The sequence below is a fragment of the Schistocerca serialis genome, chromosome 1 (assembly GCF_023864345.2).
Source record: "Schistocerca serialis cubense isolate TAMUIC-IGC-003099 chromosome 1, iqSchSeri2.2, whole genome shotgun sequence".
In the NCBI taxonomy this organism is placed as follows: Eukaryota; Metazoa; Arthropoda; class Insecta; order Orthoptera; family Acrididae; genus Schistocerca; species Schistocerca serialis.
The window spans coordinates 640,354,796-640,498,974 of NC_064638.1; the positions used below are offsets into that span (position 1 = coordinate 640,354,796).

Genomic DNA, 144,179 nt, shown 5'->3' on the forward strand with positions numbered 1-144,179 from the left:
TGCAGGAGTAGGTTTAATAATGAATAGGAAAATAGGAATGCGGGTAAGCTACTACAAACAGCATAGTGAACGCATTATTGTGGCCAAGATAGATACGAAGCCCACACCTACTACAGTAGTACAAGTTTATATGCCAACTAGCTCTGCAGATGACGAAGAAATTGAAGAAATGTATGATGAAATAAAAGAAATTATTCAGATTGTGAAGGGAGACGAAAATTTAATAGTCATGGGTGACTGGAATTCGAGTGTAGGAAAAGGCAGAGAAGGAAACATAGTAGGTGAATATGGATTGGGGGACAGAAATGAAAGAGGAAGCCGCCTGGTAGAATTTTGCACAGAGCACAACATAATCATAACTAACACTTGGTTTAAGAATCATGAAAGAAGGTTGTATACATGGAAGAACCCTGGAGATACTAAAAGGTATCAGATAGATTATATAATGGTAAGACAGAGATTTAGGAACCAGGTTTTAAATTGTAAGACATTTCCAGGGGCAGATGTGGACTCTGACCACAATCTATTGGTTATGACCTGTAGATTAAAACTGAAGAAACTGCAAAAAGGTGGGAATTTAAGGAGATGGGACCTGGATAAACTAAAAGAACCAGAGGTGGTACAGAGATTCAGGGAGAGCATAAGGGAGCAATTGACAGGAATGGGGGAAATAAATACAGTAGAAGAAGAATGGGTAGCTTTGAGGGATGAAGTAGTGAAGGCAGCAGAGGATCAAGTAGGTAAAAAGACGAGGGCTAGTAGAAATCCTTGGGTAACAGAAGAAATATTGAATTTAATTGATGAAAGGAGAAAATATAAAAATGCAGTAAGTGAAACAGGCAAAAAGGAATACAAACGTCTCAAAAATGAGATCGACAGGAAGTGCAAAATGGCTAAGCAGGGATGGCTAGAGGACAAATGTAAGGATATAGAGGCTTATCTCACTAGGGGTAAGATAGATACCGCCTACAGGAAAATTAAAGAGACTTTTGGAGATAAGAGAACGACTTGTATGAATATCAAGAGCTCAGATGGAAACCCAGTTCTGAGCAAAGAAGGGAAAGCAGAAAGGTGGAAGGAGTATATAGAGGGTCTATACAAGGGCGATGTACTTGAGTACAATTTTATGGAAATGGAAGAGGATGTAGATGAAGATGAAATGGGAGATATGATACTGCGTGAAGAGTTTGACAGAGCACTGAAAGACCTGAGTCGAAACAAGGCCCCTGGAGTAGACAAAATTCCATTGGAACTACTGACGGCCGTGGGAGAGCCAGTCCTGACAAAACTCTACCATCTGGTGAGCAAGATGTATGAAACAGGCGAAATACCCTCAGACTTCAAGAAGAATATAATAATTCCAATCCCAAAGAAAGCAGGTGTTGACAGATGTGAAAATTACCGAACTATCAGCTTAATAAGTCACAGCTGCAAAATACTAACACGAATTCTTTACAGACGAATGGAAAAACTAGTAGAAGCCAACCTCAGGGAAGATCAGTTTGGATTCCGTAGAAACACTGGAACACGTGAGGCAATACTGACCTTACGACTTATCTTAGAAGAAAGATTAAGGAAAGGCAAACCTACGTTTCTAGCATTTGTAGACTTAGAGAAATCTTTTGACAACGTTGACTGGAATACTCTCTTTCAAATTCTAAAGGTGGCAGGGGTAAAATACAGGGAGCGAAAGGCTATTTACAATTTGTACAGAAAGCAGATGGCAGTTATAAGAGTCGAGGGACATGAAAGGGAAGCAGTGGTTGGGAAGGGAGTAAGACAGGGTTGTAGCCTCTCCCCGATGTTGTTCAATCTGTATATTGAGCAAGCAGTAAAGGAAACAAAAGAAAAATTCGGAGTAGGTATTAAAATTCATGGAGAAGAAATAAAAACTTTGAGGTTCGCCGATGACATTGTAATTCTGTCAGAGACAGCAAAGGACTTGGAAGAGCAGTTGAATGGAATGGACAGTGTCTTGAAAGGAGGATATAAGATGAACATCAACAAAAGCAAATCAAGGATAATGGAATGTAGTCTAATTAAGTCGGGTGATGCTGAGGGAATTAGATTAGGAAATGAGACACTTAAAGTAGTAAAGGAGTTTTGCTATTTGGGGAGCAAAATAACTGATGATGGTCGAAGTAGAGAGGACATAAAATGTAGGCTGGCAATGGCAAGGAAAGCGTTTCTGAAGAAGAGAAATTTGTTAACATCCAGTATTGATTTAAGTGTCAGGAAGTCATTTCTGAAAGTATTCGTATGGAGTGTAGCCATGTATGGAAGTGAAACATGGACGATAAATAGTTTGGACAAGAAGAGAATAGAAGCTTTCGAAATGTGGTGCTACAGAAGAATGCTGAAGATTAGATGGGTAGATCACATAACTAATGAGGAAGTATTGAATAGGATTGGGGAGAAGTTTGTGGCACAACTTGACCAAAAGAAGGGATCGGTTGGTAGGACATGTTCTGAGGCATCAAGGGATCACCAATTTAGTATTGGAGGGCAGCGTGGAGGGTAAAAATCGTAGAGGGAGACCAAGAGATGAATACACTAAGCAGATTCAGAAGGATGTAGGTTGCAGTAGGTACTGGGAGATGAAAAAGCTTGCACAGGATAGAGTAGCATGGAGAGCTGCATCAAACCAGTCTCAGGACTGAAGACCACAACAACAACATGGGTTATTACAATTAATCATACCAAAAGTCGAGTGTAGACAATACTGTGCTACACAAAAGCAAGCGTGCAACATGTACACAGTAGTCAGCAAAAAGCAAACAGGACCTGACAGGAAAATTACGTGAATTAAATAATAATCGTACTGTCTGCTACTTTAAAAGTTTCATGTAATTATCTAATGCAAATAACTCGATGTAAACTCGCTCCACCTTGTCAGGAAAGAGCCTTACATTCTTAAATTTCGCGTCTCTATGCAGACGTATTTCGGAAATTAGGATACTTCATTCATTTAAGTATACTTTTAAAATAGACTCGAATGCTCAGTACTTTTTTAAACAAACATGTGTTTAATTTGTGCTCCAATTTGCTCTTGTTGCGTCTCATATACATCAAATAACAACCGCCGTACTAGGATTCATCCCTGCAAATGGCGGCGATCAGCTGCTTCAATTGGGGGGACAGTTGCCTCGCTTCCCCGCTACAGCGTGGTAGGGGCTTGTGTAGATCTGAGTACAACAAAGACATGCATGGAAAAACGGGCTAACCGACAAATGTAAAAGCTTAGTAGAAAGCTTAGAGATAAGGGTTGCCATCTGTTGCTCGTTACGGGAACTATCAAAATAGACATTAGTCTCACGATATCTAGGGATGAGACCAAATTTCAACGTTGGTAGTTCCAGTACGTAGCAACAGGGTTAGCCTGTTTTTCCGCGCATGTCTTTAATTTTACTTACGACAGCGACGCCGTAGTGTGCTGATGTTGGCAATGACCATTGAATGCTGGGAATTCTTGATAACCAATCGGGACATAGATGCCAACAGTTGATCAGATTTTTGCCGGTAATAGCTAATTTACGTTCACAATGAGCACAATTATTTTGATAAGGTCAATCAGAACTTTCAGTTCCATGAAAAGGGACAAACAATGGTCGGAGGTTTAAATTCAGAACTTGCCTAGTGTACACATTGTAATGTGTATGTCTTTCACGCAAAATAGTAGGAGATCCTAAAAGTGTTCCACCAATGGAAAAACCTCTCGTAAACTGCTTGACTGAAGCATTCATTAATGTCGTGTAAGATATTACCTGGCATCACATGCATTAATTCTGTGTCTGTAGCAGAATGCGCACAATGTATTAGTGATATGTTAAATTTGCTACGAAAAATGATGTCTTTAATGTAGAATCGCCAGACGGACAGCTTATGTAGAAACTGTCTTCGGAAATCTAACCACACACGATCACAGAATAATCCTGTCTGTTTTCCATCAGTAAAAAAGTAATACTATTCCCACTATCAAATCGTATGTAGTTTTGTCACAAAACTGTAGTAATTATTTTGTCATGACTGGGGAGACATAAGCAAAAAAAACATTAAAAAGTTTGTGACAAGCAACGTTTAATCAACAGGACCCTAGAAATTCGTTACCAAGATATCACAACTCTTTGCAAACGCAACCATACAGAATGAGGAGGATAGACTTCTGTATTGCCCATAAAGTAAATAACTAATGGTGTTCCTGCTTTATGGTTGACAAGTTCTTGTATTTATCTTTGTCTGCCCAGTAAATTAATTATCCTCATAACGTGAACATTTCATAACAAAATGTTTGTGTTAATACGAAGAGATAGGCACAAAAAGGCGCAAGTTCACTTAAAAGTCTCCTTGAAATGATTATGAAGTTGATCATTAAAAAACTCTGTCCCATTATCAGAACTAATAACTTCAAGCTTATTCCTTATATGCCTTTACACGAACTGCTGAAACTCTTAAGAACACAGAAGAGGTATCACTGTTGGTCTTGAGGAAGTATACAGACCTATATGAAATATAGTCATCTTTAAATACAATAAAATAATTAGCTTGACATAACGATGTGTGTGGCATCTTTCCACATACATCAGCATGAATAAATTTTTCTGGAACAAAGGCACGAATCTGAAAACTTTATCTAAATCCTTTTCTGTGCAGTTTACCGTGCTGACATTACATAAAGCATTTGATTTTATCTCTGGATCACATCACAGTCAGCTATTTTCTTCAAATTTTGGAAATTTATATGTCCTAACTACCTGCGCCGTAACAGAGCTACGTCAGATGATGCACAGTTTGCTTGTTCCACACAAAATAACCTTCTGTAACACTGATTTCCAGCTTTTACATCACTTGTCGCTAGCCTCCTACTAAGTACCTCAATCTTATTGTTGTTAAATGTGACTTCCAAACCGTTACTGGCTACCGCTCCTACTGAAAAAACGATTTTTCTTCCCAAACCAGATACTTACAATGTTTCAAGTGTGTGAGGTTCTCATACACTATTTAGTGGTGCATTTAACTCGACTGATTCCAATCAGGTACATACAATGTGCCCTCCAGTGTACGAGGTTCCCATACGCCATTTACTGCTGCATTTAACTTGACTGATCCAATACTTTCAGCGCAGACAACTGAATTATGTCCTATCTGAACAGCAAGGTCGTACAGCGCTAGTGGATTAATCATTAAATACCATTCCTTGTGCGACCTCATTGGAAGAAGCACCATCAGCAAGCTAAACATTATTACAATTAGCAGCCAAAATGTTCATTCTGAGAGCATGATGTTTAGCTTCTTGTTTTTCTCTTGACGATTGCATCACTCTTTTCTTGCACTTTTATTATGACAGTTATAGCATTCGACATTCTTCTTATTCATAGAACTTTTACTGAAATTGCTTTGCAAACACTGATTCTGATCCTTATCCCTTACCATTAACAGCAGTTAAAGCAGTTTCCATTTCTTCAGTCTGTGACAAACGTGTCTCTTCTTCCAGTAACTTTACTGGTAAATTATCGAAAGTATATCTGATTTGTTCAGACGAGTCCCAAGCTGTAACAAACGAATCATATTTTACTGGAAGTCCATCTAAAACTTTGCCAATTTTGTCTGTATTTCCCATTCATTCACCAGCATCTGCAAGAGCTGTGCTAATGCTTCAGCTTTATTAACGCTTTCTGCAACACTATCACGGAGTGACATCTTATAACTAAAGAACCATACACCCCAACATCAAATTCACTATGGAGACTGAAACGGAGGGTAAATTACCTTTCCTCGACGTCTTGGTCAAGAGAAGGGCTGACGGCACCCTAGGTCACGGGGTGTATCGGAAAACTACGCACACTGATCTGTATTTGCACGCAGACAGCTGCCACCACCCTTCACAGAGGAATGGGGTACTTAAAACTCTAGTACATAGGGCGCGCACTATCTCTGACGCAGAGAGTCTACCCCAGGAATTGGAACATCTGAGAACTGTATTTCGGAAAATGGGTACTCAGAGTGGCAGATTCAACGTGCTCTCCGCCCAACCACTGCGGCACAACCTCTTGAGATGGATGAAGTCACGAGGGAGGAGGTAGGCACTGCATTTATTCCATACACAGGCGCACTCTCGGGGAAAATCGCTCGCATTCTGAAGAAACACCGGGTCGGAACTGTGTTTTGTCCTCCAAATAAAACTCGTGCACTGGTGGGGAGCGCCAAAGATGACCTCGGTTTGAGGAAGGCCGGCGTGTACCAGATTCCGTGTCAATGTGGGTCGGAAAATCACGCCATGGAATATGACCGCACGAGGATTCTGGTACAGACGTCGAGATACTGGGACAGCGTTGTTAGAGAGGCCATCGAAATTCGCACCAATGACGACCTCATAAACCGTGACTGTGGCTATAATCTTAGCAAGGCTTGGGAACCAGCGATCGGGTTAATCAAGAGTAAATCGAGCAAACGTATAGTTGTGACGACCACGGCGGACAGAGCCATCACTCCGACGTCATCTCAGACACCGTCGCAATCTGTTCCACCGCGCGACCGTGGCGCGGGGCGCGGACGGCGGAGGGAGCGCGCCGCGGGCGGAGGGTATTTAAATCGGCCGCCGCCGCGACCGAACCCAGTTCCCTCTGAGCAGCCATAGCGTACGGATCTCCGTGCCGGCACGTTCACAGGAGCTCAGTCCGTCAGTTCACCTGATGATGGCGACATGTATGATCGCCGAAATATTGTGCCCGTTGGACACTATAGACCGGCAGCACACCCGTGGATATTTTGACTATCAAATACGCCGGGAGAAACTCAAGAATCACATAAAGAACTGTTGTTTCAACGCTATTTTATCTGTTGCAGATCGCTCTTCACGAATTGTCTTCTGCCAATTCCACATACTATTTGCTGTAGCACATGAGAAGACAGTTTGCAACTGGTCAGATTCCATACCAGAAGAAAAAAAACGCACAACTTTTGCTCTAAGCTCATCGACAAGTTCTGGACATGTGTGCCTTCAAATAGTCTTACTTGACTTCCGTCAAAGATGTGGAATAATTTCTCAACTAGAAAGATAATTTCCATTTGATACACCCATAACTGAAAATTATCTCTGTCAAATTTTTGGATACTGTAAAGCTGAGTTCGATCCATCTTCTTCCCTTTCACATTCCAAGTAAAACCCTTGATGTAAGTGAACACAGTGTGGCGTGCAGTTAGATTGCAGTATTTTACAAATCGTGGGCAGGACTACAACAAAACCAATTTCTTATTATTAGCGTAATATGAGGTTTCATTTAATCGCTGCCTTTCCCAACTAAAGACAGTTATTCTGTTAAAGAAATCTCCACCTGGGAGCGTGTAGTAATATTGTCAGTCAAGCAGTGTAAATGGTATTAAGTCCATGCACAAGAGTGATCTCGTACAATTTACCGAACTGTTATTCAAGGTGGCAAAACTTTTCCTTAAGCAGAATGTACAGGTCTTACACACAATACCACATATGCAAAACACTAATCTATTTTTTCCTGTCAAAAATATTTCATAAAAGTCCTTACGAAATAATCGGGGTTCATACCTTAGCAGAGAACAATTTTATCACGTAAGATGCTGTTTGCACTATATTGAGAGATTATTCACAATCTAAGTCGAATTCATTATTTCTGGGGTTCTGGGCCACCAATACGCAATTATTACGGTAAAAATTGACCATCAAGATTTATGTCTGTTTAAAAGTTTGATTTAAAACCGCCGCTGCAATATTTCACTAAGATGGTAACTAACGTAAGACAATCACTTATCGAATCTGGTTCAGGCATTGTTTTACTATCAACAAATAATATATATATCTTACATCTTTTCTCTACCTTTATTATATGCATTAACATTTAAAAGTATTTCTTAATGTTACTCACTTATTATTCTGCATTAACCAATAATGCATACCTGCTAATGGCTGCACTCCTTTGTAGCTGATCAGAAAAACTTAACATTTATATATGAGGAGAAGGACAATGAAATAAAACTCCAACAAAATAGATTCTTTTCAGTGACACAAACTCTGTTTCTGAAATATTAAATTAACAACAAAATACAGTGTTTTACCGACCTCAGTGCTTCAAGACATCAGTCACGTCCAATCATTACAACAGTTCGAATAAGAAGAAGGAATTATTCTAGAAGAATCATAGGTAACAAAAGATGGAGATTTTCATTGCCTTTTTCCATAGGCTTTGTCTGAGAGACAGGTTTTCACAGAATATTAAATTATGTCGCTGACAATAATTATTTATTAGTTTAGTAACGAAGACCTTTTTTATTAATATCTCGAGAATGTTCACTCAGATTCCACACACAATAATGTTGTATATTCTGAATAAATATATGCGTGGCTATTACAGCAGGTTGGAGACTTGACTGACGTGAAGAAAATAAAACGTTACCCCAGTAAATTAACAAGTTCTTCTGTGCCCATACAGGCTGTAATCAATTTATAACAACATATGATGAACGAATAAAACGAAGGCACTTGAAAACTCATGACACAGAACATTTCTGTGAAAAAAAATGAAGAAATGCAGGTACAGGAATAAAAGACCGTATATTGGTCAAAAGCGGCAAAGATAGTGAAACGTCATGCATACAAAGACATTTTATCAGAATAGCAAACCACAGACATACATTACTAGACTGACAAAAGCTGAAAAGCGCATCTCCTACTGAAGCCTGACGTGTAGTGAGGCGTCAAGGTGATTGTGTATGATACTAACGATTTTCTGGAACGAAGTGATGCTGTGAGCTGTACGAGGTCGTCTAAACAAGTTCAGCAGTTGAGCAAATATTTGCATACTAGTTGAGTTTTCACAGATTAGGTTAGATTAATACTAGTTCCATGGACCATGAATACGATATTTCGTAATGATGTGGAACGAGTCAAATTTTCCAATATATGGCATAAATAAGTTAATTTAACAAGATACTTAAGTTAATATAACAACGTTTTTTATTTTTTTCACACATTGTAGAACCGTGTTAGGAAAAGAACAACAAGTTACATATACAGACGTTAGGCTGCAGTTTTCGTAATAACAGTCAAATGAATAAAGACACATGTTATTAATGGCAAATAGCGCATCTAATTATAGGATAATTTCCATAATTAGTAAACTATTCGAAGAAAAGGCGAAGTTAGCCAAAACTGGTTAAAAACACATCATTAAGCTACGTCTAATACGTGTAGTACAAAAACAAAAATACGTAAAGTGTTCCTTGTTATGCTTGCATTGAGACACGTTACTTTTCTTGTATCTTCCGTCTGCTGTACGAAAAGTTACAGCCAAACACGACGCATGTACTGACCATTATGTCAAAACTCTAAACGTAGCGTACTTATATCAATTTAAACCCCATTTATTACGATTGCTTTATAAGTAAACATCAGCTGTTTACACGTCCTTCGCGCCAGCCACTGTATTGCGATTCTGAAGATCTACTTCAGTGATACCAATGACAATTTCTACAATGGTATCAGTCCAGTAATGTATGTCTGTGAAACAAGCAACAGTAAAAGTAACCACGTTAGATGATAATCTGAAAAGCGCGCGTATCACAGACAGCGATTATCATCATCTCTGACTGTATCATGCGCTTTCCTGTGTAAAACTCTGAGTTAACAGCGGTCGAATTTCTACTTAGCTGAACGCATTGTGCTAAGTGCATTTAACGTTGATGCAGTGCAGGCACCACTTACTCGCGATAAGCTTTAACCGTGATGAAGGAACCCTCTGTTATTTTGCGTTTTGTTGACGGTGCAGTCGGCCATTACAATAGATGGTGTATTTTTGTCTTTCTTCAGTTTCCTGTATCCCATAATTGCCTCGTTAACCTGGGTTTATTTTGTGACTCCCAGGGCAGACTATACCGACATCGATGAAATAGCGAGGTATCCTAGGGTTCCAAGGTCACAGTTAAAACTTAATCCTATTAAGAAGTCTCTATGCTGCAACAACGTTAAACGCAAGCTTGCAAGATACTTTCAGCTAACCCGAATTCGACCACAGTCAACTCGATGTGTTATAGAGGAAACCGTTCATGATACAGCCAGAGTTAATGATAATCGCTGCCTGCTGTATTTACGCATACCGTATTTATCAGTTTTTTGTTGTAACGTGAGTGTTGATATAGTGCTACGGAGAGCAGGTAAAGATACCCTTCACAAGGGCACTTGTCAACCAGCTGATGTGAAGAAAAGGGAAGAAGCCGAGACCCTGAAAGTCATTCTTGCAAAACAGAGGAATGGTGAAGGCTGCTCATAAGCCCAAAAAAGTAGGTCACATTTGGTCATGGTCAACCAGAAATAATGGTATTACCTCAGACAAACAGTAATAAATACTCAGTTTTTTGAGCCTTGACCTCATCTGTACATTGCTATACATCAGCTACGAGACTTTACCTGCAATGTGCTGGTACTGTTCGTCAAGATGATTTCTGCATTCAGGATTGCTACCTGCCACTGTGAGTTGCCGACCATACAACTACTGATGAGAAGACTTGGAGACTTCTACCTCCAGCTTGCTGAACCAAACTGATGGTTTTTGGTGCACTGTCTACCTGTCGCAGTACCTAAGAGGTGCACTAAGTGCTGCTGACTGACTAGTGCTAGTCATTGACATTCCTAATCTTATTTGGTGGAAGGTCTATGCTGCTGCTCATCTCCACACCATGCAGAGCTGTTGAGAGATTACCTGAGCACATCTCTTCAGTGTCTATGAGAGTCCTCTGGTAAAAACATATCTCCATCCTGGGAAGCAACCCCTGCTGTACAGGCTAGCAGATCACCAATGCAGCCAGCCAGCCAGCTGCTTGACACCGCAATTACGGGAGCCAGACATGGCATTGTGAGTTCGGGCAGAGATTGCTGTGGTAGCATCAGGAAGTCCCAAAGCCATGCATTGCACTACCCCTGGCCTGGGCGCCAGGGAAGAATACTTTAATGTAATAAATTCTTGTTCCACTAATGTCGTATTGTTAGCATGCAGTGTACCAATGGACCTGCTCCACTGCACTCTTGCTCCATTATCGCACCACAGTAGAGATACAACCCAGAGCCATACAATATGTATTGTATCTTACCCACTTGACATTCACTGCATCTCAAAATTTGTGATTCCAGTTTAAACAGGAAGAGCGTATAAACCATTGTTCTCCAGTGAAGTAGCCAGAAAACTTCTTATTACAAAACTTATAGTTGGCATCCATAGAATTGTCACCTAGACTCACATCATCATCATCATCATCATCATCATCCTTGGTGTCTAACCACATTGAGAGAACAACCTGACATCTTAGATTTTCTTTAAATTTTCCTCTTAGTGTTGGTGGTAGGATTCCCCTTTTGCATTGTTCCCTGTTGTTGAAGCGTCATTTGAATTGCTTGTATGTTTAGAAGCATAAAAAATTTCCAGCTTTTTCTTATAAGGAGAACTTTTCACATTTTTGGTTTTGAGATGGTAGTTGAAATTTTGGCACAGCTTTTATATCCTTGGGCGAGAGCACAGGGTAGAGTGAGATGGGACCAAATAAGAAATGTGACTTAGGTTGAGGTTCACCTCCACCAGCAGACCGAATATGGCTGTCAACACTATATGAAAGAGGCCTAAATGCTAGATCAACTGTGGCTATATTTGCAAGCAGTTGAGGCCCACACTGAGCTTCAGATTAATCTTTTGTCGGTTACCGTTTGGTCCATGAATAAAACCATCTTCTATATGTACAGAGTTGTTATAAGGCTAGATACGAGTGCCACGGAAACCACTCAGTGCATTACTCGTGGTTGCTGCACCAATGAGTGCTTTGGTAAATAGTGCAGCGACTTCATATTGCAGCACAGTTCTAACCACATTATTGGAAATCCACTGTCAGTTTCTTGATTGTAGAAAGTTTTAAATGGCTTAGTGAAAGCAATATCCACAAGATGCGCCCAATGTGGACTATGAGGTGGAAGGCAGACCATTATGATGTGATTTCCTCTAGCAAGATTTACGACTTCTAGGTTCCTTTTGTGTAACTGGGTCTTCTGCAGTAGGCTTCACAAAAAAGGCAAAATGCTTCATACACTTACAAAAAAGTCACATTGAATCCAGACCGATGGGTGAATCCTGGAATAGCTCCAGGACAAGTTTCCTTTATTAGCTTCAAGTCCTGCTTTTTGTGTGGAAAACTGTCATCAGAGGGACATATTGTCTGGCAGCTGACATATAGGCAATCGTGGTGGTAAGCTTACCCCTCTCTGCTAGTGACTCTTTTAGACTGCCAATTTTCCTATCGTACAAATCACTTTCACCAGTTTTCTTTGGATGTTTATGATTCCAGTTTCATCTAAATTAAATTTTCTGGCAGGGTTGAACTTGATTCTACCAAGTTCTACTCGGAAAAGGCAGAGACGTGACCTCACTTTGTCTTGAGCTCTTGTCAGTAACTGTGCTGTTCGTATTGTTAACTCGGAACAATTTCATTTCAAAAACAAGTTCATCTACTTTCACCTGCCATGTTCACTGGTTTAGAAAAGACATAGGGCAGATTGTTCCTTAAGGCAAGTTGGAACACCGTCTGCTTTACATCGTTTCAAATCAAACCAAAGAAATTCTTTTCCATTTCCACACAGTACTTGGCCAGGTCTTTCTCTACCTCAGGTATCAGCATTGGTTTCTTTCCAAGTTTCGTCTTACCTCTTCATTGTCTGCTTTTGCACATATTTTAATGTACTCTAGAATCGTTGATGGGTATTTCAAGCATCTTTGACACACTCAGCATTTCTATACCTTTTTGCTGGACAGCCCAGCATGCAGGCACAAGGTTTGACATGCTCCAAGTCTCTTCTCCTTTACCCCAGGCGTCTTGTGTATGAGCCTCACAACAACAAAAATGAGGAATTTAATAAAGTACAGTCAGTTTTAAGAAGAAAATGAGTTTGGATAACAATGAGATAGATCAATTAACAAATTAAAATAGGTGTTTCCAGTATCGCTGAGGGGCAATATTAGGTCCAAATAAAGGGCAATATTAGGGACGCACTTCCGTCAACACAAACAACAGTCCTTCAAAACAACTTTTCTCACTATTAATAATACAACTGAAATCCTTATTTAAACGTACTTCCTAGAGATATAAATGAAATTATTAAATGTAAACACCTACCTGCTAGATTCCTTGGTTTACTGCAGTCAGTTAAAAATGTTTGACACAGGCTCAAACACTGCAGATGCCATATTGTTTCCACTATCACTCCACAGAAGCTTGCAACTGGCACTGGTTGTGGCACAACTGCAGAAGCTCAAGGCTAGTACAGCAACTCACAGGTTGCAGCCATAGCAGCTTGGCAATACGAGTAAGTGATATTAGGGACCGGGGGTGACATTTGGGACACCTACCCTGTATATATCAAAAGCAGTACCTAATGTCCCCAGCCCATTAATAGGCCTCTGCAGTATGCTCTTGAATTCAGATCACAAATAATTCATATTACACATTAATGCAACTGGAAAACTTTAGTTTGGCTTGATGACGTAACACCAAAAAATGATCCTGTATGACCTTGTGGAATGAAAGTAAGTGAAGTATGCCAGCTTTTGTATTTATATAGATTACTTATATCTGACAACATCCGCATTGCAAATAATGATTTGTTTAGGCACTTCAGCAGTTCTGTGGTATGCTCCTCCCAGTTGAATTTATTATCAAGCTATAATCCCAAGAATTTAACACTGTCAATTCCTTCTGTCTGCTTGTCATCATGTTTTAGGTACACGCTTGGCGGAAAGCTCTAAATTAAACAAAGTAGGCTTTTTTTTAAAAAAAAAAAAGTTAAATGATAAGGAAGTGGTAATTAACCTCTTAAAAACATCCATGCAAATTTTATTCACTGATCTTTCTAAAACTATACTTCATTTGCTATTGCACAAAATGAATTTGGCATCTTGTTTTGTTACAGATGGAAAAGTCATTGATGTACCGGGTGATCAAAAAGACAGTATAAATTTGAAAACTGAATAAATCATGGAAATGAGGTGATCCACATGAGTTCCAAAAGAAATCCGTTGAAATTCGATTACTCGATAAATAGTACAATTCTCAAGGCTGTCAATTCAACTAAGTACCTGGGTGTTAAAATCACGAACAACTTCAGTTGGAAAGACCACATAGATAATATTGTGGGGAAGGCGAGCCAAAGGTTGTGTTTCATTGTCAGGACACTTAGAAGATGCAACAAGTCCACTAAAGAGACAGCTTACACTACACTCGTTTGTCCTCTGTTAGAATATTGCTGCGTGGTGTGGGATCCTTACCAGGTGGGATTGACGGAGGACATCGAAAGGGTGCAAAAAAGGGCAGCTCGTTTTGTATTATCACGTAATAGGGGAGAGAGTGTGGCAGATATGATACGCGAGTTGGGATGAAAGTCATTAAAGCAAAGACGTTTTTTGTCGCGGCGAGATTTATTTACGAAATTTCAGTCACCAACTTTCTCTTCCAAATGCGAAATATTTTGTTGAGCCCAACCTACATAGGTAGGAATGATCATCAAAATAAAATAAGAGAAATCAGAGCTCGAACAGAAAGGTTTAGGTGTTCGTTTTTCCCGCGCGCTGTTCGGGAGTGGAATGGTAGAGAGATAGTATGATTGTGGTTCGATGAACCCTCTGCCAAGCACTTAAATGTGAATTGTAGAGTAGTCATGTAGATGTAGAAATATATAATTTTACACTTAAAAGGCAACCACAGTGTAATTTATGAAGTCTAATATTCTGTACATCATCTTTCAATTTTGTATCATTTGTTGATGAGAAGATTCGAGGGGTCTGAAGATTGTTATAATTGCTTCTTCTGAAAATCTTTTATGTGTGTCTAAATACAGAACGTACTTTTGCCATTTGAAATTAACTTTTCAGTGTGAAGTTGTCTTCGATAAAGTACATTTCTGCATTGGGTAGCGATGGCTGAGAGCACCTGAATGTTATTCCTTGTGAGTCAGCTTTCTGAACATTCTGTGGCCAAGAACTGAATAGGTTTCTGGTAGGTAAGAAGTTTAAAGAAGGGTAGTATGCTATCTTCTTGTATACAAAAGTTGAATTTATGGCTTATAATTCAGGTGCTCAAGAAACTCTTCCACAATCCCTATGAATGTATTTTCAATGTACTTTAATGGTAAAAGGATATTTTACACATCTTTTAGCATTAGCAGTTTCTATCAGCAAAATAAGGAGGACTTTTGTGTGCAGAGAAATGTAACTGATAAGTTTCAATGGAATAAAATCTCATCAGTGATAATAATACTTCACTAACTATGCTTGTAGTTATTTGATGGTTTCTGTTAACTGCAGAAACCCACTTTGCAATATATTCCCAAGTTTTGATGGTATTCTTTTATGGACATTTTACAATGTGTGAAAACAAGCAGAAATACCCTAGTTACCATTGCTCACGGCGCACTGGTAGAATGTAATATTAGGGACTTAATTGTAGAATGCCCTTCCTTAATTCGCCATCAAAAATTTATAAGTAGATTGGTTATATAGAACTGAAAATTGTGAGACGAGGTCAAAGGGAATGATGAATGCACAATAAGTATACATGGTAACCATGCATTTATTCAAGCATGCATGATACTTTCTCAAATTGACTTTACCCAACCCATCTGCCATCAAGGTTTTCCTACAAGCCACTGGCTTACAGTCTGTAATAATGGCTCAAAAAGATTAAGTATGGTAACATATGGTCTTCAGGATATAAATGATATAACGGTGTGCTGATTTTCTCTGTCTTGTTTAGTGTAACATGTAAACATCCATGGTGTATTTCTTAACAGATTCAACAGTCAAAAGCAGGTAAGTGCAACAATGCAAATCTTCATTCAATGTAAAAAAAAATTAGTAGACTATGGTTCATTTTCCGAAAGTGATGTAACTTCAGTAACAAATGACACCAACACCTATCACTTACCCTGAAAGCAATTATGTAAGAATAACCATAGAGAGCAACTACATAATATTTTGAAGTGTACAAAATTATATTTTTTGGACTATGATAGCTCTCTTAAGAAAATGCTTTAACTCATTACATTAGCATCTGAGTGCACCAACACAACAATGAACTACGAATTGTTGAAATCACAAGGAAAAAAATTTAGAGATCCCACCACCCTCCTAATTTTCCAGGTTTTCCATGTGGACATAAAAATTTAAGTTATGTTTAGTCTCAATTGTGTATGTCTTTCATTATGTGTTATATATACTGATCCAAACATTCTGAACACCTGCATAATAACCAGTATGTCCACCTCTGGCACAGATAACAGCAATGTCACATCATGGCATGAAAGCAATTAGGGCTTGGTAGTTCGCTGGAGGGAGTTGGCACCTCATCTGCACGCACAAGTCACCTAATTCCTGCATATTCTGGGGAGGGGGCTGATGAGCTACAACGCCATGTACATTCACATCTCAGATGCATTTGATCGGGTTTAGATCTGCCGAGTTGGGAGGCCAGTACATCAACTGACATCAATTGGAACTTGACACTGTCTTCCTTGAGCCACTCCATCACACTCTTGGTCTTATGACATGGTGCATTATCTTTTTGAAAAATGCAACTAACTTTGGGAAACATTATTGTTGTGAAGGGGTGTACGTGGTCTGCAACCAGTGTATGATACTCCTCGACCATCAAAATGCCTTGCATGAGCTCCACTGGACCCATGGATGCCTACATGAATGTTCCCCAGAGCTTAGTGGAGTCGCCACCATCTTATCTCTGTCCCGCCGCAGATGTGTCAAGAAGCTGTTCCCTTGAAAGACAATGCATTTGTGCCCTCCCGTCAGCATGATAAAGAAGGTATTGTGATTCATCAGACCCTGCAATGCTCTTTTACTGGTCCAACATCCAGTGCCAATGGTCACATGTCCATTTCGGCTGTAGCTGCCGATGTTGTGGTGTTAACTTTGACACATGCGTGGGTGATCAGCTGCAGAGGCCCGTCGTTAGGAGTGTTAAGTGCACTGTGTATTCAGACACACTTCTGCCCAGCACTGAAGTCTGATGTTAGTTTCGTCACAGCACACCACCTGTCCTGTTTTACCAGCCTGCAACATCTGACACCTGTAATAACAGGTGGTCGCCCAACCCCACAATATCTAGAAGTGGTTTCACCACACATTGAAGACACTCACCAAAGATAGTTGTTCTCAAACACCTGACAAGTTGTGCAGTTTCCAAAATCAAAATGCTCATGCTGAGCCTCTGGGGCCATCACAATCTGCCCTTGGTCAAACTCAGACAGATAACGTGCCTTCCCCATTCTACACACGCACATGCGCTCACTGATACTACAAGCACCATGCATGTGTCTGACTAGCAGTTATTCCTCGCCAGGTGATGCTGCTATCACCTGGATGGGTTTATATCGATAGCAGATCAGTGGTCATAATGTTCTGGCTAATCAAATGTACTATGCCAAATATAAATTTTGCATCTTGTGGTTAGTGAATAGCACAATTTCTATATAAATTAACATTCCTATGCTGGAGTAAAGTGTATATTTAGTGGTTTGTTTACAAATTTGAAGAATAGTTTTCCTCTCTTTTCATAGTACAACTTCTCTTCTCAACTACTTTCCCATTTGTAACTTGTTATAAACACTTTACAGGATTTATTGCATAATGTCACGCCAATGACTCATTCAAGAGTTTAAAAACATGCAAAGAAAAACCAATTACAACCGAAGATGGATAGTAATTCTGGCTTCTGTGCTGAAGATTATGAAGTGTCATACTGGAATATAATCAAATGTTGATTTTCAGAAAAACATTTTATTAGACTTTTTACATAAATATGGAGTTAAGTTGTGTAAAAATAATTAAGTCAAGCATCCTAGGAACAATATAAAACTGCACCAGTTATCTTAATACTGCAACAACACACAGCAGAAGACTGCAGAATATTAATACTGATTATGATCTAAAAATTAAAAATGTTCAACAAAGTCAGGACTGAAATCCTGAAAGTAAAGCCAAAATTAAGCTGAAATAAAGCTAAAATGATAGCACTTAAAAAATTACAGATATTGGTAAAACCATCCAAACTTCAAAAGCTGCCACTAGTGTAAGCCTAAGTTTTCAGAATCAAAAGTTCATCAGAAATGGGGAGAACATGAAATGACAGAATTGGTAAAATGTGATAAAGATAAGACTAAGTGGCACACAATTTATGACTAGATCCTGCAGGTACAATGAAGTAGAATATAGCATACAGTATTCAAATTCTTGGGAAGCATTACAATCTTCTCTCTACTGGTCATTCATTGATGGTCCCAGGAATCTCAATACTGTATGCTGTGTTCCTCTGTACTCTTCACCAATCTTTCCTCTCTTCTCTATGCTCATTTTTCTAAAATGTGAACCTGTGTTTTCTGGTTTCACATTCTGCATCTTGTTTCTGATTGCACTTAACTTATGCAGCTTCCAACATGAAATAAGTGCTACTGGAAACTAAAGAGTGTAATGAAATGTTAAGTCAAATCGTAATCCTTCATTTTGTGTATACAACCATTTTAGAGACACACAACACAATATGTTTTGTTTATCAAGGAATTCAGTGACCTGCCTAGTGATAATAGCACTCACACATCGCTTAACTTACACTCAGTGACCATTTCAGACAAACATAAAATTTGTGAACATTCTGAATTTTTGTTTATAGAAGTGTGTGCAGTCTGATGCCCTAACTGCAGATCCATTAAATGCTCAATATCCTGCAGCTGACAATCTGAGTTGTTGCGGATAAGGTATCTACTGCTGTTACCTGTACTACTGCTACTAATGTTATTAGGATCGTTCACACACGAAAACTTTCCTAATTGTTCATCTGTGAGGCCATCTTGGTCACATTCCACCTGAGACTGCAGTTTACTGTTTTTACATTCTGTATCCAAAGAAAAGTCTATTTTAAATGGATGCAACCAGAGTTCCTCTTCTAAAATATCCTGTGAAGTAGTATTTGCTGTGAATGGGTATGCACACATATATTCAACAGCCATTTCAACGCCACTGGACAATGGAAAGAAGTAGTTCTCTGGATCAATGTCCAATTTTCTTAGCTCTGACCTGTATTCTTGCAGCAACAGGTCATCGTCAAACGGATCACATATTCCTGTCTCTTCAGGGGATGTCTTTCCTGTAATACTGTTTATAACAACATTACACTTAGGTACATTTGTATTTTTACAGTTTTTGTCCCTAACAAATGATCTGTAAGGTGGCTCCTTTTCCGGGAACTTCTCCTCATATACATCTTCATCTTCCACATCTAGCTGTTCCATCAATTTTTTCACTTCTTGAATCATCTTTACCTGTGAAAAGATAAAGATAGATTTAATTTATTACATGAGAAAAAAGGTAAAGCAGAACATAAGGATTCATGCAAGAACAATGTTTATGCAAATAGGCTACCAGTTCAGTAAGTAGAAATAAAAATCTGTCCACTTAACACAAAAAGATGGTACCGCCATCATAAGAAGGAGTATCTAATTACCTTACAATATAAACATGAGGTTTTGTTTTAAGATATGAAATTTGTAGTATGTTCCATTTACATAAAAAAAATGGCTCTGAACACTATGGGACTTAACATCTATGGTCACCAGTCCCCTAGAACTGCGGACTCCATTTACATAATTTAAATTGTCAAATCCCTGGCTAACAGGATGAGGATTTAAAAAACAAGTAAAATAAATGTGCTCCTGTGGACTGCTAGTTAGACAAGAAAATGCAGCACTCTTGAATATGCTGTGTCGAAAACAAACACGACTTGTTCCAAATACTCTGCATTCATCATATTTGTTAGTAACAAGTGAATATTTGTTGAAATCTAACAAAAATATGTATAAATCAATAATTATTTACTATCAGATAGTTACTGCTGGCACCATCATAAGGATTATCGTGGCTATCTCTAATACTGACAATATTTCAATAAAAAAAATGTCATTTCTTCAGCATCAAAACAAATAATGAATAATTGGAATTGAGGGTGCTGTACACTAGAAAAAAGTAATATATCACCTAGAAAATGCTGATGTTATGCACTTTGTGGGCATACTTATCAGAGTAGTTGGTCACACTGGTTCTAATGATTTTATGAAATTTGTTGATTTCACTATTTATGCAGTCTCTGGCACTGTCATGAAAATGAAACTGCCATTGACTAAAATCACGTAACATTGTAAATGTAGTAATTCAAACACTAGGTTGACACATGCATTCCGAGAGTGTATGCATTACAGCTGAATAGATTATGCATTAATCAGCAATATGTTTAAGACAACATTAAGAATGACAGTTTTAGAGTTTTTTTATTCAGACTTCTTTTGTTAGATGACAGTGTACATAAATGTGATTATGCCACAAATGATATAAAGTGTTGAATAGTGCAGCCTCACATATCACTTTGGTAAAGTGATGTTTCATCCAATGTCCACCTAAACAAAAAATGATGATTGCGACAGTTGAAATTATTTTTATTAGTTAAGTAGTTTATAATCACAAACTGTTTGGAAGGTGGTGTTACTGCTTGTGCATGTAAACTGTTACAAATGGACCCCACGCATCTTCAAGGAGGGATACTGCTGGCAGTTTACATCCAAAATGGATATATTGAAGTTTACTGTGCATTGTGATATCTGGTGGTTTGGCAGTTACCCCAGCTGCTGCAGAATAAGAGGAATTGCCAAAGAGAAAACTTTTTCAATTTGTTTTCAGATTTTAATTTTCCTGTTTCTTCTTGTTTTTTCTTGTCTTTTCATACCACACTGGCACAGGATTGGTGTGGCTCTTAATGGATTTGGCACAGGTAGCTGGATGCCCTTCCTTTCGCCACCCGTTACCTGCCCACGACAGAATATGTGTTGGTTGAAGTGTTAATTTAGGGGAGGGGACCAAACAGCGATGTCATCGGTTCCATCAGAATATGTGTAACCCAACTGTGTGCACGTAGTGCTATTGATGTGAAAATGGACAAAAGTCCTCTAAATGTGTGAGGCAGACTTGGGTACCAGCCATGTAATCACCTAGTTAGATGAGGGAAACTGCCTAAAAATCACATCCAGACTGGCTGGCACACCATCTCTCACTGTTAATTGACCAGGCAGATTCAATCTGAGGCCAGAATGCCTCCCTGTCCCCGAAGTGACACTTTAAACAGCGTGGCTTTCTGGGTGGATAAATTTCACTTTTGCTGCTAGTCAGATTTATTTTTTGTAGCTTACCATAAAAATATTTACAATTGTCTCAAATTACAAAATAATATCCAAGCCACAACTGTAGTCTACTGATACCTGCATCACCACCATGAACTCTGTTGGATCACGAGGGAAAACTCTCGGAGGGTTCTTGAATTAAATAGTGAACAATCTGCTTCCCCGTGCCACAGTCACAACTTGGAGAAGTTATTTTCTTCCACTTGCACAGAGAATTCGCACACTTTCCAGTGTTGGCTCTTATTCAGTTAAGAATCAGCCAGATCTTTCATAGCAATTCAAAGCAAGGTGGGTGGTTGATATCCGTGACATCTTTAGTTGTTCTGCAGTAGCTTTAATCTGCCATGTGAGTCTCCAGCCATTATCAATTAACATCACTGCAATTGCTAGGGATGGGTGATGAGAGCGAAGCCTTCCTTTGCTAATGGTTGGAATATCTGAGTGAACAGGGAGATAAGAATTTTACTGTAATTTTTTGTACTCCCATACAAGTGCACTTTGCTGCTGCAAAGATGGAGATGGGTAGCCAGAAAGTAGGTGTGGGTCTGATTGTACTATTATAAGGTACATGATACGGTTGAACTGTGTGTCACCAAGTTATGTGCTCCCAAGCTGAGAAGAAACATTCCACAAAAAGGTGAACCAATCCCAGAGTTGAAAAAACAAACGATGATGCACAGGATCCCCATGGTGTACCACACAGTTTCTAGAGACTGTTATACAAAGTTTTAATTTTAGCAGCTGTTCTTAATAGATGTTGTTTGTGACTGAGCATTCTATCAACTGTGATGCCTATACATTTTGCGTTCCTGTTACGTCTGTGAGACAGTTCATATAACAGGTCAATGATGAAATATTTTAGTGGCAACACTGTGCACCCCTTTTTGGGCTAAAGTCAACCTTAATGTGTAATAATATGTGTCATTTTTTCTTCTGGTATTTTAATTATACACATAATTGTTTCTTTTGAACTGTAGTTTGTTATGTACAACAAACTTCATGATACACACACACACACACACACACACACACACACACACACACACACAGTCAAGCAGTAGCCAAAATACCTACCTCCTTAACCAGATGCCTACAAGATAACTGTGGGTGCACCTCATATAATTCTTGTACCATGTTTTTGAGCAATGAAAATTGATTGAAAATACGCAACATATGTTAACTTAATGCTTTCTCTCCCCCTAAGATATGCAGTGATTCAAAGTGCAAATGTAGCTGGACTGAGTTGTTATAGAAGATCAAGAATATGTTTTTTCCACTTCAAATCCTCATCAATGTGAAATATGGGCACCTGAAAATTTTGAAGCTTTCACGCTACAGTCCAATCAAAATTGCTTGACAGTTGACCTCCGCGTTTTGGATCTGGTTTCCTCCAACCAGAGCACTTAGCGTCACACCCCAACTGTTTTCCATTGCCAAACTGCCATAACAGTTGGTCGGTTCACTTCCAATTCCTTGTCCAGCTTCCTTTCTTGTGTGTTCGGATCTCAAATCATGGGTGTGGCACTTTTATTTCATCACACATGATAACTACATTGAAAACAACACAAACACACACACATATTTCATACGCGCCACTAAACAAGCACTACTTGATACTTCCATACAAGCCCACAATTCCTTGTCAATACACAGTTATCGAAATCACAGCTTACATGTGATAAGCTTTGCAAGACATTACATGAAGCTGAATTTCTGAAGACTGCTATTCATGATAGCAACCAGGTCAGCACAGTTATAGATATAACAACTTCACCCAGTGTTTTTAATAGTTTGCGTGTCATTTTCATTACATTATTGACTTTTTTACTTACTCTTATTTTTCTTCCTATCAATCATTCCTTTTTCATTTGGAATCTACCTGTTCTCCTATAATCTGCAATCCAGTGCCAACATGGACTGCTTACTGGTTAGTAATGCAGCAGCTCGTGTAGCCAGTGTGAGGATAGTTTCAGGTATCCAATGATAGCGAGAAATTACAGTTTCCTTTTAGTGCTGAAACTGAATTTTTTCTGTCTTGAGTTCACTCATAGATGTTAGTTTTAATCACCATGAACAAAGGAATTATGATTTTATTTCTGCCACAGATTGTTGACCACCATTTTCTGAGACACATTGCACATCAAGAGGTTGTGACTTAGTTTAGGACAAGAGTTTAAATTCAGGGCTATAAAAAGCATTGCTTGATGCAGTTTAATTATTGGTCACTTAAAATCAGCTGTTGATATAGCATCTCACATTTCCGACATACCTTGTGGTGGCAACTTCCAACATTACTCCGCAATACACGTTACCAGCATTTGTGAAGTGACCTGTCTTGTTTGTGTGTCACCTACAACTGAGCAGTAGCCGGCAGCTGACCTGACAACACTGTAGCAGTAAGTGAAAGACATCAACTATCAAGTAATTTTAATAAGAGTAAACTTATTTCCTCTGCTTGTTTTACATATCGCTTATGTAGTATCACTTGAGGTGCAGAACTGAATACACTTCGTCTTTTTAAAACTGAGAGACAGACCATTTGCAGAAAACCATTCAGATAGTTTTAAGAACACACCACTCCTTTTCTTAGTGTATGTATGTTTGGATTGATTGCAAAATTTGTGTCTGCTGCAAAAAGAACTAATTGAGGAAAGTCATCTGAAGGTTATTAACCAAAACTGCTGGAAACCCATATGATTTGGAAGTCACAAAAATGACTTCAAATTATTTGCCTTGCCTTTGGAGATCTTTCAATACTAGTACACGATAACAGCAATCAGACAGAAAAAATATCATAACAGACAACAGGGAAAGAAGAATGAAATTTTATGGGCATATCCACAGACTCCCAACAACAAGACTCACTCGGAAGATCATGATTTATGTAGAACAACTCAAAACCATTTCCTGGGTCTAGCAAGTCAAAATGGATTTAGAGAGGCTCATGTGAGTCCAGATGGGAAGTACTGCAAGAGAATTAAGTCACCACTAGACCAGGAATAAATTGGACTGAAGAAAGAAAAAGAATCCACAGAGAAAACATGAGAGCTGCTTGGAAACTCCAAAGACTGAATCCTAATAGCTTTGAGGGATCTGATAGGGTCCAATCATAAATAATAATAATAATAATAATAATAAATTAAAAACAATAGTGGACATAAGATTGAACCTTGTGGAACACCATAAGTGATGTCTCGCAAGCCAGAAGACTCTCCTCCACATACTTTGGTTTAAGTATTAAGTACAACTTTCTGCACTGTGTTTATCAGATACGACTGTGTTTATCAGATAAGACATCATCAACTGATGGGCTCTACCTCACTATATTTAGGAGGATACTGTCATAAGCCATAGACAGGTCACAGAAAATACCAACGGGTGCTATTTTTGTTATTTCATGATTTTATAATTTTAAGAGTGAACATGTAAAAGTAACTCTTAGTTAAGCAACTATTCTGTAATCCAAACTCTGATTTACTTCTCAACTCCGTGTTTACCACATCCAGTGTGTGTGTGTGTGTGTGTGTGTGTGTGTGTGTGTGTGTGTGTGTGTGTGTTTTTTTTATAGTTTCTACTTCTGTTCCATCAGGTCACTCCTAATGCTGTAGTTTCTGTCTTTAGTTGGGCTGTTCCCTGCTCCGCCCACTATGATCATCTCATCCTTTTTGTCACAATCCTTACACAACTTCCCTACATCCTCTGTCATCTGGCCAAGGCTTGCACTTGGTTTCATGATACATGTGACATGGAACCCTGTCCCTAAATTGTTCTGTATCATCTGGCATACAATCATGTCAGGACTAAAGTTTAGCAGCACATTTTTTTTTTCTTTCAAGCTCTTTTGTTAGCAATCTACAGTTAGCTTCTACCAAAAGTCCACTATACCCTACTACGACCCACAGCTGGATGAGGCTCTTCCACCCCAGTAACAAGTCAAACTTGCTGAAAACTGTAAGCTCAAATGTAGTTGAAGATGTTAAAGAGGTCTTTCCATTTGTTGCTTTTTCCAATTTTCCACAGTCTTTCCCCTCTTCAAGTTATTTAGTTGAAGTTTTGCGTGATCTAATTCCGCACGAAGGGCACAAATCCTTGATTCCTGTTTAATGATGCTCTCCTGTTTTTTCAGAGCCCACTGTTCCATGAGAGCCTCATTGAGTTCTCCATTCAGTTTCTCTTTATGATCTCTCCAATGGAACTTCAATCCACAATGTCCAAATACAGCTGCCTTATTCTCCTGCAGCAACATCCAGAGTTATCATGCATTGCAACACAAATTTTAAACTTAAAAACTGACGTAAATTAAATAACACAGTTGAGACAACATAAATGTTTGCTATTTATGAGCTGCAAAAATTAGGCTTACAGATATGCACTTCGGGTGTATGATATAACATCCAAACTTACTTCTTCCTGCTTAAAACAAAAACTCAACACTCACTCAACTGCAGTTCATGTTAATTAAATTATTCACAAGTAAATGTCATGTTCAATCACAGCTTAACGTGAGTATTACTTGATATTTGACAATGTTTATTATTGGCAAATCATGGTCTACTTCACACGATGCGATACTACATGACAATTGACATTCAAAACATCAGATAATGAAATCATCATTAAATTGTATGAAGTCAATATAAAGAGACATGCCTGTATATAAAATCTGTTTCAAACAATTACTTTTTCCTGTTAAAGTTCCATAAGAATAAATACTCATCTGCATGGAATGGAAAATGCAGTGTTCTCAATTGTGTTTCACGAGAAGAGTGTGTACTTCCTTCCAGGGATTCCCATTCGAGTTCAAAGAGAATTTCCGTATCCTTGTGTGTTGATCAAACCTACCAATAACAAATCTAGCAGTGTACCTCCAAATTGTTTTGATGTTTTCCTTTTACACTGACCTTGTGGAGAACCCACACTTGTAGTACTCAAAAATGGACTGCACAAGTGTTCTGTGAGCAATTCTTCTGTACAGACAAGCTACACTTTCCATGAATTTCACCAATAAATTTAAGTAGCATCTTTTAAAGCCACTCCCACAGATCAGGATAGAATCCCTATCCCTGTAACCTTGAGCTCCATCTGTCTAATTGTGCATGGTTCAACATTCTGAACCATACATCAGAGCTGGTCTTATCGCGTCTTTGTATATATCTTTCCTTCGACCTCTATAGGCATTTTTCGCATTGCAGATGACTCCTGTTAGTGCCTTCCATTTCAACCACCCAGTTTTCAATGTCTTTATCTCTAGAAGCTGTGGGTGTTATCATCATCTAAGGTACTTGAACTGATTGGATGATGCTATTAGGGCACGGTCCAGATGCTGTTACACTTTCAAACTGATGACCATTCCTGAGAAGTTGCAACACATATTCTCAGTTTTGGCCCTACTTACTGGAAGGTGATTGGAACCTGCTTTTGATGTTTGCTGCTCTTTGAAACATTGTTCCACCAGCCTGCCTTTGCCAATATCTAGTACTTCCTTAGCTATTGTTATTAGGTAGCTGCGGAAATCATCCCAGAAAGTATCAATGCCTTTCACGCAGATTACATTAAGGATTACACAAAGCTATCTGGAAATTTTGGACAAATTGCACAATCATGTCAGACAGTTGTAATTGCTAAATGCAGTCTATATTAAGTCCACTGATTTCGAATCTTGCGGGAGCATGTAGACTCTTGTGAAAGAATACTTATCCCTAAATTGTTACACACATTTCTTAAATAAATCTGCAAACACTAGCTTATTTAGGTGAAACAGTAAGAACACGAATGTAGATTCCTTCCGCATATGCTGTCAGGAAAAATGGGCACAGAAACCAAGACTGCTAACTGATGATGAATCTGTAGGGTAGATGAAGACAATGAATTGTTGCTTCGTCAGTGTGTATACGCAGACAAGGAAAAAAAAAAAAAAAAAAGTTCCTAGATTTTTCCCGAATTTCCCAGTTAAAAATAAATTTTCTCTCAGGTGAAAATACACTTTTTCCATGTTAAGTGACAGTATACTTTCCCTTGGAACTGTAAAAGTTATACATCCTTTGAATGGCTATGGTTTTATACACTGGCGTAGAATTTCTCGGCACTATAGGAAACGAAACTTAGGAGGGAGGGAGGGAGGCGGAGGGGGGGGGGGGAATACATTTTGGAAAGATCTTTGATGTGTAGCAACATGTACACTGCACATTTTCATATTATGAAAGTATAAATGTGAATTCCACTAAACACCGCATGTTACTTTCCGAAGCATTGAAATCGAGATTGCGATGCACTTTTGTAAGCCAGTCACAGCTCATGTCATGTGATCTCTCGCCATCCGATGACAACGGATATTCAGAGCACAGGACACATGATGTCAGCCAACAGGAACATCACTGTTAAGTAGCGTGAACACACAAATAGGAATAGTTAATGGTTTAAATTAATATACACAGTGTTGCTACAAGGAAAGCAAAGTTTTCACGTATAATATTGGTCCCTAAGATTTGTGGGGACATAGAACCACTGGCTCATCCCACAATAATATCGCTACCCTACAGCAGCGAAAACAGCTGTATGTTTACCAGATCAGTTCTCTGTAGTGCGTGCTCTATGCTACACGCATTGTGTGTACGCTGCGAGAATAAAAGTATTCATAGTAAGTGACGGGAGAGTGTGTGATTATTTATCATAATAATTACCACGCCCGTTCTCCACTGCCTATAGATTAAGAACCTCCAAGAGAAGCTAAACTTTCACATATAATGTTGATCTCTTTTGAATGTGTTACACTTTGAGACACACAACACAAATGTAATCTTCTGGGCTCAAAAGTCTTCTAAATGGCCTGTCCTCAAAGAGTTGAATTTTAAATGAGAGTCAAATGCTCTGTGATTTAAGAAATCGGTTTCAGCAGTTGCCAGAGAGCGCCAGATAACAGGCGTCACCGGTCTTGCACAGCTACAATGACGCAGGAAGCCCGTATGTCCGTACGTGTAACACATTTAAATCACTAACCGTAAACACGGATCATGTGGAGACTACCTACTTACCCACTACAGCTCAGACTGTTCTGTGCATCTACCCCGGATCTACAATATTTCCGAACACCCCCGCCCCAAGCGTTTGAGATAGAAGGCCAAAAATTTAAAAAAATCGACTTTTCAAGAAATGTTCATATTGTGGCACACATCTTTCTGAACAGTCTGATACATAAAACACAAATGTTTGAGGAAATGTAAGACATGATATTTGGTCTTCAGCGTGCCAAAGCGCAGTGACGTTTCTTCTATCGCATGTCACTGTATTTTGCTCTGTGGAATTCAAACGTGTGCATTTTGTAATGGATGGCATCAAACTATATTCACGACAGTGGGAATTAAAATGTCCTGTGGTGCCTCTCCTGCTCCAAGTCAGCCTGCCCCTCTTTAAAAAAATAAATACAAATAGTAACAAAAGACTGGTGTGATTTCTCAATCTGATTACGTCTATTTTGTCACTGTCTGCTAGATGAAATGAAATAGGCCTGTCTAATATTGCAGCAGTTGTAACATACACCAAATAAATGAGACTGTTTTGGCACAAATGGTCATTTTTATAGCACAACAGTAATTCATGAAGTACCAATATCAGATGCCTATTAGGCATACTACAAGCAAAAAGCTTTAGATTCGGAAATAGTTTTACATTTCATTCATATGCTCCAGCTTCTCAAGCGTGAGATCAAAAAGTAGTAGTACAAAATTTTTGTGTAAATTTCGAATCGTCATATTCTTCCATAATTTGTGTGGTGTCCCCGTTTCTTCTCCTTCCTCATTCCAACAAACAATCTTGTCATCACTAATTCTGTAACTATTCCTGCCAGTGTTAAAACTCGTTCTCTGGTTAGCTTCATTAACCCTGCCACAATCACTGGTTTAGTTATCCCGCATTTATTCTCTGGTTAGGCATTGTTACGTGTCCGTACAATGTGTTTTTCGCGCTACTCCCAGAATTGACCTTAAGCAGCTGCTAGGTGGGGACTTTACACTAGTCAGTGTAGTGATCTGGCCAAAACTTTTCTGTCAGAATTTCATTTTCTTGGATACACTGAGAAGATAATATGTAATCTTTCTTAACTGTTATTCCTGTTTATCATTTATTTGCACTCTGGTAGTCTGAATCTATGGATTTCGCTAGTAATTATGACAAAGCTGATCATTCGCAAACACTGTCAACCACATAACATAACAAACAGCGATTGGCGTTCACCCATTTGGCTTTATTCCACTCAGCTCATATAGCTCCATCCCCTTTTGTCTGCAGGAAAGTTTATTTCTAGATGCAACCAAGATTCCTCTGGCAGAGACATCACATACACTATGCATGCATTCATAAATCAACTTTTATTCATTCAGAAATCAACTTGGAATATGTTAAAAATGTTAAGAAATCAACAGCAATGCGTTTCAAAATCATATGAATAATCAATAGACCAACGTGTGCTGGATGCTAGATGCTTTGTGAAACAAGATTTTTTTCCCCTCAAGAATATGAATTTGGCGTCCCCTCCCTGAAATTGCTGCCCATGACAGACATCCCAGTTTGCCCCTCAACCCCCCACTAAGGACCCTAGATCCAGGCTTGGTGCGTGTGCATGAACTGGTAGCTTGGGCGCATCTGGCTGCTTGCTGCTACTGCTTATACAGCTAACAGCCACACTTCAGCAGCCAGAAGCGGGTGAAGGTACTACTCATACACAACTCAACTGTGCATGCGCATGAGCCCGCTCACAACTGCTCAAACGAATCTAATGTAAACAGTTGTGACGTTACGCTCATCGGAGGCAATCTGTTGTTATGAAGCATTGTTATATATGGCGCATTTCCTTTGCAACTTAAGTTTTAATTTCGTAATTTCTCTTGTTCATGTTTTACTGCTGCAGTTTTATTCTGTGGAGTGTGAGCTGATATCAAACTTCTTGGCAGATTAAAACTGTGTGCCGGACCGAGACTCGAACTCGGGACCTTTGCCTTTCGTGGGCAAATGCTCTACCAACTTAACTACCCAAGCACGACTCACGCCCCGTCCTCACAGCTTCACTTCTGCCAGTACCTCGTCTCCTACCTTCCAAACTTTACAGAAGCTCTCCTGCGAACCTTGCAGAAGTTTCAGTAATATCCTTTGTTAGAGTACTGGTTCTTACCAGCCAAAATTATAAACATTTAACTGAAAACTAAAACAATGAAAAATTCCCAGAATTCTAAAAAATTCCCGGGTTTTTCCTGGATCTCCCGGGTCGTATACATCCTGTTCTTATGTCTTAGAAGTATTCATCACAAAAACTTATGTTTCAAATGAGATAAGGCCATTTATTCCACAGTCAAGGCCAAACACTTTCTTTCTGTGATGGACACAACAAGGCAAATAAAATTCAGATTTTTTTTATAGCCCCAAGTTTCACAACGTCTGCAAGCTGCCTGTTGAAATGTAACAATTCGCAGCAGCACACTTGCCCTGACATCTTTGCGAATACAAATAAATCAATATTTTTCTTATCTATGATCAAACAAAAAAAATTAAAAAATTGGTAGTTGCACCCAGAAAGATATAAGCAAGTACGTCCACTCAGCCACCAGGAAGAAGAAATCCTGGAAGCTCTAGAAAAAGATGGAAAAAACACCATGAATTTGAAGTTGGAAAGGGATTTTTGCCTAGACCATGAAATGCAGTAATTATCAGAAATTTCGAACTTCTTTTATGAAAAAGATTTTTCCAATTACTATTTTTTAAAGTGCAACTCATATTTGGTTGTTTATCATGACATAAATAATTTATTTAGCAACATATTCCACATTTAAAATTAAAAAGACAAAGCGCATTAAAAAATTAGACCCCAAAAATAAATGTCTGTTGCAGGATTAATACAACTTATTTAAAAGCCCTAATTTTCTCAAGAAAAAGAAGTCTATCTTGCTTTTAAAAAATGTAATTTTGGCAATGCTATTTCCAAAAATGTTTAGGGTTAAGTGTAAAGAGTCTGTGTTAATATCTCAAACCGAGCCACTTCTAGAACTGTGGCTTTTAAAATAAAAGCATCAGGCATGTTATGTGATAATAAAAATTTGATTTGATTTGCCAGTTGAAAACAGTTTAAATATCTCCTGCGTCAATTACATCATAGGAAAGTTCCTACCACCATTTACTATGTCTACCATCAACTGAAACTAAGAGAATGCTTCAAATGAAAGAGGAAGATCGTAATGTTTTAGTCATAAATGGGTGCAAAATTTTAATTACGTCATATTACGCAGCATTGCTTGTAATCTATCAAGATGGATGTTTCCAAACTTTTACATACAATGCTAAGAAATAATGGCAAGATCCTCAATCAATCCATGAAAAAACATGTCACTGGTGGAGAGATTTGAAAGTAAATATTAGATTTTAGAATTATTTGCATCATTTAAACAATACTTAAATAAAAATAAATATGCCTGTTATAACATATTTATGTAAAGAAACAGCATAACTTAATCTTTGTATGAAAGTTAACCACGTACGGAATTACTCTGTTAAAGAAAAAGAACAATGTGAAGAAGCAGGCAACTGGGATGCTTCTAAGTGGAGTGGGATGGTGGAACTATCACCACAGAACAATACTTTGTCAGTTGCTGTTTATTTGTGGGGTAAGGTTCAAAGCAAGTGTGTGAAAGCCCAGTAGATCATCATATCAGGAACCAGCCTTTTACTGACATAAAAAGTGATTTCCAACCAATCCCTTGCAGCAATAATGCCCTTGGCTGTGGGCTGTTTTTCGTGCAAGAAACCACAGATAGGTTGCATCAGCCAACTGAGTGAAAATGGCCTGTTGGAATTTACCAGCATCTGTTGACTACAGAAGAATGCATGTTTCCATATTCTCAAAAAAATCATAGTTATGAAGGCTTTGGTATTGTATTTAGCACAATACCATAATGAGAGGAGGTCTAACTGCTATATTACTGCCATAGTACAGAGGGAAAGGTTGTTATGTAACACTTTAATGGTAACTGAAGCCAGAAGAGTCACCATAGGTTATGTGACAGTACATTTTCATCCAGTACACATATAACCTTTAAGAAATACCACAAAAACATAAGCTCAGAAACATTACACCACATATGGCTCACAAGACTACTGATACGATTAAAATGACACACGCCATTTTAGCTACTGGGATATGGCAAGCTTCAGTCAACAGACAATATGGAACCTTTGTGATTAAAAACGTAACAGAAGTTATAACAACAAAGATAACTTCCTTCTAATCGTCTTTCAGCTCCTTGTACTTGAGAAGGAAAGTTTGTTTTGAAATGATGGGGCGTCTGAACAAGTCTCACATTTCTATTACAGTATCTGACAGGCAAACTCAAACAATGGAAACTCCAGATTGGAATGTCAACTATGTAAGGAAAAGCCGAATTGCTGCTCACTTAAATATGACACGTTTAGTTGTAGACAGGCACAATGAAAGGACACTTTTACATTAGCTTTAGGCCAAAACCTTTGTCAGAAAAAGAAACACACATACAACCATTCACACAAGCAACCACACCTCATGCACACATGACCGCCACTTCCAGCAGTTCGGACTAGAATGCAACAGTCTTGTAGAATGGAAGCAGCAATCTGGACTGGGCAGGGAAGGGGAAGGGATAGCAGAGTGGCAGGGATACAGGTGGAGAGAGAGAAGAGCACTGTTTGGCATCGTGTGCAGGGACTAGACTGCCAACAGGCTTAGTGACGGGAGGCTGTAGAAGTTGGAGAGAGGGGGGAGGAGGGAGCAAAAAAGGAGAGGAGCGGGGAAAGATGGTCGGGTGCAGTGGCAGAGGGTGGCACACAAAGAGAGTGGAAGACAAGAACAGGGTGCAGATGATATGACAGAGAGAGAGTGGAACCTGCTGGGTGGGAGGTGTGGCAACTGTAGGCTGAGGCTGGGATAATTTTGGGAACAGACAATGTGTTGTACAAATAACTTCCACCAGTGCAGTTCAGAAAAGCTGGTGGCGGATGGGAGGATCCAAATAGGTCAGGTAGTGAAGCAACGATTGAAATCAAGCATGTGATGTTCAGCTGCATTTTGTATCACAGGGCGATCTACTTTACTATTGGCAACAGTTTGGCAGTGGCCATTCATGCTGGTGGACAGCTGGTTGATGGTCACACCCATATAAAAAGCTGCACAATGTTTGCAGCAGAGCTGGTACATGACACGGCTGCTTTCACAAATGACCCGGCCACTGATGGGATAAGCCTGTGACAAGACTGGAAAAGAAATACTGGGTGGGTGCATTGGGCCGGTCTTGCAACTGGGTCTTCCACAGAGATGTAATCACTGTGACAAGTGTTAGGCTGGTGATAGCATAGAGATGGACTAGGATGGTGGAGGTTGGGTGGGGGACGAAACACTATTTTAGGAGGGGTGGCAAGGATCTTGAGTAGGTTGTTCCTTATTTGAGGGCTTGATGCATGATGATAGCTTATTAAAACCCTGATGAAGGATGTTCCAGTCTGGAGTGGTACTGGGTGATGAAGGGGGGTGTTCTTTTGTAGCTGATTCTTGGGATGGTGGAAGGATTGGGGGTGTGAGGGGAAACAGCATGGGAGATGTGTTTGTGGGCTATGTCTGGAGGATAGTGCGTGAAGTGGATGGGAGAGAATGTGTTGAGGTTGTTTAAGAACGAAAACAGATGTCTTGGAGTATCTTCAGTGACAAGAACTCCTTTGGCCAGTATGCTGATAGTCTCACCAAGCCATTCACAGAAAGGCAGTGTCCCCCAATCTTAATCTGCAAGCAGATCTCCCGTACCATTTCCCCTCACACCCTTCAATCCTTCCACCGCCAACGAGAACTGAAGAATCAGCTACAATGGAGAGCCCTTTTCATCACCCAATAGCACTCTGGACTGTAAAAATTGAACCACATCCTTCGTCAAGGCTTTGAACACCTATGATGATGACCTGACGTTAGGGAAACCTACTCAAGGTCTTTCCCACCCCTCCTAAAGTGGTGTTCTGTCTCCTACCCAACCTCCACAATATCCTAGTCCATCCCTATGCCACTCCAATTCTCAATCCTTGCCACAGGGATCATACCCTGTGGAAGAACCAGGTGCAAGACCTGCCCAATCTCATCCACATTCCAGTACTGTCACAGGCTTATCCTAACCTATCACAGGCTGTCACCTGTGAAAGCAGCCACGTCATATACTGGGTCTGCCGAAGTCATTGCACAGCTTTTTATACCAAAGTGCCAAAGAAACTGGTATAGGTATGCGTATTCATATTAAGAGATAAATTAACAGGCAGTGCTGCGGTCGGCAACACCTATATAAAACAATAAGCATCTTGCGCAGTTGTTAGAATGGTTACTGGTGCTACAATGGCTGGTTATCAAGATTTAAGTGAGTTTGAAAGTGGTGTTACAGTCCGCACATGAGTGATGGGACTCAGCACCTTTGAGGTAGCGACGAAGGGGCATTTTTCTGTATGACCATTTCACGAGTATACCCTAAATATCAGAAACTGATAAAACATCAAATCTCTGACATCACTGCGTCGGGAAAAAGATCCTGCAAGAACAGGACCAATGACAACTGAAGAGAATCATTCAACATGACAGAAGTGCAACCCTTCTGCAAACTGCGCACCGCGGATTTGGAATACACGCCAGATGACATGGATGTCGAAGACCCCTAGAGATCTCTGAACCATCGCGCTGTAAGCAGTGGCGGCGCGCGCCTCCTGGCCCACGTTTAATGTGAGGGCACCACAGTGGAACACTTGGTCCCAGTGGCCAACAGCGGTGCCCCCAATCATGTATTTAAGCACCAGTCTCTCTCTCAGCCAGTGAGTCTAATCGTTGTGTGCATCTTGGCAACAGACAGCTTGTTTACCGTTCTTTGTTTTCATTACTAGTGGACATCTTGGATTCGTTTGGTTGTCTCTGTCTCCTCATTGCTTCTTGCACGTTGTCGTCGTAAGGTCTCTCTTGATCGTCCATCGTCGTTTTGTGCCCGTACTTTCCGTTCGTTTGTTTGTTCGCGGGCCGCTCTCTGTTTGGTCCCGCCGTGCTTTCTCGGCCACCCCGCAACCAGAACGGTCGCTGTTACAACACAAACTGCTGCTGATTTCAATGCTGGGCCATCAACTAGAGTCAGCTTGCGAAACATTCAATGAAACAGCATCATTATGGGCTTTCGGAGCCGAAGGCCCACTTGTGTACCCTTGATGACTGCACGACACAACGCTTTACGCCTCGCCTGGGCCCGTCAACACAGACACTAGACTATTGATGACTAGAAACATGTTGCCTGGTCGGATAAGTCTCGTTTCAAATAGTATTGAGCACATGAATGTGTACGGGTATAGAGACAACCTCATGAATCCACGTACCCTTCATGTCAGCACGGGACTGTTCAAGCTGGTGTACGCTCTGTAATGGTGTGGGGCGAGTGTAATTGGAGTGATATGGGGCCCATGATAAGTCTAAATACAATGTGACTTGTGACACGTACGTAAGCATCCTGTCTGATCACCTGCATCCATTGATGTTCATCATGCGGATGGACTCAGGCAATTCCAGCAGGACAATCCAACACCCCACAAATCCAGAATTGCTGCAGATTGGCTCCAGCAACACTCTTCTGAGTTTAAACACTTCTGCTGTCCACCAAATTCCTCAGACTTGAACATTATTGAGCATATCTGGGATGCCTTGCAACATGCTATTCAGAAAAGATCTCTAACCCCTCTTACACTTCAGGATTCATGATGTCAGTTCCCTCCAGCACTACTTCTGACAATAGTCGATTCCATGCCACATCATATTGTGGCACTTCTACATGCTCCTGGGGGCCCTACACAATATTAGGCAGGTATACCAGTTTCTTTGGCCCTTCAGTGTATATTGGTAGGACTACCAACCAGCTGTCCACCAGGATGAACGACTTGCCACCCAGCTGTGGCCAAGAGCAAAGTAAACCACCCTGTGGCACAACATGCAGCTGAAGATAACATGCTTGATTTCAATGGTTGCTTCACTACCTGAGCCATCTTACACCGCCACCTTTTCTGAACTGCTCAGACGACAGTTATTCTTACAACACATTCTTCGTTCCCGAAATTATTCTGGACTCAACCTACAGCAACAGAGTGTCCCTACACTCTCCATTCCCCCTGTCCTATCATCTTTTCTTTATTCTCATCTCCCACCCTCTGCCAATGCACTCACCCTTCTCTGCTACTCTCATTTTTCACTCCCTGTTCCCCTACCCCTCTCCTTCCCACCACCATGCCCCACAGCCAAAGGTCTAGTTCCTTCACACTCTGTCAGACAATGCTTTCTTCTCCCCCACTTGTATCCTGCTATCTCTTCCACTTCTCCACCCCCTCCAGACTGCTTGCTTCTGTTTTATGTGGCAACTGCATTCCAGTGCAAGCTACCAGAGGTGGTGGTCATGGTGTATGTGAGGTGAGCTTGTGAATGTATGTGTGTTTCCTTTTCTGACAAAGGCTTGGCTGAAAGCTGATGTGCAAGTCTTTTTCATTGGTGCCTGGATGGAACCCAATACATCATAGTCACAGTGAGTACCAAGAGAAAATCACTAATGGGAGACTGTGAGCTCTAACAACCAATTAGGACATCACCTTAATTGGCCATTCTCCCTCGTCACACACATCCTTAGTGGTGCATAGTAATTCACTGCACTCAGATTCACGAAGGCAGCAATTTGAGGAACGGCCATCCAGATTTAAGTTTTCCATGGTTTCCATAAATTATGTAAGGTGACTGCCCACTAGGTTGGTTTAAATCGGTCAGGACCAATTTCCTTCTGGATCCTTCCCAATTCCAAACACATCCTTTGCCTTTAATGACACCTCTGTAAACAAGGCATTGAACCACAGCCTTCTGTTTCTTTCTTTCTTTCTTAGTAGGAAAAGAATGGGTGTAATCATTAATACACAACATCCACTTCATTCAAAATGTTTTGAATATGACATCTGATAAGATGGCAAATAGCTTTTGGGATCTAGAGATAAGTGATATTAGTAAGTAATAGAACAAACACTGGCTCAGAGGCAATGGTGTTCGTCAAGAATTTTTGAGGTATTATTTCCATGAAGATAGATACAGTGTCATATATTTATCTCAGAAGAAGAACGTCTTTCTTTGCAGAAGCCTTAAGACAGGAGAAACACACCTACACTATTTTCAACATAGGTTTCAAAGGAATGAATAACTGAAGAGAACTGGCCAGAAAGGACTGTTGTGTGGTGTGGCAGACATCTAATCTATATTCCACTTCTCTCCAAGTGTTTTGCAGCACCGCAGGTATAACGTTTGCAACTGCTACATGTTTGCCATGGTGCAGATCTGGCAAGTCTTGAACTGGTATCTGGTAGAATTGATTTTTGATAAATGTCAACAGAAAAAAATAAAGTGGCATAATGTCTGGACTTCTAGGGGGACAAGCAATAAATGGAGTATCTCTCCCAATCCAGAGATCAGGGAACTCATGATCCAAGAAATCCCTCACAATGTTTGCAAACTGGCATGGTATGCCATCTTGTTGAAAGATCACATCACGTCGAAGTAGTGGTACAACATACAGCTCCAACATGTCTACGTACGTTGTTGCGACACTTTAGGCTCCACAAAGAACAGGTCTACAACCCTATCCTTCAACAATCCACACCACACATTCACTTTCAGAGAGCCACATTTGCACTCTATCACTACTTGAGACGGGGAGGGGAGTTTCAGTTTCCCAAATGTGTCAATTGTGTATATTTACTATGCCAGAAGTGTGTAGTACTGCCTAAGAAACTGACACAATTGAGGAATGCTTCATTTTCATCCATTTTTGCCAGAATTGTCTCCACAAATGTTTGTGTCACGGGGTGTACTCAGGCTTGATTTTATGATGAAGTTGCAGTTGGTGTCCTCAGCCTTGATTTTATGAAGAAGCAGCACTTTTCACACCCAAAGGTGCAACCGTTTATGGATGACATCATGTGCAGTTGGACGAGGTAACTGTAATGGCCTACTTGCTTGTTAGGTTGACTTATGAAGGCTCCACAGGGACATGAATTAATTCAAAAGTAGTCTCTGGAACTGCATGCTCAACATGGTGGCCCAACATCAAAAGCAAAGTCCCAATTTCCCAAAGCCACATGTTCCCTTTCTTAATTGTTAAAATGGGAACTTCATTAGTTGGTCACAGTCCATATTTATGTCGAAAACAACAACGTACCTGTGTAACAGACTTTAGGTCCACAAGAGAAAGTACCTTCTGCAGTCTGTAGTGGAGTCCACACAGCTGCTGACATGCGTTTATGTGAATAAAACAGTTATGCGCATGCACAAGCTGTACAAACTGCCACAGGCAAACCCAGGAAATATTCTGAGTTACCATACTTGTAAACACAAACCGTCAATAAATATCTCAAATACCTTTCACATTATTATATCTTAGATTACTATATGTTTAATCCAGACATCCTGTATAGGACTCGTTATTTCATTAAGTAACAGTAGAGATATGATATGAGCCTCATAACAACAATAACAACAAATAATAATATTTGTGTGTGACTCAATGGTAAAGTGCAAGTCTTTGACTGGACACCACTCTGACAGCTTGCATGTCCCAAAACTGCTCCAGTTATCAAAAAAGGGGACCTACAGTTTAACGTGGAATCTGATACATGTGTCATTCTTGGCAACTTCTTACATCATTGGGAGGTAAAGATTAGATTAAAAGTAGAACGAAATTTCCTTTACTCTGGCCAGGATTCAACTCCACAACCTCTCAGTTTCCAGGGGTTTTAATTGATTCAAAATGTGAATACAAAAATGGTTTTTATTAATGTCTTTACTTAACCAGCAATCATCTCACAAAGATATGGAATTTGTCATCACAATACAATGAAAATAAATAGCTCACAATATACACAAGCAGAAGATATAACTACTATGCTTTTAAGAGGATAACATAGGTGATCAGTTGTGGTCTTGACAAAGGAACCATCATGAAATTTGCCTGAAATAATTAGTAAAACCATGGGCAACATAGAATGGCCAGTCATAGCAAACTCCATTCACTCGAATACGAGGTCAATTTCTACTCAGGTGCAAAATATAAATGTATAATACATAATGAAAAATATGGTGAACATCTTACCTTATCCAGTTTGCCTTCATATTCAGACATGCACAGCTTTATTACGTTCTTTATCCCACTGTTTGATAAAGTATTATTTTTTATTATTGTGTTTACAATATCATTAGTGAACTGGAGGGTTGCATCATTTCTGGAAAAGAAAATGTTTTTCATATTATGGTAGGATGATATGCATCTGCAGGTTAATTTAAAAAAAAATAGATAGATAAATTGCAAAGTTTGGTAGCAATGTCTTGCTATCTAAAAGATGAATGCATTCACACTAAAATCTTTAATTTGGCTGTGTTTCATTTGTACCATGCTAATGTACTTTGGGAATCTGCGATTGAAGAGAGTGTGGATTACTGTTACCTGGCGATGAAGTCAATTGGGTGAGTCTCCCATCCCTCTCCCCTCAAAGTTTCATAAGGGATGCTGAGATAATGCAAATTTGCCAAGAGCATCACTAGCTAAGACAGAAAAGGCAGCAGATGATATGGACTGGCATCCAATACCCCCACTCCTCCCCCCCCCCCCCCCCACACCATACACACACAAAACCAGACCACCTTCAACACCAATTTTTCACTTCTGAAGACAGGAATCCTGACATTTAGAAAATTCTGAGTAATAAATAAGTATAGTCAACTCTAATTTACTCTACATCTGTGTGCCCTTAAACTGAACAACAACAAGAAGTAATAAACTGATGAAATGTTGCATAGAGAGACAATAACGTGTTACACAGTAGAGCCTTGCTGGCAGGCAGCCCATCAAAGGTTACCGTGAGTGAGGAAGAGCGCGAATGCACTTAAACTTTGGCGGAAGTTGCCAAAGATTACCATAGCTGCCTACATGACAACTGAGTGAATACTTGTCTACAGCCATGTGGAGGGCACAGCCAAGTGAGTCCTTGTTCATGACACGCAGATGTTACGTGCTTGCAATCAACTGCACAAAGGTTGTGAGTTAGCAGTCAGAATATGCGCAATGTGCTTCCCTTACAAGAGTTGGGTTAAATTTATTTGAATGACAAATACAGACAAAAATTATTATTTTTTATTTGTGACAAACATATAACAGTATTTATTCAAAACATTATTCACTTACAAGAGTAAAAACTTTTATTTGTCATCTGTGAGTAAAAAGCTTTATGAATAACAGATAAACTAGCAATCCAATGATATTAATTGCTTCAATTCTATATCATTTATGTACTTTTTGTTGCTTTTAAATTGTTTTTCAGAACAACTCATTCTTTCAAACATCTCACCATACACTTTATTTGATTTCCAAATACTTGCCACTGTGAAAAAGAAAATACATGCTACATATGCAAAGAGGATATTGGTGTCTTATTTCTCCCGAAAGTGTCTATTTCATGACAACAAATATTCAGCCATTATTGAGAAACCATGCAGTTTTTGGTAAATAACTAGTTATGATTCCATGTTAGTTTCACTTCCCAAATCACATTCAAAATAAAATTTTCATTTTATGTCACAGCATTATTCGAAATGCTTGACCAAATTTCTGTGGCAAGCAACTCAAATCGCTTGATATGGGCAAGTCTTCAGGTCCAGATTGTATACCGATTAGGTCCCTTTCAGATTACGCTGATACAATAGCTCCCTACTTAGCAATCATATACAACCGCTTGCTCACCGATAGATCTGTACCTACAGATTGGAAAATTGCGCAGGTCACACCAGTGTTTAAGAAGGGTAGTAGGAGTAATCCATTGAACTACAGACCTATATCATTGACGTCTGTTTGCAGTAGGGTTTTGGAGCATATACTGTATTCAAACATTATGAATCACCTCAAGGGGAACGATCTATTGATACGTAATCAGCATGGTTTCAGGAAACATCGTTCTTGTGCAACGCAGCTAGCTTTTTATTCGCACGAAGTAATGGCCGCTATTGATGGGGATCTCAAGTTGATTCCGTATTTCTAGATTTCCGGAAAGCTTTTGACACCATTCCTCACAAGCGGCTTCTAATCAAGCTGCGGGCCTATGGCTATCGTCTCAGTTGTGCGACTGGATTCGTGATTTCCTGTCAGGAAGGTCGTAGTTCGTAGTAATAGACGGTAAATCATCGAGTAAAACTGAAGTGATATCAGGTGTTCCGCAGGGAAGTGTCCTGGGACCTCTGCTGTTCCTGATCTATATAAATGACCTGGGTGACAATCTGAGCAGTTCTCTTAGGTTGTTCGCAGATGATGCTGTAATTTACCATCTAGTAAGGTCATCCGAAGACCAGTATCAGTTGCCAAGCGATTTAGAAAAGATTGCTGTATGGTGTGGCAGGTGGCAGTTGACGATAAATAACAATAAGTGTGAGGTGATCCACATGAGTTCCAAAAGAAATCCATTGGAATTCGATTACTCGATAAATAGTACAATTCTCAAGGCTGTCAATTCAACTAAGTACCTGGGTGTAAAAATTACGAACAACTTCAGTTGGAAAGACCACATAGATAATATTGTGGGGAAGGCAAGCCAAAGGTTGCGTTTCATTGGCAGGACACTTAGAAGATGCAACAAGTCCACTAAAGAGACGGCTTACACTACACTCGTTCGTCCTCTGTTAGAATATTGCTGCGCGGTGTGGGACCCTTACCAGGTGGGATTGACCGAGGACATCGAAAGGGTGCTAAAAAGGGCAGCTCGTTTTGTATTATCGCGTAATAGGGGAGAGAGTGTGGCAGATATGATACGCAAGTTGGGATGGAAGTCATTAAAGCAAAGACGTTTTTCGGCGCGGCGAGATCTATTTACGAAATTTCTGTCACCAACTTTCTCTTCCGAATGTGAAAATATTTTGTTGAGCCCAACCTACATAGGTAGGAATGATCATCAAAATAAAATAAGAGAAATCAGAGCTCGAACAGAAAGGTTTAGGTGTTCATTTTTCCCGCGCGCTGTTCAGGAGTGGAATGGTAGGGAGATAGTATGATTGTGGATCGATGAACCCTCTGCCAAGCACTTAAATGTGAATTGCAGAGTAATCATGTAGATGTAGATGTAGATCAGATGTCTGTAGTTTGTTGTTAGCCTCCCTTGGTTTTGGGCAACAACCTTGGGTAGGACATAGCTACAGTAACTGCAGCTGATGTAGAAAAGTGAAAAAAGTCTTCCAATTGTCGACTGACACTTTCTTGATAAAAAATGTTGTCAATGTGCTGCAATATTAAGAACTTACGTATTCTAATCCAGCAAACCTTCCAAAATTTTTGAGTATCCAAGTTCTGTGTAAATGCATAGATGCATGGAAGATCAAAAAGCTATTCCAAATTCAAACAGAAAGGTAACTCAGAGTTAATCCTAAAACACTTTTGGATGACTTTGGATGTCCAGTAGCGTTCAAAAAACGTTTTAGGAGATTTTTAGATTTAGTGTGTTGATGTTTGTTATTAGCAACTGAGTTCTAACTTTGTTCACTCATTTTCTAGCACTATAAACATTAGCAAATTGTGTAATTATATTAATGAGGCACCCCTACCTGACAGTGTTAGCAATCTTGGTACAATGGAGGAAAATGCTGCAGATTAAGTGTTTCTTTTGACTGCGTTCTTGTATTTGGCTACTTACGTACAGTGCCCTTGCATGTTAGCAGACGGAAGTGGGAGGGGGGCGTGGGGGGGGGGGGGGGGGGGGAGTACTGGCAAGCGCAGAGTCAGTGGAATTGGGCTGCATCAATACTATAACTGCTAAGGCCAATCACCTATGAAGTATTTCTGTGTTGAATTTGTTTTGCTGTACAGTAAGTAAGGCTGTGCTCAACCCAAAGATTAGTTAGGACACTGCAGTGCTTCACTAGGCATGGTGCGGTGTATTCAACTTCCCCCCACCTCTGAACCAACTTATGCAGTTCAACATGTACTCCAAAACATGGTGCAACTTCACTTGGCATTTTTCTCATTTTACAAATGAAAGAAGTTATAAGTAACAGAAAAAAAACTGTAGGACCAATGGAGGATCAAACACAAAATCTTCAGTTTTGTAGACTGGAACTTAATGCACTGAGTCACATTTAGGAACAGTCGCCGGCCGAAGTGGCCGTGCGGTTAAAGGCACTGCAGTCTGGAACCGCAAGACCGCTACGGTCGCAGGTTCGAATCCTGCCTCGGGCATGGATGTTTGTGATGTCCTTAGGTTAGTTAGGTTTAACTAGTTCTAAGTTCTAGGGGACTAATGACCTCAGCAGTTGAGTCCCATAGTGCTCAGAGCCATTTGAACAGTCAATTAATAAGTTATTCATATGCAGAAACTGCACTGAGTCAAGAGAACAAACAACTTCAGTACAAGAAGTAAACAAAGAATATAGAGTGGCATTCTATGTGATTCATTAGAAAAAAAAGGAGAGATTTTTGAAAGCAATTTTTTTTCTTTTTTTCCCCCCCGAAGACATATGATTAACATACTAGACTTTACAACACGCTTAAAAAGCTCCACGTATTCATTTCTTATGAGCTATAACGCCAATACAATGTACAATCAAACAAAGGAAAATCCAGGATGGAATGTAACAATATAATGAAAAGGATAGTTGCTACTCACCATATAGCAGAGATGCTAAGTAGCAGAAAGGCACAACAAAAAAGACTGAAAGTTAGCTTTCGGCCAACAAGGCCTTTGCAAAAAGTAGGTAACACACACACACACACACACACACACACACACACACACACACAACCTCAGTCTCTGGGAGACTGTGAGCAGCAGGGCATTATGGGAGACGCAACCGGGTAGGGGTAAGGAGGAGGCTGGGGTGGGCAGGGGGAGGGATAGCAGAGTGGGGTTAGGGATGGTAAAGTGCTGCTGGGAGCGTGCGGGGATGAGGTGGAGAGGGGGCAGCTAGGTGCAATCAGGAGGTTAGACAGAGGGTGGCAGAGAGAGAGAGAGAGGGGGGGGGGGGGGGAAGGGTAGTGGAAAGGTGAGAACCTTAAACACTGGGTGTGTTGATGGAACAGAGAACTGTGTAATGCTGGAATGGGAACAGGAAAGAGGTTAGATGGGTACGAACAATGACTAATGAAGGTTGAGGCCAGGAGGGTTATGGGAATGTAGGATGTATTGCAAGGTAAGTTCCCACCTGTGAGATTCAGAAAAGCTGGTGTTGGTGGAAAGGGTCCAGATGGAACTGGCTGCAGGCTCTTAAGCAGTCATTGAAATGAAGGGCATCATGTTAGGTAGCGTGCTTAGCAACAGGGTGGTCCCATTGTTTCTTGGTCACAGTTCGTCAGTGGCCGTTCATGCGGACATACAGCTTGTTGGTTTCCATGCCCACATAGAATGCAGCACAATGGTTACAGGTCAGCTTGTAGAACACATGACTGGTTTCACAGGTAGCTCTGCCTTTGATGGGATAGGTGATGTTTATCACAGGACTAGAGTAGGTGGTGATGGAAGGATGGGTGGGACAGGTCTTGCATTACAGGGACATGAGCCGTGAGGCATGGGGCTGGTAGCAGAGGTTGTGTAGGGATGGATGGTAATATAGTGTAGGTTCGCCAGGCAGCAAAACACCACTGTGAGAGGAGTGGAAAGGATAGTGGGTAGGGCATTTCTCATTTCAGGGCAGGACGAGAGGTAGTCAAAAACTTAGTGTAGAGAGTAATTCAGTTGCTCCAGTCCTGGGTGGTACTGAGTTATGAGGGGAATGCTCCTCTGTGGCCAGACAGTGGGGTTTTGGGAGGTGTTGGGTGACTGGAAAGATAAGGCATGGGAGATATGTTTTTGTACATGGTTGGGAGGTTTTTATGATCTGTAAAGGCTTCAGTGAAACCCTTGGTATATTTTGGGAGGGACCACTTGTCACTTCGGATGCAATGGTGACGGGTTGCTAGGCTGTGTGGAAGGGGCTTCTTGGTATGGAAAGGGTAACAGCTGTAGAGGTGGAGGTATTGCTGGTGGTTGGTAAGTTTGATATGGACAGAGGTACTGATATAGCCATATTTGAGGTGGAGGTCAACACTGAGGAAGGTGGCTTTTTGGAATGAGTAGGACCAGGTGAAGCAAATGGGGGAGAAGGTTTGAGGTTCTGGAGGAATGTGTATAGGGTGTCCTCAGTCTCAATTCAGATCACGAAGAAGTCATCAATGAATCTGAACAAGGTGAGGGGTTTGGCATTCTGGGTGTTTAGGAACGATTCCTTTAGATGGCCCATGAAGAGGTTGCCACAGGATGGTGCCATGCGAATACCTGTAGCCGTACCCCAGATTTGTTTGTAGGTAACGTCTTCAAAGGGGAAGTAATTGTGGGTGAGGATATAGTTGGTCATTGAGACTAGGAAGGAGGGGGTTGGTTTGGAATCCATCAAGCATTGGGAAAATTAGTGTTCAATAGTGGCAAGGCCATGGGCATGAGGGATGTTAGTGTAAAGGGAGGTGACATCAATAGTGATGAACAGGGCACCATGTGGTAAAGAGACAGGAACCATGGGGAGTCGGTGGAGAAAATGGTTGGTATCTTTTATGTAGAAGGATAAGTTGTGAGTAATTGGCTGAAAGTGTCAGCCTATGAGAGCAACGATTCACTCAGTGGGGGCACAGTAATTGGCCACAATGGGGTGTCCTGGTTGGTTGGGTATATGGACTTAGGAAGCATGTAGAAGGTAGGAGTGTGGGGAATGGTAGGGGTGAACAGAGAGATGGACTCTGGGGAGAGGTTCTGCGAGGGGCCTAAGGATTTGAGGAGAGATGGAGTTCCTGCTGGATTTGTGGAATGAGGTCAATGTGGCAGGGTTTGTAGGTGGGGGAATCTGACTGCTGGCAAAGTCCTTCTGCCAGGGTACCCCTGCATCTCAAAACAACAGTGGTGGAGCCTTTGTCAGCAGGTAGGATAATACGGTTGAGATTAGTTTTTAGGTGGTGGATTGTGGATCCTTCTGCAGATGTTAAGGTTAGTTTGCATGTTGAGCAATTTGGGGAATGATGGTGAGACAAGGTTAGAGGTTAAGAAATTCTGGAAAGTTAACAGGGAGTGATTTTGGGGGGGGGGGGGGGGGCAGTAGGGTTGGGTCATGGGTTGGAGGAGGATCTGGCAAGGTTCAACATTGGTCTTTGGTTGGGTCTGATTGGTAGCGTTGGTGGCAAAAAAGTGTTTACACCGTTTGGCCGGGAGAAAGAATTAAGGTCTTTAACAAGTCCTGCATGACTGAATTTGTGAGTGGGGGAAAAGGTGAGGCATTTGGAAAGAACTGATATTTTTGTGGGCTTAAGACTTCAAGAGGAAAGGTTCACGACTATGTTTCCAGTCTGTTTAGGTTCTGGGTTGTGAAGGTGGAAGGTAGTTTTGGAGGGTGTTGTAAATGTAGTAGGTCTGCAAGACAGGGTTTGTCAGCTATGAGGTGACATGGGGGAGATTTGGAGGTTGTTATGGAGGTTGTGGACAGTGGTACTCCAAAGTGGGAGTAGGAAGTGAGCAGGGTGGAGAGTTTTTTTTTGAGGTGACATTGTGCATGTTGCTCTAGTTCCTGGAGGGCAAGAGTTTCAATGTGTGTTACAAGGGATTTGGGATTGCATAGCAAGAGAATTTTACAGATGGAGGGAAGGTACTGCAAGGATGTTTGGGCTTGGTTGATATGGTTCACAGGGCTATGATGATGATGATGATGATGATGATGATGATGATGATGATGATGATGTGATGAATTGGGTTAAGCAGGGTGCTCGACATCATGGTCATCAGCGTCCACACGAAGTCAGCATGTAAATCTCAAGGGTGAGGACAGAGGCTGTCCCCACATGCAGAGCAGCTTATCATGTATTAAAGTCTGCCGCCCTTCCCCACCACACTGACAATTCACAAAATTTCACTAGCACAGTAACAATGGACTCGGTATTGCGAGGATGGTGGGCAGATTGCCAGCGAGACTGAGGGCTGCCCTAATATCAATACGTAGGACATGCGTAGCCACAATATGCAGAACTGAAAGTGGCACGCCACAAACTTCACAGACTGGTGGATCCTCCTGCCAGAGGAGGGAGCCATGTGTTATAGGGCTATGCCCAAACGCACAGACTGGTAAGCAAAACCTCCTTCCAGCAGTGAGGCTCACATGAAGTCCGCCAAGCCTTTGTGGTCGATTTGAGCGACTGCAGTTTGTTGTCTGTCACCTGCAACCATTCGGTCTCCCACTGACGCATGATTGCATCTGTCAGAAAATGAGATGATGGCATGCAATGGGATGGGACACTGATGGAAAGCACTATGACAATATGCTTCTTTGGCAGCTTTGGCAGCCATGTCGTCTTCCTGTATCCCAATGTGACCAGACACCTAACAAAAGATCACCTCCTTGCCATGGTAAGGATTCATGAATGAATTGAATCAGCAGGTCTACAGGATACATTCAGTGAAGTGCTTGCGGTGCACTACGAGAGTCAGAACAGACAAGAAACCATGTACGGTGATGTCTGTGAACCCTCTCCAGTGCCATCAGAATGCCATATAATTCCGCACCATAATTTGTAAATTGTTGTGGAAGACGCACTTTAGAACCCTACTACGGAAAACAACATAACAACTGAGAGCATTCTCTTGATGGGTTCCATATGTATAAACAACAATAAAACAGTGGCACATACTTAAAATGGACGAAAAAAGTATGGAGTGCAAGTTTTCTTGTACTGTGTCAAGCTTAAAAGCACTTTGGGCCTCCGAAGACGCCAAGGTGGCAATGAATTCCCATTCCTGGCTGTATATTTTGATGCCCGAGAGATCCAGATCCTTGAGACAGTCTGTAGCACATATACCAAATGGCTTTGTTGCATGGGGCCAATTCCTGAACAGCCAGTCAAAGGTGGGTTGGGCCACTGAACTAACAGTTATGAATGAGGTGATGCTGAGATTTTCAGCACCTGTTGAGCCAAAAGAATATTTTGCTGAAACCAGAGTGGTGGTTCAACAGCCTCTGCACACACATTCAGAACTGGGCTGGTCCGAAAGGCTCCAGTCGATATCTGAATGCCCTGATGGTGGACAGCATCCAACATCCTGAGGTAGGGGAGGACAGGCCGGTCCGTAGACCACACTGCCATAATCTTAGCGTGATCAAATGAATGCCCTATAAAACTGCAAGGGGCAGGATCTGTCAGCTCCCCATGTTTTTCTGCTACAGCACTTCAAAATATTCAATGACTGGAAGACCTTTGTTCGTAGGTATTTCAGGTGTGGGAGCCAAGTTAATTTCGAATCAAATAATAAACCCAAAAAGCGCACAGTGTCTTGAAAACATAAAATATTGTCCCTATTGTGAGCACTGGTTGGTTAAAACTCCAATGAGCACAGTTAAAATTGACACATGTAGTCTACTTGGGTGAGAACCGAAAACCAGTTGTCCGGGTCCAGGTTTCCGGCCTCCTAATGGTCAGTTGTAGCTGCCTCAACGTTGTTGTAAGTTGAGAGGAAGAGTAGAAGATTGCAAAGACATCCAGAAACAAAGAGCATTTGACAGGGCTCCTGACTGTGGAGGAAATGCCACTGATAGTGATGGCAAACAAAGTGACACTGAGGACACTGCCCTGGGACACCCCATTCTCCTGAACATAGCAGTCAGACATGGCATCACCAACGTGATAATGAAAACACTGGTTCTCGAGAAAGGATTGGATCAGAAGCGGCAGGCATCCACATAGTCCATTTCATGAAGATGGCGAAGAACGTTGTACCTCCAAGTAGTGTCATATGCTTTTTTGAGGTCAAAAAGCACGAAAACCAAATGTTTTTGGTGTAAGAAGAATTCCTGTATTGCCGTCTCCTGTAGAATTAAGTTGTCAAGGGCGGAACAAGGCGGCAGTTGACCATGCGTTCAAGACTTCCCATGCAACTGGTAAAGGCGACACTACAGTAACTGTTAGGGGCGCTACGGTCCTTGCCTGGTTTCCAGGATGGTATTAATATTGGCTCCTTCCAAGTCGTGGGGTACTGTCCATCACACCAGATCTGACTGAAACAAGAGAGGAACTGTCCTTTCACTTCAGGGCACAGATGACAAAGCATGGCATCAGATCCTGGCTGCAGACAAGGCTGATTCCAGTTCCCACATGGAGAATGGAAGGTTGTAGACTTCCTTATTATGCAAGAAGAAATTAAGCTTCCTCATCTCTGCAGTCCTACGGAACACCTGAAAAGTGGGAGCTTGTCTGGATGATGTAGCAACAGTGAAGAAGTGTTCAGCTAAAACCTGAGCCATGTCTTCTGGCGTGTCCACCAAGACGCCATTACTTGACAAGGTCGTAAGGGGACGTGTACTGCCCTTGCCTGCAATCCGCCTTACTGATTCCCAAACTTGCGTAGTGGAAGTGGATTGATTACTGGGTCATGAATTCCTCCAGGAAGCCCTCTTCTGTTCTTTTGTCACCCACCTCGCATGTGCATTCACAGATCTGAAGGCATGAAGATTGTCTGTAGTTGGACAGTGTTTGGAGTTCTGGAGAGCTGTTCATCTGACCCTGATTGCCAATCGACAGTTGTCATTTCACCAAGGTACAGGCTGTTGTCTGAGGTGGTTACTAGACATGGGGGCAGACGAAGCAGCAGCCCGTTGGATCTCACAAGTGATATGGGCCACTGCCTCCTGTGTACAATCCTTTTGTTCAAAAATAGCCTGTTGACTGTACTGTAATCAATTTGCCCTTTGTATCACCCATCTGCGTGGTCTCCTGTTGGCCACCGTGCTAGTCGGCAGACAGATCCACTTCCCACTGAACTGAGTCTGCAATAGCTGGGGAACAAAAAAAAGGTCAATGGCTGAAAAAGATGGTACAAATGTGGAAAAGTGTGTCATCTGACCTGCACTCAGAAGGCAGATATTCTCAGAATGGATGAGTCGCTCGATCATCTGAACCCTGTAGCAAGTGTTAGTTGAGCCCCACAGTATCTTGTGTGCATCCAAGACCCCCACAAGAAGTAATGGGTGCGGGAGTGCCTGGAAGAGTTCTGCCAGTGTGTCTGCATCCAAAGCATCATTAGAGCGCAGATACAAAGAACACACTGTGATGTTAAAGGGTGTGAGAACTTTCACAGCAATTGCTTGCATGGTCGTGGTAAGAGGGACTGGAGAGGAGTGGCATCTGTCATCAAGGAAAACAGCCACTCCACCTTTAGCACTGTCCCCAGTAGTATCATCCTTCCTGTATGCATGGTAGCCCCATAATGCAGGTGTCAGTGACTTTAAGATGCATTTCTTGTAAGCAGATGCAGAAAGGTTTCTCCCAGACCAGTAGCTGCAATTCTTCGAAATGTGAGCGATATCCATTCAAATTCCACTGCAACACCGAAGTCCCTGTAGAATCCATTGTTTAGCGATAGTTGTGCTTTTCTTTCTCCCTCAGAGGTGATGTTTTACCAGGGTGGTCAAGGGGAACGTTAGGGGGTTCCTTGCTCTCCAGTTCCTCTGACTGGAAGACCATATCCTCATGAGCATAGTGCCCATCAGAAATAGAAAGAGATCACCGATCTACTGCTTTCTTGGACTTAGAACTATTTTTTGAAGGATGTTTGTCTTTACTGACAGGAGGAGGTGGTTGCCTGGGTTGCAAGGATGGCTTAGTTGGCTTCTAATGTTAGGTAGTGGTATGTGGCTTAGATGGTAAGCCTATTGCTGGACGGCTTCTGAATGACTTCAGTTTCAAGTGGAGCGTTTCCCCCAGATGTACATCGACAAGTGCATGTGCTCATACTTGAATCTGTGGTCTGAGTTTGTGTGGAGGCATCACATTTAGTGACTGGCGTCTTAAGGGCTGATGCAAAAGAAGTAGCAAAAACCAGTGGTTGCATAACTTTGAAAGCTTTTTTAGCTTCCCATACGGTATGCGTATCTATACTTTCAACTCCTGAATTTTCCTTTCCTCATTGTAAACTTCACACTTTTTGCACCACACCGGGTGATCCCCAGAGCAGTTTACACATTTCGAAGAAAGTGTACAAGAATTGCCAGACTCATGAGCCGAACCACACGGAGCCTTTCTATTTCAATTACATCCCATAGTGGTATGGCCAAATCTTTGACATTTGTAGCATTGTATTGGGTTAGGAACAAACAGACGAACTTTAAGATGGATATAGCCTGCAAGGATAGTTCAGGTAATTCTGGAGTATTAACCGTGAGAATAAATGTTGCCAATTTTTCCAATTTGCCATTGACTCTCGTCATATAGTTATGCATTTCCGTGATGCCCATATTTTTCCATTCTTCACTTAACTCTACAGGGTCCACCTTCACTATATCGGAGCAGCTAACCACGCCCTTACTAAAGTTAAAGGTGTTATGCATCTCAGCCTTGACTGGGTAGTCACCTAAGGCCTTACAACATCCCAGAAGCTTAGATATTTGGTTGGAATTAGCAGTTTCAACTAAAAGTGTTCCATTACAAAGTCGTTTGACACTTTTCAGAGACCCAGCAATACCTTCCAATGCCTTGTGAATATAGAAAGGGGATATCTTCTCAAAGTTCTCCCTGTTCACTTGATTACAATGAAAGCATTACGGCACACTAATGTTCTGTTACCATAATTCTGAGACTTCTTTTCAGGAGGACTGACCAACTGAGCTCTTTTGAGGAGTAGGTGTAGGTACCACCTGACGGTAAACCTGTCCCATCAAAAGTAGTAGTTTGACGAGACCGTTCCATAGGGATCACATGAGACGCTAGGGAAACAAAGGTCGACCCAGGCAGAAACCTGCAAGCCTAATACAACAGGGGGGCGGCAGATGCCCCAGAGGTTGCCTGCTAGAGATTGTTTTACCTCAACAGCCGTTCACCTCATCAGCACATCACACACACCTTGAGGGCTTTTTTATACAGGTGTATGCCTTACTCATGGACCAGGCAGTAAAGCCAAGACCCCCATTCTCCGAAACACACAACATTCCACCGCTGCGCTGCACAGCGGTGGCTGAAGCATGCCCAGAGCCTACGATGACAGAGGGTTGGCAGCAGTTAACGGACTCCAACTCAGGAACCCTGGGCTCACCAAGCTTGTACTCGGCAAACAAATGTTGAGCCCCTGAGGGGAGAACTATGTTGGTGAGGGGCAAGCATTCGCAGAATCTGAACAGATGGAGGTCATTGAGGAAGGACTCAGCTGGAGGTGGGTAATTTGACCGTAAGGCCATTTTGGGGGATACCATGAGCCAAGCAACAACGCAGGAACAGTATGTGGGACTGGATTCTAGCTAGAGATAAGGAAACATTCCTGTATTGATGTAGATGGAAGGAGCAAGAATCCATGGTGTGGAAAAAATGCGTAAAAATATGTAAATAATGTAGAATTATGTTCAAAAAACTTCACATAAATACACTCAAATATGTGAAAAAAATTATGAAAAGAAAGAAAAAAATAATAACAGATGAAATAAGGGGAAACAAGGTGAAATACGAGGCAGTATGCCAACATTGAGAGATGAGAACCAATTGAAATTTTTTTATATCAGTAAAGTGGATTGCAGGTTTGCGGGTGGATAAAGGTCAAACAGGAGATGGCAGAGTGACTAGGTTAGAAGAAATTAATAGGTGTGAACGGGAATAGAGAGGAGAAGGAATGGGAGGTGGGGTGGGGTTGGCAGGACGAGATATAAGTTCGTGTGGCACAGGAAAGGTGCGGCAAATAACACTCAAAAATATGCGAGGGTGACGCAAGGAGAATGATTAATATGAAGGTATATGATTAATTATATCAGTGGGTGTAGTGTGGGACATAAGATGCTGCATCAACGATCAGCGTGATCTTGTAGCCGACTGCTGTGCGTGGCTGAGATGATTGACACAGTGTGGCTCGTAAGTAGAGCGTGACGTGCAGTTTGTAAGGCAACAAGAGAAACACAGGAAAGAAGAGAAAGAAGGATAGACACTGAGTATAGAAATGCATTGGAAAACAGTACTGGATTACAATGGAAGAGAAGCCGTCAGGCAAAATCAAACAATTGAAAAATACAGGATGTACTGTAACAATATAATGAAAAGGACAGTTGCTACTCACCATATAGCGGAGATGCTGAGTTGCCGAAAGGCACAACAAAAAAGACTGTCTGAAAGTTTGTCAAAAGAGGACAAGATACACTAACACACACAGGCAAATGCAACTCACACACATGACCACAGTCTCTGGCAGCTACAGCCAGACTGCGGACAGCAGGGCATTATGGGGGAAGGAATTGGGTGGGGTAAGGAGAGGGCTGGGGAGGGCAGGGGGAGGGATAGCAAAGTGGGTCAGGGATGGTTAAGTGCTGCTGGGAGTGTGGAGAGTAGGGCAGCTAGGTGCAGTCAGGAGGTTAGAAGGTGGGCAGGGAGGGAGGAGGGGTAGCAGAAAAAGAAGGAACTAAAGAGACTGAGGAAGTTGGTGGAACAGAGGGCTGCTTAGTGCTGGAATGGGAACAAGGAAGGGGCTAGACAGGTAAAGACAATGACTAATGAATGCTGAGGCCAGGAAGGTTATGGGAACATAAGATATATTGCAGGAAGAGTTACCACGTGTACAATTCAGAAAAGCTGGTGCTTGTGGGAAGGATCCAGATGGCACAGGCTACAAGCTGTGAAGCAGTCACTGAAATGAAGGTTGTCATGTCGGGCAGTGTGCTCAGCAACATGCTGGTCCAATTGTTTCTTGGCCACAGTTTGTCAGTAGCTGTTCATGCGGACATAGAGCCTGTCGTGCGCACGTAGAATGCGACACAGTGGTTACAGCTGGTTCAGAATCATTGATGACATCTTTGTGATCTGGATAGAGGCTGAGGACACCCTATCCACATTCCTTCAGAACCTTAACACCTTCTTCCCATTTGCTTCACTTGGTCCTATTCAACCCATCAAGCCACCTTCCTTGATATTGACCTCCATCTCAAAGATGGCTATATCACTATTACCGTCCACATCAAATCTACCAACCATCAGTAATATCTCCACCTTGACACATGCCACCCATTTCATACCAAGAAGCCCCTTCTATACAACCTAGCAACCTGTGGTCGTCACATCTGTAGTGAACAGTGGTCCCTCTCAAAATATACCAAGGGTGTCACTGAGGCCTTTACAGATTGTAATTACCCTCCCATCATTGTACAAAAACGGATCTCCCATGCCTTATCTTTCCAGTCAGCCAACACTCCCAAAGCCCCACAGTCTGGCCACAGAGGAGCATTCCCCTCATGACTCAATACCACCCAGGACTGGAGCAAATGAATTACATTCTCTACCAGGGTTTCAACTACCAATCGTCGTGCCCTGAAATGAGAAATGTCCTACCCACAATCCTTCCCACTCCTCCCACAGAGGTATTATGCTGCCCACCAAACCTACAAAATATTTTTGTTATGCCCACACAACCCCTGTTCCCAGCTCTTTGCCTCATGGCTCATATCCCTGTAATAGACCTATCCTATCAAAAGCAGGCCTACCTGTGAAACCACTCATGTGATCTACAAGTTAAGCTGCAACCACTGTGCTGCATTCTACGTGAGCATGACAACAAAAAAGTTGTCCGTCTCCACGACACCGACAAACTGGGGCCAAGAAACAACGGGACCAACCTGTTGCTAAGCATGCCACTCAACATGACGTCCTTCATTTCAATGACTGCTTCACAGCCTACAGCCTGTAGCCTGTAGCCAGTGCTTTTCACCATATAGTGGAGATGCTGAGTTGCAGACTGCTAGAAAATGAGCATTCAGCCAAAAAGAGCATGCATGTATACACATGAGCATGCACGCGCCTCGCCTACTATACACACACACCACACACACACACACACACACACACACACACACACACAGACAGACAGACAGTCTCTGGCTGCTGAGGTCACACTGTGAGCAGCTGCGCATGATGGAAGATGCAACCGGGTGGTGGGGTAAGGAGGAGGCTGGGGCAGGTAGGGGGAGGGATAGCAGGGTAGGTGTGGGGAATGGTAGAGTGTCCTTTGTGGGAGCATACAGGGACGAGGTGGAGAGGGGGTGTGGTGGGGTAAAAAACTATATGTGGTAGAACAAAAACAATGGTATTTTTGGATTCATGTGATCAAAGTCCCATTTTTAAGAAGGGTCATAAATCAGATGCGAATAATTATAGGCCTATTTCGCTTACGTCAATCTGTTGTAGAATAATGGAACATGTTTTGTGTTCTCGTATTATGACGTTCTTAGATAATACAAATCTCCTTCATCATAACCAACATGGATTCCGCAAACAGAGATCATGTGAAACTCAGCTCGCCCTATTTGCCCAAGAAATTCACAGTGCCGTAGACACTGGCGAGCAGATTGATGCCGTATTCCTGGACTTCAGGAAGGCATTTGATACGGTTCCGCACTTACGTTTAGTGAAAAAAATACGAGCTTACGGAATATCGGACCAGGTTTGTGATTGGATTCAGGATTTCCTAGAAGAAAGAACACAACATGTCATTCTTAACGGTTCAAAATCTGCAGATGTAGAGGTAATTTCGGGAGTACCGCAGGGAAGCGTGATAGGACCTTTATTGTTTACAATATACATAAATGACTTAGTTGACAACATCGGTAGCTCCGTGAGGCTATTTGCAGATGACACGGTTGTCTACAAGAAAGTAGCAACATCAGAAGACTCGTACGTACTCCAGGAGGACCTGCAGAGGATTAATGCATGGTGCGACAGCTGGCAGCTTTCCCTAAACGTAGATAAATGTAATATAATGCGCATACATAGTGGCAGAAATCCATTCCAGTACGATTATGCCATAGGTGGTAAATCATTGGAAGCGGTAACGACCGTAAAGTACTTAGGAGTTACTATCCGGAGCGATCTGAAGTGGAATGATCACATAAAACAAATAGTGGGAAAAGCAGGCGCCAGGTTGAGATTCATAGGAAGAATTCTAAGAAAATGTGACTCATCGACGAAAGAAGTAGCTTACAAAACGCTTGTTCGTCCGATTCTTGAGTATTGCTCATCAGTATGGGACCCTTACCAGGTTGGATTAATAGAAGAGATAGACATGATCCAGCGAAAAGCAGCGCGATTCGTCATGGGGACATTTAGTCAGCGCGAGAGCGTTACGGAGATGCTGAACAAGCTCCAGTGGCGGACACTTCAAGAAAGGCGTTACGCAATACGGAGAGGTTTATTATCGAAATTACGAGAGAGCACATTCCGGGAAGAGATGGGCAACATATTACTACCGCCCACATATATCTCGCGTAATGATCACAACGAAAAGATCCGAGAAATTAGAGCAAATACGGAGACTTACAAGCAGTCGTTCTTTCCACGCACAATTCGTGAATGGAACAGGGAAGGGGGGATCAGATAGTGGTACAATAAGTACCCTCCGCCACACACCGTAAGGTGGCTCGCGGAGTATACATGTAGATGTAGATGTAAAACAAGTGTCATAATCAAAAAATGAAAATCATTGTTGACCTTTGTTATTTAAGTTGCAAATAATTTATTTGTGAATAAATTAATTTGAATGATCTACTTATCCCAATAATTTTTCAGACAGAAATTTATTTGAATAATGCCTATCTCTGCGTACACTACACCTTGCACTTCATCCCTTTTTCCAGTCATTGCAGTTAATATTAACACCCATAACAAGTCCTATTAGTACATTTGCCTAATTTACTTAGAAGATACTACATTGTACCTGGAATGAAGTTTATTTGTTAATTGTTAACAAATTTGACAATTATAATCGGTTTACATGGTCATCAACATAAATCTTTTTTATTTGTTCTGTCCAAAATATGTCTAAATTTCAGTACTATTTTTACAGCAGACTGAAATGCGAGCATTATTTCATCAGATATTCTCCCACACTAATTTACCATCCCACAGCTAAGTCAATGACCATCAGTATCATTCAATATCAGTCATCACTTTAAATTTCACAATACGTGGTGATATTCAGTTACTTTGATAATCCTTGGTGAATCTCAGGTATGCAGCATACACTTTATCCATCGAAAACATGGAAAATCGACAGCTAAATAGAAATTCTGATTCTAAATGCATTCTAAAGCTTGTCGGGTCCATTACTGTCACCCAACTGCGATGAAGCCATTTATAGTCCATGTTTCCTTGGCCACATGGTAGGATCACTCACCTGAGTGCTTGTCCACAACATACTGAGAGATGAAACTGTTTCCACAATGCATGCAAAGTGAGTGATGGGTAACGGGTACTGCTCACAAGGTTTCACCACATGGATGCTGTGCTCTATTACACAACACATAACTACGGAAGATATCATCAATGTAATAAGCCAAGTAAGCCTGCATTTTAGTATATTCAGACTCTTGCGGCACACACTTACAGTTCACTCAAGGTTTTAAGGAAGAGACTATAGAGCAGAATTACAATTTAATGACCCTGTTTGAAATTCTAGGTGTGACCATTAGAAAATGTGGCAGAGCTCTGACTGATACAATTTATCTGGCATTCAGCTCCTGGCATCTGTGGACCTGAATCAAAATTTACTTACAATTTAAAAATGTGCTGAGTGGGATTCACTGTCTTCATAAAATATATTTTTGCATTGGGAATTTTTTTTTCATGGCATGGTCTTTCACGGTTCAATAAATTTAAGAAATTAAAAACTCTACTTAAGGCGGAAGATGATGTGGGTGTCCAATGACAGTTGCAATTGAAGTAAATGTGTTTCATATTCAGACAATTACTCCAGAAAATGCCAACAGCATTTACCAGCACATGCAGGGTACTTTTAGGATTGGATTAGCACCTCTCTAAGATCTTTAAATTAAGGACTTCATAGTAGTGAAGCTTGCAGAAAACAGAAGCCAAATTTTCTTAATCAGAAATAAATGTTATTTAGAGTTCTGTCAACAGATCTTTACAGATTTATCTACAGCACATCAAAAATGAAACTCATACCTCACAGCAAACAATGACTAAACAAATTTTGCCTACTGAGAAAGCAGCTGTTCTGCTTTTATGACCCTTGTCCAACAACATCAAGAGAGAAATTATTAAACAAAGGAGGGGAGGAAAACCATGCTCCGAGTCTCTAGAAATGACTATGTTCGCATAAAAACACCCCTAAAAAGGCGTTTCAGCAAGACTTTAAGAGACTGCACTTTTACAACTTTAAGAAACTACTTTGAAAAGAAGTGAAATTAAATTTATGAAAAAGCAGAAACTTGTGTAACTTTCCAAAAGTTGTGTGTGTCCCTTATACTAAAAATTATTATTGTAATGTGAAGTTTTATAAATCTGAAATTCAGGTATGGCTGTGTACATATGCACACAGAGGAAAACACTATCAATATTACAAAAAAAAAAATGCAACTGGAGTAAATATTATACATGCAGCATAAGGAACAAATGTTGCCACAATACAGACATCATCTTACCTGTCATGATCTTGACCTTATGAAAGAGGAAATGTCTTTGAACAAGCACACACAAAATCTATAGAGTATATGTGCTTCATTCTCATAAAAATCATCACAAAGAATAGGATGAAGAAAAAGAAATAAAATAAACTGCTTACATTTCATCTTCATTTCTTCTGATGATGGAGATGTCACTTTCTTGATTTGTTCTTAAGTCTGTGTTGAGAGTATGACTCCTATTTTGTTCAGGACTAGACCCTCTACTTTCACCTGCTGAAGATATTCCGCCATTGTATGCAGAATCACAACTGGATAGCTATAAAAGTGGGAAAAAGCCAAAATTATATATTTTATCACATTATATTATTCTTGCAAAAAATAAAATAAAAGTTATTTCACCCAGCAAAGATCATACTGTGCATAACAAATGGTATTAATAACTATGGGTTTTAAAATTAAAATCACATAACCCTTGCCTATTTAAACCAACTATGCACAATATATTTCCACTTTAACATAAAATTCTTTTAGGGAAAATATTACGACAGTAACGGCATTCTCTTTGGCAGATGGAGGTATATCTAATAACATATAACCTTAGGCCACATTAAAAAATGATTCTGCAGAAACATCAAGCAAGTCTTGTAAGGTTCAGTACATGACCCACTTCTCTTCTTGACAGATATAAATCATTTATGAAAGACACAAAAGGACTCTTCAAAACCTATGGGTATGCTGATTACTCCAGTATACTGATAAATAGCCAGAATGCATTTGTACCAGAAACAGACTTGTAATTAGTTCACTGCAAACAGCCAATACTTCATCTTAGAAGCACTCATGAATTCAAAATAAATAAAAATTACTTACAGGTACAGAGTTGTGCAGAGAAACAGAAAAATTTGAAATAATTACAAAAACTTTATTTGATGCTCAAAACTGTGTTCTACAACAGTGGAAATGGCATTAGCCACCAATGTTTAAAAATTATGCATTTAAGGGCTGTCCATTTCACCATACACATTCAATAAGTCATTTCTTAAGATTTTGCACCTTGCGGCGTAATGTGTTCTCCGTTATTTTCACGATGTTTTCTTAAGTCTGGGCAAGGTTCTTTGGTTTCGTATGGAATACAGTGAACTCCATTTGTTCCCACAAAAAACAGTGACAGACTGAAAGGTGTGGAGATGGGGGTGGCCATGCGATGTCAGCATTCCTTGAAATTATGCGATCCTCAAACTAACGTTTCATTGCAACCATAGAGAGTTGGGCATTGTGGGAGGTAGCTCCATCTCTTGAAACCTGGTGTGCCGAATGTCATGATCTGGAAGACAATGGAGCTGAAATTCCAAAACTCTCACTACCATGTTGATAGGATGTGCTTACAGACCTAATACTGACAGTGGAGCACACCTTCATCTTCAAAGACGTAAGGATCTCTCAACCCACAGCATGACACTGTACCCACACAGTAACTTTAGCACTGTGTAATGAACACTGGTGAAGCAAAGCAGGATTTGTATGAGCTTAGTAATGCATGAGCTTAGTAATGCATGTTCTGCTTATTCACATATCCACTTGGGTGAAAATGGGCTTCATCTGACATCAAAAAATTTTCAGTTAAGTTAGCATCCTTTAGCCAATCATTTTTCACAAAACTGTAAGCGCAGTACAGAAGCATTAGGTTTCAGTTCTTGGGCAATCTGAAGTTTGTAACAATGAAATTGAAGTGTATGGAGTATTTTTTGTACACTCAGACATCCAAGCCACAATGACTATACTATTTTTTGCACCAAACAAAGAGGACACCTTACTACTGCAGCTTGAACAGCGGCAATGTTGTCTGGGGTACATACAGACAATACATGTACACTGCACTTTGTCATCCAAACAAGACACAGCCAGGGCAAAGGCACCACAGGCACAAACATGTAAGCTGGTGCCAGTGCCATAGACACTCATCACTTGCTGGCCAAGTACAATCTGTCAATAACTGGGCAACAAAGGACAGAAGCCAACTCGGAACATAGAAGAGCAGCTCTTATCCACTTGGTTACAGACCATCATCCAGCACTGACTCTGACAAGTAAATCTTAGATGTGAATAGACAGTTGTAAATTGAATTTGCTATGTACTGTGAAGTTTACCTACGATTATTTGCAATTAGCCACTGAGAGCTTTTTCTGTGTTATAATTGTTAGTTTTGTTTACATTTTAGGCACATATTTCATGCAAGTGTAATCTTTATTTTTTTGACTAGACTTAGCGGTTCAAAGTTAAATTAATTCATGTCTGTCATATAGAATTTAGGTAGTTAATTAAAACTTTCGAAAGTAACAAAGTTTGTTTGCAGTAGTGTTTAGTTACGTATTAGTACAGGCTAAGAAACTTCAGTGCTCTTGTGCCAAGTTATTCTCTGCTTTTGTGTAAATTTTTCTATCAAAACGTGTGACAAACGTGGTGGTTGCCATAGAAATCTGAAGGAGGGGTTTTTCTGTGAAGACTGGTTATGAGGCGAACATAGCAGCAAGGAAACTGGGGTTGATAATGAGGTTCTTCCATGACAATGTAGGTTATGTAGAAAGGGCGGGCAAAAATTTGTGCCCTTAAGGCTGAATTAGAAAATGTGAATTTGAAATTTTGTAGGCTATGTGAGTAAGAAGAGATGTGGTGCTGGGAAAAAGTAGCAAGCAAAGGTCGAAAAAGGGAAACTGTTGAAAAACTTTAGGAAATTTAGTTAGCAAATCAATCTGGCTTGCTATCTGAGGTAGTGGAGGAAGGGCCTCAGCCAGATGTAGTTGAATGTAGGTTGAAACAGGATATTAGCTTAAAGAAAAAAGACAGGTTGGAACCAAATCAGAATAGGAAAAGAAGAATTCTGCTTCTAGGTAGCAGTCATGGGAGGGGTGTAGGCCAGCAGCTTCAGGGTACAGGGTACTAGGTCACAAGTTTTGTGAAACCAAGTGCTAGCCTTAGCCAGGTGGCAGAAAACTTAGGTCAGCTATGTAAGGTATTTGAGAAGGAAGATCAGGTAATTATAGTTGGAGGAGCATGAAACAGCCTGGCTACGAATCCAAGATACAGTATTAGGAGTGACCTGGAGAAAATAGGAGCAGAAACTGGGCACTCAAATGTGGGGTTTGTGGAGGTCTTTCAATGCCATGGTCGGCCCTGGGTAAGGCATGTTAACACAGAGCTGAACAGATACTCCAGACACTGGCAAAACCTCACATAAGTGTTGTTTCATTTGATGCTATTGGTAGGTGGGGACACCCCCACATGGCCTGCACCTAAATAGGAAAGGGAAAGATAAGTTAGCTTTTCTACTAGCAGATACTGTAAGTGGGCCAAAGTTACACAAGGGATGATCCCTGTGGTTAATGGGACCAGGCAGACAGGTTTTTTAGGTTAAAGCCAAGTTCCAAACAGACAACATTCGAGAAAAATAGAACAAAAGAAGCTTCATGTACACTAAATAGGGATAAATCCAAGGGTAGTGTCAATTTACTTCATCAAAATATAGGAGAATAAAAAATAAAGTAAATGAGCTGTTAGTGCGTGTAGATGATCTCAAAAATAAGAATGGGACTGATATACGTTCTGTATCTGAACACCGTGTAACTGTGGGGCTGGAAAGGGCCAGTATAAATCGGTATAATTTAGCATCTTACACTTGCACATCTAGCAAGGATAAAGGAGGAGTTGCCATTTACACAGAACAAGGTATAAGTACAAAACTGCAGAAGTAAGCAAACTTTGTGTCAATCAGCACTTTTAAGCTTGCGCATGTGAACTACAGCAAGATAATGTAGTGTTGATATTAGCAACAGTGTACAGGTCCCTATTAGGAAAATCAGAGCTATTCATAAAAAAGTTTGACTCCCTATTACACTGTCTGTCAGGAAAAAAAATCTGTGGTGATTTCAATGTAAACTTTCTAAGCAATTCTGATACGAAAAGTGAACTAGAAGTGTTAATAATGAAATATAACAAAGAATCAGTGATCAACATCCCTACACGTATAGCTCAAGACAGTAGCACTCTAGTAGATAATGTAGTTGTACATCAGAGGATGTAAAACTAACACACGCTTTCCCTGTGACAAAGGGATAATTAGACCATGATACACAATTGATTAACTTACAAAACCTAGTAGGGTGTATAGTTCAATAACCATTAAATAAAACCGAAAGGCTGGTCAACCCGTTATCTATAGAGCACTTCAGAGAAAGTTTAAGAAATGTTAACTGGGGAGCTGTATGTAATGAGTCAAATGCTAATGATAAATGCAACATATTTCTTGATAAATTTATATCCATTTTTGAATACTGTTGCCCCAAAAAATTACTGAATATAACACCAAACAGTTTTCAAAGAAACTTTGGATTACTACAGGTATTAAAGTGTCTTCAGGAAGAAAATGAAAATTGTAAGACACAGCAAGAATTAGTAAAGACCCAGAAGTAATTTTACACTATAAAAATCATTGTAACATACTGAGAAAAGTTGTCAGAAAATCAAAAAATATGTATATTAGTGGTGAAATTAACAACTAGGGCAATCAAATCACTATGGAATATTGTTAGAAGAGAGACAGGAAAAGTAACCACTGGGGTAGGTAGTACTACTATTAAAGAGAATAAGAGCATCTTAAATGACAGTACACAAGTAGCTAATGTATTTAACAACCATTTCTTAAGTGTAGGTGAAAAAATTTGTGAAAATAGTTTAGAGAAAAAGTCAAGCAGTGCATGGAAGAGTCAGTTGAGAAATCCTTGTCAGATTAATTTTCATCTAACAACCTGTTGTGAAATAAGGAAAATCATTAAATCTTTGAAAAATAAGTGTTCTGTTGCGGTAGATGACACCTCTAACAAGATATTACAGCAATGTGGAGCAATTACAGCTGATGTTCTGAGTCATATCTGTAATACATCACTAACTCAAGGCATTTTCCCCAACAGGTTAAAACATGCAACTGTGAAGCCTCTCTCCAATTTTCTACTGCAAGGAGTACAGTTTCTTCAATAAATATAACACACCAGTAGAAGTCAGTAGCCAGGGTAGAGCATACTAAGTTTTTGGGTGTACATATAGATGAGAATCTTAATTGTAAATTTCATATTTTGGATCTCCTTAAGCAACTAGGTTCAGCAACTTTTGCAATCAGAATAATCGCTAATTTTGAGGATACAGAAATTAGCAAACTAACATAATTTTCATACTTTCACTCTCTGATGCCATACAGAATAATATTTTGGGTAACAACACAACATGTAGGCAAAAAGTATTCACTGATCAAAAGAAAATGGTTAGAATAATGTGTGGGGCTCACAGTTACACATCTTGTAGGCATCTGTTTAAAAGGTTAGGAATTCTTACAACAGCCTCACAGTACATTTACTCAGTAATGAAATTTGTTCTCAATGACATGGACCAGTTTGAAAACAACAGTGACACTCATGATTATAATACCAGAAGAAAGACTTACACTATCCTTTACTTAAGGGGTGTAGGACCTATAGATTTATTTATTCCTATTTAAGAATTCATCCACGGTATAAAAGGAGCTATCAAGGAGATATGATTTCAATTTATTTTTGAAACTATTATTGCTGTCTGTCAGACATTTGATTTCTTCTGGTAATTTATTGGAAAGTTTTACAGTAGCATATTTTACCACTTTCTATGCCGAAGATAGGTTAAGAAGGCGGCAGGACATCAAACAGGCTGACCTGGAGCAGAAGAGGCACCACAGGACATTTAATTTCCACTGTCTATACTTTTACAAATAAATTCATAAAACTTTGTCAACATGACCAGGAAGGTGACTTTGTTACTAATTTGTTGGAGTGTTGTAGAATCTTCGTTCTCCCACCCTGTTACCTGACCCTGAGACATAACTGTATAATAGTGGCAGGGAGGAAATTGTCTTAGCAATGTTCTGCACCAGGAGCCATATCACAGACTCACAGACTTGGCCTACTGTAATAACAGTGACAATTCAGCCTCCACAGCAGTACCAACGAGGCCTTTACAAAACTGGCGACAAGTATTTACAAAACCGGCAACGAGGTGGCAGATTCCCAAGCCAGAAGCAGTGGTGATAATGGCTGGCATGACTTTTGCTTCAAATTCACAGTGTTCTTATTTGCCTTGTTTCTACTAACCCAACACTGCACATTTGATTTGATTTTTTGTTCTAGTTGTGGGAGCATGTCATGTGACGTCACCTATGCCTGCACTGACTTCGGTTCCAAATACACAGAACCCGCCAATTGTATCCGTTCCTACTCATCCATTGCCTAATGTGGATGTAAAATCACCACAGTATCTTAGGATATTCCTTTGATTTCAGATGCAGTCACTTCAGAAGCTGACCGAAATCATGACAATTCTTCACATATCAGGCAGCAGCTCAAACAATAAGCAGCACAGAAGACTTGACGGAGTATATTTTACAGTTCAGGGCCCACCTATCAGCCCGCCAAATATCAGTACTGTGACAAAGGCTTACTTCCTTTCCATCATTGGTGTATCAGTTTACAGAAGTCTTACAAAACTCTTCCCTACATCATGGCAGGAAGACGTCCCCTTTGCAGCATTAGTCAGTGCATTGAATAAATACTGTGAAGACCATAGCAACATTGAAGCTGCCAGGTATAAGTTTCTTCATTTAAAGACGCAGCCACGACAAACATATTGTCAGTGGGTGACTGAATTACAAAGGCTTAATGTAGAAACGCAAGTTCCGGTGAGAAAGTGGACAATATTACAGTGACTATATGATCAGGGACGCAGTCACACAGAATGTGTCAGATAATAGGATCACAGAACAGTTTCTGAAATATTCCGATCCTGCTTTTGAGCAGGTATTGCAGATCATTGATTACCAAGACTCTTGTGATTTTGCTGTAGACAATTTTCAGTAGTCTGGTAAAGTTTGTGCTGCAGAACAGAAAGGCAGAAATAGCTCTAGTGCTACACAGTCCCATAAACAGCTACACTTAACGGCACACAAACAGCCTCACACATAGAATGCCATAACACATCAACAGCTTAAGCGCAAGTCACGCTTCGCTCACCAATAGCGTGGTACAAAATCTTGTCCTCAACGCTATACAGCACATACACGCGAACATTGCCCATCACGTCAAGTCACTTGCTGCTCCTGCCACCGAACTGGTCATGTACAAAATTTTTGCTTAAAAAGACAAAAGTTCCCGGGTGACAATGTGAAACAACTGTGCCCTATTGTGCACGTGCATGTTGTAAATTCACAACAGGTTGCTCCCACGGAACAATCGTGTGCAGTTATTCGGATCACTAGTTGCCCTGTGTAATGTTTCTCTAATAAACTGTATGTATCTTTAATGATTGCAGGCCATTCAGTAAAACGTCAATTAGCTATGGGTCCATCAGTGTCCTTGTTAAGCTATGAAATTTATGAACTGTTAGGCAAACAGAACCTGTGTCAATCTACAAATACGCTTATAGCGTACAATGGCCAGAACATTCCAGTGATAGGAACACTTAACATTGCAGCCACTTATCAGCATCTGCGGATGACAGTTTCCTTTTAAGTGCTACAAAGTAGACAATCACCTAATATTTTTGGTCTGACTGTTTGGACAAAACATTGTGGCCAATGCGCTAGCTGTGTCTCATTTCAATTCAAGTGAAAGTGTTGCTCAGCTCTGTGATGAATTTCAAGAATTATCCTCGGACAGTTGTGTATACTTATCCATCGCCTCGCCCTCATGAACTCACGGATCGCTTAGGCACAGGCTACTATTTTTCAAAAATTGACCTTTGCCATGTCTACCTTCAGATTCCTCTCAATGAATCTTCACAAAATATGTTTGTCATCATTACACATTTAGGACTTTTCAAGTTCCTTCATTTCCCTTTAGTAGCGCATCAGCACCTGACATTTTCAAACACTACCTAGAACAGTTGACTCCTTCTGTACCTTCATGTACAAATTACCTGGACGATATTGAAGTTGCTGGCCACACAGCAGAAGAACATCTTACCAACTTGTGCACTTTATTTCAAGTTCTGTCTGAGGCTGGACTCAAACGTAATAAAGAAAAATGTGTCTTTTTTCCAGGCGGAAATAGAATATTTGGGTAATGTTGTGAATTCTCGAGGTGTTCATTCAACACAGGCACATTTGCAAGCAATACCTGATCTCAAACCACCTCAGAATGTCAAAGAATTGCAATCTATCTTAGGAAAGCTCACTGCCTTTGGCACAAAAATGTTCCATTTGTTTGGTCCCAAGACTGTTATATAGCCTTTCAGAAACTGAAAGCAGCATGGCTCAGTGATCGACACTTGACTCATTTAAATCAACAAAAACCTGTCATTTTGGCCACAGACGCAACATCCTATGGAATTGCTGCTGTTTTGTTACAACAGATTGTAACATCAGACAGACCTATTGCCTTTACTTCCAAGCTTCTGAACAAAGCTCAGCAGAACTATTTCCAAACAAATAAGGAAGCTCTAGCCATTATTTTCCGAGTGACTAAATTTCACCAGTACTTATATGGCCAAAAATTCTGCTCGGTCACAGACCACAAGCCTTTACAGTCACTCTGCAATCTGGCCAAACCGATTCCTATTCGTACTGCTCAGTAATAGTAAATCTGGGCTCTTCTTCTCTCCCACTACCAGTTTGAGATCATTTATCGGCCCATTTTTAAGCAAGTGAATGCAGATGCTCCCTGACGTCTACCAATGGGACCTGATGCTGACTTCGACACTTCTGAAGCAGCATATTTTCAAACTGATGCATGAGAGACTGACATTGTTGAGCAGCTTCCCCTGGATTATTGCACAAAGTAGCACAAGCGACTTCTTTAAATCCTCATTTCACAAGTGACTTCTTTCGACCCTGATTTGCTAATTTCGCTCCAGTGCAATTCCACTGGAAGGCTTTATCAAGCACATCGTTAGCCCAATTGTTAGTCAATATTATGCACGTTGACATGACCTTTTGGTTGTTCACGGAGTCATTTTGCTGCACACAGAGTCACGATATTTGCGTGTGGTGATACCAGAAGTGCTTCAATGACATGTACTCAACTTATTGCATCACGGTCATTGGGGTGTTGCCCACACAAAACAATTAGCATGCAGACATTGCACATGGGTTGGCAAGGACATGCAAATAGAATGGATGTCTGAACAGTGTCAAACACATGTGGAATATCAGGCCACCCCTCCACAGTGTTTTTTCTGAGTAGCCCAAGGCAGAGGCACCTTGGCAGCATGTGCATATAGACTTTTCTGGCTCTTATTGGAACTCACACTAGTTAGTAGCTGTTGATGCATATAGTTTGTTGTTCTCATGTCGTCAACAACATATTACTCCACTTTGCAAGCATTTCAGTCCATATTCCGATTGAAGGTCTACCTGAATTGCTCATCACGAACAACATACTTCAATTTCTCTCTGCAGAATTAGAAGATTTCTGTACGGCAAACGGCATACGCCATCTCACCTTAGCACCATTCCACACATAATCGAATTGTGAGGCTGAACAATTTGTCCACAAGTTCCAATAGCAAATGGAGAAATTTCGCTTGCACCATCCATGCGAACAAACATTGTAACGCTTCTTTTCCACTTATTGCTTTCAGCCCCACTACGGCCCTTTGCCTGCAAATTGTTACATTGGCGATGCGCTGCACGCTTTTGCATTTGCACCATCCCTCACTGTGCTTGGCGCCAACAGACTTCAGTCAGCCAACATACTGTATTAATCAACCTGTGTTTAACAGAACCTACGGCAGAAAGAACACATAGGAGTGTGGCATCATTATTAATTCACTTCGTTCGGTGTGTTTCAGATCCAAGGTACCGATGGATTGCAGAAGCGGCCCCTAAATCAAATTTGCCCTTGTCGCTTGCAGAGTTCTGCCACTTCTCATATGTTCACATATTCCTGGCCTTCCAGGTCGACGCAAACTGAGCGTCATCCATCAGAGTGGGGTCATGCGCCACTGTTTCCAGACCTCAAGCCGATGGACATCAATCTGATGCCACATCCGTCCATTAGCGGATGTCTGGCGGAGCCTGCCACCCCACCATCACTGGATCAGCCTTGCGCCAAAGCCTACCACGTTGCCTCCAGTCAGGAAATACCGTTGCAGATTCACACCATCAAGAAGATGCCCTTCCGATGGGTGCTGGGATGGACCATCTGTGTCATTTTTTGGCCAGTCTTCCCTCGCAGTCTCAAGATGGACGTCGGGGTGCGAACAGCGATTCGGCATTGGCTACAGCAACGGTCATCATTCCAACACTGGTTCCAACACCCACATCTACCCCTCACCGTCGGTATGTTGCTCAGCCTTACATCACAATGGTGTAGTGGTTTGGGGAGGAGTGGTGCTGTGTCATCCGAACAAGACACAGCCAGGGGAAAAGATGCGAGCTGGTGCCAGTGCCATAGAGACTCGTCAATTGTGCGAGTTCCACCAGCACCATGGGTGGCACTGAGGATGAGGGTACCATCTTCACCTTGAGCTACTGACGGTCAATTACAATCCCCCAGTGACCGGACGACAAAGGACAGAAGCTGACTCAGAAGACAGGAAAGGGGGTCTCGCCCAATTGGTTGAAGATCAACGTCCAGGGCTGACTTAGACAGGAAATGTCATTTGATGAAGTCTTAGAAGTGAATGGACAATTGTTGTAAATTGCATTTGCTATGTACTGTGAAGTTAACCTACCACTATTTGCATTGGCCACTGAGGGCCTTTTCTTGAGTTATATTACATGCAGTGTTGCAGATTTAATTGTTCAACAAGTCACAACAATAAGTAAACCTTTTTAATTCATTTGTGTGACTTTGTTACTAATTTGTTGGAGTGTTGCAGAACCCTCATGCTCTCATCCTGTTACCCAATCCTGAGGCTGTGTAATAGTGGGAGCGAGAAATTGTCTTAGCAATGTACTGCACCAGAAGCCACTTCACAAACTCACAGACTAGGCCTTCCATAACAACAGTGGCAACTCGGCCTCCGTAGCAGTAGCGATGAGGCCTTTACAAAACTGGCGATGAGGGTTTACTAAACACTGGACTTGATTTTCCCAACCCAAATCAGTCAAATGAAACTCCTTGTGTGAAATTTCTATGCACCCACATGCATAACGAACTGAGGGGCCACCACCATGCGTGTTAAGTTAGCCAGAAAGCTCAGCTCTATTGGTTTTGCATGTAGATGTTTCTCAAAGTGTTTTGATCTCCACAGAGGTTTGGTTGCACACTTTCACTCACTAAAGCTTAAAAGGAAATCAAAAAAGTATCTTTTGCACAGAGGTGTGCAGAAAGAATGTTAAGTGACATTGATAACCAAACATCTTGCAGAAGACCCTTCAAGGACCTTTGCATTTTTGCACTCATATGCCAATACATTTACTAGCTAATGGTATTTGCGGTTAATAATAGTAAAAAAGGAGAATTTAAGAGTAACTGGGAAACTTACAAATACAATATTAGAAATAAAAATAATTTCCAAACAAACTATTGCATTCCTGTTCCAGCCTGACAATGGAGTTTAAAATTCTGAGCCTCAAAAATGAAATAAAACAGTTAGTAGCCCCTCCCATAATTTATCATAATAGCAGGACTTGGGAATGTAAACTCTAGTTAACATTAGTGTTCCTATTAAATAAGATTTTCAGCTTCTTCAGTATATAGAAAGTTGGCACTATTCTCTAAAACCAATAATTTGATATGACTTTCCTGAAGAAAGGATGATTGCTATGCAGAGGTGGTGGTCATCTTTTTCCCTGTAAATTATGATAATTTAGATCAATGTAGACCTAGGTAGGTAGCGAGGTGGTAGAGAAGTGTGTCCTGTCTGACTAATACGTAATTCCAGTTCAATGCAAGTAACTGATTTGTGGTTACCTCCTCGTGAGCATATTTATGTGTACAGAAGCACAAATTTTGTGCGCTAGATCATTCTGTGACTAATTCCTTATTAAAGTACTTGTGTCATCATCACTACTTACAAACTGTTTGTGCGTAGTGTCAATTTCTCAGCACAAAGAAATCTAATCACCAAGCAACACAGTATCAGTTATTAATTTCAATCTAACTGCATCTAAAACATTATTGCTGAAATGAAGGCTATCATTGAGTCGCCATATACAGCTAGCTGAATTGCAACAAGCAGAAAGCAGTTTTCGGTCATTACACTGTGCAGACATCCAATATAAGTTCACAGATACCCTTTCTGCTGCAAATGTTAGTCTTCAGACAACAGAACAGAATAAGATTATAGAAATGAACTCAACACATCACTAGAAACAAAGCACGACTCAATACCTTTAGTCCAGATTAAATACCATCAATTTGGCCAAAATGAATGGAGTTACACTGTTATAGCTCAAGACTATGAACAACCATAGGAAAAGTTTGGAAAACACCTATCTACATCTGATATAATATAGGCATACAAACTTCAGCCCAACTCATCACGCAGCCAGGAAACAATTCTCACCATAGTTATGACTGTGATCAGCAACATGCACTTGGGGTGGTTTCTTTTTCTTTTTTTATCTTTTTTTTTACACAATTTTCTTGTTACATGAAAGAAAATATAACATTATATTTTTTAACATAACAATCACTACTAAGGCCGTTATCACAATGAACAACTTCAGAATTCCATTTACATAAGGAACTGCTGCCTCGTTTGACACCACTGCTGAAGAGTCATTTTGACATCATCATCAATGTTGTGGTGCTGGTTGCCTAAATGCCACCCTCCCCCACCCCCCCTTAAAACTTCAGGAAAGGATGAAATCCTAAAGGACCTGTTTTCATATAAATTTGCATACAACTTTCTACTCCAAGTCTTAAGAGACAATAGATGGTCACCCACTTTGGACTTTGTCATGAATATCTTTAAATACCTGAACCTATTTTCTTACCATTTCATCACCCATAGTGTTTTCTCCAGAAACTTTCCTACTGTGTCGATGAATTTTGATCATTTTCACTTCTTTTACATACATAAAACAAATCACTACATGTATTTCACACTCAGTGGGATTTTCAATTAAGTGCAATATTTTACAGAAGCACAAATAAACACCCAAAAAGATGAATGGTTCCATTATGGCATCTGTGGCCAGCCAGTAGATTCAAGTACTCAGCGAGCATGTACAGACTGCCAACAGCAGCATTGCAGTGGCCATATATAAACATGGTACTTATTTTAACAGCACACTTCATAGTTGTGGGTGGCTGTATTTGGGCATTTCCTTGAAAATAATCCAGTAGCTTCTAACAGAATGTAGCTGACATGCAGTGTCTCCTATGTAGCCACTCTATAATCTTTGATGGGCAATTGTCCACATGTTATATGATAGAATGTTGATAGTTATTATGTAAATTGAAGGTGGATGGGGCAGAAAGGAAAGGGAAGACACTACTAATGTCAGCTGCATCTGGAATTTGTACAGAAACAGTCGCAACAAGTGAAAATGTGGGCCGGACCGGGGTTTGAAACCCGGATCTCCCACTAACTAGGCACTTACGTTAATCACTATGCCAGTTAACCACTATGCCAACCAGACATAGTGCTTATTGCAATTGCATAGACTATCTCTGAAGTCCCTCAGCCAACCCACATTCCCACCTAGTGTCACCTATCCGCAGCCCATGTCCATGTCCTCCTTGTTCGCTACTTTGAGATTCCCACAGAAGGTCGAACGTTATTGAGCATTGGCACTGAAGGTGGTGGATTCATTGCCCATCAAGACATATTAATTATAAAGGGTGTGGCAGAACCAACTAAGCAGTTTCTATTGATTACCGCTGGGGCTGTGGTGGGGGTAGGCAGTTGCACGTGGTCTGCCTTTGTTCAGTCGTTGACCCCATTTCAGTAAACAACACAGTCTGGACCAGTGCACATCATGGCTTTGCCATTGACAGTTATTATGAAAACAACAGTTCTATGATTGCTACACAATGAGCTTTTTGGCGACAGTTCAACATTCCACACAAAAATGCCATTCCTAATGCAAACACAATTTGGTCTTGGGATCAGCAGTTGCAGGAAACTGGTAGCACACTAAAAATAGATACACATGGCCAACGTAGATCCATCCGAATGCGAGGAAATGTGCAGCGAGTGAGAACAGCAATTCAACAACCGCCGCAACGTTCTGTTCAATTACATGCTGTTGCATTGGGGATTTAAGACCGCAGTTTGAGAAGAATTCTGCAATGCAATTTGAAGTTCCATCCTTTCAAAATAGTGATTGCTCAAGAACTACACCCAGCAGACTACGCCAACTGTCAAAATCTGTAAGAGCCAATGGTTGCTCAGATCTCTCCAAATGCAGCTTTCTTCAGTAGTGACAAGGCACATTTTCATCTTAGTGGGTGCATTAATAAGCAAAACTTTTGCTACTGGGCTGAAAATAACCCCCGAATTATTCATGAAAGACCACAACATTCTCCTGAAGTGACAATGTGGTGTGCCACATCACAATTTGGCATGGTAGGCCCTAACTTTTTTGAGGAGGAAGAAGTGACCGTGACAGTGAATTCCACACATTATGTTTCAATGTTGCAAAATTTTCTGCAACCCAGAATGGATGGTATTGTTGAAGAACATGGACTGGGGGACTTGTGGTTCTAACAGGATGGAGCTACTGCTCACACAGCTCGAATTTCACTTGCTGTTTTGAGAGAAATGTTTCTGGGACGCCTAGTCTCTTTGAGGGGTGATGTCAGGTGGCCTGTGCGGTCACCAGATTTGAGCATTTGTGACTACTTTCTTTGGGGATATCTGAAGGAAAAGGTTTTCAAAAGCTGCCCTCACACCCTACCAGAGTTGAAAGAGTCGATTATTGATGAAGTGAATGCAATACCCTGTGATATGTGTGCAAGAGCTGCTCCAAACTTCATGGATCGTCTGCAACAATGTATTGATGCTAACGGCCACCAATTTGAGGACATTATTTTCAAAACTAAATGAATGTAAAATGGTATATTGTACTAATTTAGAAAATAAAAACATTTTTTCTCTATACATCCAGATTTTCTCTATACATCCAGATTTACTTTTTATTGCTCCTTAAAACTGCTTAGTCAGTTCTGCCGCACCCTGTATGAATGCATGGTGTCTCTCCTTTGGACATGTTAGAACATGACGAATTAATTATATGAATGCGTGATGTCTGTTTTTTCGGACACATCATTTCAGTTTTTACAACACAGAGAAATGCGTGATACTAAAATGATTAAATTAGCAGATCATATTTCTAAATTTCTTTGTGTTGTTTAAGAATAAATATCCAAATCAAATGAACATGCCATGGTAACATGAAAAAGTTTCAATAATTGACAGATTTCCTATGAAGACAAAAATTACTTCAGCTTTTCTTTTTCATTCATTTGGGATTGAAACATTAACATAATGCAATACAGTAATGCAGGCACTATAAAATACCCACTAAACATAGTAATGAAGAACTGGAGATGAAATACCTCACTTGCCACTTTTCCCTTTCCTTTCCTGAATGTGTAATTTGGCAGGAACTGTACTTCTTGATCTGCATTCCAATTGCTTTGAGAATCAGAATCTGCGGAATAAGCTGAAGTCTGAGTCGAAATCTGGTCTACCACCTGAATATAAATTAATTTTAAATAAACACATTTGTTTTAAATCATTGTTCAAGAATAATGTCTTGATAATGAAATAATGCCGATAAAGGACACATAACATGTTAAAGAGAACACTTGAAAATTCTTGTAAAACCCCTGTATTCGAGGATGATAATTTTTTACAGGTCCAGCTTTAATTTTAATAGCTGCTTTTTGAACTCTCCAAAGTGAGCTACAAAATTTTCAAGATATCCATTAATAGAAACGTAAATATATGATTACTTCTTGCCTCCTTTAGGTCTTTCATAGATTAGTCAGAAGTCAGGCTATTATTTTATTTTCAATGCACAGGATGTTTCACAATGTTTTGATGATTTCAAATTTGAATAACATGTGTTAAAAACAAGATACAGCAATGGTGGCACTGTCCATTAGTACTGCAGAGTGCCAAGTTTCATACCATATGCAGGTCAGTAATCAGCTTATACTGGTCGAAGCAACAGCATGCATTTGCAGTGGTGTGCTATTTTCATTACGGTGAATCCAACATGCCTTTCCTACAAATTTCAGGATTCAGCTGCGATATCCAATTGCTGTTCATGGAACAATATTGAGATGGACAAGAAACTTCCATGCAACTGTCAGTGCATTGAATTGAAAGTCAACTGGCCCCCAGAAAACCATCAGAAATCTCAAAATACATGTGTAGTAGTTTACCGGCAAGTCCCAGTCATTCATTACAAAAAATTGGTTCCAACAAGATGGCGCGACATGCCAAACATCCAACAAGACCTTGCAAGTTCTCTATGAAACATATGGTAACCACATAATTTCCAAACATGCTCGTGTTGAATGGCCACCTAATTCAACTGATTTAACCACGCCAGACTTGTATTTATGTGGTTATTTGAAGTGAGAATGCACTCCCTCTCTGGACAAGAAGCTTGTAACAGTTAAACGATGGAATTCACAATGAAATTTCCAGAATTCCAATTACAAAGATGTGTTCAAAAAACTGGGAGAAATGCCTCAGTTATTGCGTAGCCACAACGGTCATCATTTGTCTGAAGCAGTATTTCATAAGTAAACTTGAATAAGTCATCTTGTGTAAAATGATCAACCACGCTTTGCAATTAATTTGTGTGTTTACAAATTTTAAATCATTAAAATATTGTGAAATAGTCCTAGTTTACAAATAATTTTGAAATACTTCACTATTTTTCTCATAATTACTCATGTAACAACAGTGCAGCATTAGTTGCTCAACAATAAAATGACACAACATTCACACACATTCTTCTGTCTTGTGTTTGATGTACATACAACAATATTGGCAGTTTACATGTTGTTGAGTGTGATTATGATCTTGCTGTTGGTAAATTTGTCAGAATAACTAATGCCCAAGGACAGAATATTTAAGTTGAAAACTTCAAGAAACTGTGCAGTTAAATTCCTGATCAATTTCTGAATGTTCACCTACAGATAAAGTTATCTTCATAAATGAAAGTACGAAAAGAACAATTTTTAGCTTCACTGACAGAGATGTTTCAGCAGAAATGATAATATTTGTAACGTAAAATAGCTTACTTAACTTTCATTAATTGTTACAAGAACAACCACTATAAAATATTCAAATGATGAACAATCTTGTAGACTTCACAACTGCTACAGCCTCAACATTGTAATGTGATTAGGGGATGATCAAGAATGAAGAGTAAGCTAATACAGCTAATTTAACACAAATTCAGCAAAGAATCAGGTAATAGGAGAGTGAGGATGCAAGGAAAACAATTACATATGTAAAATGAGAGGAATTTAAAGTGGGACCAGGAGAAGAAAACAACGGGAAGTAAACTGATTCAGAAGAGCACAGCAAGAGAGAACACTGGAGGAATAGCAACAGTGTTGGAGGAATTTGGAGGATTGGGTGCAAAAGAGGGTGCGGGTGGACAACATTTGTGAGATATCAGGATAGTAATAGACTTAAACATGCATACATTTTATATCAACAATATAGGAAAAGATAAACTGCTACTTACCGTAAAGAACACAATCAAAAAGACACATACACTATGTGATCAAAAGTTTCTGGACACCAGGCTGAAAAGACTTACAAGTTCGTGGCGTCCTCCATCGGTAATTCTGGTTGGTTGGTTGGTTTGGGGGAAGAGACCAAACAGCGAGGTCATCGGTCTCATCGGATTAGGGAAGGACGGAGAAGGAAGTCAGGCGTGCCCTTTCAAAGGAACCATCCCGGCATTTGCCTGGAGTGATTTAGGGAATCACGGAAAACCTAAATCAGGATGGCCGGACGCGGGATTGAACCGTCGTCCTCCCGAATGCGAGTCCAGTGTGCTAGCCACTGCGCCACCTCGCTCGGTGGTAATTCTGGAATTCAATATGGTGTTGGCCCACCCTTAGCCTTGGTGACAGCTTCTACTTTCACAGGCATATGTTCAATCAGGTGCTGGAAGGTTTCTTGGGGAATGACATCCCGTTCTTCATGGAGTGCTGCACTGAGGAGATGTATCGATGCTGGTCGGTGAGGCCTGGCACGAAGTTGGCATTCCAGAACATCCCAAAGGTGTTCTATAGGATTCAGGTCAGGACTCTGTGCAGGCCAGTCCATTACAGGGAGGTTATTGTCGTGTAACCACTCTGCCACTGGCCGGTGTATTATGAACAGGTGCTTGATTGTGTTAAAAGATGCAATCGCCATTCTCGAATTGCTCTTCAACAGTGGAAAGCAAGAAGGTGCTTAAAACATCAATGTAGGCTTGTGCTGTGATAGTGCCATGCAAAACAACAAGGGGTGCCAGCCCCTTCCATGAAAAACAGACCTCACCGTAACGCCACGGCCTCTGAATTTTACTGTTGGCACTACACACACTGGCAGATGACGTTCACTAAACATTCGCCATACCCACACCCTGAGATCAGACTGCCACATTTTGTACCGTGATTCGTAACTCCACACAACATTTTTCCACTGTTCAATCGCCAACATTTATGCTCCTTGCACCAAGCGACGTGTCATTTGGCATTTACCGGCGTGATGTGTGGCTTATGAGCAGCCGCTCGAGCATGAAATCGAATTTTCTCACCTCCCGCCTAACTGTCATAGTACTAGCAGTGGATCCTGATGCAGTTTGGAATTCCTGTGTGATGATCTAGATAGATATCTGCCTGTTACACACTACGACCCTCTTCAACTGTCGGCAGTCTCTGCCCGTCAACAGACGAGGTCGGCTTGTATGCTTTTGAGCTGTAGGTGGCCCTTCGTGTTTCCATTTCACTACCACATTGGAAACACTGGATCTAGGGATGTTTAGGAGTGTGGAAATCTCGCATACAGACATATGACACAAGTGGCACCCAATCATCTGACCACATTCGAAGCAAGTGAGTTCCGCGGAGCGCACCATTCTGCTCTCTCATGATATCTAATGACTACAGAGGTCGCTGATATGGAGTACCTGGCAGTAGGTGGCAGCACAACGCACCTAACATGAAAACATATGTTTCTGGGGGTGTCTGGATACTTTTGATCACATACAGCTTTCGGTCACAGCCTTCATCAGCAAAAGAGAAACACACCATTTATACATACAAGCAAGCACACCTCATGCACATGTGACCATCAACTCCAGCAGCTAGCACTGGAATGCCTATTTTATATATTTTTCACTGCATTTTTTTTTTAAATTCAGTTAACCACTGCCGTGAGTGATGTTCTGTTTACTTTCCTCCTGCTATATGAATTTTAATCTTCCACAATCTCAGTTTTCAATAGTGTGTAGTCTGTGACTTTTAAAATTGCTTAAACAGAAATGAAGTGAAGCTATAATGAATGTCATTTTCTGTTACATGTTTCTGTGCTTCACAATACCAGTCCGCTACGGCCAACTGGTTGCTTTTCCCTGATTTTACATGTTACGTAGAAGAGGCTATGATAATCCAAATCAAGTAAGCCATAATCACCATTTAATTGCGAACCACAATTGCAGCACAGACGATGCACAACTCTGGTCTGAATCTCTGAGATTTTAAATAGTCTGCTGAAATATTACAACTGAAATGTTGTTGTAGTGGGAATTCAGTACAATGCTTTTCAGCAAATTGCTGATGGATAATGACTACTTTTGTGACTGGTCTGAGAAAACTCTGAATTTAAAAAAATTGTTATTCATTAAACATAATCAAATGCCTAATTAAGAACAAAACTGTACAGTGATAAGGCAAAACATTATGACCACTTCTCACCACAGGACTGAATGCTATCTGATGGTATTGTGGCACATAATGTGGTAAAGAAAGGTATGGAGCAGACACAAATGAGGAATCATTCTAGCAAAGGGACACGCCACAAAGGAGGGAAATCTGCTAGCATAAGCAACTCTGGCAAAGGGCAGCATGTTATGGCCTAGTATTTGGGAACAAACACCTATAAAATGGCAAAGCTGGTTGGCTGTTCACAGGCTACTGTTATGAGCATCAATGGAAAGTAGTTCAAGGATAGAAAGATCATGTTTAGACGACAAGGCATTGGACGTCAAAGCCTAATCAAAGAATGTGTAGGTCAGATGCTTGTCCACTCTGTAAAGCAGGATAGTTGACGATCTGCAGCAGGTCTGATGGCAGAGTACAATGCAGGTCAGTCATAAGTGTTTTGGAGTACATCGCTCTGTGCAATTTGTTCGACATGGGGCATCTACAAGCAGACGACCCCTGTGTGTAACCATATTACCCAACAACAGTGTCTATTAAAACAGGACCATGACGATTGGACCAAGGGTCAATGGGAGTGTGTCACCTGCTCGGATGAATCACCAGGTTAATAATTGTATCCAATTAAGCCACCATTCAGGTAAACAGCTCCTCAAAACTTGCAATGTGCCACTGTCATAAGCCAGTGGGAGCAGTATTGTGCTAAGGGGGACATTTGCCTGGGTCTCCATGAAACCTGTATTGGCAACAGAGGGCACTATGAGAGCTGTTGATTACACGAACATTATTGCAGATTACCTGCTTCCCTTCACACTCGATACCTTCCCAAATGGTAATATCATCTTCAAGCTGGTTAGCTTTTCACACCATAAGACCAGAACTATGCTAAAGTGGGTTGAACAAGGTATTACTGAATCTATGTTGATACTTTGGCTCCAAAATTCACCTGATCTAAAACTCTATGGATAGTATGCATCTGGGATACTCTCAGGTGTCAGTTCTGCATCTAAAACCCACCAGCCTGTAATTTAAGGGAATTGCATGACCTCTGCGTAGACGTCTGGAAACTGGCCAAGGATATGTCGAATCCATGTCATGCTGAACCACTTCTGTATTGTGTTCCAAATGTGGACCAATAAGCTATAAGCACATGGTCATAATTTGAAGTGTATGCACAACAAACCAGCCTACCCCGTAAGGCCAACCTTAGCATACATACATGTTCCCAAGCCCCTCTGCTGGCCAGTTGATATTCCAGGAAGGTGAACAGACTCAATTCATCATGCTGTCGGCGACACACACCCTCAGAGTGACATATTTTGAGATAGTCGCTGAGTGTCCCTTGGTTGTGCTTTGATGTGTTTGCACGCATTTACAAGTAAACAATATTAACATGCAGAGGGTGATGAACTGGTGCTTACACATTCGTTATGCAGTTACTAATTTCGTAGTACATGGAATGTGAGATGCTCCCACTGCACGTTGGAGAAGAAAACCAAGAAGGAAATTGATAAAGTGAAGGAGAAAGGAGAGGGAAAGATGTTCTAGTACAGTGATCGGTGGGTAGCAATCACGAACTCAGCCAATCATAATAAAGCTAGCCAAAGCCCTTGTCTTAAGCGAGGAAAGGAAGAGTACACAAAGTTTTTACATAGACATGGGAAATAAAATTGACAGATATTATGCCGTAAGTTGTGGACTGGAAGAGTCTTTCATCTGAGGCCGCGGGGGAAACTTCAAATCTTTGCTGGAAAGGTCAGTCAACAGCCATAACCAGAAAACAACAACTACACACTAGAACCTAATGACCCAGCTCAGCAGAATGCAGGTATAATATTTGATTGCTAACCCGGAGCTAGATAAAGGAAGCTTACAGTTTAATATCCTATCGAAATCGAGGTCATTAGAGTCAGCAGAGCTGAATAAAGGATTTGGATGGTAACTGCTGTAGCAGCAGCATTTCTCATAAATGTCCAGCAATGTTATGAACTCCCCTATTTCCAACATAATTTAAGCATGCTAAGAAGCACCAGGTATTCTTGTTCATTAGTGTAATTAACTGTTTACAAAGTTACACAGAATAAATGTTCTCTCTTTTACCTCAATTGAAATTTTTTGCACAGGTCCATTGAAAACCATAAAAAAATATCTATCTAGTATTTAATCTAGGTCTGGTGTCAACAGCAGGAGATAATACATACAACATAGAGTTCATGGTAAGCAAAGGGCAATCTCAATGCTAAAATTATTCCCACTGAGGTAACCAGAAAGGGTTATGTAATGTTTATGCTGAGAGGGAGGGTGGGAGGGAGGGAGGGAGGGAGGGAGGGAGGGAGGGAGAGGGGGAGAGAGAGAGAGAGAGAGAGAGAGAGAGAGAGAGAGGTGGTGAGGCGTTTAGTTGTTTTGCTAGTAAAACATTGTTTGGCTCAAAAGCTAAGTGTCAGACCACAAATTCACAAGTCTGAGATTCAATCCTCAGGGAGTCTTAGGATTTTTCTATCGCTTCTCACTGCCTTCATTTCTGGCAAGGATTTGTTAATGCGGAAAACACCATGTTCAGTATCATTCAAAATTCTCATTAGAGTGAAGATATCTCTGGAACTAGCTGGATACGTCAGTTCCATGCTTAGAGGAAGGCAAGGGCAGGCCAACTCCAATAGGATTATGCCTAGTAAAATACTGTGTTGTTCAAGTGCACAACAGCGACAATTTGTTACACATGCAGTTACTCCAAGTTGAGTAAACACACAAACATTTTCCATTTTAAAAGGTTGTTTAGGAGCTTAAAGACTTCAGATATGCAATTGCGATTTTGGACATTTCTGTGATACGAACTTAAAATGCTAAAGCAATGGGTAGTTTGCAAATAAAAGTTGGACAAACTAAAAAGAGTGAGTGCATCATGGGGAATATTTAGCTTGTTCAAAATCAGAACTCATAAATTCTGTTTATTGTAAGTGATGATATTATTTGTAGAGACCTCATCAATACTAAGTAAAACTATTTGAACATTTTTGATACATGTGGTTTAGGATCCAATAGAAACTATTAAATCTGCACTCTGACTGAAAAAGTGAAGCAGAACCATCAGAAAATAGTGAAATATGTCCAAGAAGAATTCAGTGAACGCTATGGTTGCCAACTGATTTGGATGAATCCGACGAAGAAGACAGTGCACAGTGGTCAGACTTTGATTTACCGAGGGCCAATAATAAATTTGAAGGATCTCCGGGTCCAAACATAGTTCCCAAAGATACACAGACCATTGAGGATATTTTAGAATTATATATTGGGAATGATCTATTTGAATATATTAGCAATGAAACCAACAAGTACTACAGTCAAAATTGCAATAGAAGGAAACTGGATTTAAAAAAAAAAAAAATGCCAAATTTGTCGACATTACAGGACCCGAACTTAGAAAATGGTTTGACTTGCTATCCTTAAGGAATTGTAAAAAAGGCAAGGATCGATGATTATTGGTCATCAAATCCATAGATAGACACACTGATATTTCGCAAAACGATGTCCCACAACTGATTCAGACAAATATTATAATTTTTTTCATTTTTCCGACAACAATAAGCAAGATAATGCCGACTGGCTTTTCAAAGTGCAATTCATAATTGATTATTTTTCCAAAAAGTTTAAAGAAACTTTTAATCTAAGTCAAAACATCTCAACTGATGAAGGAATGATACTATGGCATGGAGAGTTAAATTTTGAAGTTTACTATCCATCGAAAATTACAAATTATGGCATACTCATTCAGATGCGGTGTGATTCGAGTACAGGATACATTTCCTCATTCAAGATATATTCTGGCACCGGACAGCTTTTAGCAAAAACAGTGCTGGAACTATTGACACCTTCTTATGGAAAGTGACAGCACCTCAACATGAATAACTATTATAACAGAGTAGAACTTGCAGAGAAGTTACTCAAAAAGAAAATTCAAGTTTGTGGAACGATGCGGCAAAATAGAGGATTTCCAGAAAACGCAGATGTCAATGTGTTTGAAGTTTGTCATCAATGGAAATATGAAGTACTCATGCAGGTATGGAGACCTTCGAAAACTAAAACGATACAGATGATCTCTACAATACATAATGCCACTTTGACTGACACTCAAAGAAAATGTAGAAAAATCAATTACACAATAAAAAACCTGAAAGTATATTAGACTAAAACTAATATATGAAAGAATGGATCGGGCAGACCAATATTTAAGTTATGAGGGTTGTAACAAAAGTAATGTTCCCATATTTTTTACAAACAGAAGACATTGTTTATTGTTATTAATTTATACACTGTTGAAAAGCTTACACTTTTGTCTATTTTTCAACATAGTCTCCATTTCTTTCGACACACTTTTGAAGACAATGCTCCAGCTTTTGTATTCCTAAGTTGAAGAAGCCTCCTGCCACCTCATTGAGGAGGCGTGTGACCTCCGATTGGACTTCACCATCGCTCTTAAAGTGTTTGCCACCTAAGTGTTCCTTCAACTTGGAGCAGAGGTGATAATCGCTGGGGGTTAAGTCCGGGCTGTACGGGGGATGGGGTATAGCTGTCCACCCAAATTTCTTCAAAAGCTCCTGTGTTTGACAAGCGACGTGGGATTGAGCATTGTCACGTAGAAGCACTACTCCCTCCGTCAGTCGTCCTCTCTGGCGATTCTGAATTGCTCACCGGAGTTTGGTGAATGTTTCACAATATCTGTTTGAGTTTATTGATGTCCCAGGTTGTATGAAATCAATGAGGAGTACACCCTTCTGATCCCAAAACACAGTCGACATAACCTTTCCTGCCGACTGCGTTTGTTGGAATTTCTTAAGTGGCGATGAACCAGAGTGACGCCACTGAAGAGATTGTTGTTTTGCACTGGGGTGGGGGGTATGAAACACCCATGTTTTACCTCCCGTGATGAAAGAGTCCAACAATGTCTCCTTGTTGCCTCCCCCCTCACACTGTTGAAGGAACCTGTGAGAACAGTCAAGGCATTGCTCCTTGTATCCATCAGTCAGCATCTGGGAGACACAACGAGCACACACCTTGCCATAACCCAATGTTTCTGTTAAAGTTCTTTCAACTGCGCAGTGGGAAGCTTCAGGAATGCATTCAACAAGTTCATGGACAGTGACCCTCCGATCTTTGAGCAGCTCACTGCTGACCTTATGAACAATTGCATCCAAAACCAGTGGTCTTCCACTCCGTTCTTCATCATGAACTTCCAAGCGACCCTCAGCAAAAGCCCTGCACCATTTGCGGACATGCTAAAAGGACATGCCCTCTTCACCGTAAACCTCAGTCAGTTGCCAATGAATCTCCACGGACGGTAACTCCCTTGCGTGGAGAAACCAGAGTACAGCTCGAAACTCACACTTGACAGGAGCGGTGATCAACACTTCCATCGCTGATAGCTGCCAAGCCAACACTGAGCGACATAGCGAATTGCGGACAGATGGGCTCAAGAGTGGGGAAACCACTGCACACGGCCCAGTTGTCAGATTTAGCCTAGCAAATTCCCTCAAGGCTGTAGCTCATTGGGAACCTCACTTTTGGTACAACCCTCGTATTACCCTACATATAGAAAAACTTTAAAATGGTCAAAAAATGTTTGCATGTACCTCCTAAATTGGGCACTATTTAATACATTCCGTACATGGCAATATTTCAATACAGAACACAAGAGTCTCTGACATCACGATTTTTTATTGAAAGTGTCTGATTCGTGGATAAAAGACCATGCACCTGCGTCTGAGCAAAACTTGGGGGTTGCCACTACATCGCGTACGTCTCATCATGATCCAGCTGACAGACTTTCTGGTCACATAAAGCAACACCAGCTAATACTTATTTCTGAAATGAATAAATGAAAACAAAGGAACTGCCATGTATGTTCCAAAAATAAAAAAAGGAGAAAAACAAACTTAATGTGCAAGCCTTGTGGAGTTGCATTACATCTTGGAGACTGTTTTGCTGCATATCATACGAAAGAGAAATACTAAGTACCAAAGACAAAGCAAATAAACAAATATATGCAACAAACAAATTTTGTATTTATTTACATATGTATATCTTCGAAATGTCATGAAAGTAGGATAACAGGGTTGTGAACTTATGACAACTAAGGATGAGATTAGTAAAACTTAACAATTTATAATCTGCTGACAATGCCAAGAATGGCTGGCGTAAAACCAAGTAATCCGAATTAACGCTGCCGGCACCAAATGAATACATTTGTACGAGACATGCAGACCGCAAAAGCGAATAAATTTGTATGAGACGTGCAGATGGCAAAGTGTTAAGTGAAATTCAACAATGGAAAATCCTGGATGGAATGTAACAATAATATGAAAAGGATTGTTGCTACTCACCATATAGCAGAGATGCTGAGCCACAGATAGGCACAACAAGAAGACTGTCAGAAAATAAGGTTCCTGCCAACAAGGCCTTCATTGGCGAGAGCACACACACACATACACACACACACACACACACACACACACACACACACACAACCACAGTCTCTGGCCTCAGCCAGTCCCTGGCTGCCGAGGCCAGAGACTATGTTCGTGTTCGTGTTCGTGTGTGTGTGTGTGTGTGTGTGTGTGTGTGTGTGTGTGTGTGTGCGCGCGCGCGCATGCACGTGTTCTATCACCAACGAAGGCCTTGTTGGCTGAAAGGTCATTTTCTGACTTTTTGTTGTGCCTATCTATGACTCAGCATCTCTGCTATATGGTGAGTAAGTAATTAATATAAGTACATAGTAATTAATATAAGTAAGTAATATAAGTAAGTAATTAATATATAAATGCCTCAGGAGCATACACTCATTCAATAGAAGACAATGCAGGTCAGCTTACAGATGAGAGTTGTTAACGGCTGTATTGTTTTTCACATTACCTATTAAAAAACTCCATGACAAAAATGCAATAAGGTTTACGTACTTCACACCGCTCTTCATCGGCTTCTGCAAAGTCATTCTCTTTTACATCTGTCATTACTCTTTTGTGATGTACTTTTTTCCTCGGTGGGTAGTAAACTCTTAGATTCCGAATTCTTGGTTCGGCATCAGTTTTAAGAATTCTTGGCTTGAATGGTTTACTGGGTGAAATAAAATCTTTGCTGTGTACCTCCATAATATCAAAGGAACTTTTTTCCTGCAAACCAGAAATATTTTACATATAAAATCCACAAATTAGAGGTAAAAGACTGAAGTAAAATCTTTCAATTGTTTTCCAAGTAAATGAAGATAATGGCAACAACTTGCAGCAAAATTTTTAGCCAAAGTATTTTCTGTACACTGAAAACATTTTTTTAAATTTAAGTCTACATTTTAAGGTAATCCCTGTGTCATACTCTTTCAATACAACACGAAAAGAACATCACTGTTGTAATATATGTGGACACAATAATCACAGACAAGACTCACTTTGCCAACTACCGTGTAGATGATATTATGTGGGTACTTCAATATGACAGTTTCAGGAGGGGTTAGGAGGAGGGGGGGGGGGGGGGGGGGAAATTTGCACTATGGTTGTGTAAGGAACTGGTCGAGGCAGAGGTTTGGGGCTGAACTGCCTAGTTTATGACAGTGCCAGCTTAAGCAAGCAATAAAACAGTAACTTTTATCAAATGCTTTGCGAACTCCACTTTGCTTGGGGTTGTGTTTTGCTTCTAGGTTTCTTATTTTGAAAGAAGAGAAGATGCTAATCCTGATTCATCAAGAAGTTAAAGTACTACTCTCACAAAAACAGAAGGGAGTGGTAAATGCGTCTACGTAAATGTTATAGGAGTCCAAATTTCTCCTCATTTTGCTCAGTTTAGGGCTGCTAAGAATAGTGTTGATGATAAAACAGAATCGCTTTCCATCAAAGAATTTGTCAGCATTCTGATGAAGGCTAGTGGAAGCTGTGGAGTTGATGTACAAATTCTTCAGAATTCTAACATGGTTGAACTAGCACCTCATTTTTCAGTGGCTGTTAATACACAACTGAATTCAAGTTCAAATTTAAGTGCTCATGGCTGTTCAAGCTTGAGCCCCAATGACCAACTTTTAGTGTGCCCAAAACTGAATCATCATCATTTATGGTATAATCAATCAAAGACAAATATCATGTTGGCAAAAATGTACTGAAAAATGAAGGATGCAGGCACATAAAATCGCAGTCACAGAATTTTTTTGGTGTTTGTGACAAAACAGATAAAGCAACAAGTTTGAGGCAAAATGAAGGGGAGAAAACTTTATACAGTAGTACAGGATAGAGCAACAGGAGTGCTCCTACATGAAGAATAAAAAGAAGAAAGACATGAACAAAATTCTTAATTAACCGCTCATCTCTTCCCATCTCTCCACAAATGCAGAGTTCATTGTAGAGTTTGAGTCAGAAGGGTGAATAATAGATGGTTAAGGAATAGGCAACAAAGATCTCTGCTCAAAGTGATGAACCATGGAAGAATCATTCTGTCAACCCCTTTCTGTCATAGTTCTGATAATCAATTAAAGTAGCATTCTTAACATATATTACCTTTTTATGTATATTTATACTATTCCTTTCTGATGTTTTATAACATGTCTTAGATTTTGTAATGGAATTATGGCAGCATTTAACATTACATTGTAGACTGATGGTAGACTGTGTGTTATGCTTGCAGCTCTTGGAAGGTCTCCTACACTTTGCATTAGGCACAGGCCTCTCTTCTTGTTGCTCTCTGAAAACATAGCAAAGTTCTGTACAAGATAACGTTGTGCATAAGCATGTATGGCAGTTACTGAAAATTGGTAACTAGTAACAACAAAATACGAAAATTATACCATGAACAGACTAGTGAAGAGTGTGTTTTGTTTCTATCGTCCCCCTCATTCATAAAAATGGTTTATTTATAAATACAATTACCAATGATGAAAGGTGTAAGTGAATTTGTTTACCATATAATCAGTTCACAGCATAACTACATGCCTAATTACTAACAGCTTTGCCACAGAAATAATGCATAAAATATAAATTCTCTTTTAGTAATAAAACTATTCCGACAATGACATATTTTCTACAGTAAATTGGACCACTGGGTACTTCACTTCACAATGTGTGTTCAGACAGTTGAATGCAGCTGCACAAGTGTGTGTGTGTGTGTGTGTGTGTGTGTGTGTGTGTGTGTGTGTGTGTGTGTGTGTGTCTAGTCAATACAGTTAAGGAGCTGAGAAAACACAACAAAGATACTTGTAATATGACACAGATAGATTATTGATGCTTGGAATATGACTGCTTGCTGTAATAGTCAACAATGAACTCTGGTTCTAAAAAGTGTTTGAAATTTAGGAAACACACACAGTAGGAAGACACTGACATATATAAATTTGAGTTAAAAATATAATTTCAAAGAAGAGGAGAGATATAACAAACGGGAATATGGAGCTACAGGAGTATGGAGTATTGTGGTCAAATCTAAAGTTACTGAAAGTGAGTGGTTGGGTGTTTATCAATGTCGAATTGAACTTGGATCTCTTGTAACATCTAAGAGCCCTCAGATTTCATATGGAAATATAGTAGGTTTAAATAAATATAATAAATTTAAAAATACAACAACAAAAAATTTTAAAAATGACTGTACAGAAACTGAGATGATGTAAAGAACTGACAGGTGTAATTTTAATGCAGAAAGCATCCAGTTTTTGGAATCAATGTCTGTACAGAGGATTTTTATTTCTTGCGGATTAATAAAAATTTTAGCTAAAAGAAGTAAGAAGCTTGGTAGTGGTTGTGCTGAAAAACAGCTACTGAAATCAAATATGATGAGCTGTATTTACACTGTTCAATGACTGAGGATGTGCGTATGTCGCACACTCCTCAACTTTTAAGAAAGATGTACTTAACAAGATGCTAAAGAATTCATCTGATCCATTCTAAGAAAGCTTATTGTTTAACATCCTGTCCATAATGAGAACATTAGAGACAGAGTACTAACTTGGATTGCACAAGGAAGGGGAAAGACTTGCCTGTGTAGTTCAAAACAAACTGATTTATGAAAAACATGGGAAATCTAAATCAGGAATGAGGGAGAACAGGAAAAAAGCTTTGGGAAAGGTAGACACTGAGGCCTAGAGAGTTGCACAAACAAAGGATATATCGCAAGAGACATCCCATGTGTAGATTCCTCCCTCTGGTAGACACTTCAACTTCACATTCCCAGTGCTACACTTTTACTCCACCTGCTCTCCCATAAATTCCTTTCCTTTACTCTTACTTTAAGTCCTCCACTTTCCGATGTGCTTTTGTCACAGAATTCTTCAAGCAGTTCTAATGCTCAACACATTTCCTGTTTGGTGAGTAATGAACTATTCTTGTATACATATTACATTTCCTTCCTCCACACATAGGTAACGCACATTTTCTTTATTTTTCCTAACCCACTCTTAGCCTGTTCCTTCCACTCACCCGTCTGCACATCTTTCACTTTTTCACCACATACACCAGTCATGCTGCTGCAACAAGGGCGGGGGGGAGGGGGGGGGGGAATTTTGCTCAACTTTAGTGCTAACAAATCTTGTGTTCTGTTTCACATGCAATTACACTATTGTTATTACATGATAACATGCCTCTCAGTTTCTTTCACAATTTGAATGATTCGAACTTTCCATTTCAGTAGATTCATTTTAATTTACTCCTTTTGAAAAGTTAAACTTGGTCTTAGTGTAGACTTAATCGCAAGCAGTACTTCAAATGTCTCCACTTTACTGCAATTGAACAGGTCCATTCTGAAAGTGTCTCAGTCACAATATTTTTAGAAAATGAATTATTGACAGAATGATACTCCTTGAGACTAAACTAATATGGTATGACAAAAGAGTCTCAGTCCCATGCTCACAAAGTGGAGTTACCAATAAATGTATTTCATAATTCCATGCAGAAAGGGCCTCATTCTGTGACTGAGGCTGTTTCTGTTTACACCAGTTGCAGCTCTGAATACAACTGACTTACATATGTACTTCTTATCTTTTTGCACTTTCTTATCTTGTAGGCTACAAGTGAGCGGATTATTGCTGATTGCCATGCATTGTTGTGATCCAACACAGATTACTGCTTTTTATGGAAGAAATAATGATGTAATGTGCAAATGGAGACATAGAAATTTGTCTTTTGATTAGTAATCAAAACGTCTTTGGTCCCGGGTTCAAATCCCGCCGCTGCTTAAATTTTGATTAATAATCAGCATTAGCAGCCGAAGACTTCTGGCATAAGAAGTCACCCCTCATTCTGCCAATGGTCTTGTCAAAGAGGGTGGAGGAGTGGACAGAGGTTCAGGGCACTCTCTTGTCCTAGGGGTGGAAAACTGCCCCTAAAGACGGGAGAAACAGTAATTATCTACAGCATGAGGATGCAGAAGGCAATGGAAACCACTGCATTAATGACACGAACATGTATCCACGAGACATGTGGCCTGTAGCTGAAGAAATGTTATGATGATCTCTCCATTGGCAAAAGATTCCAGAATAGTCCCCCATATGGATCTCCGGGCTGGGACTGCCAAGGGAGAGGTTACCAGGAGAAAAAGATTGATTAATCAACGGAAGGATAATGTTCTATGAGTCAGGGCATGGAATGTCAGAAGCCTGAACACAGTACGGAAACTAGAAAATCTGACAAGGGAAATGCAAAGGCTCAATGGAGATTTAGTAGGGGTCAGTAAAGTGAAGTGGAAAGTGGACAAGGATTTCTGGTACGGCAGAGTGTGTGTTACTGTGAACAATTTAGTGATAGTGTTGTTCTTATCAGAAGCGACAGCAAACCAACACCAACAACGATAGTTCAGGTATATATGCTGATGTCACAAGCTGAAGATGAAGAGATAGAGAAGGTGTATGAAGATATTCAAAGGGTAATACAGTACGTAAAGGGAGACGAAAATCTAATAGTCATGGGAGAATAGAATGCAGTTGTAGGGGAATGAGTAGAAGAAAAGGTTACAGGGGAATATGGGCTTGGGACAAGGAATGAGACAGAAAAAAAGACTAATTGATTCTGTAACAATTTTCAGCTAGTAATAGCAAATACTCTGTTCAAGAATCACAAGAGGAGGAGGTATACTTGGAAAAGGCTGGGTGATGAAGATAGAGATTCCGAAATCAGATACTGGACTGTAAGGCGTACCTAGGAGCAAATATAGACTCAGATCATAACATAATAGTGATGAAGAGTAGGCTGAAGTTTAAGACATTAGTCAGGAAGAATCAATACACAAAGAAGTGGGATATGGAAGTACTACGGAATGATGAGATACACTTGAACTTCTCCAAAGCTACAGATACAGCAATAAGGAATAGCTCAGTAAGCAGTACAGTTGAAGAGGAATGGACATCCCTAAAAAGGGCAATAACAACATTTGGGAAAGAAAATGTAGGTACAAAGAAGGTAACTGCGAAGAAACCATGGGTACAGAAGAAATACTTTAATTGGTCAATGAAAGGAGGAAGTACAAAAATGTTCCGGGAAACTCAGGAACAGAGAAATACAAGTCGCTGAGGAATGAAATAAATAGGAAGTGCAAGGAACCTAAGACGAAATGGCTGCAGGAAAAATGTGAAGACATCGAAAAAGAAATGATTGTCGGAAGGACAGACTCAGCATACAGGAAAGTCAAAACAACCTTTGGTGACATTAAAAGCAAAGGTGATAACATTAAGAGTGCAATGGAAATTTCACTGAAAGCAAGGGTGATAACATTAAGACTGCAATGGAAATTCCACAGTTAAATGCAGAGGAGAGAGCTGATAGGTGGAAATAATACAATGAAAGCCTCTATGAGGGGGAAGATTTGTCTGATGTGATAGAAGAAGAAACAGGAGTCGATTTAGAAGAGATAAGGGATCCAGTATTAGAATCAGAATCTAAAAGAGCTTTAGAGGACCTAAGGTCAAATAAGGCAGAAAGGATTGATAATGTTCCATCAGAATTTTTAAAATCATTGTGGAACGTGGCAACAAACAACTATTCATGTTGGTTTGTAGAATATATTAGTCTGGCAACATACCATCTGACTTTCTGAAAAGCATCATCCACACAATTCTGATGATTGCAAGACCTGACAAGTGCGAGAATTACTGCACAATCAGCTTAACAGCTCATGCATCCAAGTTGCTTACAAGAATAATATACAGAAGAATGGAAAAGAAAACTGAGGATGCACTACATGATGATCAGTTTGGCTTTAGGAAAGGTAAAGGCATGAGAGAGGCAATTCTGACATTGCAGTTAATAATGGAAGCAAGACTTGAGAAAAATCAAGACACATTCATAGGATCTGGCAACCTGGAAAAAGTGTTTGACGATGTAAAATGGTGCAAGATGTTTGAAATTCTGAGAAAAGTAGGGGTAAGGTATAGTGAGAGACGGGTCATATACAATATGTACAACAGTAAAGAGGGAATAATAAGAGTGGACGACCAAGAACGAAGTGCTCATAATAAAAAGGGTGTAAGACAAGGATGTAGCCTTTTTCCCCTACTGTCCAATTTGTACATTGAGGAAGCAATGATGGAAATAAAAGAAAGGTTCAGGAGCAGAATTAAAATTCAAGGTGAAAGGATATCAATCATACGATTCACTGATGACATTGCTATCCTGAGTGAAAGTGAAGAAGAATTACATGATCTGCTGAATGGAATGAACAGTCTAAGGAGTAAAGATTATGGATTGAGAGTAAATTGAAGAAAGACGAAGGTAATGAGAAGTAGTAGAAATGAGAACAGCGAGAAACTTAACACCAGGATTAATGATCATGAAGTAGATGAAGTTAAGAAATTCTGCTACCTAGGCAGTAAAATAACCAATGACAGACAGAGCAAGAGCAGACTCTCAATGGCAAAAAGGGCATTCCTAGCCAAAAGAAGTCTACTAATATCAAACATCGGCCTTAATTTGAGGAAGAAATTTCTGAGAATATACGTCTGGAGTACAGTGCTGTATGGTAGTGAAACATGGGCTGTGGGGAAACTGGAACAGAAAAGAATCCAAGCATTTGCGATGTGATGCTACAGACAAATGTTGAAAATTAAGTGGACTGGTAAGGTAAGGAATTAGGAGGTTCTGTGCAGAATCGGAGAGGAGAGGAATATGTGGAAAACACTGGTAAGGAGAAGGGACAGGATGATAGGACATCTATTAAGGCCTGAGGGAATGGCTTCCATGGTACTAGAAGGAGCTGTAGAGGGCAAAAACTGTAGAGGAAGACAGAGACTGGAATACATCCAGCAAATAACTGAGGACGTAAGTTGCAAGTGCCAGTCTGAGATGAAGAGGTTAACACAGGAGAGGAATTTGTGGTGGGCCGCATCAAACCAGTCGGAATACCAATGGGAAAAAGAGAGAGAGAGAGAGAGAGAGAGAGAGAGAGAGAGAGAGAGAGAGAGAGAGAGAGGAAGAAATATGAGATCAAACATGCAACACTGATAGCCAAGACTTTTATGAATTATAAAGGCACTGTAATCAGGTATAATTCTTCCCTTCATTGCTACAAAGACTTCTGTCTTGAAAACAATTGATAATGAAGCATGATTGAATCTACAATATATATCAGACGACAGAGATCACTATAAACAGAAGCAAAAGAAACAAGTTTCTTGCCACAGAAGCTCCGACAATGAATGTTTTTGACTTTAAGGCTTTCTGGCTGATTTTCTATAAAAAAAAACTTGGCCATCAGAAAGAGTTGCTAAGAGAATTGGCTGAAGGCAGCCAAGTGAAAGAAGCAAAATAAACTAAAATAAAATAGTCGCGCCCAAAATCTTTACAGAAGATTCTCCCCAAATTTAATTTTTAAATTATCACTGTTCACAATTAGTTTCTTATCTACAAACACAATTATTTATTTGTTGTAAAGGCTGAAGAATGTTATCAACATTTAAGCGACATATAGGTACAATCAATATTTTCTACACCAAAGCTACCACTTTTCTTTTTTTTTTTCCATGTTGACTCACCTAGGCCTCCCCGCTCTAACATCTCGGATTTCATTGAAATTTTATGTGAACTTTCGCACGTGTCCCCAATGAATGTTGGTAAAGTTTAACAATTGCTGAAGCATTACTGACTGACGTATTTTTATGCAAATCAAGTTTTAACTGATTTTATGGAAATTTGGAAAGCAGTATGTTATTGATATTTTATATTGGAAAATATATGTTGCTAAGTTTTTATGTCCAAAGTTTCATGTTTCTTATCGCTTTAATCAGCAAGACATAAGAAGCCAAACTAAAAACTTTATTCACAGCGCGATTTTTCTGGCTACTTTGCCTTAATTCATGTAGCATTGTCAACTCTTGTTGGAAATTAAACTCACTGTTCTTGTAGAGCTTGAAACACATTGTTTAGAATGAGACTGGTTTTGAAGCATCAACAGAAAACTTTATTTTTGAAAGAAGTGTTAAACACACCATATTTTCATATTTTTACAAAACTCATCATCTTTCCAACAAATTTGGAAATTATTGGAAAATAGTAGATGAATGAAATTTTATATTCCACATCCTTGTGCTACTGAGATATTGCATATTCAGTTTCACGTTCAGTATGCATTTACCTTACATCCAAAGTTTACATTTTTTTTTGCCACGATTGTCACACTCAAATTTGATTCAAATTATCTCGCTTTGTTAGCCCATGTTTGATAATAAAATCCACTTTGTTTTGCAGATAGACCATGGTCTTTCTAATGAACCCAGTTTAAAGAGTAATTTATTCAGCATTGGAAAGTGGTACATAAATGAAACTTTACATTTGAGAATGTTGTATTGTTAGGTTACTGTATGCCAAGTTATAAGTTTGTCATACCATTATCTCCTGAAATCAAAAAGCCAAACTTTAAAATTTTTTGGGCACCAATTTTTAGGGCAATTTTGTCTGAAATTTTCTGTTTGGAGAAATGTATGATACACACTGTGCTGTCTTATAATATATTTATTCACTACTGGTTTCAATCATGGATCAACTTCACAGTGGAAAAATATCTACCTTGACAACTTCACTTGGCATACATGCTATTTAACCAGAAAAGTATATGCCATTGCTGTAGTTCTTACCAAATCTTCAGTTTGCTTGTATCATATGATACTGCACTATTACGGCATTGCAATAGCAACATACGACTTAACTGTTGATGGTAGGTTCTGCAACTACCATGGTTGTAATGGGTAAAGAGACTCAGGGTTTGATTCCATAGAGAGAGCCTGTGTGTGCATGATAAAAACAAACTGACCAAATGTTAAGAACTGCAGAATGATGTATACTCTCCTGGTTACACAGGTGGATGCCATATGAAGTTGTTACAATATATATTTTTCCACTGTGAAAATGGTCCATGATTGAAACCGATAGTGGATAAACATATTGTAAGACAGCACGGTGTGTATCATGCATTTCTCCAAATAGATCATACTACTGGTAGTAACTTGAATTTTTTTTTTTTTTTTTTTATTTTTCTGTCTGACTACAGCTCATAAAATTCTTTTCATTATTATTCAGACAATGGAAACTCCAGTATTCTTAAGAGAACACATAAAGTTGTACAAGATGGCCAAATTTCATTTCTTTCAATAAAATATTGCACGAGATAACAGCTTAAAGTTGCCAGAAATTCACACTCACTCTACGCAAAGTTGCACATGGAGTCAAGCAAGTGCCCGGATTTTGGCCAGTATTGCTTCCATGAATGTTAAACTTTACCAATGTTCATTGATGACAAGTGTGAAAGTTCATATAAAATTTCATCAAAATCCTTGATGGCCGAGCAGGAAAATACCCCGAAATTAGGCAATTTAACATGGAATGATCCACATTTAATAACAGATTAATAAATATATTTTTTTTTTTTAAATTTCAACTACATGGCAGTGAATCAAGCCTTTCAAAAATGTACACACAATTATTTGCACTGTTTGCTGCATGGTTGGTGTGTTACATTCAAAGAATAGAATATTATTATCAAAATTTTATTTTGATAAACTGTTTTTGTTTCACAATTTTTTTTCTATTGTAATTACCTTCCAGAAATAGGGCCCGGGTTGTATTTCTCACAAATATGTGTAAGAGCACTATTTGTTGTCTCAGATGAACAATGAAATCCCTTTCTGAGTGAACCATCAGAACTGAGTGGAGAGTGGCACTCTGTGCTTGGTTTCTTCCCTCGTCGTGTTGAAGCACTACTGAACTTACTATGGGAAGGTGCTGATGTGTCTACCACCTTTCTAGCACTTTTTATACGCTTATAGTGCTTAGACATTTGCCAATAAATCATGTTCTGGCTGATGATATCAGTCGATGTTGGTGCAAATACTAGAAGAAAATACAAAAACATGAAATCATACACAACAACATGCCAATACACGATTCGTATGCCTAATCATTCTTATCATTGTTTCTGCACAATGCAAGCAATGAGAAAGTTATTACTGCCTAAACAATGGTCTTGTTAAAAACTCGTAAATTGTTTTTAAAGATTAGATTAGATGTGCTTTTTGCTCCACATATAGCAAGGAGATGCTCCAGGATGCAGAAAATGTCAGAATACAGAAATGCACAAAAAATATTTACAAAGAAAAACAAATATGCTAATCTACTTTACAAAGATTCCAAATGAAATGGTCCCCATGGATGTGGAATGAGTAAAAATTTCTACAATATATTTTCATTTAAAAAGATAATAGCAAACTTGCTGCAAAAAACATTTATGTTCAGAACATTAAGGTACATACAATAATTCTTGTTATTGTAGCCACGCATCATCAAACAGAAAAATTATTATACATTTTTTGACATGGAAAACTTTATCTAGGTTTTATGAATTAACCCATTAAGAGGAACTGTACATTCAGACTAATTCTTATTGAAGCATCTACATGGTTAGATATGTGTACACACAGATACATAGCAGCATAAACCCTCACATATAGTCACACAGGAAGAATAAGTATAAATGACCAAATAATTCTTTTATTCAACTGCCTGACCACCAGTGAAATATAGGTAACCAACTACATTTTAACACATTTAATTTCCTCAATCAGTTTAGGGGAAATTCTGATGCCACACAAAATGATAAAATTTTCTGCACATTAATTTATAACTGGCTAAAACTGATGACAGAGACTCCACAAAATGAGGGTTGTCAAATTGTTGGAAAAAACTGTTGAAATAGGTTGTACAGTAATTTATTTGTTTTAAGAATCACATTCTAGTCCATCACCTGGCTAGAGGTAATCATGTAACAATGGGTGTTGCCTCTGCTGACTCTCTCTATTGTTCTTTCCCTCAATTTTTGTGGTCACAGTTGGACATTTGACTCTACCTATGAAAGATTATTGTTGTGGCGGTATTACTCTTCATTTCCATATACTTCAATATCTCTCTTCCTACCGTCAAGTGAGGTGGCACAATGATGAAACGAATACTTATATTTTGGAAGAGTGACAGCCAAATCCCTGTCAAGCCTTCCAGATGTAGTTCCATATTTCCCTTAAATCTATAAGATATTAAATGTCAGAAAAGTTCTTTGAAAAACATACAGTCTGCTTCCTCCATGGACCTTGCCCAATTTTAGCACATCCTCACTCTTTAATGACATCGTCACTAGCTCAGTGCTGAACTCTAATCTTTTTTCCATCAATAATATCACTGGATTTACGTGTGAAACACGTGTATGGATATTTTGGATTTACAACATGTACAATAGTGTGTAGGTATTCTATTTCACTCTGTCTGCTGGTTACACTTGTTTAATGCTTGAAGAGCATTGTGCCCACGTTTAAATGCCAGTAATAGCAAATGTGATAAACTGCAATCATAACTCACATCCTTCTTGACACTAGATTTCTCTCACAACCTTCCTCATGTATATCTCCCACTTGGCTTTTGTAAATCTTGTAATACGAGGGGCTTTTGCAAAGTCCATGCAAAATATTAACTACTTACTTGTTTGGGGTAAACTTTTTTATTTTTGAACATAGTCTCCTTTTAGACTTATAAACTTCATCCAATGCTCTTCTAATTTGTTGATCCCTTCCGAATAATAGGAATTGTCCAAGTCTGCAAAATAGCTATTAATTGCTGCAATCACCTCCTCATTTGAATAAAATCTTTGTCCTGCCAGCCATTTCTTCAAACTGGGGAACAAATAGTAGTCCGAGGGAGCCAAGTATGGAGAACAGGGGGGATGTGAAACAAGTTGGAATCCTATTTCCATTAATTTTGCGACCACAACTGCTGAGGTGCAGGCTGGTGCATTGTCGTGATGGAAAAGGACTTTTTTGTGGTCCAATGGCTGGCATTTTTCTTGCAGCTCGGTTTTCAAACTGTCCAACAACGATGAATAATATGCACCTGTGATAGTTTTACCCTTTTCCAAATAGTTGATGAGGATTATCCCTTGCGAATCCCAAGAGACAGTTGCCATAACCTTTCCGGCCGAAGGAATGGTCTTCGCCTTTTTTGGTGTAGATTCTCCCCTGGTAACCTATTGTTTAGACTGTTGTTTGGTCTCAGGCGTATAGTAATGTCTCCATGTTTCATCCTGCAGATTCTTCCCGAACAGCTGCAAAACCATCCTTGCAACACTTCACACGATTCCGTTTTCGGTTAAGAGTGAGCAATCGCGGAACCCATCTTGCAGATAGCTTTCTCATGTCCAAATTTTTATGCAAAATATTATGTACCCATTCATTCGAGATGCCCACAGCACTAGCAATCTCGCGTACCTTAACTCTTCTGTCATCCATCACCATATCATGGATTTTATCAATGATTTCTGGATTATCACTTGTGCCCATATGGCCACTCCAAAAATTTTGAAACCACTTATAAACTGTTCTAATCGAAGGAGCAGAGTCACCGTAATGTTTATCAAGCTTCTCTTTAGTCTACTGAGGCATTTTGCCTTTCTTAAGGTAATGTTTAATCACCACACGAAACTCCTTTTTATCCATTTTTTGACAATCACTCGACTTCCTCCATTCACACAAATACCAAACACAAATAAATAGACCAATATGGCTGAAACTTGTTGTGCGTTCTTTCCAAAAATGCTACTAACTAAATATGACCTTGATACGCGCCGGTGATGCCATCTCTCGGACTTTGCACGGACTTTTCAAACGCCCCTCTTACACTCATTTTTTCTCTGTTCTTCATTACCAGAATTCTAGACATCTTCCACTTTCTTGACTTATCATTCCAAAATGAAGTGTAATGCCAGAATTATTTAACAGGTGTCTTTACCTTTTCTACAAGCAAACCGATTACCCTTTTCCTATTCAGCTCTTTATTTATAGCCTTCAGCGCCTCATTCTAGCCAGTTTACGGCAGAAGATTCCCAACTGATCAAATAAAAAGATCTCATATTTATCTCCTTTTGCTTTATTGGTGTGCTGTTGATACTGTTTCCCTGGAAACTTAAAAAAACTGATTATCAAATGGTTCAAATGGCTCTGAGCACTATGGGACTTAACATCTGTGGTCATCAGTACCCTAGAACTTAGAACTACTTAAACCTAACCAACCTAAGGACATCACACACATCCATGCCCGAGGCAGGATTCGAACCTGCGACCGTAGCAGTCGCGCATCTCCGGACTGAGCGCCTAGAACCGCGAGACCACCGCGGCCAGCAACTGATTATCCATTTCAACTTGTTCACTAATGAGATATTCATGATTTGGACTATCCTCATTCCTTCACAATCTCAACGCCTTCCGTCTCGTCTGCTTCACCTTGTCCCCCTCAATCCAGTGTGCCACCTTCCTGGATGCTGAACTCTTCCTCTCTGAAGGCCCCACCCACACATCTGTCCTCATTAAACCAACCAACCACCAACAGCATCTGCGTTTCAACAGCTGCCATCCCTTCCACACCAAAAAATTCCTCCCATATACCCTAACAACCTGTCAACGGTGTATCTGCAGTGATAAGGTCTCGCACAGGCCTTCACAGACAGGCAGTACCCTCAGATTTAGTCAGTAAATAGATTTCCTGTGTCATAACCCCACACACCCCCAATTTCCTACCACCCCAAGAATCAGTTACAAAGGAGTGACCCTTTCAGCACCCAATACTGCCCTAGACTGTAACAGTTGAATCACATCTTTCATCAAGGCTTTGATTGTCTATCATCATGCCCTGAAAAGGGGGACATCTTACGCAAAATCACCCCCCCCCCCCCCCAGAGTGATGTTCTGTCACCTAGCCAACTTCCACAACACTCTAGTCCATTCCTATGACACTCCCAATCCCAACCCTTTGTCACAGGAATCATGTCCCTATGGAAGACACAAGTGCAACACCTGACCAATACATCCACCCTGTTGTCACAAGCTTATCCTACCCCATCAGAGGCCAGGCCACCTGTGATAGCAACAATGTCAGATAGTAGCTCAGCTTCAATCACTGCAAATCTTTTTATATTGGCGTGACAACCAACCGTCTGCCAGGATGAATGGTCACTGCCAAACTATGGCCAAGAGCAAAGTTAACCACCCTGTGGCACAACATCCAGCTGAACACAACATGCTCGATTTCAATGGCAGCTTCACAACCCATGCTATCTGGATCCTCCCCTACACTACCAGCTTTTCTGTTGCCCAGATGGGAGTTATCCTTAGAACACATTCTCCACTCCCAGAATCAATCCAGACTCAACCTAGGGCAACACACTTTTCCCACACCCTCCATACAGCAGGTTTCACCACCAATGTCCTATCACCTCCTCCCAATTCATGTCCCCTTAGCCTCATTGTGTGACACTCTATGCCAACACATCCAGTGGTTTTTTCCCTTCCCTGCTCCTCTCCTTTTCCATTCCCCATTACGCCACCCTCCCTCACCAGCAGCCTTGTCCTGCCACCAACTAGTCCCCGCACATGGTGTCAGAGGTCATCGCCCCTCTCTCCGAAATCTATGGGAATTAGGTGACTTGTGTGTGCACAGATATGGTGCCAAATCCCTCCAACAATCTACCAATGGCTCACTGCATCCATACCACGATGCGTCACTGCTCTTATCTGTGCCGGAGGTGGACATACTGGCTATTAAGTAGCCATGGTGGTCATAATGTTCTGGCTGATCAGTGTACATCATTTGCTTGACCCAGTTTTTTATTTATCTTCTACACAAAAAGTTATTTGGGATGGTAAAGACAAATGGAACATACTGTAGGCTCCAGTTGGTTTATTTTTCACACTAGAGTGAAGTGCTAACAGATCAGTGGATAATCAAAAAGTTTTGTCAATGTTATATTTTGAAAAACTTCTGGCAGCAAGGTCCTTTTTTTATTATTATTATTATTATTATTTTTAACAGATTAGCTTTGATATGTTTGACATAATTTTTTCAGTAATGCACATAAACGAGATATTACTGTCAATCAATATAACGCAATGGTAGGCATATTTTTTATGTCCAAAATAACGCTACAAAACAAGGAAATACGACAAAAATGAAAAACATATGGAACTTCACAAACAAGTCAACAGAAATTATCACATCCGGGAGAAAAGACAATTTTGGCAAAAAATAACACTAAAATCAGCCATAAAATATAACGATCTTTTCCTTTCCCTACTAATCAAGAACCTTAGTTCAGCATTTTTTCCCTCAGAAGTACCTTCCATAAGGTTGGCAAGATGTTGAATTATTTTGCGTGTAATACTTGTGACAGTACTAGCCATACCACACATGCCAGAATTTGAAAATCCTGCTGCCAGCCACAGCATGGGAAGAGCACACAGTTACAAAAAAACACCTGGGCTGCCGTAATGACTGGGGGTGCTGTAGCACAGCTTGGAGTCAGTCAGCATTAACAGGTGTTGGGAGTCGGTTGTGCCTCTCAGTGAGCAGCGAGTGAAACATCAACTCTGCCTGCAAGGACACGGCTTGCATGGGCCAGGCTGGTGAGTGGTGAGACAGTGCTCTTAGCATTTCACCAGCTGGGCTGCCAGCCATCAAACATTTTTGGGTCGGTACTAATCCGAGTGAATAGGCACAAAAGAGGATCCCAAATAACATGATCTCATCCATGTATCCTGTGATCTTAAGCCCTTATGGTTCATTCTGTGGTCAGAGTAGGTCAATCTCAAATGGTGTTGTGCGGACATTGGTATATTTCCGTGCTCTGTCAACCTGTCGCTAACTATTGCTCGCTTGACCTGTTGTGAAATTTGTTGCACTGTTTACTGGTGAGGCGTGTTTGTAGCAGAGACTTTTACAGCCGAAGAGCAGTTTGCAAGTAAGTGATCTTGTTGTTGTGGGTAAACTACAATTTAGGCTTTGTGTAAAAACTGCTATCCACTGGTGGGGGTTGATTCTGTGTTCATGGGAGCAATTGCATCTTAATTAAAGTGGAGTAGATTCAGGGGTTGTTTATGGTCTTTTTGAATAGCTGAGCATAATATCATATAAGTATCGCCCAACCTGTTGCTCTTCCCTTCGGCAGTAAATATCATTTGTGTAATCCATTGTGCGTCATTGGTATTTTGTACTGAGAATTCTTTACAAACGCATCATGTGGACGTGCTTGGCAGTGTATCTTAAAATTGTGGTATTCTCCGTTAGCTGCTTTAAACACAGGTTTACTTTTGGTAGGAACCTTGGAGCTTCCCGAAATACAGTATAACCTCATTAGCACAACCTCGCATAAGATGAACCTGCAGTTAACGCGAAAAAAATATTGGTCCCACCAGGAATACATTAGTTCTTATGGTATGTTTTATCGGTTAACACGAATTTCAGTTCCTAGCGCAATTAAATTTCACTGTAACACAAACTTCCGACCTTAGAATATTCTAAAGCATAAATTTTTTTTTTTTTTTTCCGAAATGAATATAGGAAATGTAGCTACAAAGCTAATTATACTTATTGTTGACTCGTTTTTAATGTATTGTAGGTTGGTAGCCGCGATTATCACCTCAACAATCAGCGTATGCTGTACATTGTAAGACATTCAATAATGTGTGCAGCAGCTTTTAGGAATGTACTCAGTGCCAGATTTGACAGGTGTTCTGTTAGCTGTATCGAGTTGGAATACTGAATGAAAACTACAGTTACAACCGGTACCATAGCACGCGAAAATAGCAAAGAGGAAACAGACAGCTCTAAATGTACAGTCAAAGCTTAAGATTCTAGATGAAATGGACCATGGTACCAAGAAAACAGCAATTGCAGAGCACTTTGGAATACCTAAATCTACTTTACCTACAATTATGAAGAATCGAGAAAAGATTATTAATGCTGCAGCATCAGGTTCTGGAAGCAAATCTAAACGACTTTGTACCGCCAAGTATGAAGACATCAAGACGTTACTGCTAGAATGGTTCAATCATATGCGTGCATCTAACATACCTTTAACTGGCCCTGTGATTCAGTCAAAAGCAAATGATATTGCTAAAGATGCAGGCACCGAAGACTTCTGTTGTTCTGCTTGTTGGTTGAATCGGTTCCAAAAGAGACACTCAATTTCATCTGTACAAATTTGTGGAGAAGCAAATAAAGTTGATGAAGAAAGTGCGAACAGCTGGTTGCCTCGTGTGATGTGTTTAACATGGATGAAACTGGATTTTTCTACAATCTTTTTCCAAATCACACCCTGGGGATAAATGGTGTTAAGTGTCACGGTGTAGCACGAAGCAAACAACGTGTGACCGTTGTACTGTGCTGTAATGCTGACGGCAGTGAGAAGTTTCGTCCCTGGGTTATCGGTAAATCCGAGAAACCACGTTGCTTTAAAAACATAAATATGGACACTTTACCTTGCATCTACTCTCACCACAAGAAAGCTTGGATCGATGGCACACCATTTTGCAAGTGGCTTCTTCATTTCAGCAGTCGAATGGTTGCTCAAAATAGACATGTTCTTCCTACATTGGACAGATGTACTGCCCATAACGTTCATGATCTGAACGTATCCAACATAAAGGTTCAGTTTTTCCCACCCAATGCCACTTGCTGCCTTCAGCCTTGGAACAAGGCATAATCTCTCTCATAAAGAGAGCTTATCGTAAGCGACTTGTAAGAGCTACAATTCGTGCTGCTGAAAACCATAGTGCAACCCCAAATTGGAATCTGCTTGACACAATAAAAGCCATCACAGTAGCCTGGAGCTCAGTATTGCCACATCATATAGGGAAGTGCTTTAACAGAGCTTGGAGACATAGCAACACTGAAGATGTCCACGAGTTAGAAGAAGCCACTTCACCTGATGAATGGACAGTTCTGCAGGATGTTGCGAACCCTGGGATTAGTTTCAAAGAATTCATTAGTGTAGACAACGATGTTGCTGTATGTGCTTCTGTGGAATCGGATGCACCAATAGCTGTGAACGAGGTGCAAGAAGGACCATCAGAAGAAAGTGAAGAGGAAGAGAATACAGATACCATTCCACCTACCCGTCAAGAGATGTTTAAAGCCTTGGACTGTTTAGAACAGTTCGCTTCAACATCCGATGTCACTGCTGGGTTTACGGACACTATCATTACAATTGGTTGTGAAATTACAAAATATTATCGTTCCCATGAATGTCAACAAACCATGACCGAATTTTTTCCAAGAAAGTAATGTACATAATTTGTGAGTACTTGTAATTTTACAATCACTTCATAGTGTTATAAGTCAACAATAATGTGATTGATAGTGTAGTGTATTACACATTAGTGTACTGCTGTACATGTATACTTATTAAAATCTGTGTTTTTCACTTAACATGAATTTTTTTTTAAACAAACTCCTAATTTTACGGTCCCTTCGGATTCGTGTTAATGAAGTTTTACTGTATTAATTGAAGCTAGAGGTTGACCAGCACTTGTGTTCTGGAACTGTAACATATGTAGGCTGAAAAATGTGGGTGGATAGTTTGTTTAATCATTTAGAGGTGTTAATTTGAGTGTGCTGTAGCTGGAGCTTGACCAACCTGAATCTGTCAGACTTGGGTTATGAAAACTGTAAATTTGAAGCACTATTTTACTATTTTCATATTACAGTTTTTACAAACTGCACTAATTTTTTATTTTGTTAGGAGAGAGTTTTCATATTCTGTGGGATAATTGTTTGTTCATAATTGAGAATGATTTTAAATTGTGCACATGTTTCTCAACACAGCACCATCTCTCTCCCAATCTGAGTTCCTGCTACACTTTGGTAGCACAGTGTGGTTCAGGATTTGCATTTTGATGTGTCCAAGGCCATTTCAGGGACAAGCAAGTGAGCTGATGAGTAGGGTACCTGAACTGGGTGCTAATGTGGTGGAATCCGGTTTAAGGAGTTGTACGAACAATTCAATGAGTTATTTGGGCTGGTGCAGGAGACGAGTAATGTTATTCGTGAGATGATACTGATGAGGTACCCTTGCCCTCGCAGCCAAGAACTGGTGAACCTGTCAGGTGAGGCTTAAGGGAAGGGTTCCCTAAGACGTTTGCTAAAATACCAAATCCCGTGAGTACACTGCTGCAGTAAGGGGAAGTGTTATCAGTTACATCTGTGGAAGAGGTTGGGCGAGCACTGCAATTTCTTTTTGGAACTACAAGATCGGGTTGTAGCACTGAATTTAAGTGATAACATTATTGCCTGCTGTTGAGCCCTATGGTTTCTGGTAGGCTAGGGATGTTTATAAGGCAAGCTAAGCATAATTGATTTTCATTTTTTTATTTAAGGTGTTCAGTCAGTAAAAACTTCCTAGCGGCACGGACACACCATCAGTTAAATGAGAGAAAGTATATTGGCATCTAGTATGACAATGAATTGTTAGAAGATTATATGATGAGGGTACTGGATTTGGTACAGAGTATGTATTTGGAATTCAATGAACAAGAGATTAGGGCTGACATCTTGGAAGACTTGCAACTCAATGATTGTTGCAGGATTACCTTCCACAGGAGATTGACCAGTTTTGAGCAGTTAGTCATGCTGACAGGATGCAAACGGATGCTAGGGCAATGGTACGGTGTGACACAAGATTGGATGGTTGTCTGGTTTGGGGTATAATGGGACCAAACTACAGGGTCATCAGTCCCTTTTTCCTGATGCAAGCAAGGCTCAAAGTACAAAAACACCCAACACTGGACCTAAAAAGAAAACAAATGGAACAAACAAAAAACGGGGAAAACATATACCACAAGGAAAAGTACAGAGTGGGCTGGCTAATCACAATAATAAAAGAGAATGAGCCAGGCACTCTGCAACACATTAAAATATCCACCCCAAAGACAAGGCGAGGTGAGCACATGTAGGGAAAAGACGACCACAAAGACAAAGAAATGCAAAGAAAGTGTGACAGAGTTAAAATGGAGGGAGGGTGGCGACTTCAGAGAGAAGGCTAAGTGCCCACCCTTAGATAGTATGATAAAATCCCCCCCCCTCACGAATAAAACCTAAAACTAAATCTGCTGTCGAGGCACTGTTGCCTGACACCAAAGGTAGTGTGCTGGGAAGGTTAAAAGTCCGCCACAGAGTGGCTAAAGGTGGCCAGTCCAGCAAGACGTGGACGACAGTCATATGTGAGCCATAGTGACACTGAGGTGGGTCCTTGTGATGGAGGAGGTAGCCATGAGTTAGCCACATATGGCCAATGTGGAGCCGGCAGAGAACCACAGATTCCCTGCCAGAGGCCTGCATGGAGGTCTTCCACACATTCGTAGTCTCCTTAAGGGCACACAGTTTGTTGTGCATACTGAGATTATGGCATTCCGTCTCCCAAAGATGAAAAACCTTGCAGCATAATAATGATCGCAAGTCAGTTGCAAGGATGCCGATCTCCAGAAGCGGTTTCCGTGTAGCCTGTTTGGCCAGCCTGTCGGCAAGTTCATTTCCTGGGATTCCGACGTGGCCTGGGGTCAACACAAACAACATGGAATGACTGGACCATTCCAGGGCATAGATGGACTCCTGAATGATTGCTACCAAAGGATGGCGGGGGTAGCACTGGTTGATAGTTTGTAGGCTGCTCAAGGAGTCAGTACAGAGAAGAAATAACTTGTCAGGGCATAAGCGGATGCGCTCAAGAGCATGAGAAATGGCCGCCAACTCTGCAGTGAAAACACTGCAGCCATCTGGCAAGGAGTGCTGTTCAATATGTCCTCCATGAACATACGCGAAGCCATCAAGCCTTCAGTGTAAACCACTTCATGGTTCCCATACATGTCAAGGATCGAGAGGAAGTGACAGCGGAGAGCTGCAGGGTTAATTGAGTGCTTAGGACCATGTGAAAGTTCCAGGCAAAGCTTTGGCCTATGTGTACACCATGGAGGTGTACGTGAATGGACCTCAAGTATAGGTGGTAAAGGCAAAGACTCCACTTCAGACAGAAGAGATCGCACGCAAACTGCAATTTTAAGCCCTGACTGGGGCCTCCAATGTGGGAGCTGAACCACCATGGATGGGAAAAGGAGCCAGTAATTCAGATGCTCAGGAGAACTACAAATGTGTGCAACATAACCGGCGAACAGTTGTGCGCGCCTGACCTTCAATGGACGGACTCTGGCCTCCACCAGGACGCTGGTCACCAGACTTGTCCTAAAAGTTCCTGTTGCCAGTTGAACACCACAATGGTGCACTGGGTTGAGTAAACGCAATGCTGAGGGTGCCGCCGAACCATAAACCAGACTCCCATAGTCAAGGCGGGATTGAACAAGGACTCTGTAGAGCTTCAGCAGTGTAGAGCGATCTGCATCCCAGTTGGTGTTGCTCAGGCAGCAGAGGGCATTGAGTTGCTGCCAGCACTTCCACTTCAGCTGACAAAGATGAGGAAGCCATGTTAAACGGTCGTCGAAAACCAGTCCTAAGAATCAATATGCCTCCATTACAGTGAGTGGATTGTCATTGAGGTAAAGTTCTGGTTCCGGATGAACGGTACGATGCCGACAGAAGTGCATGACACACGACTATGCAGCTGAAAACTGGAAGCCATGGGTTAAAGCCCATGACTGCACCTTGTGGATGGCTCTCTGTAAGCACCGCTCGGCAATACTGGTACTGGAAGAGCAGTACAAATTGCAGAAGTTGTCTGCATACAGAGAGCTAGAGCCCATGACTGTGCCTTGTGGATGGCTCCCTGTAAATGCCGCTCAGCAACACCAGTACTAGTGGAGCAGTATGAAATGCAGAAGTTGTCTGCATACTGAGAAGGTGAGATGGATGGCCCTACAGCTGCTGCTAGACCATTAACGACCACTAAAAATAGAGATACACTCAATACAGAGCCCTGCGGGACCCCACTCTCTTGGATACTGATCTATGGTATAATACGGTTAAAAGATGAGTCAACTGAGCAACAAATTCAGTGTAGAATCAGACAGGGATTTGATTAGGTCCTGGAGCTTAGTTCAATTTTAAAAATTTCAATTGTTTCACAAATGCCACTGACACTAATACGCATTTCATTCATTTGTGCAATGGTACGAGACAAACTGGGGCTATCCTCCAGGATTTTCCTTTGTAAAAGACCATTTTAAAATGTGTTTCATACATGACTTTTACACATGAGAAGTTGTTTTTCTCCTTGGTTCCTTTATTCTCACTGAGCCTAAAGTGAGAGATATTTCAGTCGCATTCTTTATACAACAGTTCTTATGCACACCCTGCTTTAAAATATTACTTTTTTTACTCCACAGCTGATCAATATTGAGTTAAGCTATGTCAGTTACTCTTCATAAATGTAATAACTACTTCATGGTAATAATTATTGCCACAAATGGTCATGTGGCATTTATACAGCACGTGATTCCCTTATACCCAGACAGCTGTTGACTCACCATTACTCTTTACTCTTGTAAAGCACTTCATGATTCAACGTATACAAAATCTGAAAAATGGAGAGCACACAATTAAAATTAATTTGGTCATTCTATCAACATATAATTGTTAAATATTGTTAATTTTAAATATGGCTTACTGAGTGGGTACAAATAGAGAAAATAAAAATAGACAAGGGAAACCAATAACAAGATTTCTTGTATTGCATCACCCGGCACTAAAACGTAATAGGTGTGTATGATGAGGAAAAGAGATGACAGAACGGAAACTTTTTTTCAGGTGTAAAGGGGAAAATAAGCAGTAGGCAGGATTCCAAATATGCACAGATTGCCATCTACATCTACTTGACTTCTGAAATTCACACCTAAGTGTCTCGCAGAGGGTACATCAAACCACCTTCAGACTACGAGGCACATCCACAAAGTAAGTTTCCTGATTTTTTTTTCCTTTAAAGTAAAGTTGTGTTTAGGCAAGAAAATTGCACCTGTGCAGCAGATCTATGATATGACAATCAAATGTTGGCCGGACAGACCCCAACTGGTGCGAGTAACGCTGAAATGGCGTCTCTTCTTCATTCTCTCGCCGCCTGTGAGGTTTGGTCAGTGATACGGCTCCTTAATGCACAAAACATAGCACCCACCGAAATTCATCTTCAGCCCTATCCAGTCTTCAGGCAGAACATCATGAGCAAACAGATGGTGCGTAGCTTGTTTAGACGTTTTTCTGAAGGTCGTCAAAGTGTCCATGATGATGAGTGCAGTGGGTGTCCATCCCTCATCAATGACCATCTAGTTGAACTGACCCAGCAGTGCATCCTGGAGAACCATTGCTCCATGATTACAGAGCTCAGCGGCCATTTTCCGCAAATATCGCAATCCTTGTTGCATGAAATTTTTCTAAGCACCTGCTGTTTAGTAAATTGTGTGCCAGCTGGGTGCCACAAAACCTGGCACCTGAGCACAAAATTAAATGCTTTGAAGCATCACTGATGTTTCTGCAGTGGTATCATGACGACGGCGACAAGTTTCTGGACACGACCATCACAGGCAATGAGACATGAATTTCTCACTTGACACCGGAAACCAACCAGCAGTCAATGGATTGGCATCACAGTGGGTCTCCAGTCAAGATGAAATTCAAACAGACTGTGTCGCTCCAGAAAGACATGTGCACGGTGTTGTGGGACAGCACAGGCATTCTGCTCATTGACTTCCTGTCCAGATGTGAAACAGTGAACACTGACCGTTACGGTGAAACAATGCAGAAACTGTGACATGCCATTCAGAGCAAGAGGTATGGAACGCTTACTGCAAGTGTTGTGCTGCTCCATGACAATGCTCGACCCCATACAGCTTGGCACACAGCAACTGTTTTTCAGAAGTTCGTCTGGGAGCTGTTTGATCATGCAGCATACAGTCCTGATCTGGCTCCCTGTGATTTCTATCTTTTATTGCGCCCCAAGAAATTCCTGTCCTCTGGCCAGTGTTTTGACAACAATGAAGAGCTTAAGATGACTGTCACATGCTGGTTCCATTCACAGATGGTGGACTTCTACGACACAGGAATACGACAGTTGATCCCAGAATATGACAAGTGTTTCTGTTCTTTTGGTGACGATGTCGAAAAATAGCTCAAACACTGCTGTAACTGTTACCAACAAAGTTTTCATGCAACTTTGTTGTCTTTGTTCTTCTTAAAAAAAAAATTAGGGAAATTTACTTTCTGGATGAGCCTTGTATTTCTATAAGTTTCACACCCAAGCTCTGTGCAGGAAAAATGAATATTTTAATCTTTCCATGCGAACTCAGATTTCTCTCATTTTATTATGATGTTTATTTCGCCCTGTGCTGGTTTGTGACAAAAAAATATTTTTGCAGTTGGAGAAGAAAGATGGTGATTGAAATTTCATGAGAAGATCCCACAACAACAAGAAATGCCTTTGTTTTAATGTAACCCACCCCAAATCCTGCATACGTCAGTGACACTCTCTCCCCTATTTTTGACAATACAAAATGTGCTGCTCTCTGTCCTCCATCAGTCCTATCTGGTAAGGATCCCATACTATGCAGGGGCACTTCAGAAGAGGATGGATAAGCGTGTTGTGGGCAGTCTCTTTAGTAGATCTATTGCATCCTGTGAGTGTTCTGCCAATAAAATGCAGTTTTTAGTTTGCCTTCACATTTTCTACATGATCAGTCCAACAGAAGTCGTTCATAACTGTAATTCCTAGGTACTCCTAAATTGTTTATATATGTTAAGAGCAGCAGAATGTCTATAACACTTCCTTGGACAACTCCAGATACCATTTCTGTTTCACTTGATGACATTCTATCAATTCCTACAAACTGTGACAGGAATTCACAAATCCACTCACACAACTGAGAAGATACTCCACAGGCACACAAGTTGCTTGAGAATCTAAAAACATTGAATCAAATTGAGATCCTGTTGACAGCATTCATTACTTCATGTAAATCACGAGCTAGTTGCATTTCACAAGAGTGATATTTACTTAATCCGTAGTGACAGCGTGTCAACAGATAGTTTTGTCCGAAGCACTTTATAATGTGTGAACACAATAGATATTCAAAAATCCTACCACAAATTGTAATCTGTGATATGGACTTATAATTCAGCAGACTGTCCTATTTCATTTCTTGGGCATTGGTATGACCTGTGCAGCTTTCCAGTCTTTAGGTACACATATTTCATCGAGCAAGCAGTTATATTTGATTGCTAAGTGTGGGGCTATTATATCAACATATTCTAAAATGAACCACACTGGAATAAAATCTGGACCAAAAGACCTGCCTTTTTTAAGTGATTTAAGTTAATATGTTACATCGAGGATATCAAGATCTAAATTTCTGTTTGCAACAATATTATGAAAGGAAAGTTGCTGCTCAACATATAGTGGAGATACTGAATCACAGATAGGCACAACTAAAAGACTGTCACAATATAAGCTTTCAGCCATCAAGGCCTTTGTTGAAAACAGACGACACACACAACACACACACACACACACACACACACACACACACACACACACACACACACACACACAAACAAATGCAACTCACACCCAGAACCTCTCCCCAGAGTCCATCTCTCTGCTAATCCCCACCACTCCCCGCACTCCTACTTTCTACGTGTTTCCTGAAGTAAATAAACCCAACCACCCAGAACATCCCATTGTCGTCAGTTACTGTGCCCCCCAAACAGAACCTCTGCTCTCATAGACCAACACCTTCAGCCTATTTCCCAGAATCTACCCTCCTTTATAAAAGATACCACCCATTTCCTCCAACGACTCTCCACAGTTCCTGCCCCTTTACCACATGGTGCTCATCATAATTGATACCACCTCCCTTTACACTAAAATCCCTAATGCCCATGGCCTTGTCACTGTTGAACACTACTTTTGCAATGCCCGATGGATTCCAAACAAACAACCCCCTACCTTATTGCCATGACCAACTATATCCTCACCCATAATTACTTCTCCTTTGAAGGCATTACCTACAATAAATCTAGGGTATGACTGTATGCACCCGCATGGCACCATCCTATGCCAACTTATTCATGGGCCATCTAGAGAAATCCTTCCTAAACATCCAGAATCCTACAGCCATCACCTGGTTCAGATTCACTGATGACATCTTTGCGGTCCAGATTGAGGATGAGGACATCCTATCCACATTCCTCCAGAACATCAAAAGCTTCTCCCCCACTTGCTTCACCAAGGCCTACTTAATCCAACAAACCATCTTCCTAGATGCTGACCTCCACCTCAAAGATGTCTAAATAAGTACCTCTGTCCATATCGAACCTACTAATCCCATGCAATACCTCCACTCTGACAGCTGTCACCCATTCCATATCAAGAACTCCCTTCCAAACAGCGTAGCCACAAGTGGTTGTCACAACTGCAGTGATGAGCTGTCCCTCTCAAAATAAACTGAGGGTCTCAATGAGGCCTTCACAGACAGTAATTATCCTCCCAAACTCGTACAAAAACAAATCTCCCATGCCTTATCTTTCCAGTCTCCCACAACGTCCCAAGGTCTCACTGCCCGGCCACAGAGGAGCATTCCCTGATAACTCAGTACCACCCAGAACTGGAGAAACTGAACTGCATTGTCCGCCAGAGTTTCAACTACCTCTCATCATGCCCCAAAATGAGAAATGTCCTGCCCACTATCCTTCCCACCCCTTCCACAGTGGTATTCCGCCTCCACCGAACCTACACAACATACTTATCCATCCCTTCACAACCCCTGTTCCCAACCCCTTGCCTCATGGATCATGTCCCTGTAATAGACCGACATGCAAGACCTGTTCCGTACATCCTCCCACCAGCACCTACTCCAGTCCTGTCACAAAAATCACCCATCCCATCAAAGGCAGGGCTACCTGTCAAACCAGCCATGTAATCTGCAAGCTAAACTGCAACCACTGTGCAGCATTTTATGTAGGCATGACAACCAACAAGCTAACTGTCCCCATGAATGGCCAACGACAAACTATGGCCAAGAAACAAGTGGACCACCCTGTTGCTGAGCACACTGCCCAACTCGACATCCTTCATTTCAATGACTGCTTCACAGCCTGTGCCATATGGATCCTTCCCACCATCACCAGCTTTTCTGAAATGCGCTGGTGAGAACTCTCCCTGCAATATACCTATGTTTCCGTAACTCTCCTGGCCTCAATCTTCGTTAGTCATTTTTCTCACCCTTCCAGCCCCTTTCCCGTTTCCAGTCCATCACTACACAGCCCTTATTCCACCAACACACTCAGTATATTTACTTATCTCCTTCTCTGCAACCTCCCCCCCCCCACCCCCTCACCTCTCTCCTGCCCCCTGTCTAACCTCCAGACTGCACCTAGCTGCCATACCCTCTCTCCATCTCATCCTTGTGCGCTCCTCAGCAGCACTCCACTGTCCCCCACCCCTACCCTGCTACCCCCACTCAGTTGCCACTACTATTATGCACTCCTACTGTTGCTACCAGAGGCTGCAGTCGTGTGTGTGTCTGAATGCCTGTTGTGCATTTTTGTTAAAGGTCTTGATGGTCAAAAGCTTCTATTGTGACAGTCTTTTTGTTGTGCCTACCTGCGACTCAGCATTTCCACTATATGAGTAGCAACTTTCCATTTCATAGTACTGTTACATTCTATCCTGGATTTTCCACTATTCGATTCTTCAGTTTGCAGTTAGACTTTGTCTGAATTCTGGAATATTTACTTCATCTTCACTGGTGAAGGAATTTCAGACAACTGTATATAATAACTCTGTTTTAATGGCACTGTCATTACTACCACTACTATTACGCAGTGAAGGTAGTCATTGTGTCTGACTGCTGGTGTGCTTTAAAAACGACCAGAATCTCTCTGGATTTTCAGCCACATTTCAAGATAAAGTTTCATGGATGAAAGAATCTCAAAGTCCACACTAAATATTCAGCTTCAGTAAAACCTCATCAACCTTGGAGATTTTGTGTGTTTTTTTAAAAAAATTTTATGCTTTTTCCATTGCACCACAATAGTGTTCTGAACTGTTTTATGTCCACTGGTGATCAGTTCCATTTCTTATTAATTTATTTGGTATAAATGATTAATGGATAGGATAGTAGAATATCTTTGGCTTCCCTCTGACACCCATGCCTCCATCTTTGCTACCTTCCCTGTTTACCTTTCCCCTGTTGCTTCATAACTTGGGTTGTAACTGAATCCTCTTTCCCTTCTTGCCCTTTTTTCCCCTCTCTCCTCCCTGACGAAGGAACAACGTTCCAAATCTAGGATACGTAAATTTTCTGTTCTGTTTTGTGTATCTATCAGCTGTACTGAGGTGAGGTAGGTACTGGCCAGCCCCTCTATCTATTATTTGGTATAAATCAATTGCCGTCGAAACAGTTTCCTGGAATTTAAGCCATGTCTGATCTACATTTACATAGTTTGGAAGGAGTGTTGACTATCTCTAATGAGGTTGTCAAGCAAATTTTTGTCTGCTTGGTCTAACCCAAAAAAAACTTCCTAGTCCACTCCCCACAGCCCGACTACCCATGTAGATGGCTTATGTGTGTAATGGACCTCTGACCTATTAAGCAGAACCCAATACCACAGCATTCTACAGCGCAAGTTAAGGAATCTGCAGCCTACATGCTCACAGAATTGTCTAAGGTTCTGATTCAGGCCCTCCAATTGGCTCTGTACCAAAGGCCCACAAATGAAACTGTTGACGAAGCTACAGATGGTACGCTCTGCCCTCATCTGACAAACTGTAAGACTGGCAGTCTTTACCACTTGAGATAACTGTTGGAAACCGAAGACAATCTCTTCCTATCCAAATCGACAGACATCATTAGTACTGACATGAGCCACCACCTGCAGTTGACTGCATCCTGTGCCCTTGAAGGCACTCTGAAAGATCCGTTCCACATCTGGAATAACTCTCTCTGAAATGCACACAGGGTGCACACTTTTCTTCTTTCCCTCTTAGACAGCTATATCCCAAAGGGGACCACTACACACTTAACATTGGAGCCCCCAGCTACCAGTAATCCCACTCTCTGTGAATGCCCGGCTCTTGCAGTCTGAGAGGCTTTCTGTGAAACAGGGTACATGACTAAATCTGGCTCAGGATTTTTATCAGTCACAGATAGCAACTGAAGCCTGTTTGTCAGCCAAACCAGGACGGCCTTTTGATTGGTTCCCTAGAAAATCTTTCGCTGGCTGCCACACCTTGAAACAACCTCCCTCTCGACCACTGATGAAGGATCAACCAGGTAGTGACCTGGCCCGCAACAGTAGGGGACTGACTGCATAGACACTTGGGATGTGATGGGCATTCCACGGATCCCCATGTCCTGCCCCTGACACTGATGCACATTGTCAAGTGCACCAAATCAAATGTGGATGAAAAAATTACACCATTGAGGCTGCAGGTGAGAAGAGGACCTTACAAACAAGTTATATAAATGTACTTTTTAGTCATAGATATCTTCATCCGTGGCTTGAACAATTAATCTGGTACAAAATTAATCTGATGACAACCTGCAAATCCTCATATGATATTAAATCATTATTTTTCTCATTCTTAAGAGATCTTAAACCACTATTTCTCTCATTCATTTTAAATGGACACTATATAATTGTATTACTTATATTCAGGAGCAAAATGCCACAAAAGAAAAAATAACTGAAAATAATATAAATGTAACAGACTGTTTATTCCTATTTTCTACAGATAAGAGGGAGATGGCAAAAATAATCAATGGAATGGAAACAAGAAATAAAAGGAATGGATGATATATTAACCAGAGTTATTAAGTACTGCTTGCAGCATTTAGTAGAGCCCCTAACATTATTAACAAACCATCCTATGGAACTAAGAAGATTCCCTGAATTCCTCAAAGCCAGTGAAGCGATCCCCATATACAAGGGAGGCAACAAGTATGACCAAGTAAATTACAGATTCGTCACTAAAACATAACTTTTGTCAAAAGTAACAGAGAGACTAATAGAAGACAGACTGGTACACTTCACAGAAAGGAACAAGATCCTTAGCAATGACGAACATGGTTTCTGTAGACATAGATCATCCACATCACCAACTGGAAATTTCATGAGGCAAATAATGACAGCATTACGGTAAATCACCAAAAGAATATTTGTAGTTTGTTCCTGAATCTCCAAACCTTACAATTATCATGATATACTGTTGCAGAAACTTCACCAATACAGCACAAAAAAAAAACACAATAGTGTGTGGAAATAAAACAAAACTAAAACTATCCAGCTAAATTTCAACAAATAAAATAGTGTGTGCCTCAAGGGTCAGTACTGGGGGGGGGGGGGGGGGGTTGTTTTGGGGAAGGAGACCAGACAGCGAGGTCATCAGTCTCATTGGATTAGGGAAGGACGGGGAAGGAAGTCGGCCATACCCTTTGAAAGGAACCATCCCGGCATTTGCCTGGAACGATTTAGGGAAATCACGGAAAACCTAAATCAGGATGGCCGGATGCGGGATTGAACCGTCGTCCTCCCGAATGCGAGTCCAGTGTCTAACCACTGCGTCACCTCGCTCGGTGGTCAGTACTGGAGCCACTGCTTTTCATTCTTTACATAAATGATACAACTACACCAGAGGGTGCAAGGGACTGCATTAAGCCCACGATGCAGGTCTTACAGCTACGGATGCCACTGAGAATGAACTGCAGAAAAACCTTGTTCTGAATATAAAAAATGACATCCAGTATTGGGTGAATGGAAGCGTTCGATCCCACCCATCTGCTTTGACCCGTGACGTAAGGCTGTTGTGGTGTGTGAAATCATGACGGCACGGAGTTTAGTTTGTGAGAGTGCTGTGTTTGTAGGTGTCATTTTGATGTGATCAGTGGTGCTCTCTGGTGGTGTGTTTATGTGTTGTCTGTTAGGTGATGTTTTTGGTTTAGTTTGCATGTGTGGCATGTTTATAGGTGGCGTATTGTAGCAGTCAGTCGTTCTCTCTGGTGGTGTGTTTATGGGTAGCATGTTAATGTGGCATACGGGGTTCACTTGTGTGGTAGCACTGCACGTATGTACTTTCAGCGGAATATTTTTCAATGAGTTAATGATTTTGGTTTTGTTGTGTTGATGTTATTGTAGTTTTTTTCTGTTCATCATGTGTGAATCTTGGTAAATTGCTTTGTTTATGTCTTTGATAGGTATGGATATGACTGACAAGGTCAATAGTTTTTGGTTGTCGGCAATGATGGGGGACAGTGTGTTGTCTCTAGTAAAATATCTCCAGCTATTCGGCCTGTTGGCTGAAGTCGTGAAGTGTTCAGTGTGTCGTGAAGAAATGAGGCTTACTAAAGTTCCGGCGTCTCTGACCAGGGTTGGCTATATGTGGAGATGTCATAAGGATAACAGGTCAAGGGAAATGTTCGATTGCAATTTTGATTTTCTAGGTGTTTCTTAGTGGGAGGGTTAAGTGTAGTGGATGGTCGTTTCTGCCATCTTTGCGACGTCATGGGTCAAAGCAGACGGCTGGAATCGGACACTTCCGTATTTCCAGTAAAAATTTGTTCATATATGAAATAAAAACAATTTACATGCAGGCCTATGTCAGAAGAAATGTTCACACTGAAAATATCAGCCTTAAAGTTGGAAACACAAACTTACACAAGACAAAGCAGCCATGAGAATGTTGAAGAGAAAAATTCAGTGATCCCAAAATCTTAATAATTCCAGCACATAAATCTAACTTAAACAAGCTTCTCTCAATAAAACACACACTTCCTGTAAGAGAACAAATAAAACCACTTTGTGCAAGTGTGCTGAAGGGAGTATCAGTTATTTACACCTTAAAGCTAAACAAGTAGAAAATCTAAAACATACACAGGTATGGCATTAAATATGTGATAATGCAAACAAATGCGCACAACAATAAATAAAACACTACATAAAGTACATTAAAATAAGTTGCTAACTACGACTTCTGATAGTGAACATTAGAAAACTATGGAGTGGCAGATAAGACAAGTAAGAAAAAACAATAAATCAGGATACACAACATATGTTAAAACAACTGTGGACACTTTGAAGAAAATGTTGGCTACTTTCATTCTAAGTTGCATTACTGGGGGTACTGCAGGAGCATAATAGTGGGACAAACACTTAGCAGGGGTTTCTAACACGACGGGTTGTATCCCCTGCTACACTAGTCCCCAACACAATAGTAAATAAAGTCATTAATCCAATGTTTCTGATATAAGTAGAGATCAGATCGACCTAAAAAACGTCATGAATAGTTCTTTTGAAGCAATTAAAGTAACTGACGCCTAAAAAACATTTAGCGCCAGTATTATTGAACAGTAACAAGTGGCAGCGAAATCGAAAAACCTTGTAAGTATATCCTTTTGGAACATATAGGCCACTATGTGACCAGTTCAAAATGGTCCTGAGTAAATGCACGTCAAGTCTCATCAGAGCATACACAAAGAACACTGTCAGCAAATGTAATGTAAACTGTCGGTACATGTACGGTTGTACATGGGCATCGTCCTACAATCCACAAACACAAAAGGAATATATGTGGCAGAAACAAGTGCCTCTCCATTATCGCGTTGTGGATCACGTTATTTCTGACTCTTACACAGTTTAATTATATACTGTATTGGCGTCGTCCTCCTCAGGCCAACAACACCGTACACGATGCATCGATAAGTACATAAAATTATTTAAAATGAAATAAGATATGCAGTAAAGGCACAAGCTGCTTTGCTACAATAATCAGTAATTTACAATGCACTTACAATTATTTATACCAATACCAAACACGCTTCGTTCCTTTTCACAACAACAAACCACGATCAGTAAATACCAATCCTTGACACTTGACAGAAACTTACACATAAGTCAGAGATATTGAGTCGTTTGAAACGAGCATAGAGTATGCGTAAACCAGCAAACCTGTTTGTCAAACGCACACGTGTCTAGCCGCAAATTTGTCAAACAAGCCCGTAAACGCACAATCACTTTGAAGCAGACGCTGTTCGTGAATATTTTGACAGCAGTGAGAACTGCCAAAAATGCAGACAAAGCAGTCCAGGCATTGACTCTAACACTGTGTTTAAAGAAGAAGGAAGAAACAAGACGTTGATCCAGGGAATGACTTAAAATGAGAGAGATTTATCCATAAAAATTTTCTAAAACAAATATTACTCTCTGAACCTGATGACTACATCAACTTTGTTCGAACGGACAACGAAACTCGTAAAAGAGCGAACTTGTCTGACAAATTCGCTACGGATGGGTCGAACAAACTGTACACCTGCCAAGAAAGTGCGTCAATTTAATCTTCCCTTGAATCAGACTCATTTCGTGTATATTGTATTTTGGCACTAGTGGGAATGACTAAAAATGCAGAGAAAGTATTTGTAGCATTGACTCTGGCTCTGTGTTTAAAGAGCAAGAAGAAGAAGAAAACAAGACGCTTGGCCAGCGAATTTCTTAAAATGAGAGAGAAATATATACACGCGAAATGCTGTTAACGGAAATGTTAAGCCGGGTTCACATTACAGCCAGTACAGTTTCATGTGTGAACTCCCAGTTTTTAGTCGGGCAACTTAAGAGACTCAACTTTTGTCACGCCACATAAGGTTCAGCTTTGTTGTACTTTGTTGCGCCACTTTCCTACCATCACTTCTCTCTGGTGGCAGTATCTGGAAACACGAGCATTTTGTCGCAGTTATCGCGGTGTGATTGCTGCTGTACGCCATTCGATTTCCGTGTTTTTTTTGTTTTTGTTTTTTTTTAATTTTATTTCTGAAAAGTGAAAACAATGGTCGGCAGGTACACGTTCGCCACTTCTAGAAGTACGAAAACAGCAGCCTATGCTTGACTTTCTGCGGCGGTGTGTGTGTGTGTGTGTGTGTGTGCGTATCCCACAGTCTTAAAAGATTTTGAATGAATAAAGAAACGTAATTTATTTAACCAAAAAAGCGAGTCCTATAAACTTCGTAATTTGTAAGACCAAGCATTATATAAATTGTGGGCTATACGCAGGAAATAGTTCCAGAGAGTGATGTGGCAGCTGTTAAACTAAAAATTAGTTCCTAGAATGAAATTTTCACTCTACAGCGGAGTGTGCGCTGAGATTCTAAATGTCTGTATCAATGACTGTAACTTTGGCCTACCCTTGCGTGATATCGTTGGAGTGGTACGCAATAATTTTATTCCACAGGTTGTGAACGTGTAGCTGAATGCATTGCACTGTACTCTTCGCGACCTGGCTTTCCATTGTCACGTATTGGTTCGGTGTCTTTTGTCTGACTAACCTTGCCGCTTCATTGCACGATCCAAATTGTCTTGAAACATACATTTGTGGTTCCGCATGTGTTTGTGGTGCCGCTGGTTCATGAAGAATTTCGAAACGTGTTTGCTGCTGTGCAGGCTGTCTGATTTCACGTAAGTTACTTTCCGCCTGTGATTGGAATCGCATATGCATGATATCTTCGTTAATTGCTTGTTTTTCCGGTGCTGTTAGAGATACGGATGTGGTTGCACACTCAGTGCTTGTTCGATCCTGTTCACTACGCTCTTCAATGGTTTGCATCAACTCTGTTAGCAATTTCTGAAATTGTTGCTTCGTTTGCGCTTGTATTTTGCCTATACGATTATCGTATCTTTTCAGCGCTGCTTTTGTGATACGTTTGTGTAACACACTGTTTTCAACAATTTCACGCGCTGTACCTGCTGCTTGTCTAGTAATTACGTTTATCTGTCTCTCTAGTTTCTTGTCTTCTCCCTGGGTGTTGTTAGGTAATGTTTTGATCTCGTCCTGAATGTCATTACGCAATGTTTGTACGTCCACTTGTACCCTGTCAATGTCTGTTCTCAATTGATTGTGATCTGTTATTAAGTTTCCTATCACTTCTCGAGATTCTTTTGCCTCGTCTTCAAGATGAATTAGGTGTATTTGAATTTTTTTGTTTTGTTCTTTAATCTCACGCATTTGTTTCGTGGTTTCTGCGATTTGTTCCCGCATTTGTTTCGTCGTTTCTGCATTCTGGATTTTAATTTGGATCGCAATTTCTTTATTTTGCCTTGTCATGGTTTCCGTCATTTGTTGTAATAATTCTGCCAGATTGGTGGGTCCTATTGCGTTTTCTTCCGACGTCCTACGTTCTGTATTTTCGCCCAAGTGTTGGTTTGCAACCGATTGCATTGAACTGTATAGTGACACGTTTCTGCTCGAATTCTTGTACTCTGTTGCGAGGGAGCTCTGATTACTTGCACTATGGGTTCTACATATTCAAGACGCAAGTTATAATCCTCATCGGCTGTCTCTCTACTTTCCTGCTCCTCTGTCGTATGCTGACCTACGCCTTCTGTGCCTTGGCGTACATTATCCTCGTTATGGTGCGTTATCTGTCCTATTTCTCGCGATACTGCATCGTCTGTTGCACTGTTCACTATTCTCTGTCCGTCTTCGTGCTGGGTCTCTACCTCAATTCTGTCAAGGTCTCGATCTGCCATTGCTAATCTTTCCGATTCCCTTATTTTCTGTTTTAAAAGCAATTCACGCGCCCTACTTCGCGTTAACATGCGCTCATACGATCTCACGCGTTTCATAAACTTTTTGTTCACACGACTTAACACTTATTATACCCAAGACTGACAATCCATTCACTTACTTGTCAACGATGTATCCGCCACCTGTGCGCTTCTATTGGAAAGAAAACTTAATTCTAACACTATTAAAATTCATAACTTAATTATGCTATTGTCTCTGCTAGAATGTCTCACTTTCTATGAATACTTTCTTACTATCTATCGCTGCAGCTACTGTTTTCGACTATTTATACCTTTCAGAAAAATATTTCATCACGAAAATTTTTCAACAGGATATTTTTCTGATCTAGTTAGGCATGTACTCGACCTTCAATCATGGCATTTTACCATCCTGGCAGAGTGGCCATTCTCTAACATTCTGCGTGGTGTCTGTTTGTTCTAAGTCGTGTCACCCTACCACTTTCGCGCAACGACGCTCTGTTGCTGGTAAGGAGATGCCAGACCACACATGACATGTAGAGTTCAGAAGAGTTCAGTGAGACTAGCGATGATATAATCAAATACTTAATGATTTCAGCGTCAGCTCCACTGCACTGCCTGTCAAAGAATCTTAATACTAACTAAATTTACTGGAAGGGGTTCAAGGCTTTCCTATTTTTAGTTAGCTGGTAAAATAACGACGAAAAAGCAGTTAAGTTTACCATTGGAATTTTTATTCTACTCACAAAACATTGTTTATAAATTGCACTATTTTAATACAGGATGATAAAAACCAACTACGTTCAACAAAAATGTGAACGAATATTCCCTGAATGGGTTTCCAAGTTCTACAATGGATCGAAGGATGACCTATGCCGTATCACATCTATAGTCTAGGTTTAAATTTAGTTTCATAAAAGAGAAAACTATCAAAATGGTCTACAGTGACCCTCAATTATCTTTAATTACTCATTTAACTTATCGTAAATTACAGTGGCTGATGTAGCTTCTCAATAATTATATAACAGAAAAATCATCGCGTTTCAGATTTTAAATGTGAATACCACGAGGTTTAATTGACGATCGACTCTAGTATTACGTAAAAAGGGGATGTAACAGATGAGACTTCTGCAGTTCTGCGGCATCGCGTGCGTTCATTACCTTGTCGGTGGTTAGGCAGCGGCGGCGGGCGGCGCAGGTCCACACACCTCGCCATCTCGGCTGCAACTCTCTAACTTCTCTTTAGTACAATTTACTGAAGTGGGTTTTAAAAAAAGGTATCTGGCTGTGTTTTCAACTGACAAATCAGGTTCTCAGTGTTAACCTTAAGCTCCGCCTACAAAAATTCTGTCTATCCAATGAGAAACGTTATACTTTTCGTGGGGGGGGGGGGGGGGGGGGGGAGGCAATGTTTTTAATGTTTGCAACGTAACAGAGACGCGTATAGTCTCACGCTAAAACTTGCAGCTGATGTGGCCCTTTTAGTTATCGTAAGATCTATACTGTTCTTCTGGAGGGCTCTATCTTTTAACATGGGTTGGGGGCTGCTCTTTGCGATCGGCCCTTATCGTAGGGCCTTCTAGCTTACACGGCTCTGCTCTCGGCTTCTGTTCTCGTTTCTCCCCTCGGAACTGCGTCTGTTTCACGGCGGGAAGGCATGACATGCATTTAGGCGTTCTTGTGTTAGTCTGTGGTATTCCATTTGCTCACTCGTTGATCGTACTACTTTGGTTAATTTAATGTCGGGCTTTATTCGGAGCTATGTGCCATACTGCCGGATTTGCTATCATGTCAGGGTTTTCATGGAAGGTGTTGGATTTGCCTGACACCTTACAACCAGACGTTTTCAGTTGGTGAGAGATCTGGAGAATGTGCTGGCCAGGGCAGCAGTCGAACATTTTCTGTACAGGATCTGCAACATGCAGTCGTGCATTATCCTGCTGAAATGTAGGGTTTCGCAGGGATCTAATGAAGGGTAGAGCGACGGGTCGTAACACATCTGAAATGTAACGTCCACTGTTCAAAGTGCCATCAATGCGAACAAGAGGTGACCGAGACATGTAACCAATGGCACCCCATACCATCACGCCGGGTGATACGCCAGTATGGCGATGACGAATACAAGCTTCCAATGTGCGTTGACCGCAATGTCGTCAAACACAAACACGGTTGCGACCATCACGATGCTGTAAACAGAACCTGGATTCATCCGAAAAAATGACGTTTTGCCACTCGTGCACCCAGGTTCGTTGTTGAGTACACCATCGCAGGCGCTCCTGTCTGTGATGCAGCGTGAAGGGTAACTGCAGCCATGGTCTCCACGCTGATAGTCCATGCTGCTGCAAACGTCTTCGAACTGTTCGTGCAGATGGTTGTTGTCTTGCAAACGTCCCCATCTGTTGAGTCAGGGATCGAGACGTGGCTGCACGATCCGTTACAGCCATGTGGATAAGATGCCTGTCATCTCGACTGCTAGTGATACGAGGCCGTTGAGATCCAGCATGGCGTTCCGTATTACCCTCCTGAACCCACCGACTCCATATTCTGCTAGCAGTCATTGGATCTCGACCAACGCGAGCAGCAATGTCGCGGTACGATAAACCGCAATCGCGATAGGCTACGATCCGACCTTTATCAAAGTCGCAAACGTGATGGTGGCATTTATCCTGATTACACGAGGCATCACAACAACGTTTCACCAGGCAACGCCGGTCAACTGCTGTTTGTGTATGAGAAATCGGTTGGAAACTTTCCTCATGTCAGCACGTTGTAGGTGTCGCCACCGGCGCCAACCTTGTGTGAATGCTCTGAAAAGCTAATCATTTGCATATCACAGCATCTTCTTCCTGTCGGTTAAATTTCTAGTCTGTAGCACGTCATCTTTGTGGTGTAGCAATTTTAATGGCCAGTAGTGTATATCGAAAACAAATATCGTCTGTGTGCTGATAACGAGCATATGTGGCGATTCTATTAAATATACAGGTATTCATCCAGTCAGTGAACGAAGTCGCTTGGAGAGACTATTGTAGCACTTCATCGCCTGTACTGTAGGAGGGCCATAACCACACGGACTACCAGTCGCAAGAGACGATCCCTGTTTTGTTGTCTGGTACATTGTGATTTTCTGTTGTAATATGTCCAAACAGCACATGATACAGCTTTTAAATGGCCATACAGTTTGTTTTTTCCACCACAACTTCGAAACCTGTGCCAGCCTCTAAACTGACATTAACATGTTTCGATTCATTGGTTATGACTGAAAGCTGGACATTGCACGGTGTAAATTAGCCTGCTGCTCCCACAACACACACTTTGGATGATTTTAAGTAAAAGACAGTCATGACATATGGGAACTGGATGATTTTTGCAGCGTTGTGGAGCTTTTCCAGACAGCTGTCCAAAGGTGACTGATGACCTCTAAATTTAAATTCATCTTTCACAGTGATGTCGCGTTCCGTTTCGATTGAGTCTTCATACTGCAGTCAATTACCCGAAAACTGTTTCGGTGCTGGCCATCCCCGGAAGGTGTTGCCCCTCTGCCAAGACTCTTTCTCCATCTCAAACAAGAGATGTCTGTCAACCATTATGTAATAATCAACAGCATACCAGTGGACGGATGGGATGGAAAAGACACCATCGATGTACTGTGACAGACAGCACAGTTGATAGTGCGATCAATTTTAGCAGTTTTGCCAGTTTTTTTATGTAATTTCAGTGCCAATGAGGGACACGGCAGCACAAGTTTCCCAATTCCTGTATCATCGTTAAAGCAGCCCCTCCTCTACTTTGCGAGTACTTTTGTGAATGCAGACAGATGACAGTGCACTTCTTCCACTCATTGTTAATTCTCGACCGTATATACCAAAGTATATCTGGCAGCGATCGACATACTTCTAGCACTTCGACCATAGTGCGTAATTTACGATTACGATTACCCATCTTTTCCTATACAGATAGGAGTCACAGAGCGTTCTCGCATTCTTAGGATAAAGTCAGAGACTGAAAGATCTCCTCCCATTATCTTTGACCAATCCTCCCTGCAACCATGAGACCAATTTAATGTGCAGCTGAACAGAAGTAGACCACTATGATCCACATCTCATGAAGTAGCAGAGCTAGACGAGTCCATGACTGCTGTTCCGGACCAGTCTTACTCATGGCACCCATCCAAGTACACTATATTTCTCCAGATGCACGCATGTCGTGGAGGTTAGTGCCCCTTATCGGTGTATAGTAGATATGAAAGTGTTGTGATTATATAACAGACGGTAAAGAAGAAGAAACGTGAGGTTCTTACGTCTGATGGAACTCCAGATGGACCCATTTTACGTAAATCAACAGTGCTATCAATTCTAAAATATTGTACTAGTGTATGGTGTCAGTATCAAGAAGGATATAAACACACGCATTCCTAAGGCTACATGGTTCTGAACTTAAATCACCCTAACGCTAACGCTAATGCTAGAGCGGCGTAATTAGTTGTGCGGAACGCAACACTGTTGAGATAAATATATCCCCAGAGCATGACATACATTCTCCATGCAAGTTTCTCTTTGATATACTGTAGTGACAAACTGTAAAATGATAAAACTACTATCGCGCACACCAAAGAAAACATCGATTCTTTGTAGCACACACAATACATTGTGTTCCAGAGGTATATGGCACTTGCTCTTTACAAAGTTGATGCCTGATTACAGTTCGGAAATTATGATATGTTCACAACAGCCCTATAAAATGAACGTCAGCAGCCAAAAATGTATACAAACAAACAGTGACATCTTAGCAGAAATAAACACTACGATCAGTAGCCAGAGGAGAGTAACAGTTTTATCGCAGTTTACCACCACTCCTGGTAACTTTCCTCTTAACACAGAAGTCTCCACTATTAAGATGTGTATAATTAGCATCAGTCTGCTCTCCTCCTTCATAACATGCAATTTTATTGATTTTGCTCAGTACTCTTTTCATGTCTCTAATTTTATGTATTCTCAGTTTCCTTAATTTTGCTGGGTTTTCGCGATTTTACGTTTTTGTTGGTATTTCCCTCAATTTTTATGTATATCACATCACTTTTTCGTGATTATACCTGATTTCCCACGAATTTCGCCGATTTTATCTTATCCATATTTTTCCACAGTTTTTCAATGTACACAAATCAAAAAAAGTTTTGCATCACCTCGGTTCCAAGAATTCCAGAACCTGTACAGAAAACTGGAATAGAGATGAACATAAACATCATCTGTGCCCTTTTTATTGCTCCTGAAAGCCACACATCATGTTATACCGCCATACGGTGAGACCTTCAGAAGTGGTGGTCCAGATTACTGTAGACACCGGTACCTCTAATACCCAGTAGCACGTCCTCTTGCATTGATGAATGCCTGTAGTCGTCATGGCATACCATCCACAAGTTCAACAAGGCACTGTTGGTCCATATTGTACCACTCCTCAATGGCGATTCGGCGTAGATCCCTCACAGTGGTTGGTGGGTCTCGTCGTCCACAAACAGCCCTTTCCAATCTATCTGAGGCATGTTCGACAGGGTTCATGTCTGGAGAACCTGCTGGTCACTCTAGTCGAGCGATGTTACTATCCTAAAGGAAGTCATTTACAAGATGTGCACGATGGGGACGCGAATAGTCGTCGATGAAGACGAAAGCCTCGCCAATATGCTGCCGATATGGTTGCACTATCAGTCGGAGGATGTCATTCAAGTATAGTACAGCTGTTACGGCGTCTTCCATGAGCACCAGCGGCGTACGTCGCCACCACATAATGCCACCCCAAAACAGCAGGGAACCTCCACCTTGCTGAACTTGCAGGACAGTGTATCTAATAAGGCGTTTAGCCTGACCGGGTTGCCTCCAACATGTCTCCAACGACTGTCTGGTTGAAGGCATATGCGATACTCATCAGTGAAGAGAACGTGGTTCCATTCCAGAGCAGTCCATTCAGCATGATGTTGGGCCCATCTGTACCGCTCTGCATGGTGTCGTGGTTGCAAAGATGGATCTCTCCGTGGATGTCGGGAGAGAAGTTGCGCATCATGCGGCCTATTGCACACAGTTTGGGTCGTAACACGATGTCCTGTGGCTGCACCAAATGCATTATTGAACACAGTGGCGTTGCTGTCAAGGTTCGTCAGCGCCATAATCCGTACGTAGCGGTCATCCATTGCAGTAGTATCCCTTGGGCGGCGTGAGTGAAGCATGTCATCGGCTGTTCCTGCCTCTCTGTATCTCCTCCATGTCCAAAGAACATCGCTTTGCTTCACTCCGAGACATCTGGATACTTCTCTTGTTGAGAGCCCTTGCTGGCACAAAGTAACAATGCGGACGCGATCGAACCGCGGTATTGACCTTATAGGCTTGGTTGAACTTCAGACAACATGAGCCGTGTACCTCCTTCCTGGTGGAATGAGTGGAACTGCTCGGCTTCGGACCCCCTCTGTTTAATAGGCGCTGTTCATGCATGGTTGTTTACATCTTTGGGCAGGTTTAGTGACATTTCTGAACAGTCAACGGGACTTTGTCTGTGATACTGTATCTAGAGTCAACGTATATCTTCGGGCGTTTTGGGAAATGGGGTGATAAAAATCTTTTCTTGATGTGTATATATGGTCATGTTCCTGACATACCCATGTGCTGTTTGATTTTCTACGAGAATATCTATGCTTCTTCTGCACCAACCCACTAAAAAATCCTAAGACTTGAGCTCTCCCCGATGATTCACTTGCCTGCCCTTAGGATAGGACGAGCATGAAAAAGTATGGGAAAAGTCGTTTCGTACCTATATGAAACTGAAGCCTCGATTTATCTCTAAGATTTGGCAGCGAAATGACCTACTTCGCATACATCTTCGTTCATCTAGACAAGAAGAATACCAAAACAGGTTTTCCATTGAAGGACATGTTACATCATACATGAGTTGGGAGTCGTCTGATCACTGTGGTTTGGAGATGTTTGCTGTGTAATCTACTGCTTGGACGTGTTATACCAAAAAAAAAGTATCAGACAACAACACAGGGATCCTCTCTTGCGGCTGATAGTCTGTCGGATATGGTCCTCCTATGGTACAGGCGATGAGGTGCTACATTAGTCTCTCTAAATGACTTCAGTCACTTAGTGGATTAATACCAGTATATTTAATAGAATCGCCACATATGCTCGATATCAGCACACAGACGGTATTTGTTGTCGATACATATATTGAAAGACAGGGACACGATAAAATCTTATCGAGTTCTCTGTCACATGAAGTTAGCAGAGCTCTTATAATTCGTAGTTTTTCTCTGTTGGATGGTACAAACTAACAATAACAGAGAGAATGTTTGGGTTACAGATGTGAATGCACGCTGAGAGGCACAGGTCTCCTTTGGACTGTAATACCTGTATGTAGTTAGGAGACACACAGTAGTGCAGTAGCAAATTCCTCATCCTTCTTTCAGTTCCCGTACTGTCTTTTACACTGCCTTATGTTGCAGGAAAAACTTCATTTTGGCGCTGACTTTACAAATCGTACACCATTGGCGGAGCTACGACATAATGTCCCAATTTCCGCCGAGTTGTCAAAAAAGACCATCCTGTAGCTATAACTCAGCTCAACCAGTTTCTAAATGAGTTTTAGAAGGTGGTAGATATAGCACTCCAAGACTTCAGCTCAGTTCGGACATAAATTGGAATGATTACATGGACAAAGCTGCAGGGAGGGCGGGGCAGAGATGAGAAACAGTAACATGATACAGAGGGACTGTCAAAAACTACAGTGGAGTTTTGCTGTAGCAGACAGGTTCGAAAAAAGCTGATTCGTTTCGAGATATGAGAGTGGCATGAATATGATTCATCAGTGGCTGTGATCATCAAAGGACGTCTCCATAGGATTGAATGCAGGTATACTATGTGATCAAAAGTATCCGGGCGCCTCTAAAAACATAGGTTTTTCATATTAGGTGCATTGTGCTGCCACCTACTGCCAGGTACTCCATATCATCGACCTCAGTAGTCATTAGATATCGTCATAGAGCAGAATGGGGTGCTCCATGGAACTCACACACTTCGAACATGGTCAGGTGATTAGGTGTCACTTGTGTCATACGTCTGTGCGCAAGATTTCCACACTCCTAAACATCCATAGGTCCACTGTTTCCCATGTGATAGTGAAGTGGAAACATGAAGGGACACATACAGCACAAAAGTGTACAGGCCGATCTGTCTGTTGACTGACAGAGACTGCCGACAGTTGAAGAGGGTCTTAATGTGTAATAGGCAGACAGCTATCCAGACCATCACACAGGAATTCCAAACTCCATCAGGTTCCACTGCAAGTACCATGACAGTTAGGCAGAAGGTGAGAAAACTTGGATTTCATGGTCGATCGGCTGCTCATAAGCCACACATCACTCCGGTGAATGCCAAATGATGCCTCGCTTGGTTTAAGGAGCAAAAACATTGGACCATTGAACAGTGAAAACATTGTGTGGAGTGACGAATCACAGTACACAATGTGGTGATCCAATGCCAGCGTGTGGGTATGGCGAATGCCCAGTGAATCTCATTTGCCAAAGTGTGTAGTGCCAACAGAAAATTCGGAGGCCATGGTGTTAAGGTGTGGTCGTGTTTTTCATGGATGGGGCTTGCGCCCCTTGTTGTTTTGCATGGCACTATCACAGCACAGGCCACATAGATGTTTTCGGCATCTTCTTACTTCCCACTGTTGAAGTGCAATTCGGGGATGGCGATTGAATCTTTCAACACAATCGAGCACCTGTTCATAATAGACGGCCTGTGGCGGAGTGGTGACACGACAGTAGCATCCCTGTAATGGACTGGCATGCACAGAGTCCTGACCTGAATCCAAGGGAAGTCCCCTGGGATGTTTTGGAACACAGACTTCTCACCAGGCCTCTCCTCAATGCAGCACTCCGTGAAGAATGGGCTACCATTCCCCAAGAAAGTTTCGAGCACCTTACCGAACGTATGCCTGCTAGAGTGGAAGTTGTCATCAAGGGTAAGGGTGGGCCAACACCATATTGAATACCAGAATTGCCTATGGAGGACGCCACGTACTTGTAAGTCATTTTCAGCCAGGCGTCCGGATACTTTTGATCACTTAGTGTATGTGGTTGAATGGATAGACTTGATTCCAAACCGCAGACAGCCTTTCTACCAGAAATCGTATCGCTTTCAGTGACTCTTATGTGTGCCTGTAGAACGTTGGCCGCTTTTTATGCAGGGTGATAGTAACATAGTAGTTGTGATCGTGTTTTTAATAGCACGGTACTTAGGTGAAATGTATGTTACCTACAGTAGAGTCCTACTGTGGTAATCTTCAAATGTGGTTCTCAGTAATGTTCCATGAAAAGATCATCGTCTTCCCTCCAGGGATTTCCATTTGAACTACCTGGTGAGCATAATCTGACTACAGAAAAAGAAAAATTACTCGACATGCAAAGTGACTCTCACGGTCAATTTAATTAATTAGCCTATCAATATGATACCAGTGACATGCTGCCTAGTGGGTGGAGGCGATTCTTGACTTGGCGTTTTTTCCATTGTGGCGATATCTTTTAATGATGTTTGAATCTCTCACCTACATAGCGAGAGATGACCATCATAATAAAATCATACGTATTACTGAATTTGTAAAGTGATATGTAGCATGAACCCTATATTTACAACTTCTCTGTGCTGTTATCTTAAGAGAGAGTTCGAAAGTGAGGAGGCATCCTATGGTAGTAGTAGATCTAAAAACTTCATCACAAGCCAAAAATTGGTTTGATATTCTAGTCCTACGCTGCAGAACGTGACAGATAAGAAAACATATTATTCTACCTTATGTAAGAAAAGTTAGACGGAATATAGCCTATGCCATAGTCCTGTACAGGATTTTCACAAGAAGTAACGATACTTCAGCGAAGTGAAAACGTATGTATTGCCTGATTTCTACTGACTTCGAAAATAACTCGCTTAAACTGGAGGAATTTATATTTCACGTGAGAAATTCGAGGTGCATGGTCAACAACATTGCTGCCTCAAATTGGGTAAAGTGGATTTTTTAGACTGGTGGATCTATGTCGGGGTGGAATTGTTTAGAACTGCTGTGTAAGTACAAGCTGCAGCTGCTTGCTCTGCAGCGGACCGCGGCTGGCTGCAGTGGTGGTCACGAGGAATTGGCAACCAGAAGTAACGAATCTGCTCAGCCTGAGGGCTACATAGTATGCTCCGCCCTGTGTGATGTTGCCCAAGGCAGCGAGGGCTGCAAAGTGACCGGTCAGCTGGGTGAGCGCAACAGAAGCGGACATGTGGGTGTTATGTGAGAGAAGACTGAAAATGATGGACGTTGGCGCTGCAGGCATTGATAACATCCAAATTCCTACCACTCCAATCATCCCTGGATGTCCTCCATGGCTGGGAGTGGTGCACTCTGGCATATACGTGCATCCAAGACTGCAGCTGCGGCTGCGACAGTAATTTTCACCAACCTCTTTACGTCGCAGTGCCAGTTTACATGGAGATGGGCACACTGTGTGTGGATTTTGGGACAGGAGCGCACATGGTGTGCATGTGTTTCCAACTATCTTTAACACCTACTCATGACAACTACTGATATGCACTGGATCGTGGTTTAAGTGTGCCATCTTTAGTGTTTCTCAATACATCACAGTAGGCTCTGTCTTGTAGTGATATTTGCTGTTGTCTCTATTGTATCACGCACATTCCTCCCTCTTTCTGAATGTCGCAGAGAGAACCAATTTAGGAAGTCTACAGTACTTTTAAAAATGCTGTTGCAACATCAAATTCCCTATTGATCAATTTATTGTTTGAAGTAGTTATATTATGTGCATGCATGCGTTCTGCTGTGGGTCTCTCCTGGCTGGTGCAGATGGGTGCTATGCAGTAGACAGCGAACAGCTTGAGGATCGCGATCGTTAGTTTGTGTGATCGGTAGGATATTTTTTTCCATCAGACATGTTTAGTGGAACGTTGTGGTGGGGGAGGGTGTTTGTGCTCTCAAATGTTGATATGTACAAGATCTCGGATATATTTAGGGCTATTTGTGGAGGAAATTTCTTTACTTATTTGCTTAATGTTTGTGTGTGATACTCAAATGATGGAAATATGTTTTGTTACGAAGAAGGATCATTGTAAGGTGAAGGTGAGTATTATAAGTGATCTATTTGATTCCTGTAAATTTTTAAACAATTAATTTCAAAGGGTAGTGCAAATGGATTATTTCATCCTATTTTTGATATCGAAATTGCATCAGCTCTCCCTTTGTCTCCAGCATTAGCCAACAGGAACAATGTATTGTGAGGCGAGATGCAAAACTCCGTCTGCATATTTAGGGATGTTGGTTCACACAGACAAGCAGGGAGTGGCCCCTTGAGAAAGACAGAGACAGGAAGCGCATCTGGAATTTCCCACTCAACAGAATGTTTATTCTTTGTTTGGGGGCTGCAAGATCAAAGGAGGCTGATATGTGGTCCATGGTTGGTAGTTTGTAGTGACGTGATCTGTAATTAAGACATTGGCCGGTTTTGACCTTTGTTACAGTGCCCTGACGATAGTGACTTGCACGGGAGACCTCAAATGGTGGCTACTATACCACACTTCATTCCATTCATGATCTGTAGATCAGATTTGAATGGTTTAACTGTTAGTGCAGTATGACTGCTGTATGTTTCTCGGTCTGTACAAAATAGTTTGTCACTGAGATTCTAGTCATTTGTCCATCTGCAGAAAGTGACGGTGGGTTTCGAAATATGTCATTAACTTTTATATTTGTAATTGTGCTGATTTTCCCATCTGTGCTTAGACACCAGTATGCTTCGAAAAGTGAGGGAAATAGATAATAATAGCCTTAGGCCCGGCAGCAAAAATATAAAGTAAGCATACTCAGTGTTTCCAAGTGCAATCAGAATAGAAAAGAGCCTCAATTGTTTAAAAAATTCCATACTGCGATCGATTTCCTGAAAAATTCTTTATATTAATAAACTATGTTCCATACACAGTTTTGTATCTTGTAAATTGTCTAAATAAACAGTATTTCATACTCTCCAGTCAATTTCCTCCCAAGTTCTTTAACTAAATAAATAAAATATATTCCAAACTCCGCATTGCATTGCGTAAATCATGTAAATAAACAATATTCCCCACATTGTCTAAATTGTTTAAACAATATTCCATACACTGCAATAGATTTCCTGGCAATTCTTTAACTAAATAAATAATCTATGTTCCATACTCCACCTTGAATCCCATAAATTGTTCAAATAAACAACATTCCACACATTGTCTAAATTGTTTAAACAATATTCCATACTCTGAAATCGATTTCCCTCCAAATGACCGATAAATTGAGTCTTTTTTGCCGCCAATTTCAGGGAGGGGGAGGGGAGGGGGAGGGCTGGTAAGGTTTCCCAGAGGGCATATTTAATTAAGTGATCGATTTAATCAATTAGTCAATCAAATTGGTATCAAAAGTGTGCTTATATTGGCGAGGGGAGTTCTGTGAGTGATGTGGGAGGAGGAGGTGGAGGGTGAGGAGGAAAATGAGGAGGGGCACGGGAACAATAGGTAAGGGACCTGTCAATCAAAAGGAAGGATTACCCCCAGGTTGTCACAGCCTGTCAATCAAAAGGATGGATTATTCCCTGGGATCTTAATCCTCTTAGCAGAACATTAGGTTAAGGACCTGTCAATCAAAGGAGAACAATAGGTTTTCCCCTCAATGTATACTTTCTCTGCTGTAGGCACCCCCCAATGTGGGGTAATGTCCTTATTGCCCTACGACTTATATAAACAGAGATCGCCCCAACATGTGTAACGTACATAGAATCTAGCAAATTGGTGGATTCAGTGTGAACAAAAAAATATTCCTACCAATTACAGAGTATGGATATTAAGAATACTTGAATCTGATGTAGTCATGAGCTTTCTATTTAGCTTCTTACCAGAATTTTCTTATTAACCTTATTATCCTTCACATTGTAATTAGTATCAAATTGCAACATTAGAATGTTTGACAATACTTTACATGCATATCTGAAGCTTAAATTGCTCTTTGGAAGGTATCCTGTAACAGTCAGAGGCAAAAGTTTAACAAGATTCAAAACAACATCATCTTTGGATATGTTAGATATAATATTATATAGATAAGCAATCTGCTTTGTAGACTTATAGTTAAGGAAAATGTAATTTTAGGACTCACGAGTATCCAACAGTAGTCTACTTTTAGAATTTTGCGTCACCACATCAGTTTTAAGGACACCAAATACGAAAATTTTATTGTTTTTATACCTAAGCAAGTTCATTAAAGATTACCTATATTTTAGATAAAAACTTTGGTGCCAATATTGAGGGCACAGAATATCACTACATCAGTCTTGCTTTTAGGGAAGTGAATGAGAGCAGTTTCAATTTCTCCTTTATATATTAAATGTTTGAGGCCTATTACCATAACTTTTGGTCATAGGGCTGAGTCTGGGTCATCTGAGTGGTAGTCTTGCCTGTTTAGATTAAAATAAATAAGCCACAAACCATGTATCCTTTGCTGGGATGACAATGACTTTATTCATTCGTAGATCAAATAATATGGACTGTCATTTTCGATGCAGTGTATGCAGAGACAAACTCGACAGAGAAAGAATAAGCCTCTTGTTGACTCGTTACAAAGGACTACACGTAATCGCAGAACTAAACATAGAGTAAACAGGAACAGATAATTTGCTATAAGCTAAAAGTAAAAGCCCTAGAATTTGTAAACAAAACACAGAACTCATTGGGGTCAGCACAGTATTAATTTGACAGCGCGAAATCGAACACTCACGGCACAACACACGCCATCCAAATACTCGCGCACTACCCTTTACAAGAATGCTGGCCGCACTCACTACAACAGTCCCCTGGCGGAAGCAGAACACCGTCCAGGAAGTGCTCCGGAACGTGAAAGTTGAGTCCACAATAAGCCGCATGCAGCACACGATATGGAGGAAGCGGATGCGGCGGCGGGTGTATAAGCTGGCAAGGTGTGTCCAGCCAGCCAACGTCATGAAGAACACTGTGCAGATGTAACGGCCGATGCCGCTGCAACAGCGGGCGGGGGGCAGTTGTGGTGGAGTCACAGGGCGGTGCACCCGTGAACCAGCGTAGGTGGAACGGCCGACGCCATTATGAAAGTGAGCGGAAGCAGTCGTGAAACAATTATGAAGCAACAGCCACAGAAACCACCATGGTCGAGGTGACTGGCATCGCCGAAATGTCATACAATGGGGGTGCTGCAACACTATGTAAATGAGAATGTGCTACCCCATGCATTGTAATGTTCCATTCACAGTCCTGGAAATTTTCAGGCACGCCAAGGCATTCCAAAGGTAACGATGTACATAAAGGATAGACCGCAATGTCTTTAACTGGAACATCCTCCACGTTGTGGTTAGGTGGCAGGCACTGTCCATGTAGTGGCTGTTGTTGTGCTGCCACGCTAGGTGGTGGGCATGTTGAAGTGGGTTAGATGGCTGCCAGCATAGCCGGGCGTAAACACCTGTTCACTTTTAACCAAGTTCGAAGGAAGTACACTTGTCCACTCATGGTCGCAATTGGCAGAGTTAATGGGCCCATTACACTTGCACCAAACGTCACAGGTAGATGCATCGCGGCGTAAACAATGCAGTCTGGCACGCGATGTGAGTGAATGACGAAAACAAGCACAAATAAAGCTGGATGAGACGTCGACGGTGTCTGCATCACCACTGTGGTAATCAAGGGAGATTAGTCAAGAGATAACTCACATCGATATGAAATATACATTTATTGAACACTTGTACATACGACAATTATGGCTGTTACACATATCACGAGCAGAAAGTTCACACCAGACTCGCTAGTCCAAACAAAAAGATTCTCAAAGATAGGGCGCTCTGCGCCAGAGACGCCACAGAACGGTACTTGGGCGTTTCTGTTTACCATAGCAGAAAAATGTAAAATAAATGTAAATGATGCTTTGGTCCAATAGTATTAATTAAAAGTTAATGCTGTTCAAAATAAATTATGATTGTGTGATGATTTTTAAATAAAATATTACGGAGGTTTTGAGCATGTCCAGATGCGTGCGCTATATCTCGATGTTGGTCATGTACATATCGATTGTTTCACTGCGACTCGCTCGCATCGCATCCGTTCGTTAGATAGCAGCAATAGCATAGAAGGATCAGTTCTTGAAATACGGTATGCGTCCCCATTTTGCAAATTTTTTGAAAATAATCCAAGAAAGCCCCCCTTCCTAACTTCTACCAGAAAGTATTCAGAAAATTATATCAGTATTCTAAATGTACCGATTTTTCACGTGGCCGGCGCTCTTCCTCGTAAGCGATATGCACAGGTTCGACTTTGAGATGTAATGCACACAGTAACTACCACTTTTTTTATTATTTGATCTTGCATATTTCGACACTTTTCATGCAATTTTAAGCATTTTTCATGCATATTTGCACGCATATTTTAAGGTATTTATCACGCATATAATCCAGTCTCTAGTCATCAGCCATAGCATGATAGTTGGTAGTGGTGACAGGGAGCCAGGCTGGGGGGGGTGACACCTTCATAATGCAGCTCAGTATGGCAATTTCAGCTGGGGGGTATATCAGTGAAACTAGTCACTGTCTTCCTCATTCGAAGGACAGTACAAGGAACAGCAGGATGACAAAAGATCCCTTTCAAGATAATTCACTCACACTACAAGCTTCCAGAACACAATTATTTCACAGTTATCCACTGATAGAACCGTTACTGTCTAGGCTGCAAGGAAACAACACCCGCTTCAGTGCTTGCAAACAGAGTGTGATACAACTCCAGTTATAATTGGAGTTGCAACACTCTCTTTGCAAGGGCTGAAGTGGAAGTTGTTTCCTTGCAGCCATAACAGTAAGGGTTCTATCAGTGGATAACCGTGAAATAATCATGCCCTGAAAGATTTTAGCTGCAATTGAATTATCTTGGAAGGGGTCTTTTGTCAGCCTGCTGTTCCCCATACTGTCCTTCGACGATGAGGAAGACACTGACTAGTTTCACCGGCACATCCCCCAGCTGAAATTGCCATACTGAGCTGCATTATGAAGGTGGTGTTTTTGTGTAATGTTGTCTTGGATGGTGTGTGGATTGGTGCAGGCTGTAGCGACATCAGCTATACTGGTGATGTCATATGGGATTCAAGTGGGCTTGAGATGAATCACTGTAACAGTTGACAGTTTTCCGTGGAGTAAAATATCAAAGATGTTTTGCCTCACTTTATCACTGTGTGGAGCCAGAATAAGGTCGTTGCAAAGTAGGACAGCTTGTGTCATCCCTCAACGTGATGTAGTCGCAGTCTCTTAGGGCTTGATGAACAAATATTTTGTGTGATCTTTATGCCTCTGGGGACGATATCCTGAGGCACGCAGTGTGGTGCTTGACCTTGACCATCGGCAGTTGTGTTTGTGATACGAAGTCCACCAGTAGTGATAGAGGTTGGCCATATAGAATTTCCACTGGGGAGGTGCAGAAGTCTTTCTTATACTCTGAATGCACGCCTATAGACCCATTGCTGGAATTCCGTCGAATCTCTCCACGATACACAAGTGCAATTTTAAGTATATGGTGCCGATCTTCCACAAAGCCATTGATTTCTTGATCTAACTAAAGCGTTTGATACAGTAGACCACAACATATTGTTAAATAAGTTAGATGAACTGGGAATAAGGGGACTTGTGAAAAAGTGGTTCCAGTCATATCTAAAAAATAGAAGACAGATAACTGAAATTTCACATATTTCAAGTTGTTCAAACTATATTGTAAAGTATACTTCAGACCCAAATTATGTAAATATAGGCGTCCCACAGGATAGTGTCCTTGGCCCAATACTATTCCTCATTTACATAAATGACTTCCCACAGAGCAACAAGCATGGACAAACAATATTGTTTGCAGATGACTCAAATGTTCTAATCAGTGACAGATCACCAGATGCACTGAAAGAAAAAGCCGAACAAACACTAAACAGTGTATGTGAGTGGGCATCCAATAAAAAACTAACACTAAATTAAAAAAAACAAATGCTGTTAACTTCTATATCTGCAAAAAACCACAAAGTAACAACTTTAAGTTAAATGATGAAACTATAGAATGTGTAGACTACACAAAATTACTTGGTATGCATGTTGACAGTCAGTTAAAGTGGGAAGAACACATTAAAATACTTAGTAACAGAATCGCTACAGCATGCTATGCTCTTAGAATTCTGACTGCAGTGTGTGATACTACAAGTGTCAGATCTGTATATTTTTCTTATATCCACCCTGTTATTACCTGTGGAATAATATTTAGGGGAGTCAACAGTAAAAATATTGAAATAGTTTTCAAATTACAGAAAAGAGCAATTCGTATAATAACCAAGAGTGGCAGTAGGGCTCACTGCCTTGAACATTACCAAAAGCTGGATATCCTAACTGTCCCCTGTGAATATATTTTTCAAAGTATTATGTATGTAAAAAAAATATTGACTGCCATATGAAAAATTCTTTAGTACACAACCATGAAACTAGAAACCGATACAATCTGCATCTAGAGAGGAAAAATAAAGTTAAAACTCAGCAGAGCTTGTTGTACAATGCCGTTAAATTATATAATAAATTACCCCAAAATATAAAAGATATTGTCACAATTGGACAGTTCAAAACAAAACTAAAAATTTTTTTATTAAATAAAAGTTATTACGCAGTAACGGACTATCTGAATTACAACATGTAGTGTAATTAAAGTAGCCTGCATTGTAATACATTAGGAAATAATTATAATATGAAATCCAGAATTGTACAGTACTATAAGAAAATTACATAAGGATATAAAAAATGTGTGTAAATACCAATTTTATGTGTACAAATTGTAGGTATATTGTATTGTATATGATTTTGCTGACGAAATCCACACTATGTAAATTGTTACATGGATTAATAAAGAAATCAATCAAGCAATCAATATGCCGTGGTTCAGAAGCGCTGAACACTGCCCAAGTTGCAGAGCTTGGAGAAAAGTACCTATTCGAATTGATGGCACTGATCAGTTGTGACAGAAGTAGGGCAGCCAAAATGAGAAACCCTTAAGTGAACACATGCCCTCACCAAGGATTCTGCTATGGTGTCAGAGAGTAGCAAGCCTTCCACCCAATGGCTGGCTCAATTGATGGCCGAGAGATTGTAAAGGAAGCTTCCTGATTCAGGAAGGGGCCTGACAAGATCCAGGTGAACATGCTTGGAGTGAGTCTTAGGTATTGAACAGTAGCTGTTTTTCAGCTGTGCATGCCAGCCTATTTTATAGTGTTGGCAGGCTGTACAAGCCAATGTTTACAATCATGTTTGACAATTAGCCATACAAAGTAGCCCATGACGAGTCTAGTTAACAACCCATGCAGTCAGTCGAAAACAGTCTTCTGCATAATGAATGGGACGAGGGTTCTAGGGCATCTCCATAACATGTCACATAAAATTTGAGCTGGTGAACCAAGTACAGTGTGACATCTTTTTCGCAAGTCAGTTGTGGTGATGTGTAGGAGATCACAATTTTATGTCCTGTAGTTGTGCCTTGGTCAACTCATCATAATCAGTGTCCACTGAGAGTGCCATGACCTGGGAGAGATAATCAATGATGACATTTTCTACACCATGAAGATTTTGGGCATAGATCAAAAACTGTGCAATATAATCTAAATGTCAAAATCCTGTGGGCAGCAGTCTTTTGATGTGTTGAAGATGGAGCTGTTGTAGACTGTAGAGGAATTCCACCCTGTAATAATCTGTTTATAGTTGACTTGGTAGCACAGACTCTATCTGAGACTAATCATTGCATTTTGTGGTGAACTGGGGGCTCGCTGTGGCATTAACGTTATGCTTAAATAAAGTTCTGTGATGAATAAAACTCTGTTGTAACATCACATATGTGACCTGTTGGCTGGGGAAGTCACAAATGGGGGGATGTGCAGGCACAACAAGAAAAATCGCTGGGTTGATTGTGTCAGTGATGGTACTGGAGCTGAATCTCAGTGTCTGCTGTCTTTATGATGATGACGTCGGAATGATGTGACCAATTGCGTGTGACGTGTTACAAGTAAGAATTTGCAGCACTGTGCTCATTTAGCTAAAACTCCAACTCCTGGCAGTCTTGGAGAATCTTCCAGAGGTTATCATGTGCATTGACAGGATGAGATGGCTGCAAGATGGTACGTGTTTTAGGCAGTTGTTCAAATGTCGGTGGTGTGTTAATGATGCCACCGTTTTGACGTAGAAGAGTTCCTCATGCCAAGTTAGGAGAATGATGGAAATCCATTCTAGGTACATCCTCTCTGACATTGGCGTCTAAAAACTGCCACAGGAGCATGTCCTTCAACCCAAAATCCACAATCTAAGATGTTGAATCATAAAATTCAATGGAAGAATGGTGTGCAATACAAAGTTGGATAGCTGGCATAGTCCGCTCTGTCAGTGGTTCCTCATTGGCAGTGTACTTACTTCTGACCTGATGTTGATGAGAAAGTCTTGGCTGTGTGAACGATATAGCACATACTCTGCCTCTGGCATGTGTAATTGGGGCAAAAGTAGTTTATCCCACAGGTTGTGGTTGTAGGCAACCTGTATTGTGAAGCAAACTGTGTTGTGTCTTGCTCTTGTGTGAGCACAAGGTACCGTGCTGTTGCACACTTTGTCATCAAAGCATACATGAAACCAACAGAGGCATTGCCGAATCTGTCTGCCCAGCTACCGAATGTTGTTGGCAGCTGGGAGCATTTTTGTTTTGACTGGCTGAAGTTCACTGCTCTCACGGTGACTAAGTGACGTAATCCTCAGCTGCATGCTCGCTCACTCTGGGCAACTCGGGTAGCTGCGGCTGCTTGCTGCAATGTTATCCAACGCTGGCTGACAGTGGTAATTTTTGTTCGAGAAATCCATCTGTTGTTGGCTCTGAAACATGGCTGAAAGTCTGTCAGCCAAAAATAGTTTCCATTGTATCGATTCATTCTCATGTGAGATCATAGTCATCTGTAATTGTGTCAAAACGTGACAATCCACAGAGTCCATATTGCATGGTCTGACGTGAGGAATGAGTTGAAAAGGCATCTTGGTGCCTAGTCACTCATTGTAAATGACGTTGTGTCGTTGTTGTTCTGGTGTCCAGGCTAACCAGTGAAGTAAACTGCTTTCACTATGTTTTTTCTTGTTGATGATGATGTCAGTTTGTGGGGCACTCAACATCACAGTCTTCAGCGCCTGTACAAGTTCCAGATCTTTCCATTTTTAGACTCGGCACTTCCCGAGTGATACTGAGATGACGAGGAAAACACAAAGACCCAGTCCCCAGGCAGAGAAAATATCTGACCTGGCTGGGAATCGAACCCAGGATCCCATTATTCAGAGGCAGCAACACTAGCCACTAGACCAGGAACTGTGGACTTTTTCTTGTTAACAGCCAGAGGTGCTTGAATGATTTCACTGATTATGTCAGGATATTCGCCTATGTGGCTCAGTAGTGTGACATGCTTGGAGTTGTCATGAAAATTGCTATAGGTGTACATAATACCCTTAATGATAGCAAACCAGATTGCCAGTTGTTCTGGGCAAAAGACTGTTAGTCTGTGGTGGGTTCCCAGTCAAATAAAAATTCCTCAGAAATTTTGGCATGGATGTGGTGGCAAGGGAGGTAGGAGAGCAACGGCAGACGCTGCTACCCTGGTTCAAATGAGGCATGAAGGAAAATTTCATGTAGCTCCACAAGCCAGGTTCTGCATGACATCACGAAAAGGTTCGGTGGAAATGTTTATGATGCGGCTGGTGCAATAAATTCATATGTCTGTCTGTGGCAGTCTGATGAGTGGCGTCTTGTTGGCAGGAAAGCGTGTTACACTCATCACTGAAACCGTTGGCAATCACTAAGCATTGTTCATTTACACAAGGGTCATTGTTCCAAACAGCAGCACGTCAAAGAAAAGCATTGTTTTTGCATTTCATAGAAAATGTAGATTGCTCCCGTTGATTCGTTGCACTAAACTAAACACTAGGAAAGCCATTTCCTTGCACTTGGGTTTTGCCAGAACTGTAAATGTGTGATGGCTCCATTGTTGGTGCATAGGTGATGAGACAAAGTATGCTGAGCAATCAGTAGCAGACGTTCGTCAAGGGGTCACCAATATGGAAAGGGTATGGATAGGGAAACTCATAACAAATAATGTAGGCAGAGAGTGAAGAGCACATGAACACCCTAACTTTCGATACCTTGTGGATTTATTGGCAATTTTTCTTTGATTGCTGTTAAACATAACACAGATGCTGCAATCTGAAAGATACGGCGCTTAAATCAACCATACTACAGCCCCTCCAGATTACATGAGACTCGGCATCAGGGTCGCGAGCACATTTTAAGGAACTTTTGCTCGTGCGCAACTCGTGTAATGTAATTGCCTTACGGACCAAATACATGCGGATTTGATAAACAATGTGCATGGTTCTGATGTGCACAGCTAGCCCTTACCATTCAACTAGAAGTTTAAGTCAGTGCCACCAGCTGTTAGCACACTGCGGCAGACGTTTATCCCCATTTGCTCAGCATAAATCCTGCTAAATGATAGCACACTCATCAGATACGCTAATTCACTCACTGTATACTGCAGTAAAATTAAATCGAATGTCAGTATACGTTAAATATGTACTGACAGTAAACCTATTTTGTGGTTTTCTGCATGAGTTGTAGTACATTAAGTTAAGAATTTTAGCATGCAGTAACCATTTCAGGCACAGAGGATCGTAAGAGTCTAAAGCACATCACCACCATTTGTGAGATTATAGTATTTGTTCATGCTTCTGAAATCTGTTGAGCTTACAGTGAGAGGTCTATGCTGTAGGCCCACATTAAATTTATGAAAATTCACGAAAAGCTGTATCAGTGGTTGCTCTGGTATTCACTTAAATGTGGGATCGATGGCAGTATCCCTTAGACCCTTATGGATCTCAGCACCGCATTTGTATGTGACCATGTTGAGTTTAATCAGGTCCTCAAATGGTACTTTGTTTTTGGAGTTGGTTGTTTACTGTGCGGGAATCAGCTTTTGTGTACAAATGTTGCAACTAGTTTAAAAACTAAGACAAAAGTAAAGTTATGTCCTCGGGTACCTCAGTCAGTACAGCACTTGGCTGTGAAAGGTGAAGGTCCCGAATTCGAGTTTCGGTCCAGCACACAGCTTTAATCTGCCAGGAAGTTTCATATCAGTGCACACTCCACTGCAGAGTGAAAATCTCATTCTGGGAACAGAAAAGTAAATTACCAGGAAAAGTTAGCCAGAAAGAAACTAGGACCTCCGAGAACAGACCCTTTGATTGAGAGAGTGACAGACTCAAATAAGCTTGACTACAAGCGAACGTTTATCAAGGAAGTGTTTACTTAGCACACGTTTTTGTGTGGGTGCAGGGGAGGAATATCTGATTTTCAGCCCAGAAGTAAATTCTTGAACTAATATATCTGTTGGGAATCTTGTACATTTGTCCGAAAAAATGGAAAAGGACAAAAACGCCAACTAACACAAAAATGTGAAATGGAGAGTGGCGAAAGCTTACAAATTATTTTGTTTTTGTCCTGAACTGTACTCAATTATATACAAAACAACAAAATTCCACGAAA

General features: G+C 40.8%; 1 protein-coding gene across 1 annotated transcript; it reads right to left on the reverse strand.

Moving 5' to 3' along the window:
- Positions 1 to 17,874: 17,874 nt before the first annotated feature.
- LOC126478862 (spermatogenesis-associated protein 7 homolog) lies at positions 17,875 to 118,854 on the reverse strand. Its single transcript, XM_050103734.1, has 9 exons — positions 118,746 to 118,854; positions 108,441 to 108,490; positions 95,700 to 95,991; positions 87,193 to 87,376; positions 85,612 to 85,824; positions 74,318 to 74,455; positions 58,949 to 59,106; positions 39,472 to 39,601; positions 17,875 to 19,381 (listed from the first exon to the last, which is right to left on the reverse strand). Exons 2-9 carry the CDS (start codon positions 108,469 to 108,471, stop codon positions 18,653 to 18,655), a joined length of 1,875 nt encoding a protein of 624 aa, XP_049959691.1. The 5' UTR covers positions 108,472 to 108,490; positions 118,746 to 118,854; the 3' UTR covers positions 17,875 to 18,652.
- Between the last annotated feature and the right edge of the window lie 25,325 nt (positions 118,855 to 144,179).

Coding starts and splice junctions, on each gene's coding strand:
- LOC126478862 (XM_050103734.1), bottom strand. CDS start 108,471: ATGAAGTGCTTTACAAGAGTAAAGAGTAATG. Junction 74,456..85,611: donor CCGATGAAGAGCGGTGTGAA/GTACGTAAACCT, acceptor ATTTATATTCAG/GTGGTAGACCAGATTTCGAC. Junction 19,382..39,471: donor ATGAAGGCAAACTGGATAAG/GTAAGATGTTCA, acceptor ATCTTTTCACAG/GTAAAGATGATTCAAGAAGT.